The 144,179-nt window shown below is 38.1% G+C and overlaps 1 protein-coding gene across 1 annotated transcript; it reads left to right on the forward strand.

Moving 5' to 3' along the window:
• Positions 1 to 24,528: 24,528 nt before the first annotated feature.
• MEI4 (meiotic double-stranded break formation protein 4) lies at positions 24,529 to 103,822 on the forward strand. Its single transcript, XM_074864581.1, has 6 exons — positions 24,529 to 24,554; positions 25,578 to 25,732; positions 28,674 to 28,922; positions 41,297 to 41,856; positions 55,748 to 55,879; positions 103,494 to 103,822. The coding sequence occupies exons 1-6, from the start codon at positions 24,529 to 24,531 to the stop codon at positions 103,743 to 103,745; spliced, it is 1,374 nt and encodes a 457-aa protein (XP_074720682.1). The 3' UTR covers positions 103,746 to 103,822.
• Positions 103,823 to 144,179: the final 40,357 nt, after the last annotated feature.

Below are 144,179 nucleotides of genomic sequence, written 5' to 3' on the forward strand. Positions count from 1 at the left end.
TCCTTTTTTCCACTGATCTCGGTGTTTGCAGAGGTATTTCCCTTAACTCCTCCTCCTCTCAGGTTCCCCTTCTGAAATATGTTATCACAGAGGCGCAGCCACCATTGCTAATTGGCTAGGCCTTGGCCAGAGGCAGGTGCAACTTGGAGCCAGGGCAGCTTCAAGAAGCTTCTCACATGAGCAACCTCTGTAGCCCCCTCCTCCACTACCAAAAAACCTGCCACACACAAACCCGACACAAATTTTATTCTCTCATATACCAACATGGAGCTAGGAAAATTTAGCAGCAACAGGCTGGGTAGAGGTTACATATAACATATTGAGTATTGCAATAGGGTGTGACATGCTGCGTATTGCAAATGACATAAATCATTAAACACTTTAATGTCAAAGGCCCTTAAGTAATTTACGCAATTTACTGGCTAGTCCACAAGTCAGTGTTTCAAGATTAATATTACACTGTTATGGGCTGTTGAACAATGACAGTGGTCAGCTCCCTTCTTTTTCCACTACCTTATTTTGTGGTTATCATTAGCGATATCACTTAATGCTTTATTGAACCTCCATTTGCCTGTTTTCTCACTATGTAGATGTATTTCTGTTCCCTGTAGCCAAGTACCCACAGAATAATATGAATGCTATTCATTTTAAAATGTAGTGTCATTATGAATACTTGCTTAAGCACACAAAAATTTCTTGTTTTCAGAGGCCAGTAAATATGGAGTCAAGACAATCTCAGGTGTTATTGTCAAAGTCTTCTCATTTTTCTACTTAGGTTTGTACATTCATTGAGTTATATGATTGCATTGTTCATAAGGACACTGGGATCACATTCTGACTTTGTCATTTCTGCTGGTTTTGTAACAGTATACACTCCACTTCATCACCTTAGAAAAATAAGAAGGGAAAAGAAAGAGAATTGTATTTTCTATTCATCATTGTTCAACATACAAAATGCTTCTCTGAGCTATTTGAAGTTCTACCTGAAAATTTTAGCACTAAATAGTTATTGAAATACACACAGAACACAAAGGAGAATTCTATTAACTCAATTAAAATGGAAAGACATATGTCAAGCACAAAAAAATCCCCAAAATTCTTAAATATTCCTTTAACATCATCCTGTCCTATAAGGTAGCTTTGAAAGTAGATTACGTCTTTGTTGGAGGAAATACCAAGCCAAATGCTATTACTGCACCCTCTCATTTTAAAAGAAGTTGCACAATGTCAGAATGTTTTATTCCTGTAATTTATCTGACATTGTATTTTTTAGTATGCCTCTTTGTATGTGTTAAGAGATTTGTTTTCATGAAATGAATGGAAAGAAAGAGGACAGTAGGAATAAAAAATGGAAGTCAAGGCAAAAATAAACTATCTGTAGTCATGTATGTCTCTGTAAAAATGCCAAATATCCTTGACACTGGAATAATTGGCTGCTTTGTGTGACAAAGGATATAGAGGAGGCATTAGCTCACTCAGACACTGTACTGGCTTTCATTGGTGATACCTAGGCATATAGGGCCCCTATGGCAAGAAGCCCACCTGGAGATGAGCTGCAGTTCTATCCACATCTCTGTGTCCCCTGACCTGGTCACTCTGGTCACATGAAATCTCTGAGGATGTGACCAGCATGATGTGACTTGTTCTGCTTGTTTAGAGAGGTAGGACAGGAACAGCATGTCCTACCTGGGGCTGCTGCAAGCAGTGTTTGTCTCCTCTTTCATATCATGATTGCCTTGCATCACCCACTGATTCAAAGATTGCAATCAGACTCACCCTAAATGAGAAATCACTTTATATTACATCCGTAAGCAATATTATTGTAGTGTAGCTTACCATCAGTGAACAGAGGATGGATAAACAGAGACATTTTTCTGGTGTGCATTCCCCTCATTAATAATACCAATCAGCAAAATCACTTGCCGCCTTAGGCAGGTTGGGGAACACAAGCAACTGTGACTGTTCATTAGCTCATTTACACAAGTACTTTTTGCTAAATAGGCACATATTCTTGTATCCTCATTGCAAGAACAAGACAAGACTGTTGGAGCTCAGAGGAAACAAAGACAAGCCCAGGGGAACTGCAAATATTTATTTAATCACAGGACCATTTACTTGATTTTTTAAGCTGTTTGCTCACTTGAATTCAAGCCCATCCATAACAAGGAATAAGCAATTCACCAAACTTTGAGATTTAGACATCAGAACAAGCCTGTTTTACCTGATTAAGTAAATTGAAAGAAAAATTTCTCAGTCTCTGAAACATTAAAATATAAAAATCCTCCCCTCCCTTGCCCCCAACACCCCCCCCCACTCCACCCCGTGTATACCTTGTCTCCATGTCACATGAGAAAGAAACTTGTTGATTATCAAAACACTTAACATTAAGACTGGGATTAGACAGAACATAGAAATGTTTCAAAATTAATGCAGTAAAGAAATATGACAGTAATAAAGGCAGCCTTATGCTTCATTTTAATATTTCCTCATTTTGGTTATTGGTTTGCAATATCGGCATCTCATTAGAGTCTAAGCTACAAAGAAGGCTTCAGGATAATAGATCTTGCTTTAGGCACCAGCATTTGAAGGGAAAGGGACAATTTAATATTTTAAAGTCAGTGGAACTGTGTGTGGGCAGTAAGGAAGAGGGGCTTATCTGTAGATTTACTGTGAAACAATTACGCTCCTGCAGGCTCTAAATCCCTCTCCTACTCACAATTAAAGGCATAGATAACTTCTTAATGTACAGCAGCTGACAGTTCAGATGATGGAAAGCCAATATCTATCAGTCTCTGTTTACTTCTAACTCTGTATGGGGAAAATCAGCCATATGCAGAATCCATTTGGGACAAAAAGAGCTTGACTAGCAGTGTAGAGATCATTTCCAGTATGAAACTGTTTCATCCATCAACTCTCTCCAGCAAGACGCCACTGATGTTTCATTTGCAGGGCAGAGGAGGAGATACCAGAGGAGGAAGCAAACAGTTCACTGAGAAAGGGAAAACTCCTTTCAGGCAGAATGTCAAGCTCAAATTGACTTCCTGAAAGACTCTGCATGGCTCATTGATGGTTCTTTTGTTTGCTTGTGTGTTCTCAGAAAGGTAATTGCCAGAAAACTTGACTTCAACTTTCGGTTTTTTTTCATAGGGAGAGCAGTGCAAGAGGAAAGGGTGTGGGATATTAAAAGGTACAGTGAATCAAATCTTGAAGACTTTCTTCAGTTTGTGTTTTACAGCTTATACAAACTCTAACTAAACCTGGCAGAAGCTTTTGCACTTCTGTGTTTAGCTGTGAAGCTCTTACCTCCACCTATTAAACAGAGGTACAGTATTTATTTGTACATCTAAATTCAGTTTATTTCACTAGTAAAACTTAACCAATCCACAAACAAAGGTTGCCCTTAATGCACATTACTGCTCTCTCCTATCAGAGAAAGTTATGAAACAGATCCTGCTGGATCCAAAGCATCCTATGGCTCTCCTCAAGCTCTTTGGAGGCAGAGGCTTGCTCACTGCAGAAGCAAGGAGTTACTGCCTGGGGGACTCAACTGTATGACACATGTACTCTCAGCTTAAGCACTTTCATAACTGTTCTGTGTCCTTGTTTTTCCTATTAATATCTTATCACATCCTAATGTGCAAATAGGAATCCGAATGAGAAGTTTGGCTTGCCTCCAAAATATCAGTAAAAACATCCCAATTTTCACATTGCTTTTCAGATTTCTGTATCTTTCCTCCTCCCCTTCTCTGTTAATTTCACAGGAGATTCCTGGCTGATCCTTACTTGTCATAAAGATTTTGCAAGGAATTTGTTTAAGGGGAGTTTAGTGAAGATGGCTAGTAATACCTCACTCATGCTAACTATAGAGTGAGTAACTGAGGAGACCTGCAACTTGTTCTCCATCTTCCAGCATTTGTGGATCCAAACCCAGATTCCTGATGCTTGAGACTTGCTGTACATGCAAAACTGCATGGATCAGTTTGCACATGCAGTGTCTATTTGCCTAGGATGTCTGCTTGCCTGGCCCAGCAACTACATGGAAGCCTGGTAGATTCCTGCTAAAAGCTGAAAAGCAGCAGGTCCTTCTGTGGACCTCAGATGGAAATGTACCAAGTTTCCTGGGCCCTGACCCAAAGGCCCACCACTCTAAGGGGTATGTGGAGGGAGCTGAATGAAATCTATGAGCAATCTTTCTTGAAAAAAGAGCCTATTCTGCCCATCTACTGATATTACAAGAAACAACTTGACCTCCAAAACATTTACCTGGAGAGAGACATAATCTATAATCTTATGAAAATCGGGGTACCTTATACAGTGTTATATCTCAGTGACAGAAATTAAGTCAAAACCACTGTGTCACTTGTGCTCCTTCAGGATTACATTTCAGTCTCACTGAGGCTGGCAGCAGACTAGGGGAAACAAGAAAAGATGGCAAGTACTGATCAACAGTGAAATTACTTACTTCCTTTTTATTCATTGACCCATGATTGAAGTGATTGAAGATCACTCTCCTAGAAAATGCTATCAAAAAAGCAGGTTCAGCTTTTTTTCACCTCACTGGTTACTTAGCTGTATGTCTTTGCAGCAGCGCTTTTATTTTTGGAAAGAAAAGACCCTTGCTGTGATCTTAAAAATTTATATCCATTTTTTTTAATCAGTATAATCATACCTGAATAGCATATTACCAATAAAAGGAACTGCAATAATTCTTGGTTCTTGTTTCCAGTTTCTATGCAGAAAGTTTCTACAGTTCATTCTATCCATTTTCTGAGTCTTTGTGTTAATTTCAGTTGTTATTAGTGACTATTTAAACAGGAAGACACTTTGTTATGAGGCTTTGGTTTTTTTTTCATGTTAGATATCAGAAGATGATGACCTGTTTGAAAAGATTTAAAAACATCCTTTAAAATGAGATGCTACTGATGTGTATCTGGATAGGATGGAGTTAATTTTCCCCATAGCAGCCCTCATAGTGCTGTGCTTTGTACCGGTAGCAGAAAGCTGTTGATAATACACCAGTGTTTTGGCTACTGTTGAGCAGTGCTAGCACAGCATTAGGGATGTCTCTCAAATATTCCCCCCCACCACCACCTGTAGGCTGGGGGTGGGCAAGATATTGAGAGGGGACATAGCCAGGACATCTGACCCCAGCTGACAAAAGGGATATTCCATACTATATGTCTGCTCAGCAATAAAAGCTAGGAGAAAGAAGGAGGCAGAGGAGGCATTTGTTATTACGACATTAGTCTTCCAGAACAACCGCTACACGCACTGAAGCCCTGCTTCCCAGGAAGTGGCTGGACATCACCTGCTGATGGGAATTAGAAAATAAATCTTTTGGTTTTCCTTTGCTTCCACACATTGACTTTGCTTTTGCTTTGTTAAACTTCCTTTATCTTGACCCATGATTTTTTTTCCATTTTATTTTCTCCCCCCACCATCCTGCTGAGGAAGAGAGTGTTAGAGCAGCTTGATGGGCACCTGGCATCCAGTCAAGGTCAACCCATCACAGCTACCAAATATTTTTAACATCTTTCAGAATCAAAGGTGTATTTACCTTTATAATTTTTGTAATAACATAGTTTTTGTAGTATTTACAACTGGGGTATTGGACAGTTGGCTACTTAAGCAGATGACTGCTTATGTTTTTTCTCTCTCTGAAACTGTTAGGGGATTTTTCAATGTACTCTCACCAAAAAGCAACATCTAATCACCATGCAAGACATTTTAGCTTCTAAGTGATCCTAGAAATTAAAAATCAACACTACCTTTATCATACAGGGAAAAATAATGAAGAAGATGGAAAAACTCCCAATTCACAGATTTTCCCTGTGAGTTTTGTGGAGGCTCAAAACTATTTTAAGATATTCTTATTTCATTGTTTTGCATTGAAAATACAAATACACATTTTAATCATTTTTTCTTTATATCTTGAATTGTTTTAGTCACCTAACAAGCCATCATTCACAATTTTCTGATATTATTTACATTTCCTTTCAAGGATTTGCTTTGAGAACTCACCATCTAAGCCCTTGTAAAAGTCTGATTTGAGTTGCATTTATGATTTTATAGTGAAGGACCTGTCAGATTCTCAATTATAAAGTTTTATTTTCAAGGACATTTACATCATCTTTGAATTATTTCAGGGACATTTGAATGATCCTTTTAGGGTTTCCCATATTTGACAGGATTTTGTAAGGTTTCTGTGAGCTACTCTAGATATTTCACATGGGCTTTCTTAGCCCTGTGGTGCAAACTTATTGCAATATAACTCATGAAACTGTAATTTAAGCATAGAAAATCAGTATGGGATGACATTTGACTCAATAGCAATTTTTTCATTTACAAACGGAGTAATATCTTTATTTGGGAGGTCTCTTAGAAAAATGTAAATACTCTGTCCTGCAAATGTGCAGAGAATTTAGGATTGTGGAACAGTGATTTGGACACATGTGAAAACCTACTCTATTTGACTTATAATCAATTTATCTAAGCATCCAGTTTTTGAAAACTGAATTAACATCTCTGTTGCATCAGTGTATTTGGAAAACATAAATAGTGATGTTGTATATGGCCACAGCCTGACTTAAAGTTGTCATTTCACCAAAGAAGGAGAAAAAAACACTGTAATTTCAACCCATTGAAATAAGTCCTCCAGGAAAAGAGTAAAGTAAGGCTCTGTAAAATTTAGACTAGAGCTAAAGAGCTTTGAGGACAATATAAATGGAAAGCAGCCACTTTTGAGAGAGAAAGGCAGATTAGTGGAAACCAACTTCCCGTTGATGCCTCCAAATTCTTTGTTGCTTCGAGTTCTTTGTCAGCTTTGCTAAACTCCTCCCTTAAGCTTTACTGAAGACAGTGTCTTCATCTTACTATCTAAATTTAAAGGAGCTTGCTATCTTCTTCTATTGACCTATTTATTTCAACTCCTAATGGAGTGTCTAATGGCTAACAGGTGACATATCTCCTATGGAAGATTAGCTGAAGTCATCTTGAATATGGTCACTAACACTTGAAACAAGCTCTGGTTAAAAACCATTCCCTAGAACAGTAAACACTATCTGTATAATTTGCATTTTTGCTTTGAACATAACAGATGAGAAAACCTCATGGATGATCTTGGAAACAAATAAATACACACTGAATAAGGCTAAACAAATGAGCATCTATGAGAGCAGCTAGGTTAAACAGAGTTGACAAGGCTTCTGTCCAAGTTAGTTGCTTATTTATATCTTTGTTAATTGCTTGGGTCAAATAGGATAACTGATCTTATTAGATAGGGTGCTAATAAAGAAGCTGGAGATGAAAGTTTAATTTCTCACTGTGTTTGATTCCCTGTGTCACTCGGTTCAATAAAATTTAAGCAATGGCACTTTCTTACCACGAAGATGCCAAGAAAAATAGAAGGATGCTCAGCTATGGCAGTGATGAAGGGTTCCACAACGTCTACAAGATGAAACAACACACAATGGAGAAACAGATGCCAGCAAGAAATCTCTAAATAATACTCTTAACAGCATTTCCCACTGCCACTGTAGGAGAGAGAAAACGGCTATATGGATGCTTGGTCCCATCCACTGCAGCATTTCTGATGTTTTCAACTGATGTGTGTTACTTGCTACTGGACTTACCAGATAGGGAGACCCAGGTGAAATCATACTGATCGACATTCTAAGGAATGATCTGTGGGACACTGGGATTATCTCTTTGGCTTGGTATCAACTTTAAAATTAACTAAACTCCCAGAGCATTCACACAGTCTATCTGATCTGTTTTCCACAAATAAAATAAAAGTACTGAGGACAAGCTGATCTTCATGAATATTGGCAGAACAATTTCTAGCCCAGAAGTGTAGGAGTAATCACTTCTGAGGAAGAGAGGGACTCTTAGCATATGAAGAAATGACAGTGGCAACATAGGTTTCTTTGAACTTTGACACTACTTCAAAAACTCTGAGCAGTCTGGAGCATTTAAAGTCTTATTTCATGAAGACATTTAATAGCAAGGAATAATGTTCTGAGGACTACCTAAATAAACATTTCAGATGAAGAAACAAAGAGGAAAACATATTTTTTACTTTTTATAGCTTCTCACTTGCAATGGCCATAATTATGGTTGAGAAGGTATTTCTATTATGACATTTAGAGGCTTAAGAACATGATCTGCTGTGCTAATATTGTTCATGTTTGTTCACTACTCAAATATGAATTATTACCAAAGGGTAGTAAAAACCCAGTCTGGTTCTGAGTTAGGGAATATGAGTAAACAGACTTGGGCATAATCTGAAAAATGTTTAGGTTGCCCTTTTACACTCCAATTCACGTAACTTTTAGCTTGACATATACCTGCCTTTGGCATGTTTGAAGAAATCTGGTTTTGAAATAATCAAGTTATGCATCTTAAAACTCCCTACCTCAATCACAACTGTGTCACATTGCATATTTATTAAAGGCCATGTTTCCCCTTGAGAGAAATACATGCATATGTGCATAACTCTCAAAGAAGTTATGCACATATCTGTGTGAAGAATGTGGCGATAAAGCATAAATAAAATAGTAGAGTTGAAAAAAGAATGAAAATTATAAAAGCTATTGGAAACTAACTCCCCTCTAAATGCAAGGTGCATGGGAATGCAAGAGGATTGTCTCCATAAATACATTTCCTGGTCCAATTTCACCTTGGGTTCTCACAGATCAGCACAGAGCAAAACTTCTGATTAAACTTCAGTTTAACTTTCTTACAGACCTTAAGGAAATTATATATATAGCACATACATCAAGTATCACATGTACTCCACAGAACTCAGATTTTTTTATTCTCAGATATGAATTATCCAAGTAACCTACATAAGAATTTTACTCTGCTGACTTACTGCTTTTTCTTTCATTGTTCCTCAAATCCTCAAGACCTTGAGTTATAGAACCAGTTGAGCTTATACTAAAGAGCAACCAAATGTTACGTTGAAATTAAAAACTGTGCATTGATTTTACATATCATAACTGAAAAATCAAATAGTGAATTATTTCAACAGAAGTCTAGAATTTAGTTAGAACTAAACTAAATGGAATTTAGTTAGAACTGAACTGAGTTCATTTTATAAACTGTACTTATACAATAGTTTTCATGGATTTAAATGAAGCGTGATATTTTAAGTCATAACAACTTGGTCTAATTCCAAAACTACACATATCATAAAATTTAGGTTCACCTTCATTGCAGCCAATTCCTTCTAATAATTTGTTTTCTTAATAATAATTACACAGTTGGCAATCTTGTTATTTTTTTTTTTTTTTAATTTCTTCTGATGTTTTCTAGTCATTCAGCAGAAACATGATTACAGACAGCACACACATTTTGGCAGATGCATGATTGCCTCTTAAATCCTCCTATGGAATGGATATTTGTGGAGACTTATGGGTACATGCAATTTTCTCCCCTTAAAATATGCACAGCCCAGCCTTTGTGGTTCTAATCTGTGGCCTGAGGCCCACATACGGACCTTCAGATTTCTGGACAGCTGCATCAGGACATAACTTGTACAGATTTTATTTGAATTTGAAATTGTGTCACTTGAGTCACGCCATGCAAGTTTTAAATGGCATCTTCATTTGTATCTCACTGATACAAATGCTGAAGCTCACATTCGTATATCACCACCGTTTTATTTCAGGCATGAAACTGTGGTAATGTGACCCTCTCATGCTCTTCTTCTCTGCAGCAACAGCCCAGCTGCTGGAAAAAAGGATTTATGTCAGGTCCACTGCCCTTTCCTGATGGGCTCCAGGAGCCCCAGGAAGCACAGGATAAGTTTCAAAGCCGATACAGTATTGACTGCAGCACCCTTGATCTGTTAAAATTACATTCAACCCTTCAGCTGTAAAGCTCGGTAACCACTGAACTAGGACATGTGATGGGGTTTTTCTGAGGGAAGGAAAGTTGCATGTGGAGGAGACAAAGTGTTTTATCTTTGGAAGCCAGTTCTTATAGTTGAAACATATTAATCAGATAACAAAAAAATTACTTTCTCTACCTCTTTACCACAGCCTGTTTCACTTCATAATTTGTATCGAGCTATATGTCTGTCTGTCTATCTATCTATCCATCCAAATGTGTATATACACATTTATGTGTGTATACCTCTATATATGACCTATTCTATTTATACTACATATTGCATTAGAAATTACTTTTACTAGCCTAAAATATTTAAGTTTTTATGAGGAGTGTTTTTTCTTTCTCCAGTCTCCTTTCCGTAGTTCCTAGATACAAGGAATTCTGGGCTCCAAGAATCTACTTTTTAAATAATTTAACCTGAAGACTACATTTCACACCAAGAAAAATGAATGAATTAATGGTTTAAGCTTGCTAAACTCAGTGGGACACATTTACAATTAGAGCAATCTGACAAAACTCCTTTTAAGTGAAAGAAATGGTGACAATTTACATGGCTGAGCAGATGGCCCTCCCTCTCCTCACCTACAAGAGTAGTACAGTACAGTCATTTTGAGGCAAGAAGTTAACCTAATTTTGAAGACTAAACTGGACTGCTTAGTCTGTAAGAATAGGTCTGTTAATCACCATTTACTTGTGTGCAAGTGAGTGTGTGTAAACAATGTAAGCTTCCACAAAATGAGGAAATGTCTACATTGTCCTTTGTGAACCGAAGGAAGAAGAGTACTTTGGTGCCTGGTCAATCAGTGTGGATTTCCTAACACACAGGGCTTCCCTGTGCTTGACACCAGCTGTGTGCCACAGCCAGGCTGATATTGCACAGTGCATGACCTGGATCATGCCACAGTATAGCACAGATATGCTGTTAGGTCCAGAAAACTACTTCCATGTTGCTATGCAGTGCAAAGACTGTGGATATTTTTTAGTAGGAGACCTCTCAGCACTACTACCAAGGATCCTGGGAAGAATGAGACTGACAAATGTAGGTGCTGAGTGAGGAGTTTTTTGAAGGAGTCAAAATTCTAACCCGTGTAAGACTGCCAGACCGTATGCAATTTCCTCCAGTGTAGACCAGAGCATGTATGTCCACATACAGGTCACAGCCTCCAAAACCTCTCCTGATTTTAGGTCTGGAATAGTCAAATTTTTACAAAATACAGATAGCTACTTTAACCGGTTTCTGTCCCATAACTCAGTGGCCAGAGGGCTCACGCATAATGTGGCACATGCATACCCCACTCACTTCTGAGTCAGTGTTCAACCCCACTTCTCTCACCTTGCAGCCCAATTCACCAGATTATAGGCTCTCTTCAGGTGGTCAGGGAGAAGGTAGGGGCAGAGCACTCTGTTTTGCATTTGGTTTGGTTTGCTTTGATTTGCTTTGGTTTGAAGGGAATTCTGGAGGTTGTCTAGGCAGTCCTATGTCCCACTTAAACTAGGTCTGTCACCAAGACCAACATTGCTATTACAGCTCTTTCATCAATGGAATGAATCCTTGACCAAGATGGCATAGTACACGGTATCATATATGACCCCCCACATAAAGGTAATTTGGTTTCTTACCTGAAAGTAGGGCAAATTCCAGTTCACTGCAGAAAAATACACATTATCTGGAATGGGGATCAAAACTAGAGCCCTCATCTTCCTGCCAGGTAATTGCTCTTTCACCATATTAAAGTTCCCGTAGCCTAAAGAGTATTTAATTCTATCCAAAGTGGAGCATTTTTGGTAAAAAGAATTGAGACAAACTGGGTGTAATGTTCCTATGGGAGACAAGGTGCAAATTCCCCCCAGAAAAAAGAATTGACTATCCTTCGAGCTCTGAACAATAACCTATTGGTTAAACAGATGAGATACTATCAGCACTAGCACAACCATTGTGTCTTAAGTGGGCTAGCATCTGGCATTTTTTTTTATGTAAGGTGTGATTAAGTGAACATGTTCCAAGAGGTGAAACTTATTTCATCAAAACTTTTACCCATTCAAGTCAATAGAAAGAAATGGATATTGTAACTCATGATTCAGCTGACCCCCCAATGTTTGACAGAGGAACATCAATCAAAATGTCTCAGGATTAAATCACAATAATGTGGATATTTTAATGCACTCAATTTTCTATATTATGAGGCACTTAGGGAAAACTGCTCAGATGCTCTTTGATTCTAGCCCTGTGTATAGAAGTGTAATTTGAATTTTATATATCCTAGGATAGCTATTTGATAGCAATTACCTCTGCCTCTATCTGCTTTTTTATAAACTTCATAAGGAAAACCTTATGCAACTACAATAAAAAGTACTAAATTACGTGAAAACTTTTTATATATCCTTACTTTAATTTTTCTTTCTTCCCAGATGTCTGTTGTGCTATACAGGGATAATGAAAAAAAGCTCTCACAAAATGGTTTTGTTAGTCTTAGATCAATGAAGAAATGCAAATGCAAAAAATTCATAGAATCATAGAATGGTTTGGGTTGGAAGGGACCTTTAAGGTCATCTATCTCCAACCCCCCTGCCATGGGCAGGGACACCTTCCATTAGACCAGGTTGCTCAAAGCCCCGTCCAACCTGGGGCTAGAACGCTTCCAGGGAGGGGGCATCCACAACCTCTCTAGGCAACCTGTTCCAGAGCCTCACCACTCTCCCAGTAAAGAACTTCCTCCTTACATCCAATCTAAAACTACTCTCTTCCAGTTTAAAGCCATTGCCCCTTGTCCTATCACTATAGCCCCTTGTAAAAAGTCCCTCTCCAGCTTTCTTGTAGGTACTGGAATACCGCTATAAGATCTCCCCAGAGCCTTCTCTTCTCCAGGCTGAACAACCCCAACTCTCTCAGCCTGACCTCATAGAGGAGGTGCTCCAGCCCCCTGATCATCTTCGTGGCCCTCTTCTGGACCCGCTTCAACAGGTCTATGTCCTTCTTATGTTGGGGGCCCCAGAGATCAATGCATTACTCCAGGTGGGGTCTCATGAGAGCAGAGTAGAGGGGGAGAATCCCCTCCTTCGACCTGCTGGCCACACTTCTCTTGATGCAGCCCAGGATACAGTTGACTTTCTGGGCTGTGAGTGTGCATTGCCAGGTCATGCTGAGCTTCTCATCAACCAACACCACCAAGTCCTTCTCCTCGGGGCTGCTCTCAATCCACTCATCACCCAGTCTGTATTTGTGCTTGGGATTGCCCTGACCCATGTGCAGGACCTTGTACTTGGCCTTTTTGAATTTCATGAGGTTTGCACAGACCCACCTCTCAAGCCTGCCCAGGTCCCTCTGGATGACATCCCTTCCCTCCAGCATGTCAACTGCACCACACAGCTTGGTGTTGTCGGTGAACTTGCTGAGGGTGCACGCAATCCCACTGTCGATGTCTCCAACAGATGTTAAACAGCACCGGTCCCAATACCAACCCCTGAGGAACAGCACTTGTCACTGCTCTCCACTTGGACATTGAGCTGTTGCCCGCAACTCTTTGAGTGCGACCATCCAGCCAGTTCCTTATCCACTGAGTGGTCCATCCATCACATTCATGCCTTTCCAATTTAGAGACAAGAATCTCGTGTGGGACAGTGACAAACTGATTTTTGCCAAGTGTGGACTTGCACAAGTCCAGGCAAATTGTCTGCTATATTGTCATATTCATTTTTAAACACCTCTACGTTAAAGTATGACCATCATTCTGATTACTTACTAACACGCTTTTACACTTTTTCTTACCTGGTGGTGTGGGAATCTTTTAGTATTGATTTCCAGATGGTGAAATTCTTTGTGGGAAAGGTTTTATCTTTCCTTAGTATACACTGTATAGAAAAGAATGGAATCAATTTTCATCATCTAATTGTACAGTGTTATATAATGATAACATTTAAATAAAGCAAAGTATCTATTCATAACAGAGCATACTGTCATAAATAATGGTATGTTGCCTCTTAATGGTAGCAAGTTTTGTTTGTTTCCCTGTTCTTCTCACATTATGTCTAACTTCTTATATTGCTTTTGTAGAATGAGGTTTTCATTGCATAAGATCCTGAAGTGTTATCTTTTTTCCCTGATGGTAATGCTTTATTGCTGAACAGTAGCAAAGAAGTCATTGCATAACTCCCTGAATATCCTAAATCAGATGATTTGTTTAGAATTGCAGATTATAATCGAAGAGACTACTTGAACCATATTTCTGATATCAGAATTACATACAAAATGGAGCCATCACAAACACATTATAATCTATTTTTAAAAGAGCATGATGCTGAGTAATGAAGAAACATGATGCCAAAATTTGTATTTTTAATTAAATATAGCACATTAAATATAACACAGAAGAATAAAAGCTCAATGGAGAGGACATTGATGTTTCTGCCCATGATTTTCACACACTCTTCTCAAGATGATACATCTCTTGCCCCACATCACTTAAACAAAATTGCAAACTCCAACAGTTGAGACAGCATATTTCATACATGTTTTCAGACACTTCCAGCTCTTGGGTAAATTGAGATGCATTAAAATATAAAGATGTCTGATGAATTTTGACAGATTGTAGTTCTTCAAACAAAAAGTTATTCTTTCATGCTTGCTCAAATTGCTGTTGATACTGTAGGCATCCAGTAAGAGCAGGGCCTGCATGTTCGACGGTAATGTAAACCACTTACTTTTAACAATTGATTGAAAACTGTGTTTTTGGAGTTTGTTGTGAGTTGACCACTGACTTGTCTGTAATTATTCAGCATGTGGATTTTTTAAATACTGAGAATTCATGACCTCTAATGTCACTAAACACCTGCACTGCTTTTATGTTTAATTATTAATAAAAGCAGCTAATTATTTTGTATGACCTTTTGCCATGAATATATCCTTTGACTGTTCTTGAGATCAAAAGGCATCTTCAGAAACAGAGATCAAAAGAATTTATCTGCAGCTAGTGGAAACAGCTTCCTTCATGATCTACAAACTGCTTGTTTCAAATCAAAGCTTGATTTTACTGTTGGTTCACTTGAGATTACATACAATGCTAATCATCCCACGTTTGGATATCAAAATGGGAATTGTATCTTATTTATTGGATATAACATTAATTTGCATACGTGCACGAATCGTGCACACATTCATATTATTCATTTATGAAAAAGTAATGTTAGATTATGTAATCACTGGGAATATTCAGTGTATAAAGTTAACACAAGTTCTGTACATTATTTTTTAAAAGTGTTCTTCAATAGAACAGGATCACACATCTCAGTGAATCTGCAGTTGATTATTCCCAGATTTTGCTGCTTTCATATGAATAAAAAAGTCCTTAGATATGCTTTTTTAATGGGGGGAGGGCGAAATCAGCTTTTTTTCCACCTTGAAAATACTGGGATGCTTCAATTTATTTTAAGGACAAACCTAAAAACTGTAAAAAGGTGTACCTTGGTTGATATTCTGAAAGTTGCATACAGTAAGTTTATAAATTTAAGACATATTCCTTTTAACTACTACTACCTCCAAATCCAAAAAGAGGGGGGCTCTGCATCTAAAACTAAATTTATGCAGCTTTTAGATGTTTAAATACAAAATATTCAAGTGAAAAACATCCCTCCAGGCAGCTGTTTAATTGTAAAACGTCTCAGGATTGTTAGGTGCTTCCCAGTAAGCCTACAATTGAGAGTAGGACTGGCATTCTCAGGAAAAGCAGAGCCACTTTCTTTTTAGAACAGTAATAATGTTGCCTCTGCCTAATTCTGCTTTTTAGATTCAGCTCTCTGTATATAAACGCCAGCTTTGCAGGTAAAAGCACTGATATCTCTGAATCTTTTATTTGAGTCACAGTTCAAAAGATTCTGTGAAAACGTGGACATTCTGATCTACATAATGACTGTCCACTTTGCAAAGCATCTGCATCACTGCCATGCACAAATATGCGCAGAAAATGATAAACAAAGTGTAGCTGCTGATATGTCACCGTAATAAAAGGCTGGAGAATGTTTTGTTATTTTTTCCCCTGAGCTTCACTGAGAAATAAGTAGTGCTGTCAGAATGAAAATAGTCTTTAAATTATTCTGTCTAATTTATTTTTATCATTTGAAGCCTAAAAGTTCCAATGTATTAACAGTTTTCTGTAGTTGGGATGGTACATTTATTTTTCAAATTAAAAAAAAATAAGTACATTAGCTCAGAAGTCTACCACTATGTGTCTTAACAAAAAAGTTAGTTTTTTGAATAATTTAACATGTTAAAAAAAGAAGCTATTTAGATTATCCTAGAACAAAAAATGGGGATGAGAATTTTAAAAGTATATACTGTTTGTCACATCTTAATACTTCTGTGTTGATCCATCCTCCTCTACTTAAGAACTTGATATATTGTGATAAACCTAACTGCACCTAATGCATCAGACTTCATTACTAATTTCTTATCTCTACTTCTGTCCTCCCTCCTCACACTCTTCAACTGAAGAGACTCAATTTCTGGCCAAGAAGGTCTTAAGCCTTTTCAGAACAGTTTGTGTAAAGAGTTCAATTTTACATAAAAAGTAATTTAACCGCTGAGCTTTGATCACAGTGTTTCAGCTAAAAGGCAGCTTCTATTTCCAATGGGCTGGTAAAGAAATACTGTTCTCAAGTTTTATGATTTCATTTGCTCTTAGGATATCCAAACATAAGAAATGTTTATAGAGACCTAAATTAATCAACAAAATAGTTCAAGAGAACTTCACGCAATTTATAGCAGTAAAAATGCCATGGATTTGAGACCATACACAGATCAGAGTAAAAGCATGGGGGGTCCTTTCAGGTGACCGATGTGACCAGGAGCTCTTGTCACCTCGACCCTCAGGCAGGCCGAGTGTAAAAACCAAGCGTGCCACTGGGGGCCCAGGGCATGCGCCAGCACCCCTCCGCAGGGCCACACTTGCTCAATGCCTGCCCACGGGTACGGTCCCCTCCCTCTCTGGGGAAGCACAAGGGGCCTTCAGACATCTCCTACGGGGCTCCCCTGCTTCCCCCTTCCTTCACCTTCCCGACTAAGGCCGTCTTTGCCTTTGCAGCAAGGTGGCCTCCATCCTTCCCTCACATCCCTCAACTCGTCCTGGCCCACGGCGTGAGCCAGCAGGCCCCAGCAGCACCCGTAGGAGACAGCCGTGTTCACCCGAGATAAACACGAGTGGGAGGAGGGCGGCCTGTACCGAAGGGCTCCCACCGAAGTCCCTCGGGGCTGGGGCAAGGCCTACGTGCGGGGCTGGCAGGGCCCAGCACCGGCCGGGAGCTCGTGTCCCTCCGCCCCGGGCCGCCACCCGCCAGGGCTCAGCGCGGCGCCGCGCGGGGCGCCGGGGAAGGCGGCTGCCGGGCGCAGCCCCTCGCCATGGAGCCGGGGAGCGGCCCCGCCGCAGCAGGTGGGTTGGGGCCCGAGGCCGTTAGGGCTTCCCGGGGGCCTCGGCCTCCTCGCGGCCGGGGAGGCGGTAAGGGCGGCTGGGCAAGGGCCCACGGCAGCAGGCAGCGGCCTGAGGAGGTGCCCGCGCCGCGCCGCCGTCACGGGGTGTCGGCGGGCTCCCTCCTCCGGCCGCGGCTGTCGGTGCGTTTGGGGACGTCGCTGTAAACGCCGTGCCCTTGGGTGGAGGGCCGGGGGCTGCGGGGGTCGTCCGAGGTGGATGCGGTGGGAGCAGCGGGCGCCTCGCCCGGGCCGGCTGGGGGCGTCCGGCCGCCGGGGCGGCATCTCCGGGCGGGCAGCGTGCGGGAGGCCTCGCCTGGGCCGCCTCGGGCCGTTTAGGAGTGGTTTCCTGAGGGAAGGATCAGTGTTTGGAAGGAAAGGGCAGCTTTTGCATGGAAGTTGCACCAATTTTTTCATTATTAACGAAGAACAGAAGCTATGAATTACTTCTCTCTATATCTATTCAGATTCTTAGTTTTCTTTTCTCATGTGTTACAAATGAAGCTTTTCCCCTGTTCATTTCACTCAAGTCTCAAGTAAGAACGCTGTATTTGTTGCTAGGTTGTATTGGATAGGTGCTGGAATTCCATTAATGTTGTTAGTGCTCTGCTTGTTAAAATAAGGTTGCATTAAATATGCAGATACAACAGAAAACAGATATCAAAGAGTTATTGGTATTTTTACCCAAAACTGGTTACTTTTAATGTCAGTGAATTGAAATTATTGTTTCTGATCACCCTGTCCTTAAGAATTTATAAATCATAGTGCTCAGTCTCCTACATTTTTCTCAATGACTGGTGGAAGAAAGTAATGATTAATTTTGTCTTATTTCCCAGTTGTTTGTTTGTTTGTTTGTTTGTTTAATTTGTAGAAACTAGGAATTGAGCTGAATTAAAATGTAAAAAATACTTGTCTATGGACTTGGTCTCAAATGCTTAGCAAGTCACTTCCATGGTTCACTGTCTTTTACAACTTCCAGTGCTTCATAAACTAAGATTCAGGCACTAGATACTTAAACGCAGTTATAGTTATGTTAGTATCTAAAGTACATCTAAGACTTTTGTTCTTCACTGCATATTGTATGGTTTTTAGAGCACTGGATTCATAGCATTCCTACTATTCTCTCTTTTCCTTGTCTTGTATTACAAACCTTTGCTTTCTTTTGAACAATCTCATATTTCATTCTGCCAATATAAAATTTGTGTAAGAAAGCTAAGAACAAGGTTTTTAAAATATAATGGGTGCTTTCTGGTAACTGACCTGAAGGAAACTTGCAGATCTAAAAACTTACGGAAATGGAACTATTCAAGTAAAGGCTGAAAGTGTGAAATTGGAAAGGAAATTATGGTGATATGGTCAATATATTTTAACATGGGAAGAGGAAAGATGCAAAATAATGCCTGTATAATCCTCCAAACTCTTCATGATTGCCTTTTTTTTCAACCTTGCTTTGAAATTCTGTGTTCAAGAGCTAATGCAGTCATTGCAATAGGTAAAACTTAGGAGATGCGTCTGCTTTCTTGTTGTAACTTGACAGTATATAAAGACTGGGATTATTTTCCACAGTCCAAAATGCCAACTGTAAATTTACACTTTATGTAATTATTATTAGCACATATGAAACTTTGTGAATGAGAAAGGGTCTGAATTTCATGGTCTATCTCATAAAACTGTAAATGAAAAGCAATTGTTTTGGTAGGGGAAGAAATAAACCTAAGAATAGATAAATTTACATCATTGAGTTATACTTTAATTTCTGAACAGCAGGCTTTATAGCATAAATACCCCTTTGTGCAAATATATGTATGTCTTTAGTAGTGAAAATAGTAAAGGGAGACATAGTAGCGGTAATGGTACTGTGTGCCAGACTCATTAGATATCAATTGTAAGTGACACAGCAAAAAAAACCCTGTTGGAGGAGAGAAAAGAGTGCAAAAGGAAGAACTGTCATCTTATAGGGAGAACATATGCATAATTTAAAACAACCAGAGATCTGAGGCTTACATTAGTGTTTTGTTACTTGGCCTGTTCTAATGGGAATAGAGCAGAAGTGAATCCTTTTATCTCTTTAAGGCTCCTGTGGTGGGTAAGCTGTCCTTGCTGTCAGTACTTTGTAATGTTTAAGAAGACTGACAGAGTTGAACTCTGGAGTGACTTGGGATTCTTGTATGTTAAATCTGATATAGTATTTCTCTTCTAGACGTGTCACTACAACATGTTAGAAAAAAGACAGTTAAAAAAACCTGTCAAATGATTCTGTTCAGAAAGCAAAATGCCAGAGCAGTCCAAACCTGGAAAGGACTAATCTAAGCATATAGTTATGGGAGTATCAGTATACTTGTGGTTTCTTAAATTGGCAGTTTACACATTTTAAAATGGGAGGAAATAATTTCCTCACATAATCTCACAGAAGAATGGCGCGCAGTAGGTTAATGAGGGGCCAAACTGATTGTTTTATGCTCATTTAATTCTGGGCATGCTTCCCATGTGTTTTACTTTGTACCTGTATGCAATTTTTTTTGTGCAGCAGCAATGTTTAAATGTTCCCAAGGTTATTCTCGCAAAATTCTTCTATGATTTTGGGGTTCTCTTCTAGAAAGCTTACCTTTTTTTCAGAGAGATTCAAAAGATCTAGGATTACAAACTTCTTTTAAAAGGTGCTGATTTTAGCCTTGCAAAAATTTCTCTTGTTAGTTAGACAAATAGTTTTTGTAAGTCTCAGCTCTAGCTGCGTGTGGTGTAACAACTCATCTCACTGAAGTTAGCTGTCCACAATGTATCTAAGTGCATCTGATCTAGTCATCTTAACTGTCTCTGTAGTCTGGGGAGGGAAACAAATGTTTCTGCATCATGTCCTAACTTCATCACAAAGTAGATGTACAAATCACTTCAATTATTTTTAACATTAGAAATCTCTGTTTCTGCCCATTGATCGTAAAGGAAGCCTAGACAGCTAGCTTGGCTGTAGCCTTCTAAACTCTAGATATCTGTAGTTACGAGGAGATAAATCCTACCTCTAAAATGTTACTGAAATCCTGAGGGATTATGCTTGCTTATGTTAAGTGCTATGAAATGGTTATAACTGGGGAATGTTAAAAAGCTCTAAAATAGTTTTTCACTTCATTCATGTTATTTCATTTTGGAGAATTTATATTACTTGATTTTAGAAGCTAAAATTATTTAAAAGTTAAAATGTGTGAAGAAATAAATCATGTTACATTTTAATTGTTTCCTTGTGCTTTTGACATAATGTATTTTAAACATTATTTTCGGTATCATTTTAGCATCTTGAGTCCATTTTAAAAAAATGTGCTGGAGGTAATGTTTAGGCTTGTGGTAGTAAAAACAAGTTTTTCCCCCAGTAAATGTGTCCACATTACATTATCTTTGTGTATTATGAGTATAGGCTGTTTTAAAAATGACACTGTGGAGTAGCCTTGGTTTAATATACTTTTTTACAACAGAAGCTGCTTAATTGGAACACAAGGCATACTTTAGTTCATCTTGATTATGCACCTGTCCCATTAACATTATTTATTATATACACAAAAGACAGTATTATGTTAGGCATACCAATTAAATCAAGGTTTATTTTATTGTTGCTTAATGTTATGGCTTTACGTGTCTGCAGCTCAGCCCAGTTCCACTAGAGCACTAGTATAATTTTGTGACCCATTTTGTGCTCCATTATAATGGGTCGATATCTTGGTTGCTCTTGTATGATGCAGAATGAGGTTACAAAGATGTGGGTAATTTTTTCACCTTTATCTGCAGTGTGTAATTGACAGACTAGTTAAGGTAAAAATCAGGGCAACAAAACAGTTTTTCCTATTATGTTTGTGCCGTTAAAGACAGACTGTACAATTAAATTTAGAAGGAAAACCATTTTTTGGACATTTGTTACATACTATTATTTAGGACTGTCTGAAGATTTTTAGCTGTGTCGTAGTGGTGAATGGCAATTTGTTTCTGTCCTGACAAATCCCTTTGTATGTCCCATCTATTTCAAATGTGAAGGAAACTGAGCCCTTGAATGGCCTGCAAGTTAAATGAGTTACAGTCTATTTTGTGTCTTACTCTATTAATTTTTAAAACGTTCAATCTTAGGTGATAATGATCTGAATAACAAATGTCCTGTTGTAAGCAATAAGGTTTTGTCTATGACATTTTAAGAAGTTTCTTTCATTGTTAGCCATGAATTTCATGGGTAAACTTAGAGATCATGCCTAAGGTATGCAATCCTGTGACATAAGTGAGTATTACTCAAATGCTGAATTACTTCAAACAAGTTTAGTTTTTGGTTTTATTTTGAGGTGCCTTATAATTTTGAATCACAGTAGAACTTAGCCCTCTTCCACCCACCACCCCGTGACTTCCCTGTTTTCCAGGTCAGTCAGAAAATTCTATGTAGTGCTCAGAAAGGTAAATTAACTAAAATTATTCACCTCTGTTACGCAAAACACACCCAAAAGATTTCTTAAAAGTTTTAGAGCTGAGGATTCACCTGTGCAAACTGAATAGCTCATACCTTGATGGCTGGGTGCAGCACACACTGCAGTTCCTCTGGGTAGAGGAACCCAGAGCTGGCAGAGATCAGTGGACCTGGGCCCAGGAGCCGGGAGAGACTTATCCCAAGATCACTGGATTTTTTCCTCATTTTGATCTGACTGCAGACTTAACTTTAGCCTTTTCTAGGTGAATACTTGTTTGGGAGGCTGACTCCTATAGTTACCGTGTATTAATGCAAACAATAATAAAGACATCATCCCTGCACTTCTGTTAAAGACAGAAAATTATTGTTATCCCTGTCAGCCTGTTGTTGACTCTAGTGCAATTCTGGCATGAGGTAGAAAAACCCAAATAGCATCTGCGAGTATTTTTTTTCCTCTTGAGACTTAATTTGGTGTTGCGTGCAACAGTGAAGGCAACTGCTGTGCATTCAGAGACCAGGCTGTTCAGTTGTCTGTAGTTAACAGTGAGAAAAGAAACAATGAAAAGCATCTTCTGACAGCTAAGAGAGTGCTAGGGGAGAAATGGATGCTTTTTGTGCCAGTAGTGGATTCAGGGAATTGTCTGTTTGTTGAAGATGTCAAATGGTCAGCCTCAACTTACTGACTTTGACAACATGTTATCAGTATGAAAGTAGGGACCACTACTAGCAAGGTGCATAAATACCCCTTTAGTGGGGTTGCAGGTTTTTTGGAAATAGGAGATTTTGTAACTTGTTAAAATTACTTTAATGAATGGTTTAAGCTTAGATGCAAGTGTCATGGCTTTAATGGATGTTTTCATTTTTTTAACAACAATTAATGATTTGAACAGTTTGGGGTTTTTAACCAACAATGTGAAATCTTTGACGTTTGTAATAGAGTTAAATATATGAAGTTTCTGACTGAGAAGAAAATGAACTAAAAAGATGATCATCTGAAAATAGTGGAGTTTTTTTCTAATTAGTGGGAATTATTTCACAGAATCACAGAATCATTCAGGTTGGAAAAGACCCTTGGGATCATCGAGTCCAACCATCAGCCCTACTCTACAAAGTTCTCCCCTACACCATATCCCCCAGCATCTCATCTAATCATTCCTTACTCACTGTCAGATTTCTCTCTCTGACCAGGCTCGAAAGTGTCAATAAGAGGGGGACAGCTGCTTGTCCAGAGACAAGTGCTTGCTCTGAGTAGCTGTACTCAGTTTAGCAAAGCAACTGCCTCTTTCCATTTCACCACCATCTAGTTAAACCACCCTCAGTGGGTTTCTTACCAATTTTCCAACAGGCCATCATCTATTCCCACATGCTGTTAGGGCTCCTAAGTCAGGGCTGAGGACAACTGAAAAGCAGAGCACCACCCGTGGTAATACCTAACGCCGCTGGAGGAGCCAGCCCCCACACTACAGCTGCTGAACAGCCTCTGCTACTCCATACTTTTCTGAAGTCAGTGAGGTACCAGAGGATAAAAGTAACACAGGGAAAGCTACATGACTGAAAAATACTGTACAGCAAAACATGAAAGCTAGTATCTTCCCAGCAAGAGACTATTAGAGAAATCTCCTCAGTGGGAGGGGCAGAAGCCTGGAAAGAAACTGGAAGCAGCGGGGTGGAGGAGGTTACGAGGGGTGTGTAAGAGGGAAATCCTGAGGTTTCAATGTGACAGAGCAAGAAACCTTTGCAGTACCATTCTGCCCTGAACTTCACGGCAGGCTGAAGGGACCAGATCTGTGTATTCACCCCAGCGCCAGACCGTTGGCAGAGACAACTACTCTGCAGCGAGTAGAAAAGCGACCAGCACAACTAGGCTCCTATCAGCAGGCCCTGAGCAAATGTGGCCTTCATTTTTCCTAACTAATGGAAACATGGTAGTGCAACAACTACTTCAGGAAAAAGCTGGCAGTAAATAGTGAAGTGGAGTAGGCATCTTTAAATGAAATAAAGAGGAAGAAAACACAGGTCTAGTGGCAGGAATGACTGCCACACAGGGCTTGTTCTTCCTGCCTCGCAGAAACCCTGTTGCAGGAGAAAGCTGGCTGGCAGGCAGCTTCTCACAGAAGCCACCTCTGTAGCCCCCCCACTACCAAACCTTGCCACACAAACCCCGTACAGCATGTCAGGAGAGAGCAAACAGCAGAAGAAAATTAATGTACTCTTTCACAGGGTCTCTGGAGATCTACTCCAAAGGACATGCACTAATGCTTTATCTTAAAGTATTGCACCACTGAAACTTCCCTGCAATGGTCCCAGAACTGAAGGAGAAGGCTGCTAGTTTTTACAGAGCTCCCTGGGTCTCATCTCTTCGTTATGCTTTGAACAATAACCCAATGCCAGAGTGTGGAGAAAATGGACTCAAAATTAAATGCTCAAAGGGAAAATATAGCTTCTTGACAACTCCGTGCCAAATTAATTTCTGGTTTAAATCAATAGAATTCCCTCAAGAATAAATTAAATCCGAGTAACAAAGTTAGAATCATTAAAGCTACTGTGAGTAGAAGATTTACCTAAGAAACAAACACTTTTTTTATTACACATTTTTTTACCTTGAAAAGTCCTGGGAGTTCATATTTACGGTGTGCTTGAAGAAGAAGCTGCAATTCTTTTCTGGCTATTTACTAGACCATAGCAAGCATCTAAATCTACAGTGAAAATACATTTTTGGCATAACTCCATGAAACAGATGGTCAGCGACATGTTGCAGACATTGTCAAAAACAAGGTGAGACTTACCAGAAAGGTCTCTTGCTGTAGTTAATGGTGTAATATGAGCTGCTGCTTCAAATGAAGTTGCAAAACAGCAGGACTGGCAGGTTGGTGGAGTTAGGGTAGTGTTTATGAATCATATTTATCCTGGTTCTTTCTGTTATCCTGTTTCCTGTTTATATCTAAGGTCCTCAAAGGATCTTACACCACCTCTTAGTTCCCCTTGGTTATCTAACACAGAGCTGTACAGGACAGGTCATTAATTCTTCTATAATTATTTCAGCAGCTGAATGATTACTCAGCAGCCTTCCATGGCTAGGACCTCGGTGGGGCTGTGGGTCCTCAGTACCCTCTCCCTGCATAAGAGTTAGAAGGCTGGAGAGAGGCAGGGGCGTGTCTGTTTCTCATGTCGGAAATCTAGAGACCCAGTCCTGTCTGACAGCAATTTTAGCTGATCCCGTCCTCTGAGTGCACTTCCAGTATCAGACCGTGGATTGAGGGGCTTGTGTAGGAAACTTGTCACCGGACAGTGTCTGTTGTTAAGGTGCCCTGCCCAGCTTCTAGCAGGGCTCACAAGGGGTTACTGGTTCCCTTAACACTGAGTAAATGCAGAAATGGAGCTTTTTTAGTAAGTAGTTATTCTCACTGAGTGACTTGGGTACCAGATGTGTTTTGGTGGATAATTCCTGATCCTTCCACTTCCTGTCTGACATTATTGTGACATTAGCAGCTAGGGTTAGACTGGTGACTTCTTTCTGCTCTTGTCCTGGTACTATTCCCAATCAAGGAAAATTTCTGGTTGGGTTCTAAACCTTTTTTCTACCTAACCACTGGTGTAATTTCTGTGCTGATATGAGCAAAATTATTATTGATAAAACTCTGTAGCTGCCAATGTGCTTTTAGTGGAGTGCATCCTCATTTGGTGGTCTTGGGTGCAGCACTTCCTGAGAACAACAGATTGCTGTGCAATTTTTGCTAATGCACAGTTGGCCAGCATCCCCATATTTCTAACTACATCATCAGGTATGTTATTTTCTAGGAGATTTTTTACAGTGGTTTCTGAGAGAGCAGTTGTCCCTTTAGGTAACTGTGAAAAACTTGAATCAGCTCTTACAACTCCCGGTTTTTGTTCCACAAACTTCTCTTTTCACGATCATAAAAGAAGAAATGAGAAGAGAGATGGTGATAGTGGCAGTAATAAAAAAGAGGTGAAAGAGCTGTATATTGTCTAGAAAATCTTTATGAAATCCAGTGTTTCTGGAAATACATGCAGGTATATCACCGTTTGTCCTTAATTACCTTAATTAATTAAACAAGAGATTTTGAGATTCCAACAGAATTCCTTCTCCAAAAACTGCTTTGATTGTGTCTTGTTCCTAAGGAGAACCAACTTTGTGATCTGTGATGCCTTTTTTTTTTTTTTTTTAAACAACATCTCTACAAGTAATTATTCCAGAAAAGGAGTGATTCTTTTTCTCCAGAGTGAGAGTACCTCATTAAACTCATTCAGTGTAAAGCACTACTGCTGTAGAAGTGAGTCTGTACAAGATGTTAGAAAGGGCCTCCCTCAAAGTCCAAATTTCGTTACTTAACTGTATGTCCTAGGTGTTAAGGTGGAATGCTATTTAAGATTTTGATGATTGTGATTTAAAGCAAAATTAGGTAAGATCCCATGATTTATGTGATTTATTAGAGATACATCCCCTTTAGGAACTAGTGTTTCAGCATGTTGAGGGTGAAAGGACCTTTTGCTTGTCTGTGTTCTATTATTAGCATGTGCACTAAGGTTTTTGCTTAAAATACAGTAGTCCCCTTCAAAACAAAGTAGAAGAGTGACTCTCTTTAATTTGGTAATAAGTCATGTGAGTAGAAATAAGCAGAGCATGATAGAAAAGAAGGTATTGATGGTGACTAGTGATAAAAGGCACCCAAACGTTCACAAAGTGCTGAAATTAAATGCCATGCGGGTGTGTGGGTCCTTCTGCAACTTCCCTGAATGTAATTTAAAGGAAAATGCTATACTGACCAAGCATGTTATAAAGCACAAAGCGAATCTTTATTTGTCCTTTTTGAAAAGGAGGTGAATCAGAAAGCTTTTGCAGAGTAGTCTCCGAAGATATCAAAATTATAAACCAGCAGTGAAAGCCAGTTGTAAGGTATCTTTCTGCCTGCCTTAATTTGTGGGTCTGCTCTGCAAAGGAACTTTGTAAGAATGAAGCTTGACAGACCCTGAGTGATAGCTGGGTGAAACTTCTATTAAGAAGACAATATAATCTGGGGAGCACCTTTCAGGTTCAAAGCCAAAGATTTTGGATACCTTACTGTTACTCTTCTTTCAGTGTGCTTCCATGTAATTCATTTTATTCACAGCTTTGAAGGCAGTTCAATTACTTGCATGGTTCTGTATTTGTAAAACATTTCTTCTGATATATAAGGGAAACAAGAGTCTTCCATCAGTTTGTTTTCCCACAGAGCTGCTGGTCCTTTGGGACTAAAAGAACTAATTTATGCTTTTTTCAGTGGAATTCTTAGATATGAATGGAAAAGTTGTGTGAAATAGATTTTTAAAAATTAGTGATTTTGCAAAAAGTACCATTTATTTAATGTGTGGGTATAGATAGTATAGTTCAGTTTCTAAGAGCTTACTCTTTCATTAGCTTTAAGAGTGCACTGGTGGCTTAGACGGGGTGTTTTTGCCCTGACAGAGGGCAGGAATGTAGTGTTTGAAGTGGAGAACAGTAGCTTAAGACATAGCTGTAGGTAGCTAGATCCCAAGGAATTTTTGCAGTCTTATCCCTTGTGCTCTGTACATTTCAAAGTGTAACTGGCTGGTGTGTCTGAATGGACAGTGTGCAAGGAATGTACAGGAATTATTTGTGCATTTCAGAAGTACTTGAAAGATGGAAAAAAATATTTAAAAGACAGCTCTTTCTCTAAGTGCACCTGATGAATAAATATGTGATGATTTGTGACTTACTGTCTGAAGTTGAGGAGAACCAAAGGAAGAAATCAGCTTGGTGATAGCAGGTGATCTGGTAAAAGGATGACATAAAATGCCTTATTCAAACCTGTGCTGTGACGATTTCAGAGATACTAAACACAATTTATTACAGCATTTAGCCTGCAGTTTTCTTGGATAACAAGACAAAATAATATTCTGAATAATTTTTAGATGTCAAGGCCAGGACAAAAACATAGGAAGCGATTTTTTTTATTATTCTGGAAATAATATTTTTTCATGTAAAAAAATACAGTGAATTACTGAATGAAAATGGTGTGGAATTAGGAAAAAAAACCCAAACAACAGCTTTGCTAATTAGATAGGCTGGATATTACTAGTGGGTTTTGTTTTTCATTTCTTCCTTTTCTGTTCCTAGGTCCTCTGCTGTTGCCCATGACATAATCATCTAGATAAATATTTTCTTTTTCTGACTCTTCTAATGCCTTTTGCCTCATCGTCACTGTTTGTAACAGAGCTGATAAAACTGTCGTCTTCACTTATCTTACTAGCCACTTGCATCACTTTGAAGCTGTCTGCCGTAGACCTTTCTGCAGGTTTGAGGCTTAATGTAGATTTAGAACTGCAAGTGCAGCAATACCAGGTGTCTAAAACCAGAAACTAACAACCACCTCAGAATTTTTATCTTTTGAGCACTGGAACTTTTTTTTTGTATACTTTCAAGAAGTTGTATGTATTGTGTTGAAGCTAAGTATAAGTAACCCAATATGCATTCTTCAGTCATGGGATTAGCATTATTTTTTTGGGGGGGGGTGGTGTCAGGGGTTTTTTTGAGGTTAGTATTTTTAGTGTTTTCATCATTGTTTTAGTGGAGATAACATTTGCATTTAAAATTTTGCTAGCATAAGCCTATTTGAAGTGCTTGCTTTTTCCACAATTACTCTCAAACACTGCCTGAATTTTATTGTTATAGCTGGATTGCAGCTCATGTACGTTTTATTCTCACATTGTGCACAGATGCTTATATTTCTACTCTTTGATGATTTAGGAATGCACTCGAAATAAAATAATTGGTCTCACAACAGTTTTCAAAGCCAAGAAAATACTGTGCATAATTTCGTTAATAAAGTCATAGTGAAGTTACTTTTTTTGTTTTCTGTTTTTCTAATATAATAGAAATCAAAGGCAGAAGAGAAAATCAAGTTTGGTATTTGAAAATATCAAAACTGGCATTGGCTTTTGCAATTATCCACTCAAAGCCACCAGGGAAGAGTTGCAAAGAATATACTGAACACCTTGCCAAAACTGTATCCAAACAAGATTTTGGATGGATATCAAAAGTTGAAGCACTGGAAGCTGAAGTTCTTCGATTACGTCAGGAACTTCTTTTGAGCAAGATCTGTCCAAGATTCTGCTTGGAAAATGGTAAGTTTCTGAAATAATTTCTGACTGTGTTGTAGTAGCAAGGAAACAAACAGCTCTCATGTTGCCTGCACCATTTCTTGTACTTTGATACAAGAGTCTTCAGTGTACAGCTTTCTATTTTTCCCAGAACTTCTAAGTAGTAGAACACTTAAGTAATTTGTAATGGGATTGATCTTGTGAATTTGGTGCTTATTCAGAATTTACATTTTTAGCCTTCAGAATCATTATGTATCATATGGAATAATTTCAGACAATACAAAATGTTACTGTATAACCTTGGAGATTCAAGTTTGTAAGAATATTGATGTACCCAGTTTACATTTGGAACATGTCTTAAAGACATATTGCATATTTTTCTACCACTTTAAAGATGCTTAAAATCAGAATTTAAGCCTAATATGTTGAAAGCATGAATCCCTAATATGTATAATGGTAAGGTTGGGCAGGCAAAAGACTGTATGTCTGCTGTTTCTGTTAATGTATTTAGACTGTGGATACTGTGACTATGTGTTTATTATGACATATGATAAAATATTGTGAGTCTGATATTGCAGGATTCAGGAAAGCTGTTAGTTAAAGAACATGAAAAAAAAAAAAAAAAGAGCTCAAACAGCACTGTTTCTCTGACTTGTGCATGTGGAGTGAGTCATCATCACACTGAGAGATCAGTGGCACAGGATGGGCTTGGAAATCAGGCAGTGGAGGATGTTTCCACGCTCTGGGGAGATATTTCCCAAGAAGATGGAGGTCAAAACGTTCTGGGCTGAAGGAAAGAGACAGCTGTTGAGAGGTTCTCTAAAATCAAAATGTATAGCTAGTTGTTGAGATTTTTAGAAGGTTTCCTTATAGAAAACTTGATGAGACTGTGCTGGAATGCTTTTGTACTGAAACAGTAGCTTCTTTATTGCCTTGTGAAAAGATTTCTAGATTCTTACTTTGACTGAGAGGGGGCATGTATTAGACTTTAGCTAGAAGCTCTAATGGTTTGTTGTTCATTTGGTTTTTTTTTTATAACAGACCTTTCTCTTTAGAGAGATGATTTAATGACTATGCATACTTAGTTCCTGTTTGTGTGTCTGTTCTCTGCAACCTGTTCCAAAGATGAAGTTTATTTAAGAGTAAAAGTAACTTTCAAGCCACTGTTTGCCACAAGTGTCTTAATGTTGTGAAGAACTGATTGCATATGATGCATATGATCAGGAGAGATTTATTAACATCTAATGTCTGGAGAAGATTAAGCAGAACATATCAAACACTGGAATTGAAATCAATTCATCTAAAACTTCTGTGTTCCAGTTCTAACTTTTTAAAGATTCTGTACCCCAGGCTGTTGAACTGAGCAACACTGATACCTCATTTGCCAAAGTAAGCTCTTTTAGTTGCGAGATAGGCAGAGAAAAGCAACTGTCCCTGGATAATAACACCTTTTCCAAAGGATGTTGATTTTTGTTGCCCTAGTCACAGTGAAGTTTGTTCACAGACCAAAAATGTGATAAATCTTGTCTAATTTTAGATTTCTACAGCTGCAGTAAATTTTCTGTGCTTTCTTCATTATCTGTACGGAGAAATAGCATGTTTACTCTAGAGTTTATGGTTCGTTTGACCCATCACCATATTCACTAATATGGATATAGTGAATTGTCCACAGAAGATGTCCCTCTCCATTCTGCTCCATTCTGCTAACAGTAGGCTAACTGGCTTAGAAGAAGTTCCATGATTCCCAAATCACTTCAATTAGTTGCTTTTCATAGGTAGCTCTCTTTATTTTTTTATGGTCTCAGCAGCCTGTTCAAATATACCTTGGTTAGCTGACCAAGTCTCATTTTTCCATGAAGTCAAACTTTAATTTCAGTCTACCTTTAGCTAATGGAATCATAAATAGTAGAGATGAGTATGTGGTATCTAGAATCCTTCTATATTCCTTCAGATTCTCCAGGGTACAAAACCACCACCCTACTAATTTGAAGGATTAGTGTGTAGCTGCTTTTCCCTTCAAATGTTTATTTGTATTTATGATTACACTGTTGATAAACCTGTTAGACAGAAGACCTTTTGACATTTGAAATATCTATGGGAGTTCACATTAGCCCCTCCCACATCACATGCTGTCCAAGAGGAGTAGGGCATAGTCTTCCCCTTCTGTTTCTCTTAATCACTTTGGTGTAAGAGAGCAAAAATGTATGGAAAATCTGAACTGTATCATAATTTCTATTTCTTCATACAGGTTTTTCTTAACATTGAAAGGACAGTTTTGAGCTCTTGGAGTCTAACTTTGAGACAGCCATTTTTTGTGCTATTTCTTTCTCTTGACTGAGTTTTTTTGTTGTTTTGTTTTGGTTTTTTTTTTTCCCCTTCTTAAATCTTGGTATGACACGTGAAGTCTTCTGATAATGGATTTGAGCCATATGTTATTTTGGAAAGAAGATGTTCTTCATCAGACAGATGGAACTGCTGACTAAGCATCCATGGTTACAGTTACATTGGAGACAAATGCTCAGTCTCTTGCTTTTGAGTAAAGAAAGATCCTTACTGATACCTGACAGGATATCTGTTGGTGAGATCTGTCCACTCTTCTGGTGATCAAGTTGACAATGTATATTAATAGCAGAATACCCGTGGCTGACATGTAAAGGAAGATGGTCATAGAAGCAAAGCCTACCTGAAATAGGGACACCTCCACCACTAACGACATCTGCTCTGGGAAAAAAAGAATTCCTGTCTTGTGTGTTGTGCCAGTTTTGAGATTTTTCAAGCCCATGGAGATTAGAAGCTAAAGGGTGGCTACTGCTGAGATAAGCAAGCACAAGGAACTTGACTCTTAAGTTCAGAGGAAAAGTGATATAAATGGTGTTCCATCCTGTTCACCTGAAGGCTATTAGAGATCCATCAAGCCTTTGTTATGGTTTGCTGATGGTATATTGCCCAGGTTTACTACCTAATAGCACACCAGAGAAGTTCTCTTTAGGGCTGAGGGTAACTGGACTTGTTCTCAGGGCCAGGTAATCTACAGATACCATGGATCCTTTTCCTCCTCCACTCGTTTCTCCAGCCTCGTTTTTGGAGTTGGTGTTCTGCTTAAAACAATGAAATCTTTCAAAAGAATTAAAAGCCTCAGCTTTTCTTTGGCTTTCTTGTATTCTGCTTAACAACTCTATAGATGCAAAAATCCACCACCAGAAAAATCTCATGCAGTAAGGATCAGATACTGCATTTGTGTCTACTGCTGCATATTGACAGCTGAAGAGTTTGAGTCCTTCAGCCAAGGTTTGCTTTGCAACTGTCTTCCCTGTTCTGCATTCTGAGCATGAGAGCTTTCCTCTCCCACCTGCTGTTTGTAATAATAATAGTAGGTCTTTCAGAGGATTCAGAAATGATTAGAGACTGCCCATGGAGCTTTATTTTCCTGATGTGAGAAATTTGTAAGCTCTTTGAAGCTGTGATGCCTGTTTTCCTTATTCATATAAAGTTGCACACAGTATGGATGCACAAGCACATGAAAGAGAAAGAACAAAGTATCCATTTTTAAAGATATGTTGTCTAAATTATTTTTGTCCCTCCTGGCTAGTTCTTTGTCCTCAGAGACCCTAAGAAAGTCTGGGGTTCCTTGCTGAAGGGGAAGAGCATGCATTGCTACAGGTAGTATGGGTTATTACAGTTTAATGTGTTGTTTATAAAATTGCCATGGTATATATTCACTGTCTGTGCTGTGTCTGGAAGTTCCTTATTTGAGTTAATGAGCAGCTGTCTTTCTGAATACAAAGACACTGGTATTTCTTTTACATGGTGGTGCTTTTGGCTGTATGTCAGCCATCCGAGGAGAAGCAAATATTTCTGTAATTGTCTGATCGTTATTTTTCACATTGCCAGTATTGTCCTGACAACTATGCTCATGGGTAGAAAAAAGTCAGATTTCATTTTAATCAAAGTTTCTTGCCTTTCTTTGATTCAGATTGAAATTTCACAGAAAGGAGGAGAAAAACTCGTTGGTGTTATTCCAAGAATAAGAATATAAAATATTTGAGCATTCTGTTGTCACTTTGCTTTGGAGCTACATGTAAAGACAAAGGGTCTTACAAAGCATTGATGAATTGATAAATTAATGGATTGAAGCACCTGTCCTCCAGGATAAATTCCTTAGCTGTTATCAGCTTGTCAAATCAACAATTATATTGTTGCTTGGCAGCCTCTGTTAAAGAGATCTGAAAAGCCTGCAGCTGTTACCCCAACCTAAAAAGGCATAAATGTGATATGCTACCCTTTTTTGCCAAGCATGTATTTTAGGAATAACGATTTAGAGGATAGATGTTTATTGCCTTGGTTGCTTTAGGCTGATACTCTTGAAGGGTTCCAAATCAGTTATCCAGATTATTTTTAGCAAAACTTGTATAGAGTATGTATTCTTTCTTCCTTAGCTTCACCTTCAATCTTGGTTCATGTTCTTGCCTTCTTATGCAGTGGATAAGAATTTACTGAACTGCTTGCCTCTTTAAGTAAAAAAAAATAGACCAGATTCTCTTCCCCATCCTCCCTTTTTCAGAATTGGTTTATTCTTCCTTTTATAGATCATTTACAGTAGAACTTCATCTGCCATGCCCTGAAGTCTCCTCCTGTGTTCTTAGCCTCCATAGTAGCATATGGCTGCCAGCCCACCCTACCACAGTGTGTCTGTGTGTTTAGGGAGATGCTGAACTCTGAGTCAGAATGTGATTAATGTGAATGTCTGATTTTTTTAACTGTGTCCTGAGGCTGTGTTTGACTTTTCAGGATACTGTCCCCTAAATTCTGCTTCCTGTGTCAAGACATTTGAAGCAACCCATATCTCTTTAGGGACTAAGAGCCAGAGACAAAAAGGTTGTTGTATCTCCTGCATCACTCCTTAACTTGGTGTATTTCTTGACGCATATAGTTGTACATATGGAAAAAGGGAGCAGTTTCCTTTGTAGATTAGCATGAATGAAGACACTTCAGTCTCCTTTCTTTTGCTGGAAGCTCAGACTTGTTGGAAAAGCAGAAGCATATAGAATTGGAACCAATCAGCTCAAGTGAAACTGATTATAAATGATACACGACTCCAGTTTACCAACAGCCTTGTTTTGGGCTGCAGAATTCAGCCACCTCTTCCCTTTCCACTTCCCTGTAAGTTATGGCTTGGGTGTTTCTTCCTCAGCAGTGAGAGGCAGAAATTATGGGTGCTCAGCTTAAAGAATTTCCTTGGTAGGCAGAGAAGGGATCAAATAAGTCCTGCTTCGATAAGAGAAGGAAGAGTGATAGCTAGTCAAAATCTTTTCTGAATAATTTGATTTCAAACCTCTGAAAGGGCAAAACTCTTCGCCGTGACTTAAATAACTTGTGATGTTTCCTCTGTTTGCTTACATTAAAAGGAGTGGTGGGAGAACATAATTGACACTAGATTTTTTTTTTTTAAGCTCAGTTTCAAAGAGAAACCAGTCAGATGAATTCAGAAACATACACAGATTCCCTAGTGAATATGTTATCTGCAGCCTCATAAAGGAATCTTCCTTGTTAGTGGAGGGAGCAGCAGTCCAAATCAGACTGAATAATGATAAAAACATATTAGTCTATTAGGAGAAATTACTTCCCCCCCCAGAAAGAAGATGAAATGGTCTGAAATGTTTACAGCTGCCCTGAATAGTACTTAGCAAAGATTTTAGTTCCTATGGCATGGTAGTAAGGTAGAGGAATATAGACTAGAATTTCCGAGTTACCATGGTATGTTTATGTAAAGGCTATTTCCTCAGGTCAGTATGTTTGAATGAGCTGCTGTATCCTGTCACCACTTTCCCCCCCCTGGTATTTGGCAGGATGCAAGGAATGTGAAAGAACAACAGTTGCAGAGGAATTGTCAGCCTCTGAGGGGTATTTCTAGTGGCTTTCTTTTTCTAGCTTCCTTTTGCCAAGGTGAGAGGATTCTCCACTGGGCAGCAGTCAACACTTAGTTTGATGTCACCATGAAAAACAGATCTTACTTACTTTTATCTGGTGCTTAGGGATGTGATGTTTCTGCATAAAGAGATTGTTCCTCCCTCTCTCTGTGTCCTGCGTAGTCCCCTACCCAAAAAGGTGGCCTTCTCTCCATACATCCATAAGGGCAGCCCAGTCTACCTGTGTCATCTTGGCATTTTCTCTAAGGCATGATGGTGTCAGACAGACAGTACTCCAAAAATGAACTGTCATTTGACATCTTAAGTGTGCTAGTGTACTCCCATGCTTCTGCTGGTGGTCCTAATGCAAGTAGGCAGCGTTGCAAGTGATGTCTTACAACCTAAAAGTTATTTTATTTTTCTAGGAGGGGAGCAGGAAATTGAAGACAGATACGTGAGATGACAAAAATGAAGTTAAAATGTGTTTAGTACAGATTTATGGGAATATGGCTCTTGGAATAATATGATGAGATAAATCTGTTCCCCGTAATTGTAGTGACACAATGGGGAACTTTATGAAAGCTGAGCCCTTTTCAGGATAATTAAATAAGTTAATTTGCAATCTGGAAAAAGCACCAGCTGGAGTGTAATGATTCATTGAAATCTCAGAGTACTTCTCCTTCCATGGATAACAGGTCTGTTTTGGTTGTGGAAACTTTCTCCCTTTGAAAGCAGATGCTGTCTATCTTATCAGATGGCATTGCTACAGCTGTTCTAAGCACATACTTGGGTCAAAGGAACCCAAGAAACATCCTTTTCTTTCCTGATTTCTGTATAAGGAACCTATTCAGAGGCAAGAACAACCCAATTGTCCCAGCAAGAGAAAGGGTTTGTTGATATTTTATAAATTCCCTGTAGAGATCAAGTTCCTGATAAGATGCATAGTGATCACAAAAACAAGTGAAATTCATAGTTTAGTGTAGATTTGTTTCCTTTCTTCTGGGTAACAGAATGATAGTTTTGGGGAAAACTGAATGTATATGGTAACAGGTTAAGAAGTGTGGCCATGATAATTAGGATTCTCTTGCTGGTACGTCTACTGTGGGAAGCTAAGGATCAGTCAAATTTTTCTCTGGAAATAAAGAATCACAGAATGGCTTAGGTTGAAAGGGATCACTGGAGGTCATTTTGCCCAACTCCCTTGTCAAGCAGGGCCACCTAGAGCCAGTTGTGCAGGACCATGTCCAGACAGCCTTTGAGTATCTCTGAGAATGGAGACTGCACACCTCTTTGGGCAACCTTAACCTAACTCAAACTTATATCTGAGTTCCCCAAGCAGATCTTTGTGGGCTTCTGGATATATAATCAAAAAAGCAAAATATTTATACCATGTTGTAATCAAAAAAAGAGATGTTTTTAGGAATGCACACTCTAGCTGATTTCTTAGGGAGTCCACCTCATTTCATCCTTCAGCTCATTACAGTTGCACCCAGATCATTGCTGTCTGCACTGGCTGATATGTCTTGTCTCTTAGTGAAGCTTGGTTTGTTTACTGATGCAAAGCTTTTTTAATAAGACATAGTACTTCCAGTTCAGTACTACCAGTTCAGACAGGTAGTCTTCATAGGTAACGTTAATTCACTTAATATCTTGAAATGTTCCCTGTCTAGCTTAGAACTGAAATGTCAGTCATCTCATTGTCAATATTGTAAAGCATGTGTTAGATTTTTTTGTCTTGTTTGATGAGCATTAACTGACCCAAATCTGTATGTTCATCACCTGATTATTGATCTTTCCAAATCTTTACTGCAAGTATTTATTTGACTTGAACTAAAAAAGATTTGTGCTGTCTTCTGCAGAAATCTCTTACAAATGAATGTTTATATCCTCAAAATCTTTCTTGGTTCTTACTGAATTCTAAACGTTTAGATGCTTTATGTAAGCAAAATCCCTAACAAATTGAAGTATATGTTTCTAAGGCTTCCAAGAAGCATTTAAATCCTGGCATTGAACAAAATTTGAGAGTTTTAGGTACTCAGTCCTATATTCATTTCTGTGAAATTATTGCTAAATGAGACAAAGTATGTCAGCATGAAATACCTTAGCTTTAAATAGAAGATCTTTCTTTTCCAAGCTGGTTATAAAAAAATGAATGGAAATGCAGAAGCAAATTGTGGGATACACAGCTTCTAAAATGTCTTCATTTGGAGAATCCTGGAATCTTTTCATTGTTTTTTCATTATTATTTCAAACTGTTCAAATATGTGAGACAATATTTCTTTGCTTTGATATATACGGAAGTTTGGTTTAGTTCCAGATCAGGACAGAACGGTGTGGTAAACACATAGGAGTTCATGAGGGAGAAGAGCAAGTTGGTTTCTTTTCAAGCAACCAGCTTGGTTAGTAATGAAAACAGCAGAATAGAGAGGCTTACATGTGAAGAAAATGTAAAAAAAGCAGTTAATATGTGTGAGGAAATTTATTTTTTTTTAGAGAATAAACTTGATTCATCATTCATGTGAAGTGAACTTCTGACAAACAAATCAATAAAGATTAAATGAAGAATAACAGAGTCCTGAAAAATGCATAAGTGGAGAAGTGAACACAATAGGAAAAAATATGAATAATTTCACATATGTTTTCATTTCCTTCTAGAAGTTATTGACTGAACACCTACTTGGAAAGCAGAATGCAATATCTTCAAAGAGGTTTCTAAGATTGCCTCATTTTTAATTGTCTTTTTTTTTTTTCTTTTGGAAGTGGAACTGAACCTATCAATTGTAACTGAGTTTTAAGAGAGCTTTACATGTCTGACATCACTGGTTTTGATTTTCAAGTGATAATCCGTGCATGTACTCACAAAGTGAGAGAATATAAACAATGCCTTATGCTTGAAACTGAAGTAATTTTTTCTTTGCAGAATTCAAATCATCTCTTCACATTGTTTCTTACATCTGCCACCTTCAAGCCCGTTTTCTGTTCTACAATCCCTGTTGGTGGTGTAGCTGCAGGTATATTAAGTTTTTCAAAAGACTTGAAGGTCATTTTTTGATTCCACAACAATTTCATCAGTTGGGGACCCTGGTTCAGTTTTTAGATTTTGAACTACATATAGCATGTGGCCTTCGTCATTCAAACACTGTCTGGTCTGTGGCAGCTAGTAGTGCAGGTGTCTGAGAAAGCATCTTCCACCACCTCTGCTCCCACTACATGGATATTACAGATGCTGCCTCTCTTAGTCTGTGTCGGATAGGACCAGGAGCTGAGTCATTCCTGTGTCTCTTCATAGCTCTGAGAATCCTTATGACCATACTGCTCACAACAGGCACTTGGGAGACAAAAGGTGTTTTCCTGTCCTGATGAAGCAACTGGCTCTTCCTCCTCTCTTTCTTGTCCCTGAACTGAGTCTGTATTAAGGTGGCTATTCAGATGTGACATAATTCATCTGGGAGATGGGGTGGACTTTGGTGTTTGCCAGAGCTCTGCTTCCTCAGGACTAGCTGAAGACTCCACACTCTGTAATCGTAAGACAGATTGGCATCTCACTCCCCTGATAAAAGCCTCTGTGTTCTATGGTCCCACAGCAGTATCTGCATTTGAGTTCTGCTTCACAGAAGTGCCTACAAACCTTGCTTACATACTATACACAGTATGCAAGTCACTCCCTTGTCCCGTGAATGACTGCTGCTTTTCAGGCTAGACACTTTCCGCAGTGATGAGTATGTGTAGAGGGATGCAGATTCTTCAGCCTTTGCACCACAAGGCTGTTCTTGTGACTGTATCTTGCTTTGTCTGGGGAGCACACAATCCTGATTTTCAGCTCAGGATCTTAATGTAGTAAGGAACTAAAGTCCTAAATAGGAATTAAGAGTTTAAATATTTCCTGAATCTAATGTGACATATTTAGGGAGGCTGTAAAATTGCTGATGACCAGATATTTCATTACCTATATAAAGGCATTGTAAAATTTTGTGGTTAGTTTATCATACACACTAAATTTTCGTATTTCTAGTTCCAGAATATTTACTGTCAAATGTTCTTGAAATTACTGTTTAAAGACTATTGTTAGTGTGAGACAGGCTTAATGCTGTTCCTTTTTTTTTTTTTTTTTTGTACTTGATAACCACATGGTGTGAGCATCAAGACTGCTTTCTCACTTAAATAGTAGGTAAGTACAAAGTGATTAGTTTACCATCTTTCAAGAAATAAATGTTCAGGTGTTTCTAGACATTTTGAGGGAAATAATGAGTATTTCCTGATAGGCAATTTATTTATTTTTTTAAAAGATAAATTCCACCTCCTCCCCACATATGTAGAACATACAAATGACTGAACATTTTAAAAGTATTTTGTATTATTTGTTGAACTGGAAATATGCTGCTATTGGGGACTTAGTATTATAGGGTTTTCGGGAAGCTCATCATGGGACAGGCGATTGATATCCCCTTAAGTAGGAACCTAAGCATAAATGCAACATTGTCTCCCACTGGTAAGAGTGTTTCATTCAATATGCTACCTCTTTTATTTGGGGGCAGTCTTAAGTTTGGTTCCTATGGATATTTGTGTATTATTGTCCCCTTTTTCTTCTCTTTCCTTCTCCTTTATTTCACCTCTGCTATTTTTTTTCCTTCAACAAGAGAATCGGTGAACATACATATGTTTTATTGCATGTAGTTCTTGCTTTGCTTCTTTTGACTCCTGGCGATACATACTCATGAGCAATTTTCATGTTGCCCCATGGGATTAAGAACAGGAACAAAATATCCACATAGTGAAACTCACAGTAGATGAATTCCCCAGAAGGGCTTATTTTCCAAACAGCACCAAAACCAGCTTTCAGTTTTTTTCTTCTGGAATCTCTTTTGCTCAAAACCCTAGGGAGAGAAGACATGAAAGATTCATGCCTATTTTTGTTAGTCAGACCATGGGAAGTGTGCTTTGCTTCTTTGCTTGCTTTCCAAGTTTGGGTATGCAGGGCATTTGGGAACAGTGTTAATATATAAAATGCTAGGCTGGTCTTGCAAGCCCTGCTTCTCCTCCTTCTGGAAATGTTGGTTGATTCCCCTACAGCTAGCCCTTTCATTGTGAGTCAGTTAGTACCAATCTTGTTCAATTTTGAGTATGTCTGAATGTTAAAGGCATGAAACTCAACAATAAATAAATAAACCTTGTTTATTTATTTGTTTATTACTACCAGTTTAGATCTTGGTATTAGTACCCCCATTGGATGATCTGGTATGTTTTCAGAGACTGAAGTAATGGTCAGAATTCAATTTGAAATTGTGTATTTAATGAAGTCTGTATAAACTTTTTTGACTAGTGTTTCGTTAGTGTACAGAATAATGTAGATTGCTGCCTAGTGATGTTTTCTGTGTTAAAAATGCTTTTTTTTAACTTGCTATGAAATACAACATTTATTTCCCATCAGGCCAAACCATCTATAAAATCTTTTTATTCAATTAAGAATACAAACACAGAGGAGTGCTTTGGATCCTTGTGGAAAATATGAACAGTATATGAATGTCTTTTAAGAGCGAGAAGCAGTTTGTGGCTGTGCCCCAGGAAGCAGGGCACCACCAGGAGTTGATCAGATGGGGATCTAGTCTTGCTTCAAGGCACTGAGATACTTACCTATGTTCATCTTCCACTTCACTGCAATAATTTCTTGCTTGTTTTGACTGTAATCTTTTGGCATAGGTAGAGTGTAGCACAGAGGGAGTCTATTGTCACCTAGTACTGAGTTTATGCCCAGAGGCACTGACTTAAATGTATCTAACATGTGAAATAGGATGAAAGGATTCTACAATAGTGTACAAAAATAATTTAATACAGAAGACATACATTGCATTCACATTGAAGAAGATGGTATGAGATAGGTGTTGACTGGAGAAATTTTTGATCCTGAATGTTTTTCTTTGTTAAATAATAAAAAAACTCAAGTGTAATGTTCTGTTCAACTTTGACTCTGTTAGAATTCCTTACCAGTCCTGGGCAGAAAGAGTACATGTAAAGGAGATGATCTTATTTGATGCAGTTAGAGTAACAGACCTTCACTGTCTTTTAAAAGCACTCTGAGTTATTGAGAATCAAAGTAGTGAAAATTTTGGGGGAGGCAAAAATTTACGTGCATTTCCTTTCCTGGGAATTAATGGGAGTATAGATGTCCACTTAATTTTTCAAGTGATGTCCACTTATATATGTGAAAACTTAAGACTATCAGGAATTTTAAACTCAAAATTACTGTTCATACTCCTATGAGCATAAAACATCTTGTTCACAAATTGATGCTACCTTCTGAAAGTTTTTACTTCAATTTAAAAATGTCATCTTCTCCCACAGCTGAATTCTAGTCATGGGAAGTTCTTGGAGAGCAAACATACATATGTATCATGCGATTTTTGCATGGAAGCAAAAGGACAAAGGATATATGACACTCTCCATAAGCATGTATTTAAGTATTACACAAATGTAACTTTCACATTTGTGTTTCAGGAAAACCAGATGCCTCTGCTGAAACTCTTCTGGATCAGGAGTGTATAAACCCTGTGAGTTACTCAAGCCAACTAGAAGACTCTGGATGTGATGTCTCTAATGACTGTGCATTCAGTTCTTTAGGCATAGATTCTGATTTTCACCAATCTGAGCATAATATTGACACTTCTAAACATTGGTTGGAAACACTTCCCCCATTGAATCTTTGCTGTACTAGCAAGGAGGAATCTCTGACTGCTCCAGTTCAGTTTTTGCAACATCTGCTTGAAATAAGAAAACTATCAGAAGGAGGAACTCTTCAAGCAGACTTCACAGAGCTTGAGAACGATTCTTTCACCGTATGTGGTTCAGTGTCTCAGTTGCTTGATGGACTGACTGTTTTTTACAAGAGTCCTAAATTTCCAGTTTCAAATTTTCTTACTGAAGCGGTTTGTGTTTTGATCAGTTTAATAACTGATACTAAATTATCTAATCATGTTTTGAAGAAGTGTTTCAGGAAGCTGGAAGAATTTAAGAAAAATCTAATTCAGATTATTTTAAGAAACAGCAGTGTCAATAGGGTAAGTTTAAAACATATTCCATCTTCCCTATATCATTTCAGTATACTGTAATATTCTCCTGTTTTTATGTTTTTAATATTAGTTTGTCTTGTTATATTTTGAAGAGTACTTTCAGAGATTTTTGTGATTATTCTTTTTTGTGATATGGACAGTAAATGTTCTAAAACATTTGAAAAAGTTCTTTCTCATGAATGTAAGTTCTTCTAGTCTATTCCTGATTATAGGACTTTTAAAAACTGTTAAAAAAGTAGATTGAAACAGCATTATAGAAAATATGAGAGAAAAACATATTGTTTCTCTTGCTATATGAAGATATACTGTAGATATTCACAAAGTAATGACTATAAAATTTTTGTATTCTTTCTTGTGCACCTAGATTAAATAGCTTGGTTTGCTTCAGAAGATCTCTGCCACTTTAGACATTTACAAATTTGTGTTTTGAAAGTAAATTAGCAAATGAGTGAAAAATTCAGAAATAGCATGTCCCCAGCACAAACAGCAAATAGGACTGAATTGCGTTTTGTCTGTATTCATCATTCTGCATTGTTCCATGCATCATCTTGTTAGTTTCCTCATTCAGCTGAAATATCTAGTCTGTCTTCACAAGACTTCCCGTAAGTAATGAATTCCATTGTCTGTCTTAGGATTTTTGGTTTTCATTCTGTCTTTTAGAGTAACTTGGAACAGACATGATGGTGGAATTGTTTGATGCTTAGATGTACCAATTTAGTGTCCACATGTATGTAGTTACACTGTCATTATAGTAAATGAAGATTGTATGGCTATAATCCAGGGAGCCTAAAGAATGCTGACCAGGTACTAGGTCCCTATTTTAGAATGCGCTCTAAAGCTGCCTTTAGCAAAATGAGAGCTACGCCTGTGGACAGATGTATCCATTTGTCTTAATGTAAAATGAATCCCACTGTGTATTAAATATTTACCTCAGAATGTAAATATCAAATAAATACTATTACCAAACTGGGGGGTGGGGGGGTGGGAAGCGTATGTGCCTGTATTTTGGTTAGAAAGCATTCAGAAGGAAATATTCACATATGGAAGCTTTCCCAGGACTAGAGCTTTGTGTCTCTAATACCAGGGTGCTTTCTATTTCAGTGTTGCCATGGTGTGATACTTAGTTTTTAATTAGAGGTGCCACTGACCAGCGTTTTGAAAGGATGTGGACATACATATCGTTTCTGTGGTATCAGGGATAGAGTCATGCAGGCGTAACTGCGTTTATTTTTTTGTGTAATTATAGGATACAGAACAAAGAAAACTTCAGCAGGCATTCATTAAGGACTTCTTCATAGTTGCTGATGTCCAGTGTTTCCACTTGTTCCCCTTCTCTACCCAAATAGGAAGTTAATAAATAATTAAATAATTGTAATTGTAGGAGAGCAACCAAGAGGTTATCCAGAGAAGGATTACTTGTTGATTGTAGGAACCTGGTGAAGCTTAAGTGAGAGGTGTCACATCTTAAATGAGAGAAAATATCCTGATAGATCAGGGACATTTCAAGTCTGCAAAGTGCTTTTTTAAATCATTCAGGAAGGGTGGAGTATGTCCACATAATTTGCAAGTGGCATGTTTTCTCTGAATAGCTTCACTGAAACAGATGACTTTTTATGAGAGGTTTTATATCCGCTTCCACCAAAATATTGATTTAACAGTTGTTCCTCTTGGCAGCCATTACTTCAATCAAACAGATTCAAATAGTTTAAAAATTGTATAAATCAATTATTAAGGGATAATCGTGATAGTTTCCAGATTTCTAGGAAAAAAGGGAAAATGCTGTGTGTACTAATTGCAATGTTTATAAAGACTTATTGAAAAACCCTTTTTAGAGATTTCGTTTTCTTCAAACTGAATTGAATATGGAAATAAATATGTAGCATTCCGAATTAGTAGTGGAAATTGTATAACTAATTCTTCATGTGCTGTGTACCAGATATCTCCCAGGGACACTTTATGCTTCAGTTTTAATCATCACTGTTTACTCAAGTGGTGATTGAAATATCAAGATTATAGGTTTAAAATAAAATTACCATTAATTACAAGGCTGTCATCTGGAAAGAGTGGCAAACTATGAATTTTGGTTCCAGGAGGATGCTTAAATTCCTCCAGTATAAAAACATTAGGAATTTTGTTGTATCTAACCTTACTAACTGTCAAAAAGCATTTGTACAGACAGTCACCAGTGCAGCTATAGTATTTGACACAACTTTCCCTTTGCCATCCTCACATATGAAACTGTCAGGAGCTGTCAAGGAGGACAAAGGGCTGTGAGAAACACCTTCAAAAAGTGAACAAAGAGAGAAATGACTGTGGATTGCATTTAACGCCTCAACTTCAAAAGTAATCCCAGCGCTTTGCAGAGCAAATTAAATAACTTAAAAAAACATTGAGAATTGGAAAAGAGATAATTATCTCTAGCTTAGATGTAAAGGAAGAAAAACAGCAGCAGAATTACTTGCTGTAACTGTTGAGTCCTATTGTTTGAGATGTTTCTAATTATAAAGCATGAAAGCTGTAGGAACCAGCAAAGACATGTACTCAGAGCTTTTCTGCCTGGATTCAGTTGCTTAAAGATGTGCACTTTTGATAGAATTTTTGGCCTGAAACTCCAAATTGACACGAGTATCAAAAAGCAAAAAAAATCTATAATTTAAGATATGAAAGATAAAAGGAAATATTACTTCAAATATAAAACCATTTCAATCAAAGAACTACAAATAAAAGTAGCCTTTTGAATTTCCCTTTTTAATTTTTCTCCTCTCCCTCCATGTTTGGAGAGCAGCTCAGAAGTTTGCACACAGCTGTCAGAAACACAGTCTTTTGGAAGAAGCCTTCTGGAAATATCTAGAAGGAGCCTCAAGTCATGGCTGCTAAGTGTGAAGCATGAATGCTCTGAGGTTAAATCATCTACTTAAAGGCCTGCCTCTGCACCTTCTGCTGGCATGGTCTTGCATCCCTGTATGGCTGCTGCAGAAAAGCTTGTGAGGATTCTGTGTCTAATTCTGGTACAAATGAATTGTTGCTCTCATGTTGCAAAATCTATGGTTAGTTGCTGCTGATCTATGGAGCAAGCACGTGGCTTGTCACCAGTTTTTGAGTCCTCAGCACTGAGACTCTTGGACTTCTGTATGGGTGTGTTGCTGTCGGTGCATTGCCTTTTGATGTGCAAATTGTTATTCATGTTGAGTAACTGCTGTCAGCAGAACCACTTGTCCTATTTATGCAGGTTCTTTGCAAGTCCTGCTTTCAAGCAGACAGAAGCATATTATAAGAAAACTCTGCGAGACTGTATTCAGTTTCAGGAGCCACTGGCTCCACTTTTCAAATGGACTGTTCTCTACTACCTGACAAAACATGGGTAAACATTTCCCATGGAAAACTTCCATAGGAGCTATGGTATATAATTACAGCTCCGGTGGAGTAGAAACTTTGTCCCTTCTTCAGAAAGGAAGCACAGGAACACTTTTTTCCCCTTAATCTACCCGTTTGGGATTTTATAACAGCTAGCTCCATCCACCTCCATAGGGACATAGCAAACGTGCATCTCTCCTGCTCCTAGATGCATCGCTTACTGGACTGAGATGTGCCTGTTCTGTTGAGATTTGTCTCTGTTGTCCCGCATGTATTGGAACAACGGATCATTTCTCCTCTATTAGAAAAATGCAACAGTCAGAGGCACTGGGGATTCCCAACTCCCTGTGCTGTTCAGAATAGCATGTGTGGTTTATGTTTTTGGTGAAGGTTTTGCACAGCTCATTGCATTAGGGCACTTCAGAGAGGACACTAAAATTCTTTTACATGGACAGCATCCTGGAGCCTGCCTGGAAGCCTTGTGTGGTGAACCTGGGCTGGCTGTATTTTCATAGTATATGGAATTAGCTTCAGAAGTCAAATCCCTCGAACAGAAATTAAGATAATTCATATGTGTCTTATTTACATCTCTCGTATATACGGCTGTGTAAAACCTCAAGACGGTTATTATTAAGGAATTCAGAGTCTTGTTTGTTACTTTGGAGACAGAAGAAAAATACTTTTATATATGGCTTCTTTCAGTGCAGTTTAGCTGTATTCAAATGTTTCATGGCAAAATAGTTACAGGGTGCTGCGTTACATAGGATTTATGTGATGTGATCCCTAGTGGTGTCACACTAGTTTATCAGCATTGATAACAGAAGTTCAGCTCACAGGTTGTACTTCTTCTAGGTGCAGCTGATACTGTAATTTGGAGCATGGCTAATGCATCAGTTATGTGCCAGAAGATCCTGACCTTCACCCTGGGTTCTGTGCAGAGATCTGTGTCTGTTTCTTGGACCTCTTGTTTTAAGGAGTTAATCAAAACACTAAAATAGAAGACAGTGGTACATTGCCTTCAGGATTGTAGAGTAGAATTGTGCTGTGCAGGGCTCTTAGAAGAGACTGCTTTCTGGTGCCTTGTTCCTGTTCGACAAATACCTCATCCTTCTGTCCCATCTCACTCATAAATCTTTTTAAAACAAGACCCAGAAGGAAAAGAGATGTGTTTCCGTGACCTGTGGTTGTTTGCTGCTTTTCATGCTATATTTAAAACATCAGTACTGACTTTGAAGATGCTGTCAAGAGTCATGAATTACCTGCTCCATTCAAACTAAGCAAAAAAAAAGTTATGCGCTATTTCCTTCAGTTCTTTTAACCCTTGTCCCCTTTGGAAATTACTTTACAATGACAATTACCCTACTTTAGGGTAATTGTTTAGAAGCTGTTTTTTGTTAACAGTATCTGAATGGATGCTGAGACATAAGCATCCTCTCTAGGAACTTTTCATATCCTGTTTGGGACTTTACTGCCTTTTTCATTTTTCTCTCTCTTATGTTCCGTCTAAAAGTCTTTATGTAGAATTTTGCAAATGCTCAGATATTACTGTTGATATGTTTAGCAGAAAAGCAAACACAAGAATTCTGACTACTAGTTAGATGCCTTTACCGGATGTTTGCGAGAGAAAGGATTCACAATTCTTCATGAAAATGACAAGTTGAAATATAGTACAGTGAAAAGCGGAAAGAGATAAATGTTTGAATCTAATTGGCAATTATATAAAGAAATGTATGGAAGTGTGCTTGTGCAATTGAAAAAGTACACATTAATCAAAACCATGGTTTTGAATCTTTTCTTATCTAGGATACAATTTGTATGTTTCATTAATGACTGAAATTGCCTGGAAGAGAGTAATCATAAACTTATTCTGATGGTTTTAATACATGCAACAGTATGTATTTAATAGATGCACCAACTAGTTGTGGGTGACGATAAATTCCCCTGGCCATGTATAGTTTGCAGTATCTTTTGTTGGCAACTGCCAGAACAGTACTTAACTCATCAGTTTACAAGAGTCTTGTCTGCTCAGGGACAAGTAAGATTTAAAAATAGTTCTTCATGTCAATGGTGGTTCACAAATATAAAACTAGTGGGCTTCAGTTTTCCTAAATTAACTGAGTCCCAAGGGGAGTATCATGGCTCTTGAGACATGGTGCATTTTCATTATGTAGTGGAAGAGAAGTTCATTTGTATGAATATTAAAATGTGTTGCCAGGATTTTATGGTCTAGTAAGAGTCAATGTTTGAATCTCTTGATTGTTGAATTAAATTTTCTCAGCAATCTGTTGTTCTATGTAGAGCTATTTAAGTCAAATGGTAATCAAAATCCATTGTTTTGTAAATCACTGCGGTCTAAAGCAATCACCAAACTGACTGACTCTCATTTGCTTCAGTAAAGTGGATCATAGGAGTAACTAGACGGGAATGAATGAAAGAAAATTTCTCTGCCTCTTAGACTTTTGTCCAGCTTCCCTCCTCAGCCAGCCTCAGCTGATATATATGATGCACAAAAGCTACAATTATTGAAGAGTTACAGGATGAAGTTAGCAGGATTTTTTTTACCATTAAGGCAAAAAAGTTTTATTCGTGGTTTCCAACCTGCCTGTAATGCTGTTTTGTCAGGACCATCTCTTTTCCTAATAACAACTGTCACTACCTGTTTTTATGCAAGTAATTAACCTAGTATTCAGGGTATTACAGATTATTTCCACTAGGAGGAGAAAAAAAGGACGGAATAGGCCTTTGCTGTTCTTTCGATTTAAAAATTAAGTATGGGGGGGCCCTTAACACAAGAATAAAGGAAGTTCTTGATTTTGTTGAATATTGTAGGAAATCTATATCAAAAGTTGTTTGTTTCTTTCCTCTGCCCTCAGTCTCTCTCCAGTGAATGCTTTCTGTCAAAGCTCTCTTAACTTTCTGTAGCATTGCATTAGCAGCGTCATTTTGCTGCTTTGGCATCTCTGTGATATTTGCAGCTGAGACCATGTGGAACAGCAACATCAAAGCCCATCCTTCAGTCCTTCACTTATCATGCCTGTGTAAAAGCATTTGAATTCTATCTAGGCCTTGTTTTCTGTTACTCTAGCCATGCTATTGAACAAAAGGACCTAAAATTGTTCTATTTTTTGATCTCAGGTACCACAGTAGGTGGTTATTCAAAGGGAGGATATGACCACCTTAGCTCTTTCGTTCCATTCTGGTTACTTCCAGATGGAGATCTAGGGCTGTTCCTGCTGTCAGGATTGTCTTTTTCTTCACAGAAAAAATCAGTTTGTTGCTTTTAACAGAGGTGGTACCTCTTTTTTTTAGTATTGGGGGAAAATTACCTCTTATATTCTCTAGTTTTTGAAGATGGCTTTTTGGTAGTAGTCCTCAACCTTTGCTTAAAATGTGTGTGCATACTTTAATAATGAAAATCTTAGGGTTTCCCTGTTCTATTTTCTGTTTACTAATGAACCTTTTCTCAGCTTAAATTTGTCATGCTTCTCTAGGAAATATTTTTGTGTGCCCAACTAGGGTGTGTGTTTGTGTTATGGTGATAGGATAGAAATGAAAAGTAAGCTCTGTAGAGCCTGTTATCTGCAGCCAGTTGCAAAGACAGTTGAGTATTCCTTGCCTAACTTTTCAGTGCTCAACTCCTGCAGTGAAATCTGTAACCTTAAGCAAGGTACCCCTATTCTTCCTAGGTATGCAAGCCAGATACTTCGCATCTTTAAGTGGTGTTCAAAGTAGCTCACACATTGTGGGCAGAGGGAAGAAGAGTGAAGAACTGGGAAATAAAGATCTGGAATCCATTTTCATTTGCAAGGACTGTCTGTAAATCTTAGACACTTAAATGAGACATTGATTTACATCCCTGAATTTCTTTAAAGATGACCAGCTCACTCTTCAGTTTAAAAAACTAAAAAATACCTGTTTTCTGTAATTTATCCAGTGACTTTTCCTAAGTAGTCCTCACATTAAAAATCTGAATCCATAACTGTTCTGCTGTGAGTGAGCTCACGCTTGTTGCTTAGTGTCTTCTGCATCCGTTAGCATGGCTTGGCCACTCAGCATCAGCAGGCAGATGGGCAGTTCTTCACTCGTCTAGACTTCTGACTAGGACTAGTTAAGAAGGAGGAATCAAGAGTAATATAAATTTTAATCTCTCAGGCTGGGAAGACTTTGTATCTAGAGCAGCTTCTTCATAATCAATAGAATATTTACACTAGGTATTAAAAAATTGGGCAGCAGTAACATCAGAGCTGTCTGAGTGGCAGCTGTTGTGAATGCTGTTTGTTTAACTGGAATTGATACTGGATCCAGCCTCTTGAATGAATTAGATATTTAGATGCCTAATTCATGAATCCCAAGAAGATGCAGACATTCTTGATCTCTGCCAAGTTAGCATTGCTTAAAGTAAATTTACTGGTGAAAACTCTGATGCCAGCAGGATCCCAGTTGTCTTCAGTAGTTAGCTGGATTTCTCTGTACATCAGTTTCTTGTACTTAGTCTTCAGATGAACTGATGACTGTGTGTTTGGGTGCCTCAAGGAAAGTGTTGCCTTTTCTGTAAAGGTGATTGGGGTGAGGCAATATAAGCAAGGCACTTGGTTTTAGTGTATGGAAATAGATACAATCATTTTGAGGTAGACACTAAATTAAGCATAACGATGATTTTCAGCCCTGAATTCCTCTAAGGACATCCAGATTGTGCTTTAGTTTTGGGTTAGGGTTTTTTGTTTGTTTGGGTTGCTTTTTTTGGTGTTTCTTAAAAAAATCAAGCTCACAACAGGGTCTGTTCTATGTATTTTATCCCATCAACTAAGTGTCATTGTTTTATGTATATTATCCAGTTCAAGAGAATGTAAAGTGCTCAAAATGGGAAAGATAAGTATCCTATGAAACTGAAAGAAAAAAAAAGTAAAATAAGTTTAGAATGAAAGACTTAGAGATGGTATTATTATAACTGTAAAATTTCTAATATAGCATGTTCTATGTTTGAAAGTGAAGATTAAGAGGAAGCTACCAGGGTAGCAGTTTATCTCAATAACATACAAAGCTTTATAACAAAGTTAAAAGAATAATTAAAGATCTAGTGATAAATGATATAAAATACAACATGAGTTTACCAGAGATAAATGGTGGCAGAACAACCTAAGAGCATTCTTTGTAAAATAAACCGTGTTTACTGATGGAGTATTTGGGAGCTTTTATCTATCTGGTGTTCAGTAAAGCATTTGTTATGGAACTCGTACTAGAAAATGTTAATGAAACTGAAAAATATGTTCTTTAATGCTTTCATATTTTGTAATTGGATAAGAAAGCAGCTAGAGAAGTAGCAGCAAGGTGTGCTGTGCATTGAGTATTTGTACTTGACAAGGAAAAGGAGGGGAGGGGAAAGGTTTGTGTATGTCAGTCAATCAGAGGCCATGCTACTTAAGGGTAGTCCAGTCACTGCAGGCGTGCTGGGTCTGGTCTGAGTCTGTCCTCATTACTTCAGCAGTAACAGCTTTCCCTTGTGCAGGGAAGGAGAGGGTAAACACCTAGGAAGTAGCCTGGGAAATTCACTTCTGCCAGAGAGCTTGGTGGTGTGAAGAAGCAGTAAGGGAGGGAGGTAACAGGAAGGTGACTGCAAGTGCGTCTCTCCTTCATAGCAGTTTCTGTGGTCTCTCATCTCTCCTTCTCACTGATATGGCAGCAGCAGTCGATTTAGCTTAGTTTAGCCTGTGGACAGGAGCAAGCAGATGCACTAGTTACTGCCTGTTTTGCTAGGGAACTGGTATTGGGTATAAGCATATATGGAGCCAGGGGGACCCTGCTGATCAGTGCATCAGAGTGACTTTTAGGCAGCCATAAAGAAATAAACCTAAGAAAGATACTTTCAATCTGTGATCGGAAAAAATTGCAGTTTCACACTCCCAGTCTGACATACAAGCTTCATGGTCAGGAATGGTGACCAGGAGGAGTTCATATAGTACACTTCCTTGGAGATCTTTCCTCCTCACTCCACAAATTCAGCAAAGCTGTACTTAAGCCAGTAGGTTGCACATTTCTTTCAGTGAATACCACGATATCTACTGCTTGTATTTCTGGCTTTTCCAGCACCATTCACCAAAGTGTTCTGGGTTTTAGAATATTTAGCAGGCTGGCTGCAGGTTATTTGTTTCTCCATGTCCATCCTCTGCACAGCATGCTGGTGCTGTATTACAATAATTCTTTTCCAGATACTGAAATATCTTGGTTTAATTTTCATTATTTTTTTGCCTTTTTAGTTTTTTTTCTTAAAAAAATGAAAAATTTTTCATGCCATTTGCATTTTAGCTTGTTTTTTGTAAACATTTTTGGTGCATGCAGTCAAGCATGTTGCAAACAGACCTGCCGCTATTGTATGTGACACTCTCAGAATGTTTTTCAGCTAAAGCTCTGGAAAAAAGTACCGAAATACTGTGATATAAAAAGCAACTTGCAGCAGTGAAGCAAACTGGTGGTCCTAGCAGAGAACATCAGGTTTAGAAGAGTGAAGTGTGAACATGATTATGAAGGCGTAAGGGCAGAGCAAGGCTTGAGATGAGGTTTACATAGCAAAGAATTGGAATAGCATGTATCAAATCCCAAGACTTGAAGATAGGAGAAATAGTGCAGCATAAACAGGAGGAGAAATAAATCACAACCATCAAATTACAAAGGAAGCAACATGACAGTAAGATAAGAAAAGGGGTACTAATGCTCTCTGTATAAAAGTAAAACTTTTCAATTGATATTGATGAGTTAGGAGTGGAAGTCAGGCTGGACTAAATGGGCAGAGGGCAAGGGTGATAAGAATTCAAAGGCAAAAATACTGTTTTGGTTTTAACACCTCACAGTTTGAGGATACATGTAATAGTTATTTGCCTTAGTCCTGTATTGCCAGCTTTCATAGTTGCAGGGTGTAGTGAATCGTGCAACTCGTGAAGGAATTACAAGTTTTGGATAACCATTATTAAAGAAAAGTCTTAACACATTCTGATAAATGAATTCTAAACAAATAATTCATAAGTAGCTATTTTTGTTCTGGTTTCCTGGGGAAACAAGGCTCATAGGAGTGTGCTGTTTTGCTCGTCAGTCTTTTCCTCTACTAGTAACTTTTCAAACTGATAGCCAGTTTGAAGTCTCTTGGAAAGAAGTGGAAGGTCAAACATACCTTCCAATAGGCTTTAAAATCAGTGGCAGGGTGGAGGAGTGACCAAATTAGTATGCTTGAGGCAAGCAGGACATTGACATTATATTGACAATCCACACATCCTTCCCAACTACTTGCACAGCATTGCTCTCTCTTGCTCTGCATCCTGAGGAACATCGGAAGAGAGCAGAAACCAGCATGTGAGAGGAGGGTTAGGGACAGAAGATGCAGCTCCTGAACAGTGAACCAGGCTCCATTATTTTCTTGTTTCTGGTTGTATGTTTTTTACAATCTAATTTTCTGACTGCTTTTACCTGAGAGTCCCTGAAGAGCATAGGTTTTATTTCATCTATACCATTAAGCAAGCCCAAGGGATTAAAATGTTTCTGTTGCTTTTTTAATGTTTGATAGATTTGAGAGCTGAAGATAGTTTTGTCTTTAATGAAACAGCATACTATTTGAACTATTATCAGTTTGAATGCTTCCAGAGTTTAATTAGCAATACATGAGCATTGCTGTGAAACACAAAGTCTTACTTCTGTTCCCTAATTACAGATTAATTGCTTATATGCTATAAGTTTGTTCTGTATGCATTTAATATATATAGTCTGTGCGAGTTATTTTAACCTTCCTTATTTTCTTAAAATATACTAAGAGATCCACCAAAATACAATATTAAATCCATACTCTAATAAATCAGTTAGCAGGTGGGATTTTTCAGTGGCATCAGTACCCATACCTCAAGTACCGTAAAAATCCCTATTTACTTCCCTTAGTAGAGGCTCAGGCTTTAAATTTGAAGATCCCCTGTTTCCTAGTCCTACAGAATTCCAACTAGAAAAATGTTACTCTTGCCAAACCAGAAAAGATATTTGGAATTCTATGAAAGATCCTATTTTAGTTAAATCTCAGCTGCTAGCATTGATATCTACAAAAAAAAAAAAAAAAAAGAAAATCATTGTTTCACTATCAGTCTAAAAATCTTGTAAGCAAATAGAAGAGAGCTTAAAAGAGAACAATCATGATCATGTTTGTGTGTAAATATATACATTTAGTGTGTTCTTTGGGAGAGGTAGCTTTGAAAAACTACACTGGATTGTCTAGTTCACTTGCTTGCCAAAGGCAAATTAGTAAGTATACTCAATGTTACAGTCTGAAAATACAGAACTCTACAATATGTATCCATCCATAATTTATAAAAAGAAGTAAAAATGGGTGTGAACTTTAATGAAAAATGTGCTTTTTTTGGCTTTATTTAAACCTCTAGTAATGATTTGAAGCAGTTGTACCTGTTTGGAATGTGGGTGCTGTCAAGGCAGAACTATTCAGGTTATGCAAACTTTGTTTCTGTCATACAATTTTAATAGATGCTATGGAAGATCTTTCAAAACTGTAAATGTCTAGATTATTTTTAGGAGGAGGAGTCATTGTTTTTCTTGGAAGGGTGTACATTTCCAGTATATGGAAGTCTGATCTTAATTCATAGATCCTCAAAATACATGTAGGTGCATACATTACATTATCCTTTCATATAGTTTTAATTGTTCAGAAACCTATTTTAGCTCACCTTCATTCACATTTTGTCTTTATAGAATCTTTGGTGTATACATTTATGAATTATTTTAAAATCACAGATTTTCAAAGCTATATGCGTACAATTAATGAATTCTCTTTAATATGAGTTTGTTTCTCTGCAGATTTGATTCTGAACATGAGACTTGTCTGTCTTTTATAGTTTTCTTTTTATATTTGTTTTGGGATTATGTGCTAAAGTGAGATGATTAACAGCAAAGATTTATTAAGTTTGATTGTTATGACTGTGAATAGGAGATTGTCTCATGTTGGGCAGATGATAACCAAGCTGATCAAACTCCTCAGCTCTCAGAGGCTGGTAAATAGGCGTTGCATCAATTGACAGGGCAGTTTGGCCATCTGATCAGGCAGACAAGCAGTAACTGTGAATGGGAAGCTGCCTAATTAACTGTTTTTACAGCAAAAGTTTTCAGTCCACCTCACTGTCCGCTTACCTAGCCCAAAATTTTGTCAGTAACAATTTTATGGGAGACAGTGTTGAAAACCATGGTAAAGTCAAGGTAAATGATACTCACTGCTTTTCTCTAATCCACTCAGCTGGTCATCTCACTGTAGAAAGCTATCAGGCTGGTTAAGTGCGGTTTCCCCTTAATAAATCCATGCTGGATCTCCTTCTTGCCTTTCGTGTGTTTGGAAGTGATTTCCAGGAGGATTCATCTTATGCAAACTTGTAAATGGGGGGCAAGTATTTTTATTCTCATATATATATATATATATATGCATGTGTGTGTATGTGTGTATACATACGTGAGCTGGCTAGAGGAATAAACTAGATTGTTAATAGGATGTGGTGGTCTGCTTTTGAGTGTTTAAGACATGGTAGTTATTCTTAGACATATAAATTTGGGTCAGAGTATCCTTTTGTCAGTCAAAAATACTCATTTACAAAGGGATACTGAACATTGATATTTTAGGGGTATATGTTTATATAAAAATGTTATAGTCATTATATTTAATGTGTATTACTTTTTTCTTTGAAAGAACTCTAATACATTTATATATAGAAATTATAATTTCTTCTAGTAGTGTTTTATGAAATAATGTCATGTTTACTTTGTAGAGCAGTATGTTTCATTACATAATAGCTATACGTTTCCATGTCAAGGAACAAAGAAAACAGCTTTTATTGTTTTTAATAGAAAAGACTGTGGCCAAAAAAACCCCACTACTAATATAATTCTCATGTAAGTTCACATCACTCCTCCTGTGGTTCAGGAGAAATCCCTTGGTTACAGCTTGTTAAACAACAATATGAAAGTGAATTGTTTGAATTTGAAAATACAGTGTATCTTCTATCACTTAGCATTTAATCAACTTTATTCGTGATAACTCTATTGACAGAAAACTCCAGTAGAGCTCTTAGCTTGCTCATGTGATTGAATTTCAAAGAATTTGTTTGCTCATTTGTCTACCTGTGGCAAACAGAATTACTGTATGTGCAGGGTAGTCACCCATTTTCTATGACAGCAGATGGGCATGATGGCAGCTAATGCTGAAAAGCTGCCTCCTAGGGAATTCACAGTTTTGGAGGAGTTTGTTCATATGACAGTTTCCTATGGTGCTAATCTTTTGAGAAACAAAAGTTTCTAGGTAATGAGTATTATTACTCATTATTACTCATAGATCCCATATGTATTTAATTAGTAGAGTTTTAAACTCTCTAAAATGTTGATTTTGACCATTTTTCTTTAAAATGTTAATATGTAAATCCCATTTCTATTTAAGGCAACTGGGGTAAAAAAGCTGGAGACGTATTTTTTAAAATTTAAATTTACTGTTATCTCTCTTTAGTTTCAGGCACTGCATGCTGTATCACACACACTGGCTTTGCTAGGAAGGAACAACATCCTGAGAAATTCTTTAATATCTCTTCTACTATCAGAAGTACGTCAGTTTGCTGAGCAGCTATTGCAAGCTCACCAGGTACTGTCATATTTTCTTTTGGAGAAGGGCCAGAGAGTGTTGTTGGGTAGTGTTTTGTTTGTATCTATTTGTTTCATATGTAGTAAGTGGATCATTCTATAGAATATGCAGGTTTAAGAATCCACAAAATGCTAACACCTAACTTTAACAGCAGATTAAAAAAAAAGAGATATAAAGTAAAAGAAAATTTCCTTATGGACAAAAGTGAAATTATCAGACTTAATACCTAGACTGTATAGGTTTTAAGATCATGCTATATAGTTTGGAAAATACTTGAAATATTTAGTTAAAGAAATTATTGCAACATGTAAACTGTTGGCTGTGCAGGCAATACAATTTAGTTATCCAGGTGGACCTACAAAGAATTATGTCTATCTAGCTTATGTAAAACTGAAAAGAAAGTTGCAATACTTTATTTCAGAATTAGATTTCATGTTTCACATTATAATATTAATTTTCATGATGCAAAAGTTATCCAACACTTAAATTTGTGTTTAGTTTGTTGCAGTGAGGAGATGAAAAGCAGAATAAAATGCAAATAATCTTTTTGGTAAAATTTATTCTTAGGTTAAATTTTTGCAGTAAACCATAGAGTTTAAAAAAGAGGGAGACAGTAAATGGATGTTCCTTTAATATTTGGAGAAGAGATGTATGAAATAAATTGGATTTTCATAGATTTTTCATGTATTTGTGTGTGGTGGTATGTATTTAATGCAAACTGTTCAGTTTCATTTGGGATTATGACTTTGATTGTACAATATCCTAGAAGGGTCAATAAAAAGTAAGCGTGCAACATTTTGGTGGCAGATAAAGTTATTGATAGATATAGAAAACATTCATCATGGGTATATCTAGTGGTGGTGCAGTTACAACAATGTTTTAAGTGTTGCTCAAGCAGTCTTAATTTATTCTTTTTCTCTCTAGGATATTGGAGTAAGTTCTGACTGCTGGAGAGGGGACATGTAATTTCCAACCCAAATTTCTAGTACGTTTGAATTACATCTGAAAAGGCTTCAGAAAGGCCAGTTTTGAAAGAATTGGACAATGAGCTGTGTCTCATAAATCACCAGTAACATACCAGAGTTATTGATGGCAGCCAAAAGCAAACAGACTTTAAACAGATGTAAGGATAGGGAAGTGTGCAATTTGGAAAAAGTTTTGGTTTTTAAGTTTAAACAAGTTGCTTATTTTTAACATTATTAAGTCTCACCTGTTTAACAGAATTAGTCATCCCTCCTTTCAGCAGAGTTTTTGCCAGAACTCTTCAGTACTCCACACTGAAGAAAAGCTTACATTGAGCATTGCACTTCGCTGAGTTAGGTACTATGGTACTACTTAACTTTGCCATACTGTAATTGTTTTAAGCATTGGTATCCTATTTGGTACATAACATTTATTTCTAAAAAGTTCTAAAAGAAGTTTGACTCCTCTTTGGCTTCGCTTTATGTTGGAAAGAATCATATATTTGGTTTTAAGATCATAATAAGAGAGATTACAAAACTGTATAACTTGCAGTTGAGAAAATGGAAGTAAATTAGTATCCTGTGGTTTTAACTGTAAAGGATTCTCTTTAACTACACAAGTGATTTTGATTTTTCTAATGGCAAATTATTTTATTACTGTCAGTAAAATTTCTTTATGGGAAGGTAGTTGAAGATTTGATTCCTATATAATTATGCAGAAGTTGGTAACTTAATCCCCAAACAATTCTTATAACACAACTGGTATAATAAATTGCTTAAATGTCAGTCTCACTAGAGTGGTTTGATACCCCTAGTTGATGGTACAGCATGTTTGGGGTTTTTTTTTTATAGCTGGGAAAGCTTATCACTCTGCTTGATTTGTATTTTTCCCCCCCAGCCTACCCTGTCAAGAAACAGAAACCTTCAACTGTACTTTCTGGAGCAACTGAAGAAAGTTTTGTCTAGCACTGAAGGGAAGGTGCCTGTAGAGTGGGAGGCGATTTCCAGGGGGGCAGACATAAACTTGTAGTCATGTACTGAAAAGAAAAAAAAAAAGATCTTTTTGATCTTGTAAATTTATTCTGTTTCTTCATACTTAGTATATGTTGACTGAAATTTGGGATGGTAAAATACATTTGTCAAATGACCTTTTCAGCTTCAGGACCCACCAAATCCTTTTTCAGGTTAAGTCTTTGCTACCTGCAGCCCTCCATCTGTGTCATCTTAACTACCTTGTGTTTGTGCTTGCTGCAAATCTTAGCCATTATCAGTCCACAGTACTGATTTTCAGACTTTCTACTACCTAGAGCTTTGAAATGCCTCCCCCTTTACAGGTGAGGAAATGTATGTTTATTATTGTGCAATGGGAAACACAGAAAGATTTTCTGACAAAATGCTTAATAAGGTTCCCTCTCACCCTTTTTTTGTTAAACAGCCCTTTCTGTTAACTCAGAGAAATAATTTAATTTTCTCGTATTCAAGAATTTGGAGCCATGTTTACATACAGAGAGTTCCCTGCTGTGATTCTGCTTCCTCCACTAAGTCATCAGTCTGCCTTCTGCTAGTGAAATGTGGTAGACCTTCTCTCTTTTTTTTTTTTAAAAAAAAACCAATGCAGTAATTTATTTATATTTTCCTCATCCAGCATTATAAGCGTTTCTTGGAAGATTAATGCATCTTGATCAACCAATCTCAGATTTTGGTCTAGAATAGGACTTTCATATAATCTTGCTAAATCTTATGAGGCTTTCTTTTGAGTCCGTTTTAAGTGCATTTAAGTGGCCATCAAAAGAATAAGTGGGCTTCAGGCACTTAGGTAGAGACTCCAGTGACTAATTTTACAATGACAAAGTAGTCTCGGAATGTTCATCCCCGAACACATCGTTGGATTTTTCTGGGAAAAGTGGAAGGTTCAAGGTGGCTGAATTTGAAGCCGCAGGAGCTGTGCGTCTGTCTGTAGCTTGATACTTTGTAGGACTAAGATTTTGAAAAGCTCCAGTTCATGTGGGGAAAGTAACAGAAGTTCTGGTTTGCTTAGCTTGCTGTGTAGTCAGTTTTTAAAGTTTATGCATTCTTGCATTTAGCCCAAATAGAGGTGTCATGTTCATTTACAAAACTTTATACATTTTGTATGTGATAATTATATCTGGAAATACTCCTTAAGAACAACCTATTCTACTTAACGTAATAGGACACTAAACTCTAATATTTCTGATATCCTGATTTACAGACCTGCTTCTGAGTGTTTCAGACTTTGTGTATCACTGCTTTTGGTAGGCATGATTCTAGAAAGGATTAAAATATTTATTTCTTGTTTTATAATCAAAACTAACGATACAGTATCAGTTTTAAATATACCAAATGACAGCTTTAAAAAAATTCTTCATAAATACTTAAATTAGAATTTCCAAAAGGCTAATACTTCATATAGTCAAACTATATTAGACAACAGGTATCCTAATCATGTATTGTTACTTAAGCAAAACGGCTGTTAATTGCAAAGGCATTTCATGTCTTTCACTTAAGACAATCAAATTAGGGAGTCTGAACTTTAGTTATGATTAAAGATGTGCAAATACCTGTTTTCTTTTTGGTTTGTTTTGTCGTTTTTGGTTTTTTTTTTTTTTATTGTTGGCAGATAGGAGAAATAAAGAACTCATCTGAGGCATATATTCAGGGTTAGCTTACAATTACTTTTTAAAACATTTGGTGAAAAACAGAAATTGAAAACATAGCTTATTCATCCAAGCAAATTTCTGTGTTTTATTTCTGTATATTTTTAAAAAAAATTTGAATATATTTTCCAACACTGACTTGGATTGAAAACAAAATTCCGTTTAATTTTTCTAAATGAATCATCTAGATATGAATCATCTAGGATCATCTCCTCCAAATTTAGGAGCAATGCATCCTGACAAAGATAGGACAAGGCAGGTAAGAACAACGGGAGAGCTGCATGGATAAACAAGGAGCTCCTGGACAAGCTCAAACACAAAAAGGAAGCCTACAGAGGGTGAAAGCAAGGACAGGTAGCCTGGGAGGAATATAGAGAAACTGTCCAAGCAGCCAGGGATCAGGTTAGGAAGGCCAAAGTCCTGATAGAATTAAATCTGGCCAGGAATGTCAAGGGCAACAAGAAAAGCTTCTATAGTACATCAGTGAGAAAAGGAAGACTAGGGAAAATGTGAGCCTTCTCTGGAACGAAATGAGAGACCTGGTTACCCAGAACATGGAGAAGGCCGAGATACTCAGCAACTTGGTTGCCTCACCAGAAAGTGCTCTAGCCACACCACCCAAGTCGCAGAAGGCAAAGTCAGGTTCTGTGAGAATGAAAAACCGCCTACAGTAGGAGAAGCTCAGGTTCAAGACCATCTAAGGAAACTGAAGGTGCACAAGTCCATGGGACCTGATGAGATACATCCACAGGTCCTGATGGAACTGGCATATGAAGTGGCTAAATCACTATCCATCATATCTGAGAAGTTGTGGCACTCTGAAGTTCCCAATGACTGGATAAGCAGAAACATAACTCCCATTTAAAAAAGGGTAAAAAAGAAGACCTGGAGAACTACAGGCCAATCAGTCTCACATCTGTGCCTGGCAAGATCCTGGAGCAGATGCCCCTGGAAATTATGCTAGGGCACATGGAAAATAAGGAGGTCATTGGTGACAGCCACCATGTCTTCACTAAGGGCAAATCATGCCTGACAGATTTGGTGGCCTTCTACAGTGGGGTTACAGCATTGGTGGATAAGGGAAGAACAACTGACATCATCTGCCTGGACTTGTGCAAAGCATTTGACACTGTCCTGCACGACATCCTTGTCTCTAAATTGGAGAGACGTGGATCTGATGGATGGACCACTTGGTGGATAAGGAATTAGCTGGATGGTCACACTCAAAGAGTTGTGGTCAAGGGCTTGATGTCCAAGTGGGCAGCAGTGGCAAGTGCCATTTCTTGGGGACCGGTGGTGTTTAACATCTTTGGCAGAGACACAGACAGTGGGATTGAGTGCACCCTCATCAAGTTTGCTGATGACACCAAGCTGTGTGGTGCAGTGAACACGCTGGAGGGAAGGGATGTCATCCACAGGAACCTTGACAGGCTGGAGAGGTGGGTCTGTGCAAACCTGATGAAGTTCAACAAGGCCAAGTGCAAGGTCCTGCACGTGGGTCGGGGCAATGCCAAACACAAATACAGGCTGGGTGATGAGTGGATTGAGAGCAGCTCTGCAGGGAAGGACTTGGGGGTGTTAGTGGATGGAAAACTGAATATGAGCCAGCAGTGTCTTAATGGCACAGGAGCAGGCTCTCCCCAGGTGCTGTAAGAGAAGCCGGCAGCAGAGAAGACCACCCTGGCTAAACAGGGAGCTTTGGCTGCAAATCAGGGAGTAAAGGAGAGTTTACGGCCTTTGGAAGAAGGGCCTAGCCACTCACAGTGATTACAAAGATGCTGTGAGGCTATGCAGGGCGGAAATCTGGATGTCTAAAGCCTAGCTAGAAATTAATCTGGATTCAGCAATCCAGGATAACAAGAAATGTTTCTATAAGTATGCCAACAGCAAAAGAAAGACCAGGGAGAGCCTCCATCTCCTGCTAGACGCAGGAGGAAACACGGTAACGAGTGACGAGGAAAAGACTGAGGTGCTTAATGCCTTCTTTGCCTCAGTCTTTAATAACAAGACTAGTTGTACTGAGGGAATCCAGCCTCCTCAGCCAGAGGACAGAGACTAGGAGAACGACCTCCCCCGCAATCCAGGAGGAGATAGTGACCTACTGCATCACATAGACATACACAAGTCTATGGGACCGGATGGGATACACCCGAGGGTGCTGAAGGAGCTGGCTGGAGTGCTCGCCAAGCTGTTTTCCATCATTTACCAGCAGTCCTGGCTGACCAGGGAGGTCCCGACAGATTGGAAGTTGACCAGTGTGACACCCATATATAAGAAGGGTTGCAAAGATGATCTGGGAAAATTCCAGGACTGTCAGCTTGACTTCGGTGCCCGGGAAGCTGATGGAGCAGCTCATCCTGAGTACCATCACACAACACATGCGGGACAACCAGGTGATCAGGACCACTCAGCATGGGTTTATGAAAGGCAGGTCCTGCTTGACAAACCTGATCTCCTTCTATGACAGGGTGACCTGCTTATTGGATGAGGGAAAAGCTGTGGATGTTGTCTACCTTGACTTCAGTAAGGCCTTTGACACCGTTTCCCACAGCATTCTCCTGGTGAAACTGGCTGCTTGGATGGGCACACGCTTTGCTGGGTAAAAAACTGGCTGGATGGCCGGGCCCAAAGAGTTGTGGTGAACAGAGTTAAATCCAGTTGGCGGCCAGTCACGAGTGGTGTCCCCCAGGGCTCAGTTTTGGGGCCACTCCTGTTTAACATCTTTATTGATGATCTAGACGAGGGGATCAAGTGCACCCTCGGTAAGTTTACAGATGACACCAAGTTGGGTGGGAGTGTTGATCTGCTCAAGGGTAGGGAGGCTCTGCAGAGAGATCTGGACAGGCTGGAGCGATGGGCTAAGGCCAACTGGATGAGCTTCAATAAGGCCAAATGCCGGGTGCTGCACTTTGGCCACAACAACCCCCAGCAGTGCTACAGGCTTGGGGAGGAGTGGCTGGAGAGCTGCCAGTCAGAGAGGGACCTGGGGGTGTTGATTGACAGCCGGCTGAACATGAGCCAGCAGTGTGCCCAGGTGGCCAAGAAGGCCAATGGCATCCTGGCTTGTATCAGAAATAGCGTGGCCAGCAGGGACAGGGAAGTGATCTTACCCCCTGTACTCTGCACTGGTGAGGCCGCACCTCGATTACTGTGTTCAGTTTTGGGCCCCTCACTCCAAAAAGGACATTGAATTACTCAAGCGTGTCCAAAGAAGGGCAACGAAGCTGGTGAAGGGTCTGGAGCACGTGTTGTACGAGGAGCGTCTGAGTGAACTGGGGTTGTTTAGTCTGGAGAAGAGGAGGCTGAGGGGAGACCTCATCGCGCTCTACAGCTACCTGAAAGGAGGTTGCAGAAAGGTGAGGAGGAGTCTCATTAACCAAGTAACAAGAGATAGCACAAGAGGTAATGGCCTCAAGTGGCGCCAGGGAAGGTTTATACTGGGTATTAGGAAGCATTTCTTTACAGAACCGGGTTTTTAGGCATTGGAATGGGCTGCCCAGGGCAGTGGTGGAGTCCCCATCCCTGGAGGTGTTTAAGAGTTGCCTTGACATAGTGCTTAGGGATATGGTGTGGTTGACAATGGCCAGGGTTAGGTTAATGGTTCGACTGGATGATCTTCAAGGTCTTTTCCAACCTAGATGATTCTGTGATTCTGTGAATGTGTACTCGCAGCCCAGAAAGCCAACCATATGCTGGGCTGCATCAAGAGAAGTGTGACTAGCAGGTTGAGGGAGGTGATTCTCCCCCTCTACTCCGCTCTCATGAGATCCCACCTGGAGTAATGCATTGATCTCTGGGGCCCCCAATATAAGAAGAACATAGACCTGTTGGAGTGGGTCCAGAGGAGGCCACGAAGATGATCAGGGGGCTGGAGCACCTCCCTGTGAGTACAGGCTGAGAGAGTTGGGGTTGTTCAGCCTGGAGAAGAGGAGGCTCTGGGAAGGCCTTAGAGTGGCCTTCCAGTATTTAAAGCGGGCCTACAGGAAAGATGGGGAGGAACTCTTTATCGTACGAGGTGTAATGGTTTTAAACTGAAAGAGGGTAGATTTAGGTTAGATATAAGGAAGAAATACTTTACCATGAGGGTGGTGAAACACTGGAACAGGTTGCCCAGAGAAGCTGTGGATGCCCCTCCCTGGAAGTGTTCAAGGCCAGGTTGGACGGGGCTTTGAGCAACCTGGTCTAGTGGAAGGTGTCTCTGCCCATGGCAGGGGAGTTGGAACGAGATGATCTTTAAGGTTCTTTCCAACCCAAACCATTCTATGATTCTAGGATATCTCAATATTTTTGTTTTAACTTCCTCATTAAGACTTGAGCTAAGCTACAAATAGTTTGTAAAATGTTTGCATTCCAGAGTATGGTAGAAATGCTCAGGCTATGTAGGTTTGTGGATACATCCTTTGATAAATACTGAAAATTTTTTACTTTAAAATTCTCACTGATTTTAGTGAGTTTCTGTCTGTGTCCTCTTGAAACAAGCTTATCTGTCTATAACTCACAGTTTTAAAGAGCTATCTATGTATGCCCTAGCTTTACAAATTAAAAAAAAAAAAAGGTGGACTGCAGGAGAATGTACCTAATGAACTACACCAGAAAAATACAGATCACACTGCATATTTTTATATTCCCTAATTGGCTAAGTTAATTAATCTTAGAATGTGACAAATTAATGTGAAATAGATGAATAATAGAATTTTGTTCAGTATTTTGGGCCAATATTCCCTCATGTTAATATAGAAAATAAAAGTAAGGAGCAGTGTAGTTATCCTTTTCACCCAGTTAAGAGTAATTTTATGGTAGTAAACTCTCAAGCAAGTTAGTAGGTTGCTTTAATTCTTTTAAGTACTTCATCATGTGCTTAAAATGAAGCTTATACTTCAGCATTTCACTGACACCGGGACACTGACTTCTAGGCAAAAGCATATTAACATAAACTCAGTTGGATCCCATAGTTGTTACTGATGTTGGATATGTACTTTTAATTTTTATCCATAATAGGAATGTTTCATGCTTCATAAATATGATTTATAAGAATACAGTATCTGAAACTTATCTTACCATGGAATAGAAATCTTATGATCCCCAATTGGGTTTCTACTGCAGAGCAGACACAATTTTAAGATACTAAGATTTCAGAATGATAGTGTGGAAGATGGATTATTTTTCAAATGTTGAACTCCTCACCATGATAGCAGATCTTCCTTTATGATAACTGTTTCAAAGATGGAGGACCAGAAATGGAAAGCGCATGTTGGTTCAGTGCCTATTTCTAACCCACCAGGTGCTAATTCCAAGAACTCTGAAAAAAACAGAAAATAGATTTGAAAACAGACAAAGAGAGACATACTGTGAGGTTTTGGAAAGCGCTGTTATTCAGTAGTTGCTGATACATAGCTGGTCTAGCATTGCATTTTTATATCACATTACTTTCTGTACACTGTTTTTTCATTTTTAAAACTTCTAAAATATTTCTATCACAAAAACTGTACATTGAATAGTTTTGGTTTATTTAAATCAAAACACCAAGTTATATAAAATTCTTAATGTTATATGTAAGCATTAAGTCCAAATCCAAATGTGGGTGCTAGCTTTTCTCTTGAAATGAATGGCACAGTTAGACTTTGACACAGGATACAGGGTGGGATTCGTCCTATTTACTTTAGACGTATGTAGTAGACACTGCTGTCTACTTTTCATAGAAGTCAAGCAAGCAGCAAAGGTTAACTAAAAAATTAGCCAACGTGAAGATAGATAGTTGTGCAAGGCTTTGTTGAATATTACATAAATTCTTGAGGATCAGGCTCATTATGACAGAATAGCTTTGACTCAAATGAGCCAAAGGAGTTAGACATGTGGTGGGGTTTGTCTCACTTAACTTCAGATTTCTATGATGTTTTCATCTGATTTGCTTACTTCAGTTTTCTTTTATAACCAAGGGAGGGAAAGAGGCATTTCTTGTCCAACCTATTTTGGATGTACATAATATGATAATTGGCCCTCGAGTTGTCTGCTTCTCTCTTCTGGCTATGAGGAAGGAAACTTAAATTGATCAGCTGAAATGTAGATATTTGTAGACATCTAAAGTTAAGGGAGGAAAGTCCCGTCATATCTCTCTGAAGATCTCTTTTGGATGATCTAGGCTAGAGCTGTTATGCCAGGAACGGCCTGATCCTACAGAACAGTTGTAATAGGTAGTCATGCAAAGCATACTTCTGTCTGAACACTGACAAACTTATGTAAGTAATCTTACTAGATGTTTATAACAAGTTATATTTCAGTTAGGATAACTAATAAGTTAACTTAGTTCCTAGGTGTTAAAATTCTTTGTGTACACATTGTTGGGAGAGATTGATGATGACCTAGGGTGCAGGATACATGTATTAGAGCTTCTTGTAACATTCATTCAGCTATGGTGTGTCTGATGCTTATGCCTCTAAATAGGAAGCTCTGTTAAACTAACAGTCTGTGCAGGCAGTGTATTTAGGAAGAACAAGGAGGAGCATGGATGCAGAATGATTTTGAGCATTTTCCAAGATTTTTGTTGCCATTCAGCACTGCATAGCAAACAGTCGTGTCACTGAAATGTCGAACTACACGGCAGCAGCTCTCTGTGAAAGCAAATAAAGGGCTGAAATATTCCTGTGGCTGGAGAGCCCTTTTTTTCCTAGCAGGCCTGCAAATTAGAGACATTGCGAATGTCAAGATGGACTAGCTCAGTTGGTAATCAATCTACTGGGGAAAATTGAGTTTGCCTGGAGCTGTGTTCAGCTAGATAACAGAAAGGTTTGAAGGGCTAAGAACTGAGCTATTAATGTCAGGGCTTGTCTTCATAGACCTTTCTCCATGCAGCCATTCTGTATCCAGCGGCTGCTCTAGGCAGGTATGGTGCCCACCACATGCTTTATGCCAAATGCAAATGTGTCTGATGTGATGTAGAGAATTCTTCAAATAAGCTCCTCTTTCCAAGAACTCTACTTCATTTATGCAGTATATCTAATCTCTTCAGCCATAAATTTATAGATGTTGTATTAGAACTTTTTTATGGGTTAGGAAAAAAGCAATACTATTTTTCCCAAATATGTTAGAAAATGGCTAAAATCATTAATTAGAATAAAATAGCTGAGAATATTATGCAACTAGAAAAGCTAAATGCATTTTGCAGTCCACTGTGTTCAAGGTACTAAAATGGCTATCTAGCATATTTGGCTTTTCCTAGTTTCTATTGTTGACTTTTACTAACACATCAGATTACTAATACTTCACTAAGGTAAAAGAAAGATTGATGCCATGTAGACCTCTTGAAATAATTAAACTTGCATCTCAGCATCTGTTTATCCTTTTTAAGATGTCATTTCTTTCTTTATTATGCTGGTAGGCGCAAATTGTAACATTTTTTAAAATTGTGAATGGTTAAATACGCTGCAAAATAGTGCTCTGGGTAAATGTAGGATTATTTTTTATTTCATGTGACTGCTGATGCTACTCAGAACAAAGGAAATAATGGCTGGGTAGAATAATCAGTGCTTCTGCATTTTGTCTCAGAGATGTATACCTAGTTTGGAGATACGGACTTGTGAAAACATAAATCTCTCCCTTGAAAGACAGGAGTGAAAGAATCAGTTTAGACTCGGTATATGTCAGAAGAGTGCCATACACCTTTGAGGTGTATACCTGCTTTTGCTGCATATGTCATCCCCTATTACAGATTAGATTTTAAGATGCATATTTATCAGACAGAACTGGAAAATGACAAATGGTTCATGCGGTTTCTCTCTTCTCTCTCATACTATCATAAAATGATAGCACTAAGGAGAAAGGAGTTTAGAAGTATTCTTACAGAGCTAAAAGGTAGCAGGACTTTGACTGCACTTAGGTGCTTGGCAAAATTGAAGATGACATGTAATCAGAATACCTTAGGTGTGTTTGGGAATAGAAGCAGCAAATATCGATTACATGAGGAGAACTCTGTTATTGTCAACTAAAGAGTTATTACTCTTAGTATTGTTGAATCATCTCATTCATGAAAACATATACTGGAAAAGGAAAAATGATTAATTACAGAAATCAGAATATATCATACCTCAACAAGTAAACAAGTAATATTCTTGGAAGTCGTCTTGTTTCAAATCATGCACAAAATCCAGGCTTAAAAAAAAAAAAAACAACCAAACCAAAAAATAACATGATTATAAATTAAAATGACCTATTAGAGTTCTTGATACAGTAAAAAAAAGTGCAGTGAAAGCTTATCTGGGTTGATGCTGCTTTTACTTCCTTATTCTCAGTGCTAATTCTGTCCTTTTCCTATTGCTTTCTTTACAGCCCAGTTAATCCTTTTGCATGCTTGAAATGAGAATGTGAATAAGGAAGAAGCATCTGATTTTTGTGGCATATGTGGTATACCTGCTAGTCTGGAAGACCATTTGATTATTACTTAATCTGTGTCTCCAAATAGGTAGTTTTAATGCTCCTGTTAACCTCCTTTCTTCATGGTGTATTCTTGCTTACTGCCAGTGATTTTCAAAACAGAATGATGTTACAGAAAATTAATCACCTCTTCCTTAATGCTTTTGCATATTGGAGTTGTCTATGTGAATTAGCATATATACCATATGTACTCTTAAAAATTCAAATAACATTTTGTTACAGATTTACCTTCTGATTTTCTTTTTTTGTTTTGGAGAATCGTTTAAAGTCTTCATTACAATGTACTGTTAACACAGTTTTACTAAATGCCTTTCAGGATACAGTATAAATGCACAGTTCCTGTGTCAATGGCTTTGCAGTTTATTTGCTGCTTTAGTATTTCATAATGTCATAAAATGGAAAAGGAAAGAGATGTAGCACTAGAATTTCTAACTAGAAATTACTGATATAATGGATTTTTACTTGGAAGGGTAGTGACAGTTTATAATTAAAACTGTCTTTAAATAAGAGCCTGGTTAAATATAGTAAAATGTAAATGGAAACTATAGAATGATAGTGGACACTAGTGAAGTCATCGCTTCATCTTTCTTTCAAACCATTGTTTTCATTTTACAGGACACATCAATATCTTTGGATTTTTTAGCTTCACGCACACTTGTCTCTAAACATGTGGGACAGTCCTGTACATAATGAGTTAGAACATCAGTTTGCCCCATTGGGACCTCATTCATTGGTTTGGATTTTTTTTTTGCTAAAAATGCCTTTGAAGCTGTGTTTATCTACCTGTAGAGCTTATGCATAACCGTCACTACTTTAAATCATAATACTAGGAAGATTAACTGATGTTTGTTCAGTGCTTTCTAAAATGTTAAAGTGCTTTTAAAAACTCATTATGTAGCTCACTGTGAGACATTATAACCATTAAGCATGTGCACAGTGGCATATCTACAGCAGTATGCTGTGGTATGCCATCAAGCATAGAAAAACTGCCTCTGTTCTTTGACATTTTTCTTTGATAAGCAACATTTTTGTTTTACGTTTTGTTTGTGCTTGGATTGAAATCCAGATTTTCAAGGGACCATACGGTTTAGCTTAAATTGTTAGTTCAGAAGGATGGCTGTACTGCATTTAGAATTAGGTTTAGGGTTAGAAAGGGATTTAGATTTAGCATGGCAAAATAAGATCCTCGCCACAGAGGTAAATGCTTGAAAGACTGTGCTTAGGAATGTTTGTCACAACCAACCAGACTGCACTTGTTCTGCTAGCTTGCTGTTAATCAGGTTAGAGTTAGAACAAACTGCCGGGTTAAGTCCTCATTTGAAACTATCGTAGGCTACATTTGTGGTGGTGGTGTGGATTTATTTGAGTGCATATGCTTATGAGCTGCATTGAATGCCACCACTTCCAGAAGGAACTACTGTCCTGAGTTGCTCCAAAACAAGCAGAGTTTGTCTTGCTAGGATTTAACCGATGTACAAGTCATTAATAGAGTATGTTTATGTCTGGGATGAAAGAGATTGGCTACCTGGAATTTGTTTTGTAGCTAAGGCTGGAATTATGGTTTGCATAGCTGAGGTATGTGGAAGGTTAAATCTGGTTCTGTAGCTTATTTTAAACTTAGTCTAGATTTTGGGTGACAGCATCTGCCTGGCTGGTTAAGGCTTGATCTGGCAGGGCAGCAAACTACTGTTAATGCTGTGCCCAGGTGGGGAAGTAAATTTCAGGACTGGTGTCAGCAGCAGCTCCTGTTCATTGTTAGATTGACAGGATTTCTGGTATAGATTTAATTTAGGGAGATAGGATGTGGTGAGCTAAAGCTGAACATATTTACAGAAGGTATCGCAGAGCTAGATTGAGGGCTTAGGAGTCTGGGGTTTCAGTTTTAGGTAGGCACTGATGATGTAGCCTTCTCAATCCACAAGTAATTCAGTGGAGGTAATGTATTGGTGAGCTTAGGTAAGTGTAAGAATGACAAGCGAGCTTATTAATACCTTTGGGACTCATAGGGGCTTTGGAGATACAGGAGTAGGATGCTGGGCTGGGTTTGTGGTGAGGGAGAAAGGGAGCAGCAGCAGAGTATGTTTAGATGTGAGTGTTAGTGGCATGAGTTGCTGGATTGGTGTTAAGGTAGAGAACAAGGCTTGGATGTCCAGGATTTGTGCAGCAGAGAATGGTTTGCTAAACTTGGAGGTGTTCCAGAAAGAGAAGCTGAAGTATGTTTGGGCAGTATGTGATTTATATGGCTTGATTAGATTTAAGATTAAGACATTGTTTGTCTTAGACTTGGATGGAATACAAGTGACCTTTGCTGGCCTGAACCACAATTGTAAACACACACATGTGCACATACAGAGTCACAGAATAATTTCTGGCATCACAATCTGTATTACATATCATCTAGAATGATTTCTTTCCTGCTGAAGTATACATTTGAAATGCATGTAGCACTAACATTACAGAATTAAAACTAGTTTTAGGAAATAGTGTTCTTGAATCCACTCCAGTTTAACTTCCTGTTATATAAGAATGGATTATTTTAATTTGATTCCAATAACAATTCATATCAGGAGAAATAAATTGAGTCAAATGCATAGAGCAAGAAAATGAGAAAAATAGAAGAAAAAATGTGTGTATTTCTCCTTTTTTGTAAATGGTGGCATCCCAGGTTGCATGATTACAGTGCAGCCTTTAAAGATTTAGCTTGCATGTTTTGAATTTCCTGGCATCTGTCAATCCCTGAATTGAGTTGGCAAAGCACAGTTAAACCTCTAGGTGTATTGTCTTGAAACAGGATAATTTTGGCTCTATTTCATCCTTATAATTAATTCTTTCATTAAAAGTTACTCCTAGTCTCTCTGAGTTTTCAGACTATTAAACTTCTAGCTGAAGTTGCTGTTTTAAAGTTTAAGTTCCTCTGTTTCGTGTAGCCTTATCATTTAATCAAAGCTCTTTTACTAAGCCTAGCTACTACATTTAATGCAGAATACTATAAGGAATTGTGGATAATAAATATGAGAGAGAATGGTAATAGACAGAGATAAAAATCTGAGTAGCAGTTCTGCCTATAGGAATAAATTATAAACTGAGCTTAGTTTAGGTTAAGTTATTCGGTTATTCATTTTGACTTATTCCTACGCAGTTTGATTATGTGAACTATAATTAAATCCTGTTGCTTAACTTAAACAGTGAACTTATTGAATGATCATAGAATTACAGAATGGATAAGGTTGAAATAGACCTCTGGAGATGATCTAGTACAACCCCCCAGCTCAAAACAGGCTCTGCTAGGGCAGGTTGCTCAGGGCTGTGTCTAACCAAGTTCTGAATTTTTTCAAGGATGGAGACTACACAGCCTCTCTGGACAGCCTGTTCCAGTGTTGATCACCTTTATCATAGAAAAAGTTATTCCCTGTATTTCAGTTTTTGCCCGTTGACTTTTGTCCTGTCACTGGAGACCACTGAGAAGAGTGGCTCTGTCTTCCTTATCCCCCACCCCACTAGTATTTATACACATTGATGAGATCCCCCCAGAGCCTTCTTTTCTCCAAGTGGAACAGTTCTAGCTCTCTCAGCCTGTCCTTGTATGTTCTTGTCCCTTCATCATTTTTGTGACTTTTCACTGGTCCCACTCCAGTATATCCAGGTCTCCTTTGTGCTGAGGAGCCCAGAACTGGACACAGCGCTCCAGGTATGTCTCACCAGTGCTGAGCAGATGAGAGGGATCACCTCCCTCAACTTGCAACACTCCCCCTCATGCAGCCCAGGATGCGTTTGGCCACCTTTGCCACAAGGACTCAGCATTGGTTCATGTTCAACTTGTTGTCTTCCAGGGCCTCCAAGTTCTTCTCTGCCAAGCTGCTCTACAGCTGTCAGTCACCAATCTGTACTGTGCGTGGGGCTATTCCTCCCCAGGGATAAGATTTTGCACTTCCCTTTGTGGCAACTCGAGATTCCTTTTGGCCAGGTCAAGGTCCCTCTGAATGGCAGCACGACCCTCTGTGTCCATCACAGCTCCTGCTTTTGCATCATCTTCAAACTCAGCAAGTTTGGAGATGATACAAAAGTCCTATTGTCCACATTGCTCATCAGGATGTTAAACAGTACTGGTGCTAGTGTCAGCCCCTGGAGTACACCACTAGTGAGTGGCCTCCAGCTGGATTTTATGCCTCTGATCACAAGCCGCTGAGAATGGCAGTTCAGGCAGATTTCAGTTTACCTCACTGTCCACTTACCAAGGCTGTAAATCTATGCTGACTACTCTCAATCACCATTTTGTCCATCATATGCCTGGAAGTGGTTTCAAGGATTATTTGCTCTATCACCTGCCCAGGAATCAAGGTGAGACTGACTGGCCTATTTCCCTATATGCTCCTTCTTGAAGACAGAAGTGACATTTGCTTTCTTCTAGTCCTCAGATACCTTCCCTGATTACTGTGACTGTCCAAAGATGATTAATTGGCCCAGCTGTGACATTGGCCAGCTCCCTCAGCAGTCACAGGTGCATGCTGCCAGGTCCCATGGACTTACGTATATCCAGTTTCTTTAAAAGTTCTCTAGCCTGATTATTCTCCATTGCAGGTAAGTGTTCCTTGCTCCAGACTTGCCCACTGGTCTCAGGGATGTGGGATTCCTCAAGACTGGTTTTACCAGTAAAGATCAAGGCAAAGACAGCACTGTGCCCTTTGTCACCACTTCCCTTGCCACATTTTTCCTTGTCTTCATTTTGCTGCTGATGTACCTGTAGAAATCTTTCATGATGCACTTCAACTTCTTTGCCAGATTCAATTTGAGATGAGCTTTGTCTTTCCTAGCCATCTCCCTGCACATTCAGACAGTCTTTGTATTCCTCCCAGTTTGCCTGACTCTGTTGTATGCTGCTTCTTTATTTTTGTGAGGAGATCCTTGTTCATCCATGCAGCCCTCTGCCACCATTGTTTTCCCTGTACATCAGGTAAAACCATTCTTGAGCTTGAGGGAGGTGATCCTTGAAAATCAACTAGCTCTCCCAGATCCCTCTTCTCTTGAGTGTCATAGCATGTTGGATTTTCCCAAACAGATTCCTGAAGAGGTCAAAGTCTGCTCTCCTGATGCCCAGCGTGATGATCCAGCTATTTGTTTTTGATAAAATGTCAAGCAATAAGTGAGATTGTAGTTGGAAATTAGTTGAGTTTCTAAGAGAACTGTTAAGTCATACAGAGGCATGTCACTTTTCTACCTATCAAGAAGTAATCCTCTTCAGGAAAGTTTATAGGAGCTTCAGTAACACTCTCAGAGTTACGAACTAGTGAAGATAATGTGGGAACATAAGGTGAGTATTGAGACATGCTCTGAAACTCCTTCTTTTTCTTGAACACCTTCCAGAAAACCTTTTCATATACCTAAGAAGGTGAAACAGAGGCTGGGAACCGCTCTGGAGGATAGTACATTACCCACTAAGTTAACCTCTAGTCTTTCAGGGCTAAAAGATATTTCAGAGCGACCTTGAAGAACTAGAACAAAGTATATTCAGGTACCTTCCATGTCTTTGCTGTTGTTTTGGAGTTTTTAAAATTACTTTAATGAAGGAAACAGAGAAGCTAATGTGTTGCTTTCCCAGAAACTATTTGTTATAATTTAGAATTTGTCTGATTTTGAAAAGGATCTTGACTAACTTGAGCAAGCAAGAAAGCAAAATAATTTATCTAGAAACCTTAGTGCTTCGGTCTTTTAGGAGCTGTTTTGTTTTTCATCAGGATGTGTAGATTAATTTGGAAACCTAGAGCTTAAATTGTAAGCTTGACAAACCTTTGTGTCCACTCATGTCAGACAGCATACCTTCTTTCTGGGGAGATATAGTACTGCTGTTTTAGCACTGCACAGGGAATGGGGAAACCACCAAGAATTACTGGGAACTCATATTACATGTAGGAGTTCTTGTCACGAGCAAGTGTGTCATGAACGTGGTGGTTCCTTCACCATGATTAGCCGCGATTCTGTGTCCATCCATATATCTTGAATTCTCATTGCCTAGTCATTTCTGTCTGGTACCATTGTATTACTGCTAGATCATTGATGTTATCACACCTTCCTTCCAGTCACTTAGACCGCATCACAGTTATCTTCCTTTTACATCTGTCAGCCCTGGTTACATTTCAATCGTTGTCTCTCTTCCATAGACTCTTATGTAACCAGGAGGAGGTAGCACCAGAACTCTAGGGTAAAGAGGGCAAGCTTTTAAGCTTGAAAGCTCTTTCTTATTAAAAATAAGAAATAATTCTAGATATTCACTAAGTTTTTCCTCAGAAGTAAATGGCATATGATTCCATGTGATATTTCCAAAATGGGTAGCAGAATTATAGTGAGTTGTGCTTCTGTCAGATAAATGCGATACGGTTGAAAGATGTTATTGTACCATCTGCTGCAAACAGAATAAATTTTCAGGTATAACGTGAAAAAAATACTTTTCTCTCTCAGTAACAAGACAAAAGAAACAACTCTCACACAACAAAATTCACCCACTCTGTAGATCAGGTAAATGAGTGTTTTCTATCATAAGGGCTTGTTTTCATTTTGTAAATTTTGGCAAATGTTAACCATTCAGGCTGAAACTTTCTTCTATAGATGTCTGCCTCAGGCCATTTTTTTAATGTGCTTTTTACTTTAGTGAGTGCGTGGGTACAGGTTTATAGAGGAATGCAGAAGTGTCCATAGCTTTCACAGAAGCCAGTAGGAGCTTTGCTTTGAATTCATACAGTTCTGTGTAACGGCAGGCATTGTAACATCATGTCCTTGTCGTCCAAGATTGGCATTAGTGGCTACTTTGGGTATTTAAAAGAATCTTTTGTAAAAGGACAAAAGCACTACCTCTCTAAAAGCAGTTGTGAAGTTAAAGTATTATTTGTGGTATGCGTGGAATGACAAATGATTGTCATTTTTAAAAAAAATATTCTGTATTCAGAGCAGAGACTGAATGCTACACATTTTATGCCCATGAGTATAACAAGGACAGAAAAATTACTGAATAATATTTCTTCTAATTGAACATCATCCATCCTCTATAGTAACAGAAGCAAGTATGCTTTCAAAAAAGAAAAAAAAACCCACAACCAAACGGTAAATGATCACATAATTAAAACTAGGCATAAGAGAGTCAAATTAGGCTTGCAGTGCCATTGTATTGATTTAAAATTTCCATTTGTAATAAAAAGCAGGTAGCTAGTAGTACCGTAAGAAACTATATAAAATAAATGGGATCATTAATTTGCAATATTAAAGAACACAGTCTGAATCACAGATCTTAATTTCCTCAATGTTTCATGATTCTGCTAATGGATTCTTTGACCAACCTTTGGAATATGTCTTGCTAGTTCATTCTACGTGGTGGTTGCTCAAGAATCATTCCACACTACTTAGCTTAGAGGAGGTTACATTTTGATTAGTGTCCGAGTTTAATGTATCAGCAGTTTATACTTATATTTTCTGTCTGTAACGTAGAAACCGATTTGTTTGTGGTTTCAGAGTCTTTTAAGATATAATTTTCCATGGTCACAGATTCTTTAATTAATTATCATGTGAAAGACAGCTCCTTCTAAACTATGCCTGTCTGTTTTTCTGAGTGTAGGTACCACTGTAGAAAAAGTGGAGAAAGTTAACTGTCAGGGAAAGTGTAAAGCTTCTGAGACTTTCCATACGCACAATTTAAGATTAATGAAAAGGAAGAGGGTTTCTACTCTTTTAATGGTTTCAGAAGAGGCACATGGAGATTAAACTGATTATAGATTTCTCTTTTTTATGTAATACTGTTGTGTTATTTGCTATAAGCCATTACTAGTCACTTTTAAAGTGTAACTTTTGAAATGGTGGAGGACTTACTAACATTTTGCTCAAAATTCATTTATTTTCCATAGATAGTGTTGCTAAATAGGCCAGACTGCAAAAGGTGCTTTATCATGGGAAGTGTGGAATGTTGCTCAACATTCATTACAATTGTGCTAGTACGTAACTAGGCAAGTTGTGATCAAAATGTCAATAATATATTCTGTTTAATAAAAAAAAAAAAAAGATTATTGGTAATTTGTGTTTTGGTTTTAAAGTTTTTGATCTATTTAAAAATACAGTAAATCATAGAATAGGGCATTTTCATGTTTGATAGGGAATTTGCATGAGATTCAGTGTGTGCATGTTTAATGTATTTTAAGATATTGTTGACAAAATTTGAGTTTCCATAAAATAACCTAGAAAAGATAGGACTGAGGGGGGAAGAGCAGTTGTAATAGTCTTCCAGAACATGAAAAGTTGCTACACAAAGAGTAGTCCTTTTGGCTTCTGGAGTGAACAAGGAGAAACGTACTTGACGATTAAGGTTAGGTATCAAACTTCTGTTACTGAAGGTCTTCAAGTACGTTCATGATGAGCATCTTTTGGGGGTGACCTAAAGTATACTTGAACCTCTCTCAGGGTGAGAGTTGGGGCAAGAACACTCGAGGACCCTTTCAGCCATAAATCTGAACTCTGCACTCCTATTTATATATTATTTTAACACTGATAATTATGGTGAAAATTTGAGTCAGTTGCAAGGGAGCGGGAGATGGAAGGAGGGAAGACTCCACTGCAGATTTTCTCTGCTCCTAAGTTTTGGAAGAAATTGAAGTCCTATAATTAAAAGTGTGGATGCTAGTTTTGGGAAGATTGGTATAATGAAGATGTAATAATTAATGCTAGTAGGCCAGGAAAGAGTTTTTACAGAAAATTTACAGAATTTGACTCATTTTAGAAAATTACTAACGTGTCCCACAATCAGGATTTCAGAGTTCAGGAGGTGAAACCTCTTCTTCAGGCGGTAATAAAAATTCAGGATGTAGATTAGATGTGTCCTGCCAGGGATTTTAAACAGGTGATTTTTGCACAGAAATGACTGGTTTGCATCAGAGGAAGCCTATTGGGGTTTTCATATTTGGAGTCCTGTGAATTCTGTATTTCTCAGGCAGATTAATTTTGATGTCTCTGCTTATATTAAGTGTTCACTGTAACACTCGTGTATAATATGTTTTATCTATAAAGATGGAGAAAACGGTAATTTTAAGAGAGAACTTGGAAACTGGGAGAAAAATGCAGCTGAGGACTGGACTGCACCATTGATCAAGACCTTGAAGAGTTGTGCTCAGTTACAGTGGTGCTATACGTACATATAAAGATCTGAATAATGAGTAGCTTACAGCTGTGTTCACTTGAATAGCATTTCAAATAATATGTACTGTTCTGGGTTGTTTTATGCTAATGACAAAATTAATAATATTCAAGAGCCTTTTTGCTCATTTTTAAATATTTCTACTTATCATAAGAGCTGTTCTTCAAAATGTATTTTAGCATTCATCTGTTTCAGAACATACATCTTAACTTCCTTGCAAACAATTTTAAGTGCATTTGAAAGTTAAATTGTACTATTGATTCATAGATTCTGAGGTCAGAGGGAGTTCAAACTCCTTTCTATTCAGGCAATAATTTTTTCCGGAACCTCTGAAATCTGTTATTGATTCTATTAATTTTTAAAAATTATTATTCTCCTCCTTCTTTAATAATGATTTTATGGTTTTTGGCTTCCTTTATCTGAATTTTATTGCCTAGAATTAAGTAATAGTTTAAGAAAAAAAAAAAAAAGCCCTGATCAAGACTGACAGAATATGCTGAAGTAGTAGTACAGCTGCATAAAGCTGTATAGTGCTGTATGTAGAGTTATATAGTAAGCTAGGTAAAATATGAATGAAGTGTAAGCAATTGTCCAAGCAATTAGTTTTATGTTGAATCAACTTGAATCAGTAGCATTAACTAAATATTGATTTGTTTTGTTATTTATTATGTTATTTGTTGAAATATTTATTTGAGGAAGAAATTCAGCTGGTAGAAACAAAATTTTTATGAGAACTAATTTGAAAGAAGCATTACAAATGCTTCGAATACTCCAGAATTTTAGTATCAGTTAAGATAGTTGGGAATTATCCAGTCCTGGCTGTGTTGTGGTCTAATAGCATTCTGTATGCTGCTAGTCCTGTTTTAACTCAAAAGTTAAAACCCAGAGACTGTTAGAATCACTAGGGGACTCAATTTTTCAGTCAAATTGCATTAAACCTTTGGATTTATAATATGATAGTATAATACAGTTGCTGAGTTCAGGTACTTTTAAAATAATAAAGTATTTAAAATAAGAATTGATAATTTGTTTACATAAATAGGAGTTTCCTTTTATCTAGGGATTTATAATTTTTTCTTCTACTTCACGTAACCCTTATTTGTATCAGTAATTTTTATTATGACCCTATGTAAGGCTCATCATTTTTTGTTGCTTATGAAACATAAACCTTTAAATAATGCTACCTGCACATATCAGTGATGTCTGCCTTGGTTGTCTCTCCTACATGATGCTCTGAAACAGGATTCTCTATATAATGTCTCATTATTCACAGAATAAACCACATTTAGCAAACCTGAAGTACTCTTACTTGCATTTTCAAACTTCTTATTGGCCACTTCTGTTATGATTCCTGTAAGAAAGCAACAGTTACAGTAATACATATTCAGTAACAAATGCAAATGTCTGGTTTAAAGAGAGAAGAACAAACCTTAATAGTGTAAGTTGTCTCTACTATTTTGTGATCCTTTTCATGTCATCCATGTTCTCTTTTCTTAAGCCTCTTGTTTGAACAGTTTTAAATTGCAGCATAAGATAGTCAAAAGAGAAATTGAGTGGAGATACTGACGGGTTATCAGGATACAAAAAATAAGGTATTTGAGATTGCTCCAGAAATTCAGTCTTACTCCTTCTTAACAGTGTTGGAATGGGGAAGAAATTTTGTTTTTAATGCAAACCCTCAAAAGATACAGCCAAAATAAGCTGTACTAAACATAGCAAAGATGAAAAATACTTAGCATAGTTTCTATGGCAAAGCTTTTCTTCTTTCTGGTGACGTGCGAAGCAACTGGGGGAGGACTCTTGCTTTTCCATATGACCTTGGTACCCTATCAGTCTCAGGTCCTGTGGCACAGCACTCCAGACAGCTTGCTGTCAAGCTTGCAAGCAGTAGTTCTCCCTTTAGAGTCAAAGGACCGTTTGCTGACTTAGCACCTTGGCACATCTTTTGTCATCCTGAGGTGCTTCATGATAGATTCTCCTGCCTGAAAAGTGAGGGCAGAGGAACAAAAGCATAGCAGGGCATTTTAAATACTCTTACTGGCAGCCTTAAAGACACTTTACTGTCACTGTTGCAGGTATGAGAAATTCTGTCAGAAGAGCAGATAGCATACAACATTTCTTTTAACTCTACATAGACCACCACCACCACCCCTCCACCCAGATGATCTCAATTTTTCATTGTCTTTAAAGATGCATTCCTCATGCCTACTTCTAATAAGCAGTGCAGTATTAGGAAAGAAGATTATTTCTTTTTCTTCTCAATCAGTATCAGTATACAGATCTGAATTCACTGTGAGCAGCTGAGGGTGGTTTATATGTGCAGAAGTGATGGCTCCCAATGAATTTCTGCACATGCCGGAACTGTTATAACATAAACATGGCAAATTTTATTATAATCTGTGCACAAGGCACTGATTTATTTTTTTTTATTGCATTTGACTCAGCAGGAGACATATTTCTAGAATTTCACTCACAAAGATGAGATGCCTGTAGCCATTTCATCAGTAATATCTTATTTGTAAAATATCAGCCTGTCCCAAGTTTCAAATTCCAAAGAAGACTTAAAAAAACCTCAAAAAACTAAGAGTCTGAAACACCAACTTATTTCTAAAGAACCTGTTTCCTTCAGTAGGAAGTTTAAGGAAAGTCAGGATTTGCCGTCAAATGCAACATGTGGAATAGCAAGATTTTCAGGAAGTTTTAGCTATCAAAGTAGTTACAAAACTAGGTTGACAGTGCAGTCTGTGGATTTTTTTTATAATTATGTTGAAATCAAGGCATATTGATTTAATTGCCCTTGTGGTATATTAAGGGTCTGCAGGAGCAGCAATGAACAATTCTTTTATCAGATTATTTCTATCACTGGCAAATGAAAAACTTTTTTTTTTTTTTTCCCAGAAGCCTGAATAGTTAAACATAAAACCATTGCATCTGAAAAAGAAACTCAGATATAGGCAACCAGTTGCAGTTAGCATATTTCTAACAAGAACTTCAAGGGCTTTGTTGCTGTAGGGAAATACTAGCAATTAATGTGAAACCTAGTAAGTGCACGTCTGTCTGCTAAGTTAATAAATAAAACATAGACAGGTTTTATTAGTTGCCAGTTGTGTCCAGGAACACAAGCAGTGAACTGATACTTAAAATAAATTGGCATCTTACAAATCCTATTTGAGAAATAATTATAGTCCCTGAAATGAGTAGCCATAAGAATAATTTTATTACTTTTTCATGCTATTTTAAAATTAATTAACTATATATAAGTAAACTATGATTTTGTGATTTAATCAGATATCTGTTAATGCCAAGATCTTTCTGGGGTAGAATAAAGGTCTGTTTCCTTTGATACTCCTTATTTGCAGTCCAAACCATGAAATACTGTGTTTGTATTGAACATAACACTTTTTGCACATGAAACTTTTTATATTTTTGTAATATTCAGTGTAAACTTAAGGGACAGAACTCTGCTCCAGTTAATGCATAACTGTACTAGCATAAAGGAAATTACTTTAGCAGGCAGGCCTCACCACCTTTTTGACAAATGCATTATCCTGTTGAAATAGATCTTCCAAGCGGTGATCAAGGTCTTAATATACACATATGTTTGGTGTTTTAGTGTGGGTCTTGACATATATTCATTGTGAGAAATAATACAAAGATGCTCTGGAAAGAACTTGAGGTCATCTCTTAATAAAGAGTTAGTCTGTTGCAGATGATGTCTCATATCCCCGCTTTTTCAGTTCTGTGCACAATATCACATGGACTAGAAATAGCCTTTTCTTCTTCCACTTCAGAATTGGAGGAGAAACCACTCTTGACTATTTCTGGGTTTTTTGTATAACTACTTATAGTTTTCCTACTTGTATTTAGTCAGATATCATAGGTTTTTATCTGTGTTTTTAGATTTATTCCTAACATGCCTTAAAGTTCTTACTTTTGGGGTTTGTTTGGGGTTTTTTTTTAGCTCTACTACTTACTGATATTCTATGATCCCTTTAGTTTCTCTCATCAGTTACTTACACTTAAAATTTTTACCTTACCTTCAGTGCCATTAATTTCCTCCTCTTCTATTCCCTATGTATAGATTATTTAATGTTTTATCAGTGCTTTCACATTTTCTTTTAATAGGTTTGCTTTCACATCAGTGTACATTTCTATTTGTAATGTTGATACTTGGAAAATTCAGCTGACGTACTGGTAGCTTACAAGGAAAAATAGTGACTTCTGTATTTTATCATCTTTAAGATAAAGCTGTATATCTTTCTGAAAGATGACTAAATTTATTTTCTGGGAGAAAAGTAGTGATTTTTTCCTTGAACTTTCAGATCAAGCAACGTGGTCTTGGTGGTCCCTTCTAAATTTAAAATTGAAGGCTATTTTAAAACATCATAATACATTATTTAATACTTTCAGATACACAATCACTAAGAACTTGGAATTATTTTAAAAAAGAGGCAGAATTACTACTCTGGTTTTGTCTGTGTTTTGTTTGCTGTATGTTGTGGTTTAATCCCAGTCAGCAACTAAGCACCACACAGCCATTCACTCACTCCTTTCCCCCACCCAGGGAGTTGTGGAAGAGAATCAGGGAAAAAAGGTAAACCTTGTGGGTTGAAATAAAGACAGTTTAATAGGCAGCAAAGGAATAGAGAAGAATAATAACAATGATAAAAGAATATACAAAACAAGTGATGCACAATGCAATTGCTCACCACATGACTGATGCTCATCTCATCCCCGAGCAGTGATTCGCACCCCCTGGCCAACTCACCCCAGTTTATATGCTGAGCATGACATCATATGGTATGGAATATACTTTTGGCCAGTTTGGGTCAACTGTGCTGGCTGTGCCCCCTCCCAGCTTCTTGTTCACCTCCAGCCTTCTCACTGGCAGGGCATGAGAAGCTGAAAATTACTTGACTTAGTGTAAGCACTACTTAGCAACAACTAAAACATCAGTGTGTTATCAACATTATTCTCACCCTAAATCCAAAACACAGCACTGTACCAGCTACTAGGAAGAAAAATTAACTCTATTCTGGCTGAAACCAGGGCACTGTAAGAATTTTAAGTCAAAATATTTGTTCTGAAAAATATGATCTTGTTTGTTTAGTTTGTTTTTACATGCTATTCCCTTCAAGGGCAATTGTGCTGTAGAAATGCCACTGAATGACTATGAATTTGGAATTAGGAAGGGTCAAGTAACTAGCTGCAGAGACCATGAAAAGGTAGAGTTCAAGATCCTTAGGGCAGCGAGGAGGGTGCACAGCAAGCTCCCTACCGTGGACTTCAAGAGAAGTCCCCTTCAGGGTTCTGCTTGGCAGAGTAGGATGGGGTAAAGTCCTGGAGGGAAGAGAGGCCCAAGAAAGCTGATTAATGTTCAAGAATCACCTCGTCCAAGCTCAGGAGCAATGCATCCTGCAAAGAGGAAGTCAGGTAAGACCACCAGGAGGGCTGCATGGATAAACAAGGAGCTCCTGGACAAGCTCAGACACAAAAAGGAGCCTACAGAGGGTGGAAGTGAGGACAGGTAGCCTGGAAGGAAGATAAGAGAAATTGTTCTAGCAGCCAGGGATCAGGTTAGGAAGGCCAAAATCCTGATAGAATTAAGTCTGGCCAGGAATGTCAAGGGCAACAAGAAAAGTTTCTATAGCTATGTCTGTTATAAAGGGAAAATGTGGGCCCTCACTGGAAGGAAACGTGAGACTTGGTCACCCAGGATATGGAGAGGGGTGAGGTACTCAGCGACTTTGTTGCCTCAGTCTTCATGGGCAAGTGCTCCAGCCACACCACCCAAGATGCAGAAGGCAAAGCTGGGGACTGGGAGAAAGAAGAACCACCCACTGTAGAAGAAGCTCAGGTTCAAGACCATCTAAGGAACCTGAAGGTGCACAAGTCCATGGGACCTGATGAGATACATCCACAGGTCCTGATGGAACTGGTGTATGAAGTGGCTAAATCACTATCCATCATATCTGAAAAGTCGTAGCACTCTGGTGAAGTTCCCAATGACTGGACAAGCGGAAACATAACCCCCATTTAAAAAAGGGTTAAAAAGAAGACCTGGAGAACAACAGGCCAATCAGTCTCATGTCTGTGCCTCGCAAGATCCTAGAGCAGATGCCCCTGGAAATTATGCTATCGACACACTGGAGGGAAGGGATGTCATCCAGAGGGACCTTGACAGACTGGAGAGGTGGGTCTGTGCAAACCTCATGAAGTTCAACAAGGCCAAGTGCAAGGTCCTGCACGTGGGTCGGGGCAATCCCAAGCACAAATACAGGCTGGGTGATGAGTGGATTGAGAGCAGCCATGAAGAGAAGGACTTGGGGATATTAGTGGATGAAAAACTGAATGTGAGCCAGCAACATGCGCTCGCAGCCCAGAAAGCCAACTGTATCCTGGGCTGCATCAAGAGAAGTGTGGCCAGCAGGTTGAGGGAGATGATTCTCCCCGTCTAATCTGCTCTTGTGAGACCCCACCTGGATACTGCATTCAGCTCTGGGGCCCCCAACATAAGAAGGACATGGACCTGTTGGAGCAGGTCCACAGGAGGCCATGAAGATGATCAGGGGGCTGGAGCACCTCCCCTGTGAGGACAGGCTGAGAGAGCTGGGATTGTTCAGCCTGGAGAAGAGAAGGCTCCGGGTAGACTTTGGAGCGGCCTTCCAGTATTTAAAGCAGGCCTTCAGGAAAGATGGGGAGGGACTTTTTATCAGGGAGTGTAGTCAAGGGGTAACAGTTTTAAACTGAAAGAGGGTAATTTTAGATTAGATATAAGGAAGAAATTCTTTACTGTGAGGGTTGTGAGACCCTGGAACAGGTTGCCCAGAGAAGCTGTGGATGCCCCCTCCCTGGAAGGGTTCAAGGCCAGGTTGGACGGGGCTTTGAGCAACCTGGTCTAGTGGAAGGTGTCCCTGCCCATGGCAGGGGGTTGGAACTAGATGATCTTTGTGGTCCCTTTCAGCCCAAACCATTCTGTGATTCTTACATCTTTTTGCTACTCTGCCAACTTTGCATTTTTAATAATTGTTCCCTATGATTTCACTACGCAGTTTGCTCTAAGGCTATTGATTTTCCTAGTTTCAGAACTTCTTAGTTTTGGTTGACTATGTTTAGAAGCAAAAATGCTATTCATCTTATTTTCAGTAAATATTCGTATTTTTGTCCTGCACATTTTTTTGATTTTTAAAAAACTACAGGCGTTCTTTGTGCTGTGAGACTTAAGTGTTAGATCAGAGGGACATAACTGAAAAAATATCACAGTGCTTCCACTTGTATGTGCGTAGTTGCCACTGTGAAATCTTTCAGTAAGCTCCTGGTACAGTGCTGGAAAAGAGATGAATATTTCAGGATAGACTTGACAGCAGTAGGTACGAGTGAGAGACAGCTGTTCTAAGAAGTCGGAAAAATTAAAGAAATAGGTGTTTCTTAAATTTTGTTCTTCTACGCCAGTCACCTGTAATATTGCAGTTTACAAACCCTAAGTTATTTCCTTAGTTGAAGCACCTGAATCTTTTATTTCAAGTTGGAAATGGGAAGGAAGAGATTTGCATATGTCCTCTTAAATGCAGTTGGTATGTAACAATGCTTCTGATGTTCCATTTTCTTACAGAGAATTACTTTCTTAAGAAGAGATAGATTTGTACAGCCTAATCAGTGATACAGACTAACAGATTGCACTGTGCTCTGCAGATTACTAAATTCTCTACCATACCACTTGAAATACCACTTACATTCACATTTGTTTAATAAGCACAGCAAAACCAGTCTGGGACTAAACAGGGAAGGTAATTCATAGAAAAGACTTGTTTGTTGTGTTGCTTTCTACAACACTTGGAACATATAGAAGGGTTAGCAGCACAGGATATTTTTGTCAGTCACATTACATTTTTCCAGTCTTGCTATCTCGTGGTTTCACATCCCATCACATCCTTAGGTATTGTGCTATGCTAATTTTCTTATAGATCATTCATATTTGTATTGCATTTACTCCTCTTTCCTTTTATTTACTTACCCTGTTAACATCCACAGTTTGTTCTTAAAAGAGATTATCAAATTTGCATTAGTCTTTTAAGCATCTGTGTCAGTATGCTCTAATGGTGTTACTATTGTACTGTGTCTTTCTAAGCACTTCAGAACTTGTCTCCGTAGTGAATACTGCAGCTACTGGAGTAATCACTCTACTTGAGTTACTTAACTTTTTTAAAAACAAAGACCAAAGAAATACTTTTGGACTTGCACAAAGTCAAAATAAACCTAAAAAATGTACCTATGTTCCTGCAAAATTATTCCCACCAGTCAGCGATTGTCTTCTCAAAGCTTTTAGTATAAATGCAAGGGGAGCATTCAAAAAGAACAAGTCATTGACTGCTATTGAAAACTGCTTACAAACATGAATATTATAAAAAAAATAGAATGGAAATTACAGTCTGTGTGGAATATTAATGTGCTGCTTTGCATGAAGTAGGCCTTTGTTATGAGTTCATTTTAAAGGTGAGCCAATGTAGATTGTTTTCAGTATGAAATATGACAGGCAATGGTATTAATAAAATCTTGTTGCACATACTCCTATCTCTTAATATGCAACTAAACACAGTTTTAAATCCTAAGATAAATCATACTGCATGCAAGAGCAGCAAATTAAAAACTACTGCAAGTATTTTGTCATTATTCTTTCATCAGCTAGTATAGCAAAGGTGGTGCTAGCTAGTGTAGATTTAAATTTTGAAGATTGCGGTTAGTGTAATTTTTACTCATAACTGTAATGAATATTTTTTTTAACCCTTAAGAGTGAGTTCTTTAAATTGCATGTCATTTACTAAGTACAGAAAATACGTTCTTAGCTATTATTTCTATGCAGAGCAACTGTTCTGAAATATTATTAGGGTTATGAGGTAAACTGGTAAAAATACAGATGATGAGTTGTAGAAGACTTGGTGATGTGATAATGTCTTCTTAGAAAATATGTAACAGACTAGAAAGGTTTGGATAAAACCAACAGATTTAGAGACTTGTAAAGTCATCTATTCTGAGGGAACAAAAGATTGTGATTTAAAGAGGAAACAAATAAGTATTACAATAGATGTATGTAAACCAGTGTATGATGTAAAGAAGATAAACTGAGTATTTTTCTGCCCTCTATTATGATGGAAGAACTAATTGGCATTCAAATTTGAAGGTAAAAAAAGCCTCTGAGAGACACCTTTGTTCAAAGGTAATATCTAGTATATTTTCCTTCCTGATCTTCAGATCCTGCACAAGAACTTCCTAGCTACTTTCACTGTGTGAATATTCCATGAAAATTCTCGTCATATGAACTAATTCTCTGTAATCTTTTTTTCTTCCCTACTTTACCTTTTATCTGCGAACTATTGATATCGCTGCAGATGTGTGTTTTTCTAAGGCAGTAATTTTCAGCCAATACTTTGTGCTTCTCTGAGGATCCACATCTAATTGATCCTAAAGGGTAAGAAGTTTAGATTCAGGAAGAACTGTGATTCTAACATTTATCTTGTTCTCAGGAAATGTCATTAGAAGATACTGCGATTTATACAGGGAGTCCTAAATGTACTAAAGAATTCAAAAAAATGCAGTTTTTCTTTGAAAACCCTCACTTTGTTTCTGAATGTTTCCAAAGCTGTTTCAGTTTTTCAGGAGGAAAATGGGGCACCTGGTGGCAAGGATGAGAAGATGAAATATGAGTGGAATAACTATTTCCTTGTCGCAGTAGTCTCCCACCTTCAAATGGTGGTTGCTTTTAGAAACAATGCATGTGGATTACTTCCATAAAAATATTTTAAGTGTTACCCACCTGATCTGTTAAGCTTTTTTTCTGGTACAAATGTGGTGAGAAAGAGCATCAGTGCAGGAAGAATGTTCTATTGACCATCTCACTCTTCCTATTACTACAGCCCTGTTAATAGTTGAATATATTTCTCCTTTTTTGCTGTTCTGTACTTCTACTTGACAATAAGGCTGTCTTAAGTCAGGCAGTATGAACTTAGTGTTCAAATAGAGCTGTGAAATGAAAGATGTTTGTCCCAAACAATGATGATTTCCAACTGATGAGTGAAGAAGGCAGAAATCTGACTTTTCAGGTTCTACTACCTTTTTTCAGCATTAAGAAGAATTTCTCAAAGCTTTGTACAGTAACCGCTGTTAGTAACTTTGTCAGTTAACTCTAATAAAGCCAAAGAGAAGCAGAAAAAGCCATTGACTTTATCCAGAAGGAAGTCTTCAGTCTTCTGTTTCAACACCAGCAGAAGATGCATATACTGTGTCTGACATCACTTCACAGAATCACAGAATCATTCAGGTTGGAAAAGACCCTTGGGATCATCGAGTCCAACCATCAGCCCTACTCTGCAAAGTTCTCCCCTACACCATATCCCCCAACATCTCATCTAAATGACCCTTAAACACATCTAGGGATGGTGACTCCACCACCTCCCTGGGCAGCCTATTCCACTGTGTAACCACTCTTTCTGTGAAAAATTTTTTCCTAATGTCCAGTCTAAACCTCCCCTGTTGCAGTTTAAAGCCATTCCCTCTTGTTCTATCACTAATTACCTGTGAGAAGAGACCAGCACCAACCTCTCTACAACGTCCTTTCAGGTAGCTGTAGAGAGTGATGAGGTCTCCCCTCAGCCTTCTCTTCCTCAGACTGAACAGTCCCAGCTCCCTCAATCGCTCCTCATAGGATTTGTTCTCCAGGCCCTTCACCAGCTTTGTTGCCCTCCTCTGCACTCGCTCCAGCACCTCGATATCTCTCTCGCATTGAGGTGCCCAAAACTGGACACAATACTCCAGGTGTGGCCTCACCAGTGCAGAGTACAGGGGGACTATCACCTCCCTACTTCTGCTGGTCACACTATTTCTAATACAAGCCAGGATGCTGTTGGCTTTCTTGGCCACCTGGGCACACTGCTGGCTCATGTTCAGCTGCTTGTCAATTAGAACCCCCAGATCCTTCTCTTCCACACAGCTCTCCAGCCACACCTCCCCAAGCCTGTAGCGATGCATGGAGTTGTTGTGGCCCGAGTGCAGGACCTGGCACTTGGCCTTGTAGAAGCTCATCCCCTTAATGTTGGCCCACTGATCCAGTCTATCCAAGTCTCTCTGTAGTGCCTCCCTATCTTCATGCAGATCAACACTCCTGCTTAACTTGGTGTCATCTGTGAACTTACTAATGATACACTCTACGTCCTTATCAAGATCATCAATAAAGATGTTAAACAGAAATGATCCCAACACCGAGCCCTGAGGAACACCACTTGTGACCGACCGCCAGCTGGATTTAGCTCCATTGACCACCACTCTCTGGGACCATCCAGCCAGCCAGTGCTTGATCCATCAGACCATTCGCTCATCCAGGCCATGGGCAGCCAGTTTTTCTATGAGAATTCTGTGGGAACTGTGTCGAATGCTGTTCAAAAATCCAGGTAGATAATATCCACAGCTTTTCCCTCGTCCAATAGTTGGGTCATCTTGTCATAGAAGGAGATCAAGTTTGTCAGGCAGGACCTGCCATTCATAAACCCATGCTAACTAGGCCTGATCCCCTGGTTGTCCATTATATGACTTTTAATGGCACTCGAGATGATCTGCTCCATGACCTTCCCTGATACCGAGGTCAGACTGACAGGTCTATAGTTTCCTGGATCCTCCTTTCTGCCTTTCTTGTAGATGGGTGTTACATTTGCCACCCTCCAGTCCAATGGGACCTCCCCAGTTAGCCATGACTTCAGGTAAGTCATGGAAAGCGGCTTGGCGAGCACATCTGCCAACTCTTTCAGCACCCTTGGGTGTAACCCATCCAGTCCCACAGACTTGTGTGCATCCAAGTGGTGTAGCAGATCTCTGACCATCTCCTCTTCAACTGTGCTGACCTCATTCTGCTTCCCCTCCCCATCTCCCAGCTCATGAGGCTGGGTGTCCGGGGAACAGCCAGTTCCACTGCTAAAGACTGAGGCAAAGTAGGCGCTGAGCACATCAGTCTTTTCCTCATCCTTTGTTACTATCTTTCCCTCTGCATCCAGTGAAGGAGGGAGATTTTCCCTAATCCTCCTTTTGTTGTTAATGAATTTATAGAAACATTTTTTATTATCTTTAACAGCTGTAGCCAGGTTGAGCTCTAGCTGCGCTTTGGCTCTCCTGAGGTCATGGTATATCAGGAGAATTACCCATGGAATTCCTTGAATTCTTTTAGAAGAACCTCAGTTTAGACTAACTGGCTTGGGGATTTGACAGTACTAGAATCTTTGTCTTCAGACTTGTGATGCTCCTCATGATGCCACAACTGACTTTCTTTTGTTGATGAGTGTGAATATAAAACAGTTAATTTCCAGACATAAGACCCAGAAGCATGACAGTGGAATTGGGAAGAAGTTACGCTTACTTGCATCATCAGCTTCTCCAGCTGATTATCAAGCTGTCTATACAAATTCAAACTGCCCTCCCTCACCAATGTTTTTGTACTGACTTCAAGAAGAATTCTTCTTCCAAGGCTTATTAATTCATCACAAGGTTGTTACGGGCAGCAATGGTTGTGCTGATATTCCCTGTCAAGCAAGATGTTGTACAGTTTTCATGAGGAACACCTCCTAGTTTGAGTCTGTATGCTTACCTAGAGAAATGCCTTTCTCTGTGGTCATAGATGTATTGGTAACTTCATTCTTTCTAGTGATAGAGTGGATGAGGTCTTTCTTTTCACTGAACATTTTTAGAACCATATGAAGATCCCTTGGCTTCATGATAGTCATTTTTCAGAGGAATACAGTTTTGTGGATCATACCTAGAGATGCCATGATTCTTGGCTGAAGTACAGCCAGAGTTGGATCCACTGAAATAATGGCATTAGCGTTACCCAGATGAAAGCCTAGTTTGAGAAAAGTTTGACAAGATACCTACACTCACATTGTAGAAATACCCAAGAGGCCTGATATATTCCTCTTCTTATTTATTACTTTTTCCAGTTTTGGCTATGATCCTTTCTTTAAGAAGTGCATTTACTCTATATGTGTGTGCATGCATTTGTATTACCACAGTCAGAAGCTGTTCCATTTAGTTTTCCTTACTGTTATCTTGAAATGCTGTTAACTCTGCCCCTTTTCAAGGATGATGCTCATGAAGACCTTTCACAACAGGTTAAGTTTTATTCTGATCCTGAAAACAAGAGCAGTTTCCTGTAAAACGAAAGAAGGCTCTGCAGCTCATAGGTTCTTGCTTTTCTTACCAAAAAGGAGTGGAATTAAAATCAGCGTAGAACCCAGACATTAAGTTCCTTCATCTGCACATGAGCGTTTGAGTTGATAACTCCAATATAATCTCAGACATTCAAGAGTTGGGGTGAAAAAAGTATATATAAACTAATTTCCTGCTTGTTGCTAAATCCCTGTGTCCCTGTGTTTGGAACAAATCATGGGGCATATTTTATTCTGGAAAGAGATTATAGCTATCAAGAAAGTTTCATGGGAAGGTAAAGCAACATACTGAGTGGCAGTGGCCCAAGGCTGACCTTGTACAGTTCTGAACACTAGACTGAGATCCCACTGAGGGAACAGTAGGTGGAAGAAGTCTAATTAACCCTTTAGGATTAAGGAAGTAAAATTCTTTCTATTCTTATTGGCCAAAGGATTGAGAACTAAAAAGAACATTAAATGAACCATAGTTCTACATGGCGATAATCCCATCTCCTCCATCTCCAGTAAGGAATATAAAATAGACAGTATCAGGGAAGAGAGATGGACCTGTGACAAAACCAAATGAGAAGTTTGTAAGAGTTTGCAGACTGGAAAGCTTAAAAACTTCTCTAAATCAATGGCTGTGATAGTACGGTATAGGAGAACCTGAATTCAATTGAAATAAGTTAAGTTCTGTAGCAGAAAGAGACACAAGCATGAGTTCCTTATAGGCTAACTTGCTGTCATCAGGGAAACTTGAAGGAACGTATTGTGTGGCTACCTTAAAACCATTAAAATGTAGCAGTAGTCTGTTTCTTATTTGTTCACAGTCTTCAAATTACTGTGTTATCCCAGAAGTTTTCCTTCTACTATAGCATACATATTCTCTACAACAGCACTGATAGCAATGGAACGTATAAAAGTTCAGATTCACGATAGTGACTTCTAATAAAGTTAGTTTGATCATTAAAATAGGAGGTTTTCTTTATATTGCAGCTGATGTCATTCACTCATTAGTACTGTTATGATTACTATGCCAGGTAGGCTAGACCTTCTAATAACTAGAAATTTGCTAGGAGTCAGTTACAGCATAACAAAGATGATCTATGCACCTTAATTTTGATAGGATTTGATTTTGTTTTTTCTCTCCTCTTTAAAGAGTCAATCTGTAATGATTTTCTGTTGTATTTTTGTTAATGTATTTCCTGCAGTCATCTGAAATCATTTTGAAGAGCTAGGTGGCCTCTGTATATAGTATGACATGTTAATATGATCTTTTAATATCTTTCACAGTGTTTTTAACCCTGCCTAATAAATTAAGCAATTGTGTTAAATTGCATTAAATTTACAGCATTATATCTGTTTAAAGTAGCAAAGAGAAAAGAGGAATGCTAATGTGTTACTAAAGGCACTTAAAGAAGCATTGCTGCAATCTTGTATGTATTGTCTACTGGTAATTATTAAATCGAATTAGCTTATTGTAAATAGTTTTGTGCATAAAATGAAGTAGCAGGTATTTTGAATTATCTGGCCCAGTTAGGAAGATACTTTATTTCTTTTTCCAGACCATTTAATTTTAAAAAATGCTGTCTCAAACTGAAGCTTAGCTATCCTTTTGAAAGGCTAGTCATCCTCTGAAATGTTGGAATTTTTGTCATCTTCTCAGGACAAATTTTTAATAAGTATCATGCTATATCTAACATTGCATTCTGATTGCACAGTGAATCTGACATTAGCATTGCAGTTTGCCTACTGTGTCATCTTTTAGTAATTGGAAAGTACTCTGACACCTACAGAGAGAACAGAATCATCTCTGAGAATCTGTTCTGAATGTCAGTTACCTTAATTCTGCTAGTATGATGCTATTTGTTGTTTTACACAAAAGGTCATGTGCTGTTTTAATAGTGGTGAGGATTAGGAACTGGTTTTTGTAACCGTCTTGAAACTATATTAAGCTCTGAAATTGTTTGGGTAAGTATCATATTTTAATTATATTTTTAAACTCTACTTTCTATAGAAACAGCATGTAGTGTTTTAAATAGTGCTAATTATTCTGCTAGTCCAGTCCCCTTCGAAATATCTGTAGTTTGGAAGTGAATGTAAAGAGATTTGTATCTTGTTCTTCAGTTAGCAGATTTGCTTATTTTCTGCTAAGGTATAGGAAACCCTTGAACTTGGGTTGGCATGGTATGATCTAGTATATTTCACTAAATAATAATAATAACAACAACAACACTCAGACCACAGATCTTTCTTCAATAATTTTTCCATGATTTGTTTCAGATGATACCATAACTTTTAGAATTATAAGCATTTTCCTGTACATAATCCTTCCTGTATATTTTTTACATTCTTTTCTGCTTCAAAAATTGAAAGAAAAACTTGTTGGCTTCTGATGGTCGATTTATAGTTTAATCCCTTTCAAGTTTACTTTGCTTTCTTGTGTCCTGTCAGGATGTTGCAATTTTCACACAAGCTGCAGAAGATTTTTGGTTTCAAAAGGATCTTTCTAAATGTAACTGTCTTTAGAGTAACTCCTGGCATGCTGAGTTTTAGAGGGCCAATCTTGAAGTGCATATAACTGCTTTCCAGCACCAGTTCCACTGTGATGCTTACAAGTCCTAAACTGCTGTTCTGAAGCTCTTAAAAACCTGTCTTTTTACACTAGTGTGCTGCTGTAGCATTTGAAAAAAAAAAAAAACCAAACAAACAAGAATGTGAAAATGTCTAGAAAAGTACTGGTTTGGGGTTTTCCAGAAGAGCACAATGCAAAATTAATGGAAAAGTAAAATTTGAAAGAGAAATCATATTTGCTCACAGTCATACCCATTTAATTTCTATAAAGCCTGAAAAGATTGTAGGAAACAATCTGTTCCATTTTCTGTTTTGTCATGTTTTAGTCAAAGGAGTAATTGCTTCTAAAATTAAGTTTTACAGCATGGATATAAACTTTTAGATACACTGTACTGTGCTCATGATTTCATGATATTTTTATATTTTGTATGATTTTCAATTAAATATTTTGCTTCTGTAATTTCTCACATATTTAAGTTGAATAAGCAACATCATTTTTGTATTGTTAAATTCTATTAATCCATTCAAGATTTATTCTACATACATATTCCACATACTTTTAAATACATTAAGTAAGAAAGTAGTGCTGCTTTTCTATCCTGTCTAATTTTCATGAAATTATGATATGCGACCATGCCTCTTGAGTCTTCCAATTAAAATTTGGAAGACTCTGATGATATTCACTGAAAATTGGGAGGAGGCTATGGGATTTGGTGACATAATTGTAGTAGAAGGCTGGTGTTTTAGGCAGATGCTAGAATCATTGAAACACCATATTTTGTTGTCTAGTTTCATATCTAAGGGAAATACTCATCCATTTTAGGCAACTAGTTTGTGAAAATGTTATATGAAATATAAATATTTTCCTAAAGAATTTTTTCTGTACAATGTAAAGTTTTTTTCCAGAACAACAGGAAGGATAAGTAGATAAATAAAACACTTCTTCCTAAACCAAGGACAAAGGTTGGTTTAGTTGAACATTACCTTGAATTACAACGTTCAGCCTCTAACTATGGAAGAGAAAAATAACTGCATAATTAGAAGGAAATCTGTCTTCTTTAGCATTATCCTTTTTTATTTATGAAAAGTATTCTGAGACTTCGATTCATTGGATGAAAGTGATTCAGAAAGCAGATGTCACTTTTTTCTTACAAATCTTAATGTTGTGTTCCAACCAACTTTGTCCTTTTCCTCATATAGGACAGTGCCTAGAATCACTCCTCTTGCTCTGTTAGGTGTTTTGTTTTGTCTTGTTTTTCATGGCTTTTCTGTTTTCTTTTGCAGCAGATAAATACAAGCTTTGAGTACGTATTGCGTTTTCAGTTAATTCAAAACTCCATAGGTTTGCTTCTGTTCAGGTGGATTCTGTCTCTGTCTTTGGAGGAGGGACTGAACTCACTGAAACTGAAGAAGTTTGTGGTGCATATAGAGCCATTGGTTGCAGGCTTCCAGAGCTGAAAACAAGCTTTACTTTGTCTGGAAAAGGAAGGGGGATTTTCTTCTCTGAAGTAACTTAATGTTGGTAGTGGGTAGGGCAGCAAAGTAAACTGGAAGATAGGAGAACACAAGAATGGCCATGCTCAAGAATCTCCTCAGATCAGAGGTCAAATATTCTGCTGCTGACAGTGGTTATAGTAGACAACCAGGGAAGAGTTTGGAGATGTTTCCAGGATCATTCCCCCAGTATCCAGCAATTTGGGCTAAGGTGGAGGGTGACTGTTTTTACATGTGTATCAGTGGATTTCACAATCATACAGTGTTTACTTCCCTTTCACCCCATGCAAGCTTTCAGCTTTCACAATATCCTGTGGCAAGCAGTTTAAATGCACAGTGTGTGATAACCTACCACTTTGATTTGTTTTCAGACCAGCCATCTGCTACTTGCTAGTTTCATTTGATACTTTCCACCCCTAGTATTGGAAGAGATAATTTTAGTAAGCCAAGCTAAGTATGAGTCAAGGTTATACTTTTAAAAAACAAAAAATGCCTTATGAGAGGAAAAGCATGTTCAAAAGCTTTTAAAAAATGAATGAATTATGATTAAGTACTAATAAGCATGCATCTTGCGTTACTGGTAAGACTGTGTTCGTTAGAGCCACTAAAGCAAAGTGATTGCTCTCTAGTTTCAGTACTTCTGTGCGTTTTCTAAAAATATGTAAACTTATGTCAGTAAATCTTTTGAAACTAGTATAGTTCTATTTTTCAGCAATCCATTGTTTTCTGATGTGATTTTAATTGAGGACTTTTTATTGTTGTTGTTATTCAAAACTTAGTTTTATTACCTTAGTGTCATTCTTTACCTATAAAAATATTATATGTATGATGTTTATTTTCAAGACTTGATTAATTACTATCATTACTGTATACTTTATGACATTTCTTTTATGACGAGAATATAATTTCTTATGTCAACAAACAACATTTATTATTTTAATGATATGGTTATTGCATATGGTACTCCTACACTTGCTTGTGGTAAATGAAAGAAATGCACATCAGGCAATGAAGTGATGTTATGACTGTGTTACCTCTCACCTTTTTGCTAAAAACAGAAGCTTGATCTGTATAAGGCTGACCCAGGGAATTGAGTGGAAGTGTTGAAGGACAAGTCTGTCCGTGAACAGAACACAGTTCTGTCTGGGAAGGCCCGTTCAAACACTAGCTGCAATCAAAGCACCGTAGGTTTTCTGGTCAGGAGGAGCTTTCTTGTAACTTTTAAGAACACTTGAAGAGTATGAGAGCTCATTTCTGTCCTACTCCTTGCTTTTCTTATGGGCAGTAGCTACTAAATGGGAAAAGTAATGGGTTGACAGCTTATATTCTTCCTGCTTTTTTAGGTTGTTTTTCTGATATGTTGGAATAAGTTTGATATGATACTTGACCTTCTAGTTATAAAATCTGAATGCTTATTTACTAAGGCCTCCATCTTTGTTATTCTCTCAGTTTCTATGAGCAATTAGCAGCTTGCTTATAACCACATCTAAATTATCATCTGTCTTCCATCCTTTGACTCCCTGAAAGGTAAACAAAACATGGATAAAGAAACCAAAGTCCCAAACAGTACTTTGAAGGTGGGGTGGAAGGTGAGGCAGAACAAAGTATGTGGTACAGTCTGTTGTCAGTTTTTTATGACTGATTGGAGTTGGAAGTGAATGTAAACTGTATTAAGGCTCCTTTTTGGAGGGAAGCAAATATCTGAGGGAGCTAAAACCAGGATTTTTTTGCTTTATAGTTGAATTGACAAGCCTCTTTCCTCCACTTTCCCACAGTTCTCTTTTCCTGTGAGTTTACAGGAATGGAGGCAATTCCTCCTCCTCCTCAACCAGGACAAAAAACACAACAAAAACCTTTCTCTAATACAGAAGTGTTCATAGCTGAAACATTTAACGAAATTATTATTGTTGGTTTCTTTCTCCTTTTTTCCTGATAATGACTTTGCATGCGACTGTCTGGTCTAGAATTTTTTTTTTAATTAGAAATATGCTTAAGTAGTCCGTTTGATTTGGACAGACCCATACTATGATAAATAGTTTCACAGTCATTATTTCAGATTATTTTCTGAAAAAACTAATAAAAACCCAACATATTTCATGCTTCAGCTTGTGAAGAATTGAGATTTTTTGTTCTAGAATAGATTTCAAAAGTAACATATATGACAGAAGTGACAGTTGAAGTTTATGACTTGTAGATTGGAGTAAAATAGGTTTATAAATTCCCATTATCCCAAGAAGGTTCATTCATTCAACTCTAAATGAGTTTTCGTAGTGGCTCATATTCTAGCTTTCTTCAACAGGGTAAGAGGGATTAGAATTTGCTTTTTAAAGCTTTCTGTGTCTTTGTTATGTTACTTACAAGGGAATTGTTATAATTCTTACTCCAGAATGGAAGCTTGAATGCTCTACTGCTGTTATATTTAATTTCTTAAAATATGTTGTGGAAATCATATTACTAGATAAGAATAATATTGCTTAAGATGGCTGGGGAATTTCTTGTAATTCAGTGTGTCATATTAAGGGCTAGTAACAGATGACCCTGCTAAATGATATGTAGAAGAGGCATGATGCATAGATGTCTCAGGGATAAGCATCTTCCCCTTGGGTAATAGAATTTAAAGTGCTTGTTCTCTTTGTTGTCAAAAGTATTTTCCAGGGTATGTCATCTGGGCAAACATCATTTCTGCAAGTTTCTTACTGTTGCTTCTGAAACCTCTCTTCTGTGAGGCTACCTGGGACATCTAAAATGGTGTGGACAATACGTTGCTCAGGACTGTAGTCACTGCACATGCTGTAGATTCATTTGTTCCGAGAATTTAGATGATGGTCCCTCCTCTGGAATTTAGCTTTCACAAATGTTAGTAATTCCTTGACCCTTTCTGCAGGCATGTTTCGTCTTGATTTGAAAGCAGAATTGTTGAATCTTAGGGAGCTACTTGAGAAGAAAGTGATAGTCAGCAAGGATAAAGACGACACAACTAGAATTTCAGATACCATTGAATAAAATATCAAAATACTTTAAAAGTTTGGGCGGGATGGGTTGGTATAAATTTAAATAAGGAATTGTAGGTGATGTGAATTTTGCTTTAGATACTGAAAGAGGGTGTAAATCAGTTTGAACATTCTTGGCAGGTGAATACTGACTGGTTAATGAGGATTATGATTACCGAGAGGGATGTTAGGGAAATATGAATTTCAAATCACAAAACAAAAAGCAATTAAAGACAAATGCTAATCAGCTAAAAACTGAATCCTGTGTCATGGCAATTTGTAAGGTAATTACCTTTTAAGCAAAAACAATAGTATTAAAATCAGAACAGAAAGATTTCTAGTAAAGTCTTTCATGCATGCCTGCCTTAAATATTTTAGAGATGCTTATCAGCATGTTATTTAAACACTAAACAGCAATTAGAGATAACCTCTTTTATCCTACTGTGTGCTTGCTTATACCATGGATATCGTTTTGTAAATCTTAATGATCCATGTAGAGGTTATTTACGTGCTTGTGGAACATCCATGTGGTTTTGAAGTAAAATGCCTATTATCCAAACGTGCATGCTGCACTCTGAAAATTGTTTGTCTTGTGTTTAGGACTTGAACACAGCAATAAGTAGCCTGGATAGGGATTTCTCAAAGGAAAAATGAAGGGTCAAGAACAGAATCCCCTGTGAGAACTGATATTATTTATTCATAAAATGGGAATGTATTGCCACTTGAGGAAACAATTTAGTCATTCTTAAAATACATTCCCATTAACCTCTCACTCAGACTGGACAGGTAGAGTAAAACAGTGTTGATTTTACTGAAAACTTAGGCTTGTTAGCATTATTTTAGCAAACACAAAATTTACTAAATGCTGATCACTTGTTGATAGCATTTCTAGCCACTCACTTTCTTATTTTTCATTACAATGATTTAGAAACTTTTTTCCTAAAAAGTGATGCTGTCAATATCTCTCTGTTTAGAGACTTGCTTTTATAATGATATACTTGTTAAGACAACTGTAGTGTTTAAATACTGAAAACAGTTTTAGAGAAGCATCCCTCCTGTACACAGGCATAGTGAACACAGAAATAATGTTTTCATCCTGTGGACATCAATGGCTGTATTTAAGTTCTCACTGCCTTGTTGTTTAGTCTCAGATCCACCTTCCTCTTAGCTCTAGATGGAGCAACCCCTCCTACTTCCAGAAAGTCAAGGCAGCAAATAACTGGCATGCTCCACTTCAAACAGTTTGAAGTAGTTTGGGTAAATCCTGTGTTCTGTGTTAGATGGGACATCAGCTTACGCTTGCTCTGTGGCCTCCTAGCCTATGAATCTTCATTTTCTTGAAAATAATTCAGACTGCACATGTACCTGCCTGTACCAGCAGCCTTCTGCAAGGAAAGGGTACTGAGACTATTCGCTGATTGGTTGGTAATACTTGCTCTGAAGAATTTCTAGGAGCTTTGGCTCCATTTGCTTCCCTGAGGAGGGGATGGGCCATGGGGGATTTTTGCTGGAATTAGCTAAATGGCAGATACCATTCTGTTCTGTCCTACATCCTCCTTAACTATCTAAGTGATCACAGCCCAGCAGCTTGCAGTGCTGCCTCTGCTTCTGTCGAAAGGCAATATTAGCCAGGCTTTAGCAGTTCCTGTTGTTTATTTTGGTCTACCCTTTATGCTTCTCTGAAAAATATGCATGTAAAAGAAGAGAAATGCTAACTTTTAACACTTGATATTTCAGTATATCCCTGCTGATTAGTAAAAGTTTGACAAGAAATGGAAGTGGTAAAAATTGCAAGAAAAAATTTACAAGAAGCAATACTTAGAATATGTTGTATTGAGGAGATTTGGGTGGAACACTTTTCTGCTAAAATAGATATCTTCTAGAAGTGTCAATTTTATCACTTCCTAAACAGCAGAGGTGTATAAACACTCATCTTTCCAGTTTGATTCAAATTTGTATCAGTATGTCAGTATTTTGTATAGCATTGTGTTGTGTATAATTATTTGTAGCAATATACATTTAAACTTGGTATCTTCATAGGACTAAAAAAGCCTAAACATGTGTTAACTAAATTACAGAGATGGAAAAAGAGGAAGGCTTTTTGTCATTAATTAAACATAATTGTGCTTCTAGATTAATTCTAGTTGTTTAAAATTTGTCAGAAATTACAGCATTTCGACATGTCATTCTAAACCAAAAAGAAGTTTTCCTGAGTTAGAGCTGTTTCTGGCTTATTCCAGAAAGCATACAGGTGTTGTTGACGCTTTGTCCATAGCCTACATAAGCATGGAAGCAAATATTAGTTGCTATGAACATAATCTCTTTCTTTTCATCTAATTTCTATTTGCACTGGTAAAGTATTATCTCCATTCTGTAGACATAAAAGAACAAAAGTTATTTGCCTATACTCAGAAGGTAGCATCAGTCATCTGCATGTGAAAATTCCAGCCTCAACAGACTTCATCACTAGAAATGAGAGTTGCTGGTAAATAGCTTCAGTACTGTAGAGAATTTCTTCAAAGCTAGTATTTATTCTTCTGTTCTTGTTTTATATTGCTGTTATTGAGAGCACTTGAATAAATGATATAAATGTGCATGAACCACTAAGACATGAAAACAAAAATATTCTAAATGCAAAAATTGCACATAGAATATCCCTTGGGATTTTTTCTGAATCTGGTTGAATAACCTTCAGAAATTACATCCACCATCCTGTGAAGGTTACTTCAATTAATTCTGTGCTTTCAGAGCCTTACTTTCTGTCCAAAATTTTGCTGAAGACTCCAACTCAAAATCTGTCCAGTAAGAGAGTTGGCCTGGAATTTGATCCAGGGCCATCTGATCCGTTGTTTCGCAAAGAGGAAGTATAATAAAAGCCCATGAACCTGGAACACAGATGACTCTTTAGCATTCTGACTGTCATTGCTACCTACATTTTTGAGCACTTTCCTTTAACGTATTAGTACTGGTTTTTATGACAGCATTGTAAAGAAGACAGATTAGAGAACGTCTTCTCTGCTTTCAGATTTACATGTGTGCTATTCCTGGTGGTCACCCTGTAACGTAGGAGAAGCTTGGAGAATTCATTTCAGCCAGAAACTTTGACACTCCTGCATTTTGAACTTGGTGATGTAAATATATGAATTCTGATTATCTGCAATTAGGCACTTTTCAAGACCCACTCAAAGTTACACAGTTGCTTAACTGCTTGGAAGAGCCCGAGGTTACAGGGATAAGTGAAGTGACATAATTTGCCTTTCTAAAACATTTTCTATTGATTCCTCATGCGAAAGGAAGATCTGAGAGAATTTACAAGGCAAACAGTTAAGTCAAACAAAGGTTTTTGCTTGTAACATACTTCCAATATCCAAATTACAGGAACTAAAAGCATAGAACTTCAATTTGTGTTTCTACATAGTCATTTTTCTGAGCACAACCATACTTTATCACTGTAAAGAGTTTCAGGACATGGTACATCTGAGGGTCTAGTTTAAGATGGGATGAATTACCTCCTGAAAGACCCTGGGAACTACTCAGTTGCCAAAACTCAGACATCTAATAGCACACTGGATGCCCTGAGGTGGTATTCCTGACTTAGAGCTGTTGACTCTTATGTAAAGCTCTACTCATGCACATGCCTTGGATACCCTTGGACATCCAAAATGACAATAGATATCTACATTCAAGCAACTGAGTCCCACCCCCTGCTTCCCTCTGACTAAAACAGGAACCAAGGATAACTATCTTGGCCTGTTGATGCCTGTGTTTGGTCAGATGACTCCTACACTGAAAGTCTTCAGAGCAGACTTCGTAGGCCTTTACAGTCATCTATATCCTAGAAATTCAGGAAATCATTAATACCAGTTATTTTCTCAATTTAGAAAGCTGTAGTATAATCTAATAAGCAAAATAAATACATTTATCTCACTAGTATTAGTTAATAGTCAAAACAATCAGTGTATAGGCATGGTTGTCCTAGAATCAGATGCTTGGTATTTGAAGAAACAGACTTTCTCGTTACCTCTGCTTTAGAAGGAGGTTTTCTCTAATTATACAATTTTATTTAATTGGACTCTAAAAGTATGCAAATACTTAATATTGTCCTTTTCTATTTTTTGCTGTTGTGATAAGAATGTCAATATCAAATTCTTGGCAGCAGCTTTCAAACTGCAGATCTTTCTTACCAGGTTCCAGAGGGACAGAACTGGAGGATGCCAGACTAGGGATAGTATTTTTCAGTAATTAACCTAATTTTCAAGATGTCTAGAAAACTCAGCAAAATGCCTGTGCTACATTGAGGCTTTGCAGTGGGATGGCTGTGGTGTCTTAGTGTTGTCCCTGAGGTGGGAAGTTACCTGAAAAACATTACCCTAGGAAGCTTCAACACAGATTTTAGGTTTAAGAACACTAGCTCAGAAAGACAAAGTGAGCAATCCCTGGGCCACTGTCTACAGCAGAGGTAGACAGCAGGTAGCTTTACCCAAGGAAGGTAAATTGCTGTCTTTTTGTTAGATTCTAGTGGAATAAAAAATTACTTACATTGTTTGTAAAAACTACTGTTAGGTAATAAATGTCACACTATGGAAAGTCTAGCAGTATGCAGTTTAGGGTGGGCAAAGTGATATAGTACTGATTCATAAACCCATGTGGAAGCCTAGATCCATCTGGCTTTGTACCACAGGCCTGAACAGTTGTACAGGCTTGTATTAAATTTTAATAAGTTGTAATAAGTTGTAATAAGTTGTAGAGGCCAAAATAATTCACACATCACAATGTTCTTCTTTCTTTCTGTAGGGCAGGGGCTGTTTATTTTCTTTAGTATCTCTTTTTCTCTTCTTACATTAATACATACTCATACAATAATACATACTTACACTGTCATCCAAGCTCTTACTTTGTAATAAACAAATCAGCAACTAGACAGTCATCAACCCTATCTCCCAGAAACAGCTCCATACTTTCCCCAAGCTGACTTATCTTTCTTCCAAGGCCTGCTTCTCCTTCAAGCCTTGCTGCTTCTCTGGGCCAGAGCAGAGCTGGTGCCTCTCCAAGCCAGCACAGGACAGAGCTCTCCACCTGAGCAGAGCTCCCCAGCCAATGTCGATTTGGCTCTTAAGTACTGAATCTCCCACAGCTGTGCAGGGCTGATGGGCCAATGCTGACTTGCCTCTTAATCATTTACCAGTAACACATGATTTGACTCTTAACGCATTGAATCTCCCACAGCTGCGCAGAGCTGACACTCCCACACAGGCTCACTAGAGCTGTCGGTCCATTTTCTAAAATATCTAATTAGTTTTCTAGCAGTTATTATTTTACATTTCGGTTCTGATCATCTAGTTACTGTAATTGCAGCCTTTTTCAGAACAAGGTCATCTCATATTATTGGTAGATTTTGCTGTTAAGGAGGACACAGAACTTCATTCCAGAGGGACACCTTCCCAAGGTTTAAGGTTTTTTTCTTACCAGTTATTCCTTATGTATGGCAGAGATTCTGAAAGCTTTAGTTTGGAATTGCAGTTTCCAAATACAGGACAGGTAAATTTATGTTAGATATAGCTGTAAGGCTTTTACTGACCAAATTACAAATGTGTTGAGCTTATTTGACAAACTGACTCTTCCACTTTGTAACTGACTCAGATATCTAGTACTGGCTTGTGTATTTTCTATTGAGATTGAGAATTTGGACTTTTTATTTGCTTTCTAGAGGTGTCATTTGAATAGATGACTGTCTATATTTGAGAGTAAAAAAAAAATTCTTTTTTTACTTGTTATTTTGTTTCTCACAAAACAGAAATCCACCAATTATATGCCTAAAACAAAGCTTTTGTTGTTGTTGTTTATCTGTAGATCATTACTGTATGTCACAGCCTGTGAATATATAGGTAGAGAAAATCCTCTTTGACTCATGAACAGGATGTTATATTGACTTTTCACTTGGTAGTATGATGGAGAGTTAGTTGTTTGGCTGTTGTCACAAAAAGGAAAACATTTCTAAGAAGTAATCATACTGAGCGTATAGCTATTCTGATTACATAAATACTGCTGCAGATTTTAACATTATTCCTTAAACTCTCATCTGAGACAGTGGGCTGCAGAAACGTTTTCACACTGGGCTTATGTATTGATTTTTCTTTATTCACAGATCCAGGCCATGTATGACGTTACCCAGTATGAGAATATTTTTCCTTTGTGCATGATTCTGGAACAACTTCTTCAAAATGAGACAGAAGAAAGTAATGTTTCAAGCTCAGACTATGATGGAGAAGAAAAAATCAAATTTCTGAAGAACCTTGATCAAATTATTCTTCATCTCTCAGATGAATTCCCTTTGTTTTCTTTTTATTTATGGAGAGTGAATGTTCTTTTGAACTCAGCTCAAATACAAATTGATTAAAACAAGCAGCCTACTTTTTAACAGTGCAATTGTGGTGGGATTGCATTGGAAAATCAGACAGGAAAATTGTCGTTATTGGAAAACATTTACTTTAAACTACTATACTATACAGCATAATATCAATTCAGAGATAATGCAATTTATTTCCAATTTTAAATATAGAAAAAATGTAATAATCCAGGTGTCGTTTTGAATAAATGCTGTTTCTTGTAAAGGAAAACAGTATGTTGGTGTTTGCATACACAGTGAAAATAGAAACAAAGGAAGTTGTTTCAGGTGATGTTTAAAATAAGCGCTATGAATTTTAAAGTCAAGGCATAACATATGTGTAGAGCTACCAAGTTAAGAAACTAATGCCTGTCTTTTAAGAGTTGTATAGCTTCTGTGTGTTTTAGAGACAATGGCTTGTTGACAGAAATAAAAATGTCTGGTTTTAAATTTGGTAACTTATTGCTACAAATTCTTATAGGACAGAGTTTCTGATTTAATCAAAAGAGTCACTACCTGAGCAAAACACAATCTGGTGCTCAGTTTTACAACTTTCTTACATTCATTGTATACTGCTTGGCTTTACTTGTGTGTGCACAAGTTTAGGCACAGTAGGCCTAATTCTCTCAGTTGGCTAATGATTTCAAGGTTTTAATCTGAATAAATCTTAACTCCTTTAATGATTACTTTAAACCTTTCTGCTCAAAATTAGTGAATATTGATAAAATCCCCTTTGTATATTTATGTATTATCTGATTTCTAAATTTTAATTTCTGTGTGATGGAATTATATTCATAGTAATAATTAAAGCAATCTATTTTAACAGAAATCATCTTAAACATAAAAGACCTTTAAAATATGAGTTCAACAATACCTTAACTGATCCAGAGTCTTTTATAAATTTAGAGGTAACTATTATGTTATGTCTCCTAGTAGTGCCTATTCACAGTAAATATAAAACATTTTTAGCATTAGTCCTTATCCTTCGCCCTGCACTTGTCCTGTCAGATCAATTTTTGTGAGAAAAATTCTCTGAAACACCCACTTTTTTTAATACTGTAAATAATTTATCTTGTTAATTTGAATGCATTTATTCCAGATAATAAAATTTTGTTTTCTATACATGTAAAATATATTAATATTGCAAAACAGGTTACTTTGATGTTGAATTGGCTCCCCAAAGAGTGATTCTTAGAGTTGTTTAGACACAGCCACCGTTCTGTTTCTTAAACTTTGGATTTGGTGTGTCATATGGTAACATTTGTTTAATGCTTTCTTTTAGCAAACTAAGTTTCAACAGAAATGTTTGATTTGCAAAACAAGGGTTCCTGAATAGTCACATTAGAAAATCAGATAAGTTTAGCCAAATTAAAGAAAATAAATATGTAAATTTGGTAGCCACTCAGGAACCTCTGTGCCCTTTTTGTTACAGCTTTACTTTTTTGTTTGTTTGTTTCATTAAGGTAGAGGATCAGTTCTTCCACCTCCTTCCACAGTGCTGAAAGAATGATTACAAAAAGAGCAAGGAAAAGAATAAACAAAAGGAACTGGTATCTAGTTGATATAATAATTTTCATTTTTTAAAAAAGCTCTGTTCAAAAGTATTTTGTAAAGAAAAGACACAAAATACAGGAGGATACTGGAATCTGTGTAATAGCAAGAACAGTTTCAACACTAGATTGCACACCACTGGATATTTGCTGATCTATTAGCAAAAAGTACTTTTGTTATTAGTATAGGGACGCATATTTTTTTCTTTGCAGATTGCAGCATTTTCTCATTGGCAAGCTCTCTAGGCCACCAGAAGAGCAATGGATATTTTGGGAAACACATGCATCCTTAATAAGTTTTGAAGTAACTGCCGACTTGAGATTTTTTAAATCCTTTTCACAACATACAGAGAGAGGGGGTTTTGTGTCCAGAGATGGAATAACTACATGACACTTACACTTTGACAAGGATTTGAAACAGTTTGTTGTGCAGCTTTGAAAGTGTTGGGGCAGAGTGAGAGTTCCCCATTACAGGAACACACACTAACCTCTCTGCAAAAGTGCTATTAACTGGTCACCTGGGCTGTCCTTATCTGTTTCAGCAGGAGCAATAACATCTGCAACCAGAATAGTTCTTAGACAGATTGTTGTCTCATGTTTCTTGAAGAGATTTTTCACCAAGATGGGACTCGCCTTGAGATGAAGATGTACAAAGATAGACATGTGCATTTAGATGAATCCATGTGGTTGGGATGTCTAAACTGTGAAATACAAAGGACCCTAATGTTTTGGGCTGGGTCTCCAGCTGCTACCCCAAAGGACTGCAGATCTTCTGTAAGTCCTGTGTCACATTTTCTCTCTTTATGTAGATGTCTCTGATACCCTGGAGCATCTTTAGTGGCACTGTCACTAAATAATATCTGCTTAGGCAACTGAATCAAGCATATAGGTGTCTTAATATGAGAACTAAATCCCACCCGTGTGATACCTTATCTGTTTTTAGGAGTAAGAAATCATAGGTTTAAGTCTGTGCTCTTCAGACAAATTCTGTTCTTGTCCAATAACTGTTAGATGAAACTTGAGTAAACAGTCTTCGGTTTTGAAATAAGCTAGTCCCTGGGGTTAGCTGTTACAGGGTGAGGATTTGCAACCTGGTTGGAAGAAACCTTCCTGTAGCTTGGACTTTAACTAAGTCTTAAAGTACTTACTAAATAGGTATGTTGACATCCAACTTTTACATATCTGGTCTCCAGAGAGCAATCCCAAATCCAGAGAAAGCACCTATGGTCTTTGCTGAGTGGAGACTATTAAATGTCTCAAAAGAACAATCTTAAAAGTCCCATGTGCTGAGTGTAACATGTTGTAGACCTAAAGAATATGAAACAGTAAAAAGAACTTGGTCTCACCTGTCATCACTACCTGGAGTGTTTCACCAGAGTTACCCTTACAGTTTTAGAATTAACAGTTCAAGGATATTTCTTTTGTCCTACTGATTTTCTTTTTGTAAATATATGTACTTTAGAATTTCGCAAAATGCTAATGTTCTGCAATGCAAATTGTTCAGACTTTTATATATATGTGTATACACACATATTGCTGAATTATATATTTATATGGTTGAATTAGCATGGCTTATTAATTAGTAGCCTAATAGCGGTTTATGATTTTGTAATTTGTTACTCTGCCACATTCTTAGCTTCCCAGGTGACTTTGTTTTGTACCTGTCTCCATCTGTTTTAAAAAGAATTTTATGGTAGAATGTCTCTTATGCAAGTAGAAAAATTATGAGACAAGGAAAATAAATTTTTATTCTAGTGCTGCTCCATTGACTGTTCTATTCGCTGAAGAATTTTACATGCCTACTAATGACAGCAGTGGGTGGGATTTTGAAGTGAACTGTCTCAGGATATTTTTGTAAACTTTATTTGGAATCTTTTTATAATCTGTTTGTGATTTACTGATTATTTTTTAATGATGTAGTTATTGCTTGTATATGTTGGTAATAGTGGAAATGAAATTGTGCCTTATTTTAATCCTGTAATATTTTTTTTTCTTTCAGTTTTCTATGCATTACTAGCTGATACAGTAACACTTTATTGTTCACTGTGGCACAACATTCAGCTGATGTTCACATGATCATAGGAGAATTCGGGTTGGAGGGGACCTCAAGGTCTCCAGTTCAACCTCCTGCTCGAAACAATGTTAGCTGTGGGGTCAAACAAAGTTGTCTGTTGGTGGTTCAATATTCAGTCAGGTATTGAAAGCCTTCAAGGACAGAGACTGCATTTCTCTGGAAACCTGTTCTTCTGCTTGACTGTCTTCATAGTGAAAAAAATTTTCCTTACTGTTGTTTCGTTTTATGCTCAGTGTCTAGTCGTCCCACCACCCAGAGCCTGGATCTGTCCCCTTGATACCTTCCCATAGGCACTGGAGGCTGCTGTTAGGTCCCCCTGAAACCATCTCTTTCCCAGGCTGAACAACCCCAGCTCCCTTAACCCACCTCACAGTGCAGATGCTCCAACACCAGCCATCTTGGTGGCCCTCCACTGAACACACTTCAGTTTATCAACATCTTTTTACTGGGGGCCCAAAATGGGCAGTAGTAGTCTAGATGCAAAATAACAAGTGCTGAGTAGAGACGGGTAATCCCTTCCCTTGATCTGTGCTCCTGCTGACACAACCCAGGATGCTGTGGGCCCTTGTTGCTGCCAGGACCACTGCAGGCTCATGGTCAGCTCACTGTCCACCAGGGCCCCCAAGGGCTTTACCTGCAGAACTGCTCCCCAGCCAGGCACTCCCAGCCTGTATCACTGCAAGGGGCTCTTCCTTCCCAGGTTGGACACTTTGCACTTGTCCTTCCTGAACTTCATAGTCCAATTCTTCCAGCCAGCATCGGTCCCCCTAAAGACAGACCTGCCCTCAAGCATGTTAACTGGGACTCCCAATTCAGTGTCATCCCCAAATTTGGTAAGGGTGCACTCCATGACCTCTTCCAGGTCACTGATAAAGATGTTAAACAGGACACATCCCAGGATAGCTCCCTGTGACACTCCACTTGTGACAGGCATCCAGGTAAAGTATGGGTAAACCCATTAACCACTACACTGCGGGCTTGATCATTGAATAATTTTTTACTGATGTGTTTTTTAACCTATCCAGACACATCTGATCCCTGCATTGCGAGGACACACCAATTCTGTCAGCACCCATGAATGTAGACCACCTGATCCCATGGACATGTATGGGCTGAAATGTCACAAAGAAAAGCCCAAATGTGATCTTCAGCTAATCCCAATTGTTCCTCTCCTTGAACACTTTCACTAAGCAGAAGGGCCTAGGAGACCTTGCTGTTGAAGACTGAAGCAAAGAAGACATCAAGTTCCTTAGCCTTATCTGTGTCTCCTGTCACTGAAAGTTTTATCCTTTGTAAATCCTTAATTTGGTTGAAAGCCATCTGTGAAATACCATGATGTGAATCACTTTGAAAGTCATCAGTAATGCAGTTAAGTTTATCTTTGCATTTCCAAGAGATCTAGCTTTGAAATTTCAGAATTAACATCAGATTTGTATAAAATTATTTAATCTGAAATTCAGTTTAGCTTAGCCTGTTTTAAATAGCTACGGGTTTGGGGGTGATTAATATATGTTCATATTTTATTGATCTAGAAAAGGGATTTTAGTCTTTAGACCTTGCTGGTATGGGAACAGAGGACTCAGAATGACTGTTTCATCAAACCAAAAAAATCTTACAGCTTCTGCTTTTTTATTAGTTACACAACCCATGAGCATGTCTGGCCTGCAGGGACAACTGAGTGGACAAAAACATTTACTTCTCAGAGGTGGAAAGCCCTACTCATAACTTGTTTTACACTGCAGAAGTACAGGGCATTCTCCAAAACTCACGACTTCAAGGGAACACTGCAGTGCTCCTTGTCTGTGAGGTAAAATAGCAGTGACTTCTGAGGAAGGGTATTAAAAACACAGTATTACATGCAGAACCTCTTGTAGCTCTTGCACAATAGTGATTCCTTTATCTGTCCTCAGCATCCTGCAACAAGGGGAAAAGCAGCTCAACCCAAAAAATAGACTGGGGAGAAGATTAAGAAGGAGGTACAGATGGGCAGGGGTCCTTGACACTGCTGGGGGTGCTAGGTGAGACGAGGAGTATGGGAATATCACATGGCTGAGTGACAAAATGAGACACAGTGTGAAGAGAGATCAGTACTGTAAGAAAACATCATTTAACCTTTTCACAGACAAGAGGGAAAAGACGAGGGCAAAATTAGATTGGTTTTAGGGTAAGGCATTGTCACCTCACTCCCTCACAGCCACAAACCTGACTCCAGCTTCTTCAATTCTAACCCCTTAAAAAACTCTCTTCTGTACTTTAGTCTCCCTGTGCGGATGTTGGTGATCATCTTGAGAGAGTAGTTAAGAACTACGGTCAGATAATAACCAAAGGACTACCTTAACATTATCATCGTACTCTGTTTCAGTTTAATAGTTAAAAAAGGGCAAGTTTTAAAATATTTTTAATTTTTCATAATGTTAAGCACAAAAACAAGAAAAGCAAAGGATGAAGTTTTAGAGGTTTTCCTTCAGTGGTTTTTTTTTTTTTCCTTTCTCTGAGCAGCTGTCCATATATGTATGTTTCCCTTTAGAGCTCAGAGAAGTTTTGCCCAGCTATATACTTGTAGCTTTCCTGGTTTGTTCTTTTTCATCTGTCACGTGCCAGAAAGGGCCTTTTTCTGTTCTGCAGTTCTTAATTGCCTTGAATTGAGGTAGAGTTTCTGCGACTTCATCCAGATGGTGTGCTTCACTTAGACCTTCTTGAAATCACCTCCCCCTTATATAAACTATTTCACCCTCCTTAACTTTGTTTCCTTTTAGTTTTCCCTTTTTTCTTATAAGTAAATTCACTTAGTCTGCACCTGCTTCTTAAATTAACAAGCAAACTTAGTTTTCATCCTTGCTTTAATTAAGCCATTCCTTCAACATGGTTTCTTCTGAATTTACTGATTTCATATTCATCCCAAATTCTTCACGGTTATGTCACTATTAAAATAGTTATACTGAAGAGAGGCTCATCCTTGAGAAGAGCACTGTTTGCATATCACCTGCTCGCCAGGCTTGAGTTCATACTGGAGACAACTCTTTCAAATTATATTTGAGGAAGCAGCCTCTGCCAGCCAGGAAGATCCTCCAGCGAACAGAAATAGTTCCAAGACAAGGTCTTTCTTTAGGGTTGTTCAAAAGGGCAGTCTTCTTTCTTTTCTTATACTCTTACTTGCCCCAGAGACATGTGACCTGATGAAAGCCAATCCTGGCACCTTACACAATACAACTCTTCAGCACATGAGGCTTAAAAAGCAGCACACATGCATTCATCAGCATTTTCTCCAACACAACAGCATGAGAAAATGTACACTGCAGATTTTAGCACTGATGTTGGTTACCCTTCCAAGAAGTTTTGGTGATTTCCTGCCAGTTGCTGTTTCTGGTGTTTCTTCTGTGAAAGCATAGCTTTTTACAGTTAGCAGTATTGAATTTAGTTATGTTCTTTGAAGACCTTCTTTCCAGCATATGGAGATTGAAATTCGTCTCTGTCCTCCAGAGTAACTGTCCTCCCCTGACCCTGGCATGATGACACCTACAAATTTCATAAGTGTACTCTCAGATACATTCAGCCAAGTCTGTATAGCCAGAGGAATATTATGAAGTAAAAACTCTGGAGAAAACAACAGAAATTGAAACTCCTGTAAATTGTTACATACTGAAAGAAGATAAAACATTGGAAGGAAAGGTATTATTACAAGGGAAATACAGAGCCTAATCTGTTTTAATTTACCATAAATGAGCTCCATTGATTTAGTGAAGCATTTACTTCATGTTTCTGCTGAATGCAGGTAAAAACTGTGTCAGCCTAATTTTCTATTATCTTTTTGACATACAGAATTAACTAGGTTTTACATCCACAGAAGGCTTTGAATACACTTATATACTACTTTTGTTACCTGAGGAAGATACTGGAGCATCTCTGTCCTTCATAGTCCTTCACTGTGTCTTTCTCTGGGAAGTTGTTACTTTTGGCCATTGGGTATTCTGGGCTTTGTCTTTCTTACCAGGGATGAGGAAATGGGTCTCCAGCTGGGAAAATAAAGAATGAAAGACTAATCTTGTAGCTTGCTATTTTTCTTAGTGACTGACTCCTTTGAACTCTTTTCTTTGGGGGGGGGGGGGGGGGGGGAAGTGGAGGGAAGAGGGCTAACTCTTTCCACAGGAGGACTCTCAGTAGCTCTTTTCAGGACTCTGAATTTTATAGGATATCAGGATGCCTCACTGGTACTCGTTACTCATACGGTAATGAGTCCTATCAAGACCAAGGTTCTTCAGGCCTTAGGGATAACAGAGTGTTTCTCAGCTAATCTTTCAATTTATTTTAGTAGCCATCCATAAAAATGGTTCTAAGGGCTGAGATAATTCCACAATGACCTTACTCTGAGACTGCCTTGTCCTCACAATATAAGGAAAAAAAAAACAGATGAGAAAAACAAAAAAAAACCCTGAGAAAGATAAACCCTGATGAGACCTCCTGGAAAGTGCAAACTCCAGTGAAATTTTCTAAAAGCCTTTAGCAGTATGTCATCTTGTTAAGGGTCCAAGTAGCATGACCAGATCGTGCTTTACAGCATCCTTGCCATCAGGCTGGAGCTAACACAGGCAGTAGGAAAAATGTTCCCACAACCTAGTACAGTGTCCTCAGCACCTTGTACTTACTGGTTTGGATCACCAAGGCAGACACTTGGACACTTAGCAGGGCAGTTCACTAGAGGTCTTCTTAAAAAACCTAAGCATAGTCTGCTTCCTAAATACAGAGCCAGTTGCAGTTTTTCATATGCTTTTGTAAAAAAAATTAAAGGAACCCCTCATTACTGAAAATTGCTAAAATCCCATTCAGTGTTAGTTTTTCCTGTTAATTATCACTTTTTAAGGAAAACAATCCCTTTATTGCAAAGCAGACTTTGTTATTTTTTTTTCTTTTTGTATGAAAGGCTCTTTTGAGTAGAGACAGTTTCTAAGAAATTATGCAACACTTCAAATGTTAGTCTGCCACTATTAGAATATAACAGAATAGATTCTGTTTTAGGTTTTTGGTGCAGCAATTTGTTCTACTATTCAGAAAACAGATTGTACTATTTGATCCTTTAAAAGACTACTCATATATTAGAAACTAATAGAAGCACAAAGGAAGCCTGTTCCACATGGCTACCACTTGACTCCAAATTCCTTGTTGCACTAAGGTATTGTTGCAAGCATTTCTGTATAATATTAATATATGATTTTGAGCAGCATAGTCTACTTCACTTTTTTCCTCGTAATGATTATATAAACCAAAATTGACATCCATTGACTATAAACTCAAATGAGAAAGAAAAAATCTGCTTGAAATAATTTATGCTGTAGTATGAAAATCACTTAAGGCAATAATTGAAACAAATAAGTTAAAGAAATACATGCCAGTCATATATCACTGGAATTATTTTTGACACTTTCTGTTTTTTCACTCATTAGTTTCTAGTAAAGTTGAAAAGGGTACTAGAGGCAGGTTACACTCAAGTCATTTCACTGCTAAGTTAATGATCCTGTTCCACACAAAGGGCCCTTATGGTTATTTTGAAATAAACCAGGGGTTTTAATTTTTAACAGGGGAAAATGTTGATGGCTGAAAGGCTTTGTTGCATTCTGTAACCAGACTGCACACAGATATCACATCTACCCTTGCTGTTAACACCTTCCCTCATGTCGTCAGCTTTGGTTAGACAGACCATACAGTGAGAGTTTATCTGCACCTGTTTGGCAATTAGCAAGAAGGGTGAAGTACTGAAATTGTGTGATCACCTTTAAAATGAAACATTCCCAAGGTTTTCTTACCTATTTTATTTTTGCGAGATATTTCACCTTTATTTTGGTTGCTGCAAGCACATAGACATAACTAAGGGTTAGATTTTACATTCCTTACTCAGGGTAACAGGGTGGGGGTTTTTTGTTCATATTTCTGGTTTACTAGTTTATTTTAACTTCAGGATGCACACATGGTGCAGGAATTAACAGAAAAGCAGAGGCATGAGTCCTAAGCTCCTATAGCACTCCTGCCCCAAAGAGCAGAAAAGACAAAAACCTTATAGATGAAGATGCTGATGAAGAAGCCTATGTAGTTTTTCTATATTTCTTCTGGATGGATTTTCAAAAGCATTTTGAGGAAAAGTGCTTATCATAACCAAACCATCAAATCCACTTTTAGGCTCAGTGATAGAATTCATGTCAACACACTTTAAAGGAAGATTAGAAATTATAAGTGAACAAATATCTTACTAATTTCCAGACTGATGAACAGCAGATCATTTTACATGTTGTCTTGGTAATGTGCTACCAAGTGTTGATAAACAGGAATAAATACATTTAATATTCTGTGTCCCTGGTCAGATCTTATATTCTTCATTTGCTTTTATTTAACTCTCTTGCTGCCCTATATGATTCAGCCTTTCCAGGCAGCATTATTTGTGTTGATATCCTGGAGCTGATTTGATAATAACTTTCTGATAACATTATTTTTCTTGGAGAGTAGTAATTCTAGCTGTGACTGTACCTGTTCTGCTTTGTATGATTGCAGCCTTCCATGTGCATGTTGCAGCTGCTTGTACAAAAACACCATACACTCTGCTGGATACATTAGGCACTTAAGTCCACTGCCACTACTGAGGTTTTTGGTGCATTAAGATTTAGATATGCATCCTTTTTTTTTTTTTCAGTAAAAATGGCTAAATTCTTCTAACTGGTCTCTGATCACACTGAAGTAGGTGTTTCAGCTAAAATGGGTCAGTCTAGCACAACTGTGCTCTTTATGGTAGCCCATTTAACTGAGATGGGTTTTGGGTGTGAACAAGAGCAGTTCAGTAAGCCACCATGATCCCAGGCAACTGAAGTCATGAGCAGCTGAAAATAGTTTTGAGAAACGACCTTTTCAGTTGGTTCAGCTAGTCAGGAAAAAATAAGTGTGTCTGCAACCTTATAAATTCCTGGGTTCTCCTTTCCTCTTTGTGCACTTAACTCCTTTCTCTCTTTCCCCCTTCCCCTCCCTCATTTTCTTGCAATAGATACCTGTATTGTTTGCTCTGCTTACCACATAGGTGCAAAGAATTATCCTAAGCCAATATGATCTGTAGGGCTTCTCACAAAATGCATTTGCGGGTACCTTGTTTTGAAAGGTGGCCCGAGAGGCAGTAGTAAGGACATTCACTCTTTCTTCTTACATAGTATCCAGGTGGGTCATCTCCTAAGTGTAGAAAATCAGTGATCCCTGCTCACTCTTTCAAAGAAAGGCTTCTAGACAAATATTGCAGAGAAGATATGATCTGTGGCTTCCAAGTACTTTCCTATCATTTTGCATAAAAGTTACATTTACGACACATTCTTCTCATTACTCCCCCAGTGACTAACACTGAGCAGGACCTTGCTAAGTGTGTTGGCTGTAGAGGACTCCCTGCCTGCTGTGCTGCCTGCTGCAATTCCTGTTCTGAGGTATGCAAGATGTGTGCCGGCCTGGTGAGGCCCAAGATGCAAAGGCTTCTTCCGTACTAGCCACGTCCCCAGTGCCAAGGTCTTCCTTTGGCTATCAAGCCAACTTAAATTTTCATAGTCAGGGTTCCCATGTCCAAGGCAGCTGTTGAGAGAGGGCCCTTGGCCCGTGCCAGCACCCCGGCTGAGTCACAGGGAATCACATGGCAAAGTGCTAGATGACCAGTGCCAAAAGGGTACCAGGGACTGTTCTGGCATTTCAGCAATAGGTGAGATTTAACTTCTCTGCCCCACAGGCTAAGTTCTCAGGTTTCTAAGGTCATGCAGAGATTGAAATATGTTTTTGTACAGACATGCCTGTTGCCAGAAATTTGTGTATATGTGTTAGGCTTTGCCTAACATCTAGTTATATGTGGGTTTATAAATTCCATCACAAGGTTTGAGCCCTTTGCTTTAAACATCATCTTACCCAGAAGCAAATGTCACCAGATGTTCTCAGAAAATCTGGAGAGGGTGTCAGGGGAAGTCCTAGAGGAAGCAGGGGAGCAGAGCTTTAGACAAGCCACAAGGCCTGAACTCCCAGGAAAGAGAATAAAGGGAACTTGGATAAAAGGATTCCTGAAAAGTGGAGATAGTGCCTGTGCTTCCAAAGTACATGGCATGTGAGAGCTAGATCACAAATCAGCAGCTGAAGGCAGGAAGGGTTCAAACCTCAAGTATATTCATGATTATTTTCTTCCTGGAGGCATTAATTTTATTTTTTGCATTAACTGAAAAATTCTGTTTTATTTATTCCTCTGATTAATCTTTCCTGTTGATTTCTTTGCCTTGTTTGTGATTTGTAAGTTCTTTCCTTATGCCCTGCATATGTTTGAGTGTGTCATTAATACAATCTTTACTCCTTCTTGCAGATCACTTGTGACAGTATCAAACATTGTCAGTCTTAACACCATCTTCTGCAGTACACACCAGAATAGCTGTCTGCAGTCATTTCACCAACATTTATCATTACTTCTTGCTAATGCTGCTTTCGTCACTTCTTTATTTACTTAAGTTGTAGCAGGTATGAGTCTAGGGGAGACTTCCAAGGGGAAATTTAAATGACTGTGAGCACAAGGTCCCTAAGGCAGAGAAGAATGAGCCAGGCTTGGAGAGGGAATCATCAAAGCTAGGGGTCCTGTTATATATTCAGATCCCATCTCCAGCACCTGTTTAAACCTTTGATAGCACCACTGATCTTATCCTTGCATCAACTCTGGGGTTTATCATTCTGAAGCAAATAGTAACTGTAAGTAAGAATAGCTGACAGTAAAGGAATTAAGACTCAAGGGAAGGGAAATCACTCAGAAAAAGGAAAGAATCTTGTTTTGACTTTCAAAAGGACAGCTTTAGGGGGGGAATAGGGTATCAAAGTATACTATGGAAAAAATAAACTTTTCTAAAAATTTGTGATAGTTAAAAAAGTTATAATAGAAGACACCTGTTTTTCAGGAAAGACTGTCTCCTGAAATAGCTGCAGCAGAGATGCTAAAGAAGGGAGAAGATGAAAGTGAAGATGGATTTACTCAGTAGTGTGCAAGAAATCCAGAAGGTAAATAAACATAATATGAAAAACACATGTAATACAAGTAATATTGATTTCTTCAGCTTAGTGAGCTGATCAGCAATTATGTTAAAACTGTGATTATTGTAAATTTTATGCTATTGGAGATTTCTGTTCACAGAACTTTAAAGATTAATCTTTACAGTGCTGATATCTTAGCGTGAACTCAGGACAGGGAAATTCTCATTTATAGGTGTTGGCAGTAAGGTTGATACATTAGAGTTAGTAGTCTATATTTCTTGTAATTAAGCTATTATAATCTGTACTTCTATTAGAATTCCATTATCAATCATTCAATTTCTATTTTTATCTGGTTTTTATAAGATCTTTTTTTTTTTTGGCAAAACTCACTAATTTAGTAAGATTCTTAAAGAAGCAAGCAGACTTTGGAACTTACATTTTAATTTCTAAAAATTAAGACCAGCTCTACCCAGTACCAACTTTTACACATTGAAGGCTTCAGGTTGCTCAGACGTTTAGGGACAATCCTTCTCTAGTGCAGAAACTCTATAATTTATAAGACAAAATGTTTGAATGTACTAACCTGTGAATAATTTCAAAGAAAATACGTAAAGCATAAGATGAATGTGGAGTGTTTTGGAAGTGCTGGCGTATCAAAATTTGCTTTAATTCAGAGTTGTAATGAAATTCTGATAATACTTATTTTGCACGAAATATAATCTCCGCAACTTTGTTGTTTCTCTTTTTTTTCCTATTGGAATCTTACCTCAGAAATTCAGTTTTATATATTTGTTTTATTTATGTTTTAAAATATATATGTATATATATTTATACATATACTTTATATTTTATTTATATTTTACTTGTATATTTACATTTATTTTAGACTTATTTCTTTTACATGCCCTAATTTGATACATAAATTATACAAACATACTTTGCTATTGGTATGCCATAGCAACTTAAACTTCTATTATTTGAATTGTTACTTTATCTTGTTTTAAAACTTATAAGCAGCTGTTGTTCGGTTCTGCTTGAAGTGTATTGTCATTTTGTCTTTGGTGAGGAGTTTCTAAAGTCACTGTCTCCTAGGTGAGGTCTGTGGCATAGAACAACAAAAAAGTATCTGTCTCTAGGTGATTTTTTGAGTAATACTTGCTACTGATCTGATGTCCATAAATCTTTATCCTCACATATAGTTTATACTCACAAAGTTTGCATAGCTTACTTAAATTACTAGACTTCCTATTACCTATTATCTCTCAGGTCTCTTTTGTTTTAGCATTTGTATATATTTCCAGCTTAAACTATGTAGGTGTTTTTTACATCCCAGTCCACTTGTCTCATTCAGAAAATAATTGTATCCAACTTAAGTATAGAGCAAGGTTGTTTCAGTACTTTGTATTCAAAAAAAGCTTTGGACTACAAGTGGCTCAATAAAGTACTAATAATTATGGATTTCATTCAGATTCCATTAAATACAGCTCAAAGTCGTTTAGACATGTCAACAATTAATTCTATAGAAACAAAGGTTATTCATTAATGAGTTGGAACCCATTAATATAAAACTCTTTGAATAAATAACTGTAATTATATCGGAATATAATCCTCTGATGGAACAGCTACAAAGTTTCTCTTTTTCTAAAAGCTTTTCCTAATGCCTCACTGATTTCTATTTCCTACACAATAAGTTATGGCCTAATTAGTGTAGAGCTTTGTTGTAGAGAAACAGCTTTCACTTTCTAAAATGTTAATCTTTCTTTTCATATTTCTACTTTCAGCAGTAGTCGATCTAAAAATTATGCTGTTCTGCATCAAAGTTGCCACTTCATTTACTGTTATAAAATGCTGAGGTGATGAAGGATGTAGAAATTGCTGTAATTATGCAAGTATATGTGTTTACTTATTGTCTCACAGCTGCCTAAATATTATTTAAAGATAGCGCTCATCAGCAAGCAAAAATTTCATTTACTGCATTTTTTTTAGTCTTTTACATTAAATTCCTTCCAGTACAGTAGAAAAGATAAAGCTTCAACCAAGATAGATCTCTCACCTAGACCCAAGTTCAAGCTTTTTTGCTCTTCTGCAAGATCTTGAACCTGTTTCTGTCACCTTGTCTGCCTTTGCTTATAAATTGGCTGTCTCTCACAACTCAGGTATTCTTGCTGTGATTAAGACCTAATTAACCTGGTATTTTAAATCTGATTAAAACTTATACCCAAATTTAAAAACCTTTCCTAGCAATTTTTTTTTTTTTTAATTAAAACTTCCCTGAAAAAAGTCTTGTCTTTCAGGTGGATATTTTTCTACAAAAAAAATGTTTTCTTGAAAGTTCCCAGTCAGCTCTATTCAGCTGCTGGAGGGGGGAATGGTTTGCTATTATAAATCATGCACAGCACTTAAAGATAATTTGTGGAGCAATTAAAATAGCTACTAAGATTTTATGGTGTGCAATTATGTTTCCTCCATCAGAACATCATTAGGAGGAAAGTTGTTTGCCCTTGCAAGTAGAGCTTGTTAAACATAAAGAAAAATGCAACTGGCAAGCAATAAAGGGCAGATTAAGGGACAAATAAGATGTCCAAGGAGTTCTTTATGAGCAGGGCTTTTTTGTGTGCTCAGCTTTTGATTTTTCTAGCCTTCCCTGGAATAAGATGAAGAGCTCAGAAAACCTATTGAAGCCTATATAGTTGGCTGACAGTTTTAAATGCAACTTCATTCATAAGTAGTAAATATACTAGGTTATGGTTAAGTAAAAAATAGTATGTGCTGAACTTGTGTATTCAATACTATGTTGTGACATTCCCCTGTTTTTTCAGAGTTTTAGTCAATCTCCAAAATGTGTCTGTATGGTTTTTAGAACTGTGGGAAAATTCAGGTTGGAAAGGACCTCAAAAGGTCTGGTCCAACCTCACTCAAAGCAGCATCAGCTAGAAGGACAGACCAGGTTGCTCAGTGATTTATCTAGTTGAATTTTGAAAACTTCCAAGGATGGAGACTGCATGACCTTTCTGAGCAGTATATTCTGCTGTTTGGTTGGCCTCATGGTGAAAACATTTCTCCTTACCCGGACTTAATCTCTTTTGTTTGTTTCCGTGCATCACTGTGAAAAGCCTGGCTCTGGCCCCTTGATAATCTCCCTGTAGGCACTGTGGGATGCTGTTAGGTGCCCCCCAAAGCCATCTCTACTCCAGACTAAACAACTCCTCCCTCACAAGGCAGGTGCTCCAGCCCTGACCATCCTGGTGGCCTCCACAACTCACTCCAGTTTATCAATATTTTTCTTGCACTGGGGGAGCCTGTTATGGCCTTCAGTGGCTTTGATGCAGTCTAGTGAGTACAGGGCAGAGGACAATAACCCCTTCCCTTGATCAGCCGTCCTTGCTCCTGCTGACATGCCCAGGAGGCTGTTGGTGCTCCTTGCTGCCAGGGCCACTGCAGGCTTATGCTCAGCTCATCTGCCAGGCACTCCCAGCCTGTACTGCTGCAATGGGTGCTTCCTTCCCAGGTGGGGCACGTTGTCTTTCCCCTTGCTGCATTTCATGAAGTGTCTGTTAGCCTATTCTTCCAGTCTGTCTAGGTCCATCTGAACAGTGGACCATTCACATGATCAACTGTCACAAGAGGATGTAATTCTTATACATCTTATTTCTTAAGTCAAATTATGTTTTGGCAGGTGCATCAGGAAACTGCCTGAATAAATGCATGTGTAACATTAAGCATATATGCCTGAATAATTCTACCCCAATTCAACAGTAATCCTTGTTTAAAAAGTGTAAGTATACTCAAAGAAATATACATACTAAAAAACCAAACCTGAATTCATTGGCAGCTTCAGTACTTTTTCAGAAAAATGAGCTGAACATAATACTACACTCTTGCCGAGTTCATAAACACTGGACTAGAATACATAAGAGGAGTGAGCTTTCAAAACGTGAAATAATAATTCTGTTCATCCTGATAACTGATAAGGCCACAAGAAGAATAAGAACCAATAGCAGAGAACTAGTGGTAGGGTTGTTTGTATTTTAAACTTCTTCATGATTAGACATCTAACCATGAGTTTTGGGGGAACACTGGAAAATTAAAATTCTTTAGGCTAATAAAGAGAAGACTCAGGGGAGCCATTAATAGCAGCTTTCAAATACATAAAAGGTATATTTAAATATTGTATCTGATTCTGAATTTCTGGTTCATATGTAACACTTCAAAGTTTACAGGGTTACTTGCATGAATCAGCATGGCAGAACAGTTGTCAGATGGAGCATCCTCTAGCTGAAACACTGCTCAAAAAGGACTAATTCAAAATATAGACAGAACTAAGTCATGCTTTGCACTCTGTCAGACACTTGAGCTTTCAGCTGAAATAAAAAACACAAATGAGTTTAAAGTATTCATTCTGTTTAGCTGTTCTCACACCAATGGGTTAAAAATTGAATGAGAATAAGGTCTGTTTAGCAAAGAGAAAATGTCCAAACCATTTATTCATATAAGGCATCCTCATATTTTAGGGAGAAATTGAAGGAAGGAAGAGGAGACCTCTCCATTTACTTGATAGGCTGTTTAAAAATGATAGGATTTGTGTCTTTTTTTTCTTTTCTTGACAGCACTCCTGGAGAGAAACAGAAGTAGTTCATCTCTGCAGCAGTGTACTGGATTCCCCAGTGTCCACGTTGAAGGTGTACTTAGTGTCTCATTTCAGGCTTCAACTGAAAAGTCTGCTATTTTGCCTGATAGTTTTCCTTTTGGGGTGAAACAGGCCACTTCCTCCTTTAACCTCTGCAGATAGAAGTAGAAGAGGAAAAAATAGGTCAGTAGATACTTAATAACTTGAGTAATAGACTCCTACACAACTTTACTCAGAATGTCCATTAATTCCCCTCAATTGTATCGTCATCTCCTACTAGACTGCCCTATAGGTGAACATGGAATTTACAATAATAAAAAGATAAGTTTCTGCTGTAAATAATTCTGAACTTAAATTTAACACAGCAGTAAGCCAGAGTTAGAAGACCAGTTGTAACAGCAGCTGTCAGAATAATAAAATAGTTTTGCAGATTTTTAAACTTAAAACTGTTTTGATTTTAGGACTTAATGTCCAGAGGGAAAATACAGTGGATTAATCCATGTTCAGGATAGAAAATCCAGGATTTTTCTGACGTTAGAATTATATAAAGTGGCATTTTAAGTTCTGTGGGGTGGACCCTCCACACTCATTGAATTTCTGAATATGCGTGTGCAAAACTGTTCCAAACTGGAGGCTTGTTTGCATTCATGGTATCTGTAAGGTATTTCTCAAACATTCATGTCTTTAACATTCTGTGGAAGAACATGATGCAAAAATGTATGGTGAGTCTCATTTCCTTTTGTCAGCAGTGGCTCAAGATAGATGGAACATTTTTTATCTAGCACTTCTGTTCTTGTCGATGTAGCTTCCCTTTCATCACTTACTGGTTTACTTTGGCCATGAAAGTTTCACTGATATTTTTTCTTCTTGTGTCATATTGTCCATCAGCATGTTATCGTCAACCACCTATCTCCATCTACAGTGGCTGAACATAGTCACCATGTTAGGTGTCTGTTTTGCCAAAGAACATCTCAGGAAAATGAGATTAAACTCAAAAAATTGCTGCACAAGCAGATTCTGGAGTTGTCTTCTGACTGGGTAGTGCTAGAGTCTGGAAGTCTTCAGCTCCTTGTCTGGAATGTGTCATACCTTTGGGCACCAATAAAGTTCCAAGTGCTGAAAGCCCCTGAGAGGTCATTCCCTTAATGACCTCTCACTAGGTGATCCCAGCCCCTTCAGTTTCTCTGGGTCCAGTAGCGAGGGCTTCTTCTACATGCTCCCATCAATTCATGAATCCCATGGCCTGAGGCTGCATTATGTATGTTTTGCTTTTGCTGTCTCACAGCCTTCCCCTTTCTGGGGATATTTTTCAAGAGATAAGGGAGTCTAAGATCCCATTTTTCAAGCCCCTGGCATGTCAACATTGCATCTAGTTTTTAGTGTCTTTCTACTTTTTATAGTATCACTAGGAAGGGAGAAAATATTTGAGTCCTATTGTTCATGCTCTGTATGCAGAGACATAGTATGTATGGGTTCCCTGCAGTTTCTGAGATTTATCTAATTCAAAGAACTAGTCTAACTGTGTTCTACCAAGAACTTCATATCCCAAAAGTGGACTCATTCCTGAACACTTTCCTTGTCAAAAGGGTATTGCTTTTCACCACAGGAAACTGTTCCCAAGGTTGTTTCCACAGGTAACTGGAAAAGCTAAATATGTGATTATCTCCTGCTAGAGACTCTTAAACTGGGTAAATGAGTTGTGTCAAGGTCAAGTATGAGACTGCCAAGATGGAGACTATCCTCAGCACTCCCTGGAATTCAGTAAAATCTCTGTCTCCATCAAGAGATAGTTATAGGTGGCTATGATACAGAAGATGTCAGTAGTGTTTCCATTACTGACACATCCCAAGCTGCTGCCTCCACCCAGGTGCAATTTATCAGGCATTATAATACCTCAGTACCTTTGGTGACCAATAAGCACTGGTAGGTTTGTACCTTGTCTTTCTGGGATTCTTTTGGTTGAACTCTGAGCCCTATATGACAAGTTTTGAGTCATCCACAGTGTATGTGTGCCTACAGGCAATGATGCAAAAGTATAACAGAAAGATTATTCAGCACACTCATGCTCACATGCACTTCTGTGCTCTTCAGAACAGATAGTATAAAATTAAAAACCAGATTGCTTTTAAGCATTAGTGCACTCATAGTGGGGCCACAGGCACATGCATCCCTATGGACTGCTCCACTAGTAACATATTTCTTGAGTCTGATTTTGAGAGCAACAGTTTTGATAGACTGACAGAACACAGTCTGAATGAGGTTATATTTTGCAATGCCAACCCCTGAGCAATAATCACAGTAAACTTCTCAGGAAATTTACCACCCACATCTATGAAGCTCTCTGATGCTATTTTAGACAGTCTATCCCTGGGTCCTGTTCCAGAGTCATGTCTATTTTTTGGCCTAGTCTCTTTCCTAGTAGCATGTAGACTGGTAGAAAGTTGTCCAGTCTTCATCTCAGCCTGTGAATCCTCTCTTGTCTTGGTCTTCAGGCTAGTGCCACCTTTTCTCACTTTCTTGTCCTTGGCTTGTGCTTGACCATGCAACTCCTGTGTTCTCTGCCTCTTCTGGCTCCACTCATGTCTTGGCTTCAAAATCTTCCTCCCATTTGTGCCTAACAACCCCCATCAAGAACAACACTGCTTAAACAGGATCTCAGACCTTAAATATCTACTTGTCCTGAACTACTCCTCTGTTTTTGTTTTTTAGTTTGGACTATTATCTAAACAAGTTTAGTTAAGATGAAAGAAGAGTTGCTGGAGTTGTTAATTTTTCAATAGTTACCTCTATTTTTAAGTCATCTGTTACTTTCTGTGAGAGAAGCAGGAGGAAAAACTTGGTTTAGCCACAGTGAGATTTTAGTATTTGAATGAAGGGAAACTACTTCAATCTCATTATTTCTCTGCAATTAGCAAAATTTATCTCACTGCCCTTTTGGGTGAACTCCCTGAGTGAAAGAGCTTCATTAAGAATGGACATTCAGATTTTTCAGTTAAGGCCATAGTGGCACACAGGGCATTAGTTATTGGGTGGGAAGGAGATGGATGGGCAGGTTTTTGGCTTTTGTATTTTCTGAAGTAGTGGATGTAATACATCTTCCAGAAGTATCTCTAGGCATGAGTTGTTTGGGTTTTTTTTAAAAAAAGACATTTTTTTTCTATCAGACTTATGATTTATTCTCTGTATTAATTCAGTAACTTGATAATTTCAAAATTCAGGAGCAAATTATTATTGATTCATTGGTTGATTTACTCAGTCTTTGATGTGATATATTCATTGTTTATTTTTAATTAGCTGAACAATTTACAGTAATTTAGCCCCAGTCATTGTTATTGTTATTCACTTCTTCCTTTAATCATAATCCCTACACAGAGAATTGATTTTTCAGATCACATCATAACTCCAAGACTGTCAATAATTTAGCAAATAACTTCAGTTACTTAAACCATTTTTCTAAACTACTACTTTTGTTCCCCTAAAATGAACTCTAAAGTCAGTAATGAAAAACGAATAAGAAAGAGTCGTGTTTTGAGGGGAAGTTATACCATGGTTAAATACAAAGCAGAGAGAGCATAGCTCTGGGTCAATCAAGGTCTTCCAGTGCACTCTGAGTGGCATTGGATGATATGTGGGGTCTCTTGAGGAAGCTGTGGAAGTAAGATACTCAACATTTGGGCTGTCGTCCAAATTTAGCATGAAAGCCATCACCTATGAATGTCCTGGGCTCAACCTCTCTAAACATCATTCCGAATCTCTGAGCAACCCCATGACTTAGCTTGAGCAGTAAGGAGCTCTCTGTGAGCCAGAAACAGAGCTTTCTCAGAGGTCGATCCAGGATCAATTCACTTAGCAGAGCTAGTGACCATCAGAAAACATCACTACCCTTTGATCCAAGTGCAGAATGTGCCTTTTTTTTAAATATATGTATCTTAAGTTAAGCCTAGAATAGTATAGACATTGAGCTCTTGCAGGAAGTCTCTCTTCCCTCCTGTCACAGTAACAGCCTTTTCACTTACGTTGCTGGAGTTCATCATCTTGAACATACATGGTCCAACATGTATACAGGACTTCAAATGTGGTTTCACCAGGTTCTTAGAAATTTATACTGTTATATTCTATTAGCAATACTTTCCCTGATGCATGTTTGCTTTTTCATAACAGCGTCCCATTGGTGATTCATTTATCCTGTGATGGGTTCAAACTCCTTTAACATACCCCTTCTCTGTGGTTTTCAGCGGGTTAGCTGCGTTCTTCACACATTCCCAAGTGTATAGCCTCTTCTGTTCTGCTAATTTTGTTACATTCTTCTGTTTTGACAATGCTTCCCAACTTTGTGTCTGTTGTCCACTGATTTCATTGTCATCTCCCATTATCTGTGGAAAATACTTATATTCATAAATAATCATAGAATAGTTTGGGTTGGAAGGAATCTTTAAAGGTCATCTAGTCCAACCCCCAAATAAGATTGGTCCAGAAAGCAAGCTTCAGTGGAAATCCTCCTCTGTCCTTTTAGTCCAATTTGCTATAATTTTCATCTACCCAACTTGATGGGTTATTTGGATTGCACATAACGATGCTTCTTTTACTATACGTGATTCAAAAAAGATAAAAAGTTCCTAATTACCACTTTGCAACAGTGCATATTTGTAAAGGGTCACTGTCAATAGATGTGGTTTTACTTTAAAGAAATGTCATGGGAGCCCAAATTGATTAATAAACTAACTACATTCTTCTTATTATTATGCAAGCACATTTGCTTGTTTATGCTTTTTGAGAAACCCTGAATCACATATATTTTTTGCTCTGAGAAAATAAATAACTCTGGAGACCTGACCTGACAAAATCAAGCATTCAAACAATTCTGTGATGTTTTCTAGGCATATTATTCTTGACTAGTTTATTGGAAACATTCAGGTAAAATTTTCTGATTTATTGCCTTCCCATGGTAAATTTACCGAATGCATAAAAATACAGTGAAATTATATAGGATTTTCATGAAATTATGCATGCAATAGCATTTTGGTATGAGATCACAATTTTAATTTTATTTTAATGTGTGCTTTGATCCTTTACTCTTGTATCAATTGTATAGTCTTTTTCAGCCCTGGTATTTTATTGTTAATATTTCAATCATACTCCAATGTATTTATGAAAAAATATGGGGATTTAAAATGCTGGGACTTTCTATAGGTATTACATTTGGTGGCTTGTAAGCCTGTTATAGGAGGGCATGCCACTAAAAATGTATTAACAATGTGTTTCGTGTTCTGTGTGAAATAAGAAATGAGAAGTACATCTTGTCTCTTAACATCATCTGATGATGACATATTTTAAGCAAAGCTTTGGTCATTAACGCCAAGAAGGGGCAACTTTCCAGTCATTGTCATGTGCATACAGGGAAAATGTAGTGTTGCAACTCCTCAGGGGCCTCAGAAAATAAAAAAGAATATTAATAGTAAAGACCACAAATGCCCGTGTGATTGATGACAAAGTTCTCCAGTAGGCTGAGACTAAAAATCATGCCCTGGGAAAGGAAGGAGTGTTCTGGTACAGGGTATTCTGTAAGAATAAATATGGTTATTTAGTTGAAGGCAATCATTAAGTGTTCCCTGGACACATTATAAGGCATTAAGTTTCTCTAATAGTGTGATAGTTGAGGGATTTGGAATAATTTTTACATAAAAATACAATATTGCTTCAAAAGTTTGCAATAGATTATATGGTTTAAACTGTATTTAAGTTGGTAAATTTGCTCCTACTAATCTGGGTTTTAAATAAAGTTATGTGGTTAAACTCAAAAAAAAAAAAAGATAACTTAATTTTTTCCCTTCAGGTCCCCAAACTAACATCTGAAATTAAAAATAGGATCTAAATGTAAATTTTGAAGATTATTGATGTGGCAGTGGTAATCAACCCATATGTTCATTTCTAAACACTAAGAAACCCTTTTTGTTGTTGCTGGGGAATGGATCCTGCACTGGCTAAGCAGTGGGTATTTTTTTTTCTTGGTTATATTGAAATAGGTTCAGAAAATTCAGTCTGAAGTAAGAAAAGTCTATTTCTCTCGAACGCTTTTTTCTTCCTAGTCTTAGAAAATACACCCATCAACAACATCTTGCTTCTTAATCTTTTATGCAGTAAACCTAGGGAAAAATAGTAATCTTCAAAAGGCTTGTGTAAGTTTTGGTTTCGAACATTTCCAACCTGTGCCACCTGGGATGTGTTTTGATTATTGAAGCAAAACTCATTCACATTGAAAGACTGACATATTTTATTTAACAGACTTTGATAGAAGCAAGTTTAATGGCAGAAATCACAAAAGCTTAACCAATTTGCCTTCTTTCTGCAGTAAAAAGGTTTGTCGTAGAACAAATAGGCTTTTCTAATTGTTCTATACAATGTTACGCATGAAGTGCTTTAGAACTGTTGCCAAACTGTTGTTAGCATTTTATGGGGAAACCATTCTGTTGGTGAATGCATTGAAATGAGAGACAAAAAGCACAAAACCCTTAAATTACACTTCATGTAAATGTGAATGTTAGGAAACATTGCAAAACAAGACTATTGATAAAGCTTTTATTCATGTCCCCTGCAAAGGCCAGGTGGATTTTGTGACTGATGTTATAAACTGCAGTAAGCCAGGAGTTCAGCATTGGACAGACTCATATCTGACGAGTAGCTTAATAAGTTTTATTACTTCAGAAATGAGTTCACGACTAATGGCAATACAATCTACACTCTTACAGTAACTGTGTACCTAGTACATTTGTCACCTGGAAAATGGTCTTGATGTTGGGTAAATAGGTTGAATACCATGGGAAGAGGGCAAGTATTACAAACAAACAAACAAAAAAAACCCAAAAAAAAACAAATCCCAAATTTTTCTATACAATACAGAATCTCAGCGTTACTCCTATGTATCTCTGCCTTTGTTACATTCCAACAGTGTGCTATAATTGAAAAAAAAAATCCATGTATTTAATTATTTTCATTAAGTTAATTATAGAATGTTCAATAGGGAAACTCCTTCATTTAATTTCATTTACCTTTTGTGCTTCATCACATGAAACAGTATCAGTTTGCCTTTTTGATGTAAGATGTCTAATATAAAATGGTGAAGGTAAAATATGATCAGCCTTGGAAAGCAAATAAGTATTATGTCTGTTTCCAAGCTTTTAGTAGGATTCTTTAAAAATTCATAATTATTGAAACCCTACTTCAGTAATCTTAGTTTTCTACTGACATGTTCTCACGTGTTAAATACCACCATTTAGCTAAGTCTGTGTTTTGTCTGTGATTTAGTGCCATTAAGTCAGCACATATTTCCTTTTCTCTGTTATAATTAATGCTTCTGTGGAAGTTGTGGTTTAAAAATTAAGGAAAAAGGATGATTCTGGAAGTAGTGGAGATGGTAGTGCTGCAGCAAATTTGTGGGAAAACAAAAATGGAGGTGGCTGTGGCCTATACTGAACCTGAGGAGGCAGCAACTCTCACATGTGACTGCAAAGTCCTCTTCCACACCTTGTCAAGCACCAGAAGCTGCAGCAAATCACCGCAGCTAGTTAACATTTTCTGAGTCAAGGAAAAGATATAAAAACCATCTGTGTATTGATGGTAGAGGAAAAAGAGGTCACAGATTTTTGTGTGCTAATTTGACGGACCACACACACCCCCTTCTGCTGCTCCTGCTATGAGCTGAGTTGCCTCTGGCAGAGGAGGGCAGCGGACAGCTCAGCCTGCCAGCTTTGTCTTGAACCCCTGCTGCTAAGTCAGCAAGGGCTTGTCTGACAGTGCCCCTTGAATTCAGCTGCCCTGTCCTACATGGCATCTGCTGTTACTGGCAAGAAAGGTGATGCTGATTTTTCTAATCTATGATTATACAGGCTTTGCAGTATCTCCAAATAGACTGTTCTGGAAAGCATCTCCAAAGCCCGCTAGTTAGTGACAGGAGGTAATTCAATTGTACGTGGCTTAAATGAGTTCAGTGTTTCTCTGAGCTGGGACATTTTGTCCCTATGTGACACATTAGTGAATCGACACCAGAGAGAGAAATGCAATCAGATAATAATTTCACAAAAGCAGAGCTATTGGTCAGTCATCCTCTCTCACAATTCCTATTTTATCCTTAAAACAAAATCAAAGAAACAAAAAACTCCAACACTTTCCCAGAGGATAAACAATTGCATTTTTTAAAATGCTACTAAAGTCTATTTGTCCTTTTAAAACACAGATTTTAAAACTGGAATTCTTTCCCCAACAGGTTTATTTTACAACTCAGTTTCCTTGGATAATATTTTCTCTGCTTTTTATTCTAATTTTCTCTGCACAGAAGTCAATAAATATATAAGCAATGCTTATTTTGTATTCTAAATCATAAAAAGACATAGTTCAATAACAGAAATATTATGTCCTATGTGGTAATGAAAACTCTGAGATTCAATAATGAAGCATGAATGCAAGTTACAGTGAAATGTACATGCACAAGAGCACACCTAATTACGTTTAAGAGTTCACTGTCATATTTTTAAAGTGCAAAATCACTCTGCTATAAAAGACCCACTTTATGGTTTATTACATATCCCAAACTCTCACTAAAACTCTCAGTAAAGGGGGAAATGGGTTAAGAAATAACCGTTGGACCCAAAGGACTTTTGCATTCGCTCTCTGGTGAGTTTTAAAATAAGACTGGCTACACCATGTAGTGTATCATGGAAGTCTAACAAAGTAAACAGAGATTGCTTTTCTGTAAAATTTAAGGGTTTCTGCAGAGAAATACATTTTTCCTGGTCTGAAAACACTGTAGCTTTTTTTTTCTGAAGAAGTATGTAGAAATCATAGAGGTTTGCTATGTGAATGTCACCTGTTCCAGCATGATGATTTATTCACATCGTTCTGGTAGCCATAGTAGGAGGATTTACTATGCTATGCAATGATTTTCACTCTGGCTAATGAGGAAGAGAAAAATCAGACAAAATTATCTGAGCAATAAGAAGAAAACACGTGATTTGTTGTGGACATATTTTACATCATACCCTTGTGTTGTGTATATATACAGCAAAATATATTCATGCATGTTTCAGAAAAGTTCTGGCAGTATATGGATACAGCAAGGAGCAGAATAGTAGGATAAAATTTAACAATTTCTGAGTTAGCGATGGAAACTTTCAGGGACAAGCTAGTAAGAAGGAACTTGAATGATGAGAGACAAAAGGGAAAGTAAAATTTCTTTTTTCAGTGTCAAAGGCTAAATTGTAAAGCAGGTTTCCAATATAAACTGGAGGTTTGGATAAGGAGAAAGTCTTCGGGATATACAATATGGTGAAAATGGAGGAGACAGAGGGTAGGGCACGATCAGAGGTGTAGAATGAGCGTGGAGGAGAGTGTAGAAGAGAGGTCAGAGAGTCTACTAGGGATCCTTAAGAGAAGGAGGAAAAGTTTTAATTTGATTTAAAAATACCACAAAAGCTAAGGAAAGTGATTGATAAGGGGTAGCTTCTGGATTATAGAATATATGCTACTTGACATGAGGTGTACTTACTGGGAAGGCTTTAAGAGAGGATGAGCAACAGTCGAGATGAGAGGGACTTCAAGTCAGAAAGTGTTCAAGGTAAAAGAGGATGAGCAACAGTCGAGATGAGAGGGACTTCAAGTCAGAAAGTGTTCAAGTAGACAGTTAAAAGAGACAATAGGAATGCAGAAATGAATTGTAGCGAGGTTTCAGGGGTGGGGATAGGCTTCCTCACAGTAAAAATAATACAAACGAAAAGCATTTGTTAGCTATGAAAGCCTCTCAAGGTTTTCCTAATAATTGGGCTCTAAGAACAAAGTCAATGTTTGAGATTCAGAGCCTGAGATTCAAAGCCTAATCAAGGTGCTCAGCAGAAAATAATAATAGTATCCTGTGACTGACTAGCTCTCTAGTTTATCTGGCTGAGATGCCAAGAGCAAGGCTTAGTGGGGAAGGAGATACAACAGAATACATCAGTGTATAAAAGATAAAATTAAAACACTGTTGTTTCTGTAAGTTCTCCCCACTCAAAATAGACCTATATTTAGATAGCTAGATCCCATATGCAGTGCAAGAGGAATGTAGTCTTAAAATTGAAGCATGTGGGGTGTCACCAAGAGTTGGAGGAGAGCACAGCTTCATAAAACGAACAGGGAAATGGTGCAGAAAAAAATCTGAAATCCCAGCCCTCCTGACTCATTGTTTTAGGATCTGAGGCTTGAACACTGTCTTGAACCTATATTCCCATTTTTCAAAGACCTGAGAAGGAACCCCTCAGGCGTATGACAGCTGTTCTACTTGCAAGACACCAAGCAACCTTTTGCCACACCAGATAACTGTCTTGACTGACTTTGGACTTTGAAGGTTCCTTTTTCTTCTCTTTGAGGTTTCGTGCAGAACAATTGGAACAGAACAGGAATCCAGATTTTCCACCAGGATGTTTAATTTGTCCAACCTGTTTTATCACCACTGTCCAGTGTACTAGTCACTAAGAGTTTTTGCAGCCTCAGCAGCATTTGTATCATCTTTTGGCTTGCATGTTAAAGAGAGTGTTTTCTCCACATGCCTGGAGTAGGTGCTAAACGCAAAGGCACACAGCTATCACAGCTGTTTCTTCATTCACCAACATCTGAGATGAGATGACAAAAGGATCTAGGAATTAGATAGCTATTTAGGAAAAATTTGGAGATGACTGGAATAAAATGGAACAGCTGCTCTCTGTGGAAGCCGATAGCATTATACCAGAAGCAGAATCAACTCCCTCTAAGCCAGATGTCTCTAAATTAGAAACAGACCCAATAAAGGATTTAAATATTGATGTGCTATATTGAGATACTGTAATGCTGTAATTTGGATTTTATTCCTGGGAAAGGAACCCAAAGCACAGTTAGGTACACAATTGTAATAAACACTGTGTGAGGACTGTCTGGCATGCCAGAATGAGATCCAAATGGTTAAGGCACTGAGAAAGGGGTTGTTTAAAGCTGGCTATCCAGAAGAGCTGGGAAGAGGGCTGTGTGTTCAAGCCCTGCCTTGATGTTCTAGAGTAGGCTCCTTACAAATACCGATGTGGAGGCCCTTCTCTCTGGTCTGGTTACCCTGTGTTTAATCATCTCCTCAGGGCATGTGTGTATGATTATTCATTAATAGTGGGGTAAGGCTAAGCCATTTGTTTTAAAAGATAACTATTTGGTACTATTTCCTACTTCTTATGTACATTCAAAAAGTTAAATAATCAGTGAAAGATGCCTTGGGTTCAATATTCTTCTTAGCCCTCATATTCTTGACTGTAGTCTTTCAGAAGATTATTTTAACCACCAATTTAGAGGTTATAGTAGACAGAGCAGAGGGGCACCTTTTAAACTTTTTAAAACTGAAAGGAGTAGGAAATTCATTGCCTGACACCACAGGTTATGGTGATAGCCAAGGCAGTCACCCCTTTCTGGGAGCAGCACCATTCTGTGGGGTCCATCAGGTGCAATCACAGCTAAGCAGCTCTGCTGACTCAAACCCTCTTTGCTGGGAATGGATAATATTAAAAGGTTAAGTCAAAATGGTGAATACAGATTGATGATAACAAGGTAATTTATGAGGCGTTAATTGGCATATGGTGTACATCAAAAAATTGCATTACAGAAAAGGAGGAATACCAGCTGTGTGTGTTAATACTGATGATGCCAAACAAGCAACATCTGACCATGTAACAGTCACAGCTGGGTAACTCTGAAGGAGCACCTGCACTGTGCTGCTACAAGGATTCCAGGCAAATGAAATACAATCTGTGTTTCCTGTACTGAGTATAATCAGTTGTCATTGATTATTCACATTAGTAGAGATGGGTGACAGAAGAAAATTAATATATTCTTTGTACAATATAATTTATCTAAAAAATAAGATCGGCTGAGTCAATATTTATATGGCAGGAATGGACACTAACAAAAAGTCTAATTTACTTGATGAATTCCAAATGATCATGTTGTGAATACTGGTATAAGTGTTACATAGTACTAATTAAAAATGCAAGTGCTTTAGTTTTTTGGGACGTCTTTGCTTTTGAAATGGAGTAAGCACCTCCTTGATTAAAGTGATCAAACACCAGCTATACCCTGTCTCTGACAGTTGAATCTCTAACATACAAATCAGCATTTTCAGACAACACATTATAATCAAGCTAGAATAATATCAGAAGTTAAAAACTTTTAAAAGAGGAATGAAAGAATATTTAATAAAAATGAGACACGTAGTTAGAAGTGGGAATTTCTGAGCAGCAGAGCTATAGATTACTTTTTTTTTTTTTACCTTAAATCTCATTTTCCCTGTAACCTAGCATGTATATTATCAAGAGGAAAAAGAAAATAAAATACAATAGCATCAAGGAATGTATTTAATATTGAAAGTCAGCCTTTGTCATAGATACATACAAAAGTATTAGAAAAGCTTTCTCATTGTTAGCGTTTTCAGCTGGAGTGACCCAGGAAAAAGAATGCAGCTTTTTAAAAATAACACATTAAAAAGTTAGCTGTGTATACTTTATATGCACATGTGCACTGTTTGTTTATATTTGTGCATTATATTCTAGAGCTTGTTTTCTATCCATGGGCCAGATGGTACTGTGACTTGCATCAGGTGAGGAGCCAATTCAGTATCCTTTTAAATGAAGCAATCAATGTGACATTGAAATGAATCACTTGGTAGTGTTTGTCATCCAAATTCATCAAAGGAGCTCTGGTACAAAGTGCAGATCTGACTGTCCATTTGTAAGGAAGAAGATGAGAAGCAGGTAGACTCCAGTTCCCACTAGTGCTGGTGTTACCAGGACTGCTAGATCTTTCTTGCACACAGATTTCATACAGGCTACAGGATTCTGTGAACCAAAAATCATCTAACAAGACTTGAAAAATTGAGACTTACACAAATATTTAGTGCTCTGACATGAAGAGGAATGAAGTAATGATTAGGGAGATGTAAGGATAATTAGCCTTACAGATGGCAGAGAACATCCCAGCGTGTCTTGATCAAACCAGCTAGTGTTTATGTGAAGGACTGTCACTGAGATATGTTTCCACTTTCCCTCCCTCATAATCTTTTTCTGACAGCTTGGTTAGCCTATTATTTTATTAGTGATTGTCAGTTACTCATTCTGATCACAATTTTCTTATCTAAGAACTTACAGGTAAGGTGTTTTATTCTGATCTTGATCAAAAGGGAATATCAGACTCTTTCACTTAAGTACCTGTCAGCTGGTTATTAGGGAACTACTTTAAAGCATGTAACTGTTAATTTGACACGTGCAAGAGGGAATAAATGGCAATATACAGGTGTCTTCATGTTGCAAGTTGTGCTCAACTATTTTAAGATATTATTGAAAGTATCATACAGGGGACATGTCTTTTTCTAGCTGTATCTAAACATGAAGATTGTTTATGTTTGTCACCAGATTAGTGAATCAGCTTTAATGTTGTTCATCGAGCAGCTCTAAATAAAATTTTAAAAAATCATAACCCAAGACTTCTGATTCTGAATGATCTTGGCTTCTAGAAGATTCACAAGACATCTTGTGTCCCTGCTGAAAGACACAGCCAGTGTGTCATTTTGAAGAAGTACATTTTTTTCCTTCAGTATGAATGCAATCATCTAAAAAAAAAGGGTAAAGAAATCCAGATCAGATTTTTTGGTTTCAGTTATGTACTGTCCAAGATCAAAGCTCTGCTTCCTGAAGAAGTAGAAGCTGCCTAAAGGTTAATTCATAATTCATCTAATTGAAACTTGCATTGTAGACATGATCAGGATGTGGATCAGAAGTAATATGGGGTTTTTTGACCTGAAGATCTGAGGTGAGGTTGAGAAGATCTGGCAGGGATCCAAGAAAATACACTAAGGTAGTCCAAGTCTTTCTTTCAGGAATGCACCTGCAAAGTAATGGTGAATTAAAGCACAACTGAAAAGAAACTTAGTGTGACAAGCTAAGTACATTTAGATTATGAAAGTTATAGTAGCTTCCTAGAAAATCTGTGGGATTTGTTTACTCTTCTTTTTTTTCGTCCTCCTGCTTTCTGACATATTTAAGGAATTTACACCATCTCAATCATTCCACTCCTTCTGGAACGAAGAGCAAAGTCATTTTATTAATTCAAGTGTCTCCCTGTGCTTAGTCCAATTCTAATTTTTTTTAATAGACCATGTTTCTTGGTTTCCTGCTCTTCTAACATTCTGGCCTATGTTGCTTTAATGTAGTCTTGTAGTCATCTTACTACATCCTTTGTAAGGGTGTGGCAGGTGCACCCGCCCAATGACAATAGGGCTTCTTGGATGCTGAAGTGTAGCAGCTCCTGATTGCCTTTTCTCTCGGGGCTTCACGGGAGTTGGGGCCTCTGGCCAATGGGAGCCGCTATTGACCACAGGTCAGATTCAGCGTGGGTATAAATGGAGTCCCCTGGGGAGCCATTTTGAGTTTGTCCCCTGGAGCAGCATGCTGTGGTTGAGGACTCTCCCCTTGGGTTGGGACGCCACCCAAGGTAACTCCTAGAGGTGATTTGGGTCGGGACACTGCCCTGAGAAGGTCCTCGAGTTTGAGAGCCGCTTGTTAGATGAGTGAGAGAGCATTTTGGGTTGTTGTTAAATGCTAAGGAGTTCTTTGTTATGTGTTTTGGGTTGTTAAACCCTAAGAAGTTGTTTTGTTCTCCTCTCACAGACATTCAAACCTGTAATTTGTGGAGGGCTAGTTAATTGTGTTGATAATAAATTTTTAATTTTTGGTGGTTGTTTATTTGAGAGCCTCCATAACAAAGGGCTAGAAGAATTTCTTGCAATATGCCAAATTCTGAAGTACATTCATAAAAAGATGTACTATTGAAAGGATTCCCCAAGTGCCATCTGATCCTATGGGTGCAAGCTCAGCAGATATCTTATGATGAGTATTTCTCTAACATGTTCCTAAAAATCTAAGCTTCTGAGTGAACGTGATCTTTCTAAAAACAAAGGAAAAAAAAAATCAACAAAAATGCTGTGTACTAAAAAAGCTACATTAATTAGAATTTTTTCACTATAAATTTTTTAGTAGCCATTTCAACTTTAAAAACATGTTTAAGTCCTTTCACTTCAGCATTATTAGATAAAGATTGTATTGTCATCTTTGTTCACCGTAAACAAGTGCTTACTTCTGTATAATGAATTAATAAATCAAATGGATGAAATCCCTGGATTAAAATAAAAAGAATTTTTAGCAGATATTTAGGAAATTATTTGATCTTGTTGGCAATGACTTCTTAGATGACATCAACTACTTTGAGCTGAAGAACTTACAACTATTCTCTATCCTTGAGAAGTAATATAAGTCAGCACTTGCTCACAATTGTGGCACTCCAAACGTGCCTGTGTTGTACTGAAGCCATTTCACTGAACATGATAGACAGGTTTAACAGCCCCATTTTAGTCTGTAGAACAGCTGAACCCCACTGGGACAACATGTCTGTACCACTAAGCTTCAGGTGTCTGCATGGCCCTTTGGATGCAGATATGCCCCGGGCTAAATTCTGTTTGCAGGAATCTCATAAACACAGCTTTGAGGTGGGACACGTGATGGGCTTCTTGGCTGGAGAGAAATTGCTTGATTTTTCCTGAAATTGCATTACATTGCAATTGTTAGGTTTTATAACCAACTGGTCTTGTAGCTGAGCTTCTGCATCAGAAACAAAGTTGTGTTAAATGGCTAATCTAATTTGTATGTTGGAGTAGAACTGCAGCAGTTTGGTATTCTTATTATTCTGTAATGGTTTACAGTTTTGTTTTAGACTTTGGCTTCTGATCTAAGTGTGCATTGCATGTAACAACCAGAAAAACTATTTTCCTACTGGTTTTGTGGTGGCACCAGTGGATTTCTTCAAGTTTTGTTGAAAAATAAATAAGTAACAATTTGGAAATGCTCAATGTTTTTAATAGGAAGCAAGAGATTAGGAGAGAATGTGATTTCTGCAAAACAGAGCAAAACAATCAAGCCTTATGTGATGAAAACTTAATCTCAAACTTTAGGACATTTTTTGTCTATTCCAAATACCAGCTAAAACATTCGTTTTAAAGCAAGCATTGTAAACATCTTGCTGGTGTCATCTAGACACAGAAGTGACACTTGTGCAAAGTCAAAATTTAATAGCAGGATCTGTTTTCATAAAATCATGTGTGTGTAAAGCTTAAGGATTTACTGTGAGGCTTTAAAAATTTTTCTTATCCTTTCTTTACAAATTTTGTATCTTAGATGCCATAAAAACTATGTCAATAATTTGGATATAAGTGTGTGTGGTATCTTTTTCCTGGGCTAATTTATTTAATTTGAATGTAATTTAGTTAGTGTGAAAGCTCAGTATTTAAATGGTAATTTTATAATAAATTAATATGATTAATAACAAAAGAGTGTATGAAAAGAATGTGTTAGCACTGTCCATTGAGCATTGTTGTTGGTTGGGGGTTTTTTTGCTGCAGACCACATTACTACCTTTGTTTCTGAATTACAGCCCACTGACAAGTGAAACGTCTCTATAGTTACACTCTAATCAAACTGCACTAATCTTGTCACTGCTTGTCAGACTTCTGCAGTGGGAAATAATGGCCAGGGTAACCTGGGAGGGAGGAGAGGCAGGAGGAAACTGCAGAGCCTAGGGAAGGGAGTACTGTAATAAGTGGCAGTTGAAGCTGCTGTATAACTGGAGGATTACTTTGTGTAGTATTTTGAGAGGCATCCCTGGGATTGAGCATAGTTTGGGGTTTGTGTGTTAATTCTGGGGATGGGATGCAGTTTAGCTGTCAGTGGGTTCTGGACATGAGTTTAAATGCACAAAATTGTCAGTGCTTACCAGTGTTTAAGTTACAGTGGAAGAGTCCAGCCTGTGTCTCCCCGTGGGACAGTAAATAGCTCTCATTCAAGGCTCAGTCTGAAGAATATTTTGACCCTCCAGGGCTATCTGGTGTGTGGAAACAATGGCTCCTAAATGTCAGCCCTCACCAGCCTAGAGGGGGATGGAAGCCCACAGACTTCAGAGGCTGGCTTACTTCAGATCTTGCTTATTATCTTGCCCAGTCCTTTTTGAAGATAAGGAGGAGGAATGAGTTAGTTTAGAATGTGTCTTCTTCCTGGTGAACATCTTGTCTCCTGTGTCAGAAGTTGTACCTATGAGAAAAGTGCCCTCCACATTTCTGATGGGACTCAGCATGACTTTGGTCCTGTCCTGGAGAGGTGACTGCCATCTCTCAGTATGCGCAATGCCCACGGCAGACCTCTTGGGACTTTCAGCTACTCTGTCCCTACTCTATCTCATAAGGTAGCTCTATAAGTGAGATTTCTTGTCTTCTGGCACAAATTCATTGCCTTCAGGGGACACTTTTTTAATGTCTGTTGCTTGACAAACATGTACAAGCAGCAGGCTGTAGGCAAGGGAATGTGCCTGCCTCTGTGCAACAGTGAAGGCCCAATTTTGCCATTCGCCTCCAAAAAAACAGCTTATCACTGAGTGCTGCTAGCTCCAGAATAGATCTCTGATTGTCTGAAATAATCTTCATTTCCCACACATCCTCCAAGATCCTAACCATGAACGATGTTGAAAACTCCTTCCCTTTGCAGCTCAGCTCTCACAAATAGAAAGATGAAGAGCAGCCTCAAGTAAGCAACAAATAGACAGAAGATCTCTATAATTAGAGTGCACTGCTCAGTGGTTGTCTTCTCCTTTATGGCTGGGATTCATAGCTTGAGACAGCAACATTTAGTTTTCTGGTCAACCTGGGTTTTCTGGATGACTGGGTAACAAGCACCTCTAAAGGGCAATTTGTCTAGTGTGTTTTACGTGTGTTTCCACTTGTTATTTTTTTCCACTGACTGTGAAGGATAGAACTGTTAGCATAGTCTTACATAACTACTAATTTGGATGTCTAAATTAGGTAAAATGGATTCCACCTGAGATGCTTGCCTAGTTCCTGTTATTTGCAAGGGCTTTATGCTTGTGTGGATGGCAACCCAGGTTTGCTTTAATTGTTGGTAGATTTCTGGCACATCACAGTGATAACCAAACATTCACTTCTCATAAAAATTTGATGTGGCAAGATTCACTGTTAGTATCACAGAACTATAACTCTTGCAAATAAGACTTTTGTGGTAGATTTTTTTTTTTTAGAAATAACTTGCATGTTTGTGTTCTTAATTCACTATGAAAAAATGACACATTTTTATTTGAAAACAGATTTTAGAAGAGCAATGAAGCCAGAGTAATAAGTGGAAAAATAGCATGTATTTACTTGTGAAAGGCAGAAGAAAGTCAATATTAGTCATGCTGCCAAACAATCTTCTTAAAATATTGACGGCTGCTAGAGCTCTCATGCTGGAACAGTAGTGGACTCCTCAAATTTTTTTCTCAAAAGAAAATAGGGAAAATCAGAGTGGCTCCTTCTGCACATAGCTTTTTGGTTCTATGCCACTGACAATTTTCATTCCAATGCTTCACCTCGTTTAGTGTTCATCCTCTTCCACCATCCCAAATTGGTGTGTACTAGTTAATTATCACATGGCATAGGACGTCATTCCTCTTGCTCCAGTGAACCCACTTCTGCAACTGCTATTTCAGTGCTGACAGACCCTCACATGTCTCTGGGTCCTCCCACTTCCTAAACCAGCTCTGCCCCTGCTCTCCATGTGCTCTTGCATGGATTCCTTGGCCCCAGCCCCTGCCCTGGCTGCCACCATCTGTCATATTAGGCTCCCCTGCAGAGTCCTTTCCATAGATGCAAGTTGTATCATCAGTCCTCTGGCATCATCATTGTTTGCATGACAGGTTACATTGGCTCTGCCATTCCACATTCGAAACCCTCCAGAGTTCTGGGGTGAGTACCAGCCACTCCAGAGGACTGACTGGTGCCCGGTTTAGTACTTCCTGTATATTTATGTCCATGTTGAAGTAAGTCCATTGCCATCCTGTCTTTACTGCTGTTGTGACTTGTGCTGAAGTCCTACAGCTGCACTTTTCATTTTACTGCTTTGGCATACCACAGTAAGACATTTGGTAGGTTCATTTCACTGGTTCCTGTGCCCACATCTAGTGAATGTGTATGTAAGAACAGAGACTCCTGAATAGTTTGATCAAGCCTCTAAGCTGCCAGTTTCTTAGCCTTAATATATATAGCTGTGTGAGAGGGAATTATATTGTTCATGGGATGTGATGACTATATAATGTGACTATAGAAAGTGACTCAGATGTGTGTAAACTCTTGAATCTATATGCATCTATATCTATAAAAAATTCAGCAAATTGTTATCACTAGTGTAAATGATGTCAGCAATATGTGTTCTGATAGCTTAGAACATATGCAACTGCTTCCTTCATAACCAGCAAACAATCCAAAGTCAATGCAAGACACTGCTTCATACCAACAAAAGTCTGTGCAGCAAATTTCCTTTTCAGAAGTCCTTAACAGTCACAGCTGCCATCTCTTGTCTAGGCATGTTGTCTCTAGTTCTTGCCTTGAAGCATTAACATCATGTGGGGCAATGCAACTGGGCACATCTGTTAATACTTCCATGCCAGGAGAGAATGACCGAGCGGTGTGGGAAGGAAAGGAGTTCAGCTCAAGGCTGTCTACTGTTTCAATTATGTAAAGCTTCATTTCAAAAGGATATTTTGACTCAAGTAAAACTATTCAGATTGACAAAAAGTAGGCAGTCTACTTGTAAGAAATACCTGAGCCCACCAAATGCATTCTATTTCAGGTCTTCTCTGCAGACTCTGAGAGCTGAAATGTCAGACTCAGGCTGCAAATACATTCAGAGGAAATCAGTACAGCACTAAATTTGTTTTTCCTAAAAGGTTTTGAGTGGCCAGTGCAAGGAGGTTGCACACCTGGAAAATGGCAGGGATGGTCCAACACTTTGCAATATGCTAAGAAGGAATTTTCAGTCAAAAGCAGCATGATTAATCTAATAAATTATGTTTTAACCAACACCAAATTTAAGCATCAGTGATGTAAAATTGCTTTGACTTAGTAATTAAATCTGCAGAAATTAATATTGGCAGTGTGTTTTTTCACTCATCGCCTTGCAATAAGCTGTAATAGGAAGAGTTGCTTTGAGGAAACAAGCTGTAGCCTTGAACAAACCCTAGCAGAGTGGTCCTATGGCTTCTGTCTTTCTCTAAGCCCTGCTTATACAGATGTAGTTAATTCTGAGCACATAAAGAGTCCTCTTTTCTTGATGTGGTTCCTAATTAAGAGAGGGGGGCCTAAATCATCCTGACTCCATGTAGTGTTTTTGAGCTTGACACTCTTTATCCTTGTAATTAAGAGTGAATATTTGCAACGAGGTATTGCTATTTCGGGTGTACTCATAAGGGGCCAGGGGTGAAAAGCATCAAACTGACTGCTCTGGTGTGCGGAGGAGCTGAAGTACATGATGTTGTTCGTGCTCAGAAAACTAAACAAGAACTGGACATTAACTATTAGCAAATATTACTTTAAATAATAGGAAAAAATTTGATTGAAATCAATAATTAGAAACAAGATGAATCATTCACAGGCTGCTCTCTAAGTGTCTTAGCTATTATATTAACACACAATAAAAAAATAAATTGTTAGAGGAAGGCCCTTCTCTGAGTGCCTGTTGTGGTTGAACCCCAGCTGGCAACTAAGCCCCACACAGCTGCTTGCTCACACCCCTGCACTGGGATGGGGGAAAGAAGAGGGAGAGTACAAGTGAGAAAACTTGTGGATTGAGATACAGACAGTGTACTAGGTAAAGCAAAAGCCACACATGCAAGCAGAACACAATATGGAATTCACTCACTACTTCCCATCGGCAGACAGATGTTCAGCCATCTCCAGGACAGCAGAGCTTCATCATGTGTGATGGTTACTTAGGAAGACAAATGTCATCACTCCAAACGCACCCCCCTTTCCTTATTCCCCCAGCTTTATATGCTGAGCATGATGCCGTATGGTATGGAACATCCCTTTGGTCAGTTGGGGTCAGCTGTCCCGGCTGTGCACTTCTTGTGCACCCCCAGCCTAGCTGGTGGGGTGGGGTGAGAAGCAGAAAAGGCCTTGATTCTGTGTAAGCAATGCTCAGCAGTAACAAAAACATCTCTGTATTATCACAAATTTTCAGCACAAATCCAAAATATAGCCCCATACCAGCTACTATGAAGAAAACAAACTCTATCCAGCCAAAACCAGCACACACCTCAGGTCTCACGTTCATGTGCATGCATGCATACAGAGGACAGGGCATATTAAGTCTTGCAGTTTGACACACTTGTCACTGAACACTCCTAAATTGTCACTCCCATGAGTTTTGCCCATTCTCTCATTTATTTAGGCCTCTCCTACTTCTATGCTCTTTCTAATAGGGTGACTTTGTGTGCAACTTGGGTATAAACAGGTTTTGAAATTTTGAAAACTGAACACGTCTGAGGCATCTTTAACACTGAAAACAAAAATTATTTGGGATGCTTCATTAAGGCCTTTACTACTGCCCACAGAAGCGGTGGATGAAATCACAGTTATGACAAACAGGCTTCTTCACTGCTTTTGGAAGTCCTGGCTCTTGAAGCAGTACCCCTCAAACCTGGCAATCATTTAGGTAAAGATATAAAAGGTCCTTAATTTTTTTTTTTTTTTTACTCTTCTATCCCTGATTTAATCACTTGACTGATGCTCTCTGCTTTTGGGGGGCTTTTTCATATTTCATATTTCATAGTTTCCATTTCTACACTGTATTCCTGAGGACAAATTTGTCCTTTCAGGTAGTTAGGGCATCTCTGGAGTAACAAAGAAAGTAGTCTGGAATGGGCCGGGGCAGGACGGGGGAGGTTACCCAGCCTGTGCCACTGCCCAAAGCAGGTCCTTTCTTCTTTCTGCTCTTAAAATCACTCAGACATGGAGGCTGCACCAGCCCCTCAGGTTATCTGCTACCATGTTTCGGTCTCCTTAGCAATTTAAAGTTCATCCTAATATTTAGCTTCAATCAGTGCTGCATGTTAAGCCATTCCTTCTTGTCTGGCCTCCATGGAGAGAAGGATCAAATTGTTCCTTTGTACTTTGCACAACCTTCAAAAACTGTCCCACCTTGATCTTCTTCCCTGTAGTAAAACAACCTTCAGGTCTTCCCATATATTTTCCTTGCCTGTCATGTTCATGTAGTTGATTTTTAAATCTAAATAGATTATTTCTGTGGAATTTTACCCATTTTTTCTAGCCTTTTTTGCCAGTTGATCAAGGTCACTTGTTTGGGGTTGGGTGGTTTTTTTGTTACTTCCTTCCAAAAATCAGAACTTGTGAAATCCTGTGGTTTTATATAGACTTCATGGGAATTTGGAGTAGGGAATGAGAAGCCAAGAATGAATCTAAGTGGAAAGGATGAAAAGGATTCTCTTACACTCTTATTGTATTAAAATAACTGCTTGTCTGCAACTCTCTTGTAAAACTGTGCAGCACTAACATCATGGGAGCACAACAGAAGTCTAGAATATTTTGAAACAGTACATATTATGTACTCTCATAAAAGTATAATAATTACTGTGGCTTATTTTTTCCTTGGAATTACATTTTTTAAACAGCAACAGCTCGGCTATTTTGGGGGGAAGAAAGTGTGACAGTTGTATATTAGTTGACTGATCTTGCAAGACTCATTACCCGAGCAACAGTTTCAGATATCCCATGTGGGCACTGCAAAGGCTACAAAACTGGGAGAGACCCTTGCAACACCTCCTTCCTTGCAAAATTTTCTTTATTCTGAGTGGACCCAGTCCAGAAGTGGCTTTGTTCTCTGTCCCTTTTCTTTCCCCAGACCTCCATGACTAGCCTCTATGTCTGCTTTTGCATGAAAGGCTCTGCACAAAGTGCAAAGCTTGGGCTGTGGGGGTGGAGGGAGAAGGGTACCTTTCTGAATGCCTTTGCTTTTGTGACATCCCATTTCTGTGTCCTTTCTGGAAGTCATTTAAGAGGTGTTAGATATCAGTGTGTTCCTTGTAATACAGTGCCCTCAAGATAATCAGTGCTTCCTTTCTGGTTTAAAAAGCTCATCCCTGCATACGTGGAAAGCCTGTCCTGATTTTGCTACATTAATAAGGGATAAAACTATTTTCTGGGAGGTTTATGTACACAATTCAGTCAAGTGCTGCATTGCTTGCTCATCTCCTTAAAGGTTATTCAAGAG

This window comes from Strix uralensis, chromosome 3 (genome assembly GCF_047716275.1).
Source record: "Strix uralensis isolate ZFMK-TIS-50842 chromosome 3, bStrUra1, whole genome shotgun sequence".
Classification (NCBI taxonomy): Eukaryota; Metazoa; Chordata; class Aves; order Strigiformes; family Strigidae; genus Strix; species Strix uralensis.

Bases quoted from the DNA above. Each gene is read 5' to 3' on its own strand.
- MEI4 (XM_074864581.1), top strand. From the start codon at position 24,529: ATGTTGCAGACATTGTCAAAAACAAG. The intron at 24,555-25,577 runs GTGAGACTTACC...GTTATTTTCTAG, and splicing joins CAGACATTGTCAAAAACAAG to GAGATTTTTTACAGTGGTTT. The intron at 25,733-28,673 runs GTAATAAAAAAG...CTAATATAATAG, and splicing joins GAGAGATGGTGATAGTGGCA to AAATCAAAGGCAGAAGAGAA.